Source organism: Schistocerca gregaria, chromosome 10 (genome assembly GCF_023897955.1).
Source record: "Schistocerca gregaria isolate iqSchGreg1 chromosome 10, iqSchGreg1.2, whole genome shotgun sequence".
In the NCBI taxonomy this organism is placed as follows: Eukaryota; Metazoa; Arthropoda; class Insecta; order Orthoptera; family Acrididae; genus Schistocerca; species Schistocerca gregaria.
The window spans coordinates 171,844,334-171,988,512 of NC_064929.1; the positions used below are offsets into that span (position 1 = coordinate 171,844,334).

Consider the following 144,179-nt stretch of genomic DNA (forward strand, 5'->3'; position numbering starts at 1 on the left):
ACGGAATCTTCTCACGAAATTCCAATCACCAACTCTTGTTGTTGTTGTTGTGGTCTTCAGTCCTGAGACTGGTTTGATGCAGCTCTCCATGCTACTCTATCCTGGTAAGCTTCTTCATCTCCCAGTACCTACTGCAACATACATTCTTCTGAATCTGCTTAGTGTATTCATCTCTTTGTCTCCCTCTACGATTTTTACCCTCCACGCTGCCCTCCAATACTAAATTGGTGACCCCTTGATGCCTCAACACATGTCCTACCAACCGATCCCTTCTACTAGTCAAGTTGTGCCACAAACTTCTCTTCTCCCAATTCTATTCAATACCTCCTCATTAGTTATGTGATCTACCCATCTAATCTTCAGCATTCTTCTGTAGCACCACATTTCGAAAGATTCTATTCTCTTCTTGTCCAAACTATTTATCGTCCATGTTTCACATCCATACATGGCCACACTCCATACAAATACTTTCAGAAATGACTACCTGACACTTAAATCTATACTGAATGTTAAGAAATTTCTCTTCTTCAGAAACGCTTTCCTTGCCATTGCCAGTCTACATTTTATATCCTCTCTACTTCGACCATCATCAGTTATTTTGCTCCCCAAATAGCAAAATTCCTTTACTACTTTAAGTGTCTCATTTCCTAATGTAATTCCCTCAGCATCACCCGACATAATTCGACTACAACCACCAACCATCTCCTCCGAAGGCGAAAATATTTTGTTGGCACCGATCTACATAGGGAGGAACGATCACTACGATAAAATAAGGGAAAACAGAGCTCGTACGGAAAGATATAGGTGTTCATTCCTTCCGCGCGCTATACGAGATTGGAATAATAGAAAATTATGAAGGTGGTTCGCTGAACCCTCTGCCGGGCACTCAGATGTGATTTGTAGAGTATCGATGTAGATGTAGATGTATATCATGTTGCGTTTCACGCTAGGGAACAGTCAGAGTGTAACAACCAACGACAATTACAATTATAATTATCTACCGGCCCCGGTATTTTGCGCGGAGTCTGTTGCCTTCAGATAACACTAAATACTCCGCCGGTGCCCATGTTACACCCTGGTGGCATTGAATATAGTCTTTGAGCGTGTTGCGTTTTTTTATTTTATTTTTCGTGCGCAGAGGGGGAGGGGGAGGGGCGGCAGTGTACACTCCCCAAGCTGTCACACAGTTGCCAAGACACTCTGAATGGCGACGTTACCTTGATTAGTAGTCGAGCATGTGGTGCAACGCCAGTCGCCCATGAGTCAGTGCGGAGTCTTTACAGCTGTAGTTGCGGCGAATCGGGTCGTTCGACGAGACGGAGGGCTGCTGGAGTTTTTACGGCGGCGTAAAAGTCGCTCGCCGCTGGGCGTTCACTATTTCATGCCCGCGGCAACAACGAGGGCGAATCGGTTCTGACACCCCGTCAGCGCGCGTTCGTGACAGGCGGGAAAGGGTTGCCAGCGAATTCTGAGCAGGAGGCCGGTTCATTCGTAGACCTGTGGACGGTCTTTGTGTAACATTCACGCATCAGCCTTCAGCTGTAGCGGCCGATCCAATGCCACAGAATGGGCAACAGCTGACAGCCATCTGACACAAAGGGCGGCAGACGCACGTGATCGTTTGAAATAACAAGACACAAAGTAGCGAACTAGCTTGTAAGTTACAATCTGCATCTGTATCTACAGAACTGCTCTGCAGATCACACTTGAGTGTCTGGCGGGTGTGGTCATGCAGCCGCCTTCACAATTATTCTACTACCGAGCAGGGGGAAGAAACGAACAAGTATATCCGCCCGAGGCCTGATTTCTTACATTTCATTATCATGATCGTTTCTCCCAACGAAGGTCGGCATCAACAGAATATTTTCGCATTCGGAGCAGAAAGCTGGTGATTGCAATTTCCCAAATCCTGTATCATGTCCGTGACACTCTCCCCCCTATTTCTCGATAATTCTAACTTCCTCGGTGTACTCCACTAATCCTATATGGTAAGGATCCCACATACTGAGCAGCAGTACACCAAAAGACGAGAACAACCTTAGTGTAGGCAGTCTCTTTAGCAGATGTGTTACATTTTCTAAGAACTCTGCCAATAAGACGCAGTCTTTGGGTAGCCTTCCCCACACCATTTTCTACTTTCAAATAACTTAAGGGAATTCAGCCGGATAACACTTTCAGCGACCGCCGTTATTTCCGCGGGAGAACACCCCGCCATTTTCAAGACAAACTGCAACGGACAGGCGGCGTACATGCAAATTTAAAACCTCGGTTCTCGGACTGAAGCAGGAAAGATAACACGCACACTGAACACTAGTGCCACCAAAGAGATATCGATAGTGAGACTACGAACTCGCAGGTGAGGCAGCATTGACTCTGTCCCTCTGTGTTTTGACAAGGGAGAGAGCCGGATTCCAAACAGAGTTTAAACAAAAGCTCCATCCCTGTTAACCAGGTTGCTCGCTAATTTAATCTCAACTGCCTCCTTAATAACACTGTCCCAATAGCTGGACGTGCATGCCAATATCTCGGTGTTATTATATAACATGGGGTTTTTTCAAGTCATATTGTCAGAATATTTAACCAATTCACGTGAATTTGCCTTTCTTTATCCTCTCTTCTAAGATGCCTGTACCACCCCACGTGGTCCTACATTTCTTCGAATGCCAAACTGATCTCAGACAAGGTCAACTTCTAATAGTCTATTTAGTGTGCTGTAAATTATCCATGTCAGTATTTTGCAAGCATGACTTATTACAATGACGTTTCAGTCATGTTTACACCCGTAAACTACTTGGAACTATACGTTCTATTTGTTTTGCTAAAAAACTTTATTAATAGGTTAGTAATATGTGTTCAAAGCTGCATAAGATATCACTTTTTAAAGATAATACGAGTCTGTGTTGTCAATTATGGTGCACATATAAAATTGTCACCCTAGGTATTAGCCACTTCCACCTGAAAATATGTTTGGAACTGACCTAGGGTTTTCGGTCCTGTCTTGCGCATTACTCTGTTAAGGTGGCCGTATAAACAGAGCTCTCCATAAAGAGAAGCTGAGGAGACAGGGATACCCGTGTCATGTTAGCGTTCCTTGAAATGTCTCCAGCCCGAAACAGGTGTCTCACTGCTGCCTTTGACTCTGTGGCGAAGTGTGAGGTGGCTGCATCCTGTTTACAGGTGCGTTAAACGACAAGACTTGCAAATACAGGCTATTTCCGGAGTAGTAGTAAATATTTAAGGATGTGGCAGTACTGAGTCTCTCTCTTTGCAAGCATTTATCCCGACTTGCGGGGTTGCCTTTGTTAATACCGATTTGGCTTGGTTAATTTTGAAGTGGTGGCCAGATGCCCATCCTGTTGCCATCGCATACCCCCCCCCCCCCCCCCCCCCCAGGAAGGAAATAGTGTACCCTAGTTCTCCGTGTGTGTTTCAAATGTCTGCGAGTCGTGTAACTGAGGCAGGACGTGGGGATCATCTACATCTACATCTACATGACTACTCTGCAATTCACATTTAAGTGCTTGGCAGAGGGTTCATCGAACCACAATCGTTCTATCTCTCTACTATTCCACTCCCAAACACCGAGCGGGAAAAACTAACACCTAAACCTTTCTGTTCGAGGTCTGATTTCTCTTATGTTATTTTGATGATCATTCCTACCTATGTAGGTTGGGCTCAACAAAATATTTTCGCATTCAGAAGGGAAAGTTGGTGACTGAAATTTCGTAAAAAGGTCTCGCCGCGACGAAAAACGTCTATGCTGTAATGACTTCCATCCCAACTCGTGTATCATATCTGCCACACTCTCTCCCCTATAACGTGATAATACAAAACGAGCTGCCCTTTTTTGCACCCTTTCGATGTCCTCCGTCAATCCCACCTGGTAAGGATTCCACACCGCGCAGCAATATTCTAACAGAGGACGAACGAGTGTAGTGTAAGCTGTCTCTTTAGTGGACTTGTTGCATCTTCTAAGTGTCCTGCCAATGAAACGCAACCTTTGGCTCCCCTTCCCGACAATATTATCTATGGGTCCTTCCAACTGAAGTTGTTCCTAATTTTAACACCCAGGTACTTAGTTGAATTGACAGCCTTGAGAATTGTACTATTTATCGAGTAATCGAATTCCAACGGATTTCTTTTGGAACTCATGTCGATCATCTCACACTTTTCGTTATTTAGCGTCAACTGCCACCTGACACACCATACAGCAATCTTTTCTAAATCGCTTTGCAACTGATACTGGTCTTCGGGTGACCTTACTAGACGGTAAATTACAGCATCATCTGCGAACAATCTAAGAGAACTGCTCAGATTGTTACCCAGGTCATTTATATAGACCAGGAACAGCAGAGGTCCCAGGACGCTTCCCTGGGGAACACCTGATTTTACTTCAGTTTTACTCGATGATTTGCCGTCTATTACTACGAACTGCGACCTTCCTGACAGGAAATCACGAATCCAGTCGCACAACTGAGACGATACCCCATAGCTCCGCAGCTTGATTAGAAGTCGCTCGTGAGGAACGGTGTCAAAAGCTTTCCGGAAATCTAGAAATACGGAATCAACTTGAGATCCCCTGTCGATAGCGGCCATTACTTCGTGCGAATAAAGAGCTAGCTGCGTTGCACAAGAGCGATGTTTTCTGAAGCCATGCTGATTACGTGCCAGTAGATCGTTCCCTTCGAGGTGATTCATAATGTTTGAATAAGTATATGCTCCAAAACCCTACTGCAAACCGACGTCAATGATATAGGTCTGTAGTTAAATGGATTACTCCTACTACCCTTCTTGAACACTGGTGCGACCTGCGCAATTTTCCAATCTGTAGGTACAGATCAGACCAGTATTCACCTAGTACGGTGTGGAAAACCGCCTAAAACCACATCCAGGATGACCAGTAAAGCAGCCCTCGTCGTTAATCCTCGAGGCGGATCGAATCCGGAGCCGGCGCGCCTTCCCGAGTCCAGGGAGCAGCGCGTTAGCGCACGTGTGGCAGTACTGACTAACTCTAATAAAACTTCCACAGTGACATTTGTCGAATTTTTGTTTCCTAAAGAGATACGATTATTAGAGTTAACACAAACAACTACTTACAGATTAGTTTCATAGTCGATTTTTATGGATGCCACCTACAACTGCACAGCACTTCCGATTTATCTTAACACTTGTAGCTCTTCTGAGATCATCTTGGCGTTGTTTTATAATGGTAGCACTATCCCCAATCCAAATTATCAGATCCTGTCTTGTGTTTGCCTTTTTCTTTGGAAACCTTGCCATCCAACCACCTCGAGAGACAAAAATCGAAATTGGTAACGTTCGGAAGTGGTAGTAACGAAGAAACCGGGCCATTTCTGGCGTTCCACCTTCTGGGGACTATCAGACTTAAGGGTGTCACATGACGACCACATCATGTTGGAAGAAAACACCCATCTTTATAGCCAAAGGAATCCTTTTAATGATACTGGAAGATATTTTTCAAGAAAGTTTAGGTAATGAACAGGGCATCAATTGCCTTACGTATAATTTTGTTTGGTATATATTGCAACTGACGAAAAACATAGGAGGTGTAAAATGCACACCAGTGATACAGCTGACAAATCTGAACTATGCAAGACGCTGCCTCGAAAACACAGGATTTGTTTTCTTACCAACTAGCCAACCAGTACTCTGCGTTGCTAAATCGTCTACCCTATGCTCTACGAGCAGCAGAACCAGCATTACCATTTCTAAACTAGCGTACAAATAGCATATTGGTAAATTCAGAATATATAAACACATATGAGTTACTTAAAAAATAAAGTAGAACTTTCCTGAAGACCTCAATCACACATGAAAAAATCAGTTATTTAGACTCAACCAGCTGCATGCAGAAGTTTGAACTTCAAACACGAGAATCGATAAGTAACTCCGTAGCAACTTGAGAACCAACACGTCAAATGAAAACGTATTTCTGTAACCAGATGTATCTCCTTAGCCAATATAAACTGGAAACATATTGTCGTGCGGTAGCGTTCTCGATTCCCGCGCCCGGGTTCCCGGGTTCGATTCCCAGCGGGATCAGGGATTTTCTCTGCCTCGTGATGACTGGGTGCTGTATCATGTCCTTAGGTTAGTAAGGTTTAAGTAGTTCCAAGTTCTAGGGGACTGATGACCATAGATGTTAAGTCCCATAGTGCTCAGAGCCATTTTTTTTGGAAACATATTATAGTAAATGTTTTATTTGCTTTAGCCTATAGTATCACTTCCTAAAATATATATTAGTAGTTGACAAACCCGGCATTGTTCGAATATTCATTTTGCCAATTTTATATGAGAAACAGAAAAAAATTAACAGTATATGTAGTATAATATCGAAAAAAATTCTTTCCCATTTATTCGTGAAAACACATTTAAAATTATGAAACAGACGTACAAAAAAGTACTGATGATGTACGTATGTACGATGGAAGTACAGTGTCCAAATTAAGAAACATAGTATTGCTGTATACTGGGCACAGTTGCTCTGCATGTCAGCAACACGTCTCTATGGCACTGCCCCTTCATAGCTCTACAGATGGTCACTATTTTCTCCTATAGTCGTTTTCGCTTCGCAGTTGAAAGCTGCCAAAAGCGCTGTCAGGTGTCAGGGATTTCCTTCGGCTGACTCGAATAAACGAGTGTCTTAGTAGTAAAGGATAAATGTGTCTAGACTCCCTATATGATGCGTCAGTTTTTCAGTGTTTATTCCGTCACATTCCTTGAACTGTGTGTTGTATGGTGATACACATGTGTAGTTACATTCAGCGGTACATGTGGATACTGTACGCAAAATGTATTGCGAGTAGAGGGAGAAGCAAAGAAGTAATAAATCTAAACCTCACGCATGAAGCAGCAGGTTTTCACGCATCTAATTTTCTATGACGTCATATGACACCGCCCAAGTAATTGTTGCCTGACAGTAAGCTATGTGTCTATCGAGTTATGTTGAAATCGGTCAAGTGGTTTAGGAGGAGATGTGAAACATAAACATACACATAAATACCTACAAACATTCATTTCTGTAATATATATGGGTACTCTTTACACAGGATATTTCAATAAGAGCGTGCAACAATGTAACTGGACATGGAGAATGCTCCACTAAACAGTTTGAGGCAGGGAACCTAGGATTGGAGAAGCCAGCATAGGGAGGTAGACCCCTTTGTCTATCGTGCTGTTTATTTATATCTAAATTCTTTATTCCCTGCAAGGAAACATGGACGATTGTCGCACAGATGACAAAATGGTAGATATCCACATAGTTGACAGAGACACAGAAAAACAATTAAAACCACTCAAAAGAGGAAAGCCGCTGGACCTGATGGGATACCAGTTGATTTTACACAAAGTACGCGAAGGAACTTGCCCCTGTTCTTGCAGCGGTGTACCGTAGGTCTCTAGAAGAGCGTAGCGTTCCAAAAGATTGGAAAAGGGCACACGTAATCCCCGTTTTCAAGAAGGGACGTCGAACAGATGTGCAGAACTATAGAACTATATCTCTAACGTCGATCAGTTGTAGAATTTCGAAACACGTATTATGTTCGAGTATAATGACTTTTCTGGAGACCAGAAATCTACTCTGTAGGAATCAACGTGGGTTTCGCAAAAGACAGTCGTGTGAAACTCAGCTCGCGCTATTCGTTCACGAGACTCAGAGGGCCATAGACACGGGGTCCCAAGTAGATGCCGTGTTTTTTTGACTTCCGCAAGGCGTTTGATACAGTTCTCCACAGTCGTGTAATAAACAAAGTAAGAGCACATGGACTATCAGACGAATTGTGTGATTTGATTGAAGAGTTCCTAGATAACAGAACGCAGCATGTCATTCTCAATGGAGAGAAGTCTTCCGAAGTAAGAGTGATTTCAGGTGTGCCGCAGGGGAGTGTCGTGGGACCGTTGCTATTCACAGTATATATAAATGACCTTGTGGATAACACCGGAAGTTCACTGAGGCTTTTTGCGGATGATGCTGTAGTATATCAATAGGTTGTAACAATGAAAAATGCCGGAGGATCTGCAACGAATTGACGCTTGGTGCAGGGGATGGCAATTGAATCTCAATGTAGACAAGTGTAATGTGCTGCGAATACAAAGAAAGGAAGATTCTTCATCATTTCGCTACAATATAGCAGGGCAGCAACTGGAAGAAGTTAATTCCATAAATTATCTGGGAGTAGGCATTATGAGTGATTTAAAATGGAACAACCATATAAAATTAATCATCGGTAAAGCAGATGCCAGACTGAGATTCGTTGGAAGAACCCTAAGCAAATGCAGTCCGAAAACAAAGGAAGTAGGTTACAGTACACGTGTTCGCCCACTGCTTGAATACTGCTCCCCGGTGTGGGATCCGTACCAGATAGGGTTGGTAGAAGAGATAAAGAAGATCCAACGGAGAGCAGCGCGCTTCGTTACAGGATCATTTAGTAATCGCGAAAGCGTTACGGAGATTATGGATACACTCCAATGGAAGACGCTGCAAGAGAGACGCTCAATAGCTCGGTACGGTTTTTTTTTAAGGTTCGAGAACATACCGTCACCGAGGAGTCAAGCAGTATATTGCTCCCTCCTACGTACATCTTGCGGAGAGACCATGAGGATAAAATCAGAGAGATTAGAACCCACACAGAGGAAGACCGACAATTATTCTTTTTACGAACAATACGAGACTGGAATAGAAGGGAGAACCGATAGAGGTTCTCAAGGTACCCTCCGCCACACACCATCAGGTGGCTTGCGGAATGTGGATGTAGATGTACATTTAGAAGTCATGAAGCAGGTTTTATTTACTAAGGTGGCTCTGTTGTATCGTATTTACATCTTTTCATGACCGAGAGTATTATGAATCAATGACAGATCCCTTCATTACTCAGTGCTATTCACAGACGTACAACACAATACGATGGAGAAGTATCGGTACAGATTCGCAGAATTCACTGAACGTACGTCGTGCATGGGGAAGTATAAGTACGTTGCAATGCTCCCGCTGCTGAAAGGCTGTACAGGGAACGATTTGATGACAGGGAAAAACGAGACTCAGCGGGAGACTCGTTCACTGGAAAGAAGAAAGTGACCTATGAATATGAGGGTCACTCACAAGTTCGATTTTGAAGAGAAGGTACTAAAACGTGTTGCAGCGGACCCAACTACAAATACCCCCAGTGTGTTGCACGTGAAATGGCCGCTGCAGATTCTAACGTGTGGCGAGTACTTCACGAACAACAATTACACCGATTATCGCTCACAACGAGTCCGTCCAACGCTTGTGACTGACTTTGCTCCAGGGTCGAGCCGGCCGAAGTGACCGAGCGGTTCTAGGCGCTTCAGTCTGGAACCGCACGACCTCTACGGTCGCAGTTTCGAATCCTGCCTCGAACATAGATGTTTGTAATGTCCTTAGGTTAGTTAGGCTTAAGTAGTTCTAAGTTTTAGGGCACTGATGACCTCAGATGTTAAGTCCCATAGTGCTCAGATCCATTTGAACCAAGATCGATTTGTGTCACTGGTTGCTCCAACAACGGACTGATCGACCATTTTTTCTTCAAATCGTGCTGTTTACTAAGGAGGCCTCATTTGATCGATATGGTATTGCGAACAATAGGAATGACCATGTGTGGGATGAGGAAAACCGTCACGCTGTAGTAGAATCTCGCCGTCAAGTACTTTTTGCTGTGATTATCTGGGTCGGCACTGTGGACGGCAATCTCATTAGGCCATATCTTCTACCTGCGTGTCTGAATAGCTAGATGTAGTTGAGATTCGTGTAAGGTATTCTGCCAGAGTTGTTGGAGAACGTACCCTTGGCTGTTCGCGAGAGGATGTAGATGCAACATTACGGTGCACCGTCTCACTTTATTGTGGTTGTCTGCAACCATATCCATGCTGTACTACCTGGTATGGAAGGGGAAGCCCTATTCCATGGCCTGCGAGGTCACTTGGCTGAATCCCCTTGGTTATTTACTATGGGGATATCTAAAGTCGATTCTATTTGAGACCTGAGTGGATATGGAGATGGAATTATCTCCTTGTGATGTGATTCGAAACACACGAGAATCTTGTTCGCCGATGTCATGCTTGCACTGAGGTTGACTGTCGTCAGTTTCAGCACATTTCTTAAGATACAGTGCAAATGGCGCGTTCATTGTGTCAGTGACGGTATTTGCGGTTAAATGTAACTAATGTAAACAAAAAAGTACAAAGTAATGTTATTTTATTCATGTTATTTCCTTAAGCTGGCTTCTCTGACATCAGGTTCCCAACCTCAAATTGTTCAGCACTGTTCAACAGCTGCTGGTGAAGCTGTAACATTACCTTCGCATATCGCTATGCAATACTGATCCATTTTCAGCATATTTGGGAGGAGGCAAGCCTCAGTTTTATCTCACAAGGACGGTGCTGTCTGGACCTTCTTTCTCGGCAGGAGGCAGCAGTGGATCTCATTAGGAAGGGAAGAAGTTTTCCCAGATGCTGGGCAGTTTTTACTGATGTAAGATTGATCTCTGCTTCGTGGTTTTGTCAGCTGCGCCAGTACCTACCGCAGCCTCGAAGCCGGCCGCTGTGGCCGAGCGGTTCTAGGCTCTTTCGTCCGGATCTGCGCTGCTGCTACGGTCGCAGGTTCGAATCCTGCCTCGGGCATGGATGTGTGCGATGTCTTTAGGTAAGTTAGGTTTAAGTACTTCTAAGTCTAAGGGACTGATGACCTCACATGTTAATTCCCGTAGTGCATAGAGGCATTTCCTCGAGTGGAAGGCGTCACGCCCCTACGGCCATTCCCAGAGAATAACTGAGCACGATATGTCTGTGCCTCGTCTGTTCAGACATCGAAGGGCGAGACAATGAGGCAGCTCCAGACCAGCGTGGGAAGATGCGTAGTTTTCACTCAAGCATTTGGTATATCCGATCGAACCTACGAGGAGAACAGGGCAAGTGCCATACTCCGATTTCCCTGAAAACTCGCTCAATGCAAGGTGCGTCAAAATAACTGAACATTGATCTCGGTTTATTGAGGAAACGAGTGTCGAAGTTTTCGAGGTACTTCTACGTGCCTTTCAGGGAGAAAGGCACGTGAAGTGAAGCTCAGGCGCCATGGCTAGTGTCACAGCTTCACACTTTTTCGTCCCACTTTCGAAACCCGATTATTATTTTTGTTTTTCATTTATCTGTCCATGTCCCTATATCTATTGTTTTCAGTGTATATTGAAATAACGTTGCCGTTATTCGGAAAAAAACAGCGAGAAAATGATTTGAAATCGTTTTCGGTGTAAGTCCTGAAGTGTATCGTTCTTAGTAACCAATTGCAAGCGCCAGTCTTCGGAAAACTATTCGGTTATGCCTGGTTTGCTGCTAAATTATTACCAACTCGTGAAATCAACAGCAATGTTATGACGGCTTTTCTTTCCCGTGTGAGATTCATACGAAGAAATGATGCTGTGACAGAATCAAATACAAGAATTGGGTATTAGTAAATGATACACGAACGAAATTTAAGAACAAAAAATGGTTCAAATGGCTCTGAGCTCTATGGGACTTAACTTATGAGGTTATCAGTCCCCTATAACTTAGAACTGCTTAAACCCAACTAACCTAAGGACGTCACACACATCCATGCCCGAGGCAGGATTCGAACCTGCGAGCGTAGCGGTCGTGCGGTTCCAGACTGTAGCTCATAGAACCGCTCGGCTACTTCGGACGGCAATTTAAGAACCTGAGAAATGAAAAAAAAGGGGCCACTCCTGAAAGCAGCATGCACGCGTTTTGTATAATGAATTTGCGAAACCACGATGTAATTTTACAATTAATATAACACATAATATAACTAAATAAGACACATTCATGTAGTAACCGTCTACGGACGCACGTAGATAAATGAAATTAAATAGATAGGAACAGCACTCGGGTTTCGAACTGCAAAATTGGGAGCCCGCAGTGCTAGATATTGTGCAGTCAGTTGGGCCGAGCTAAATTACGTGGAAACGTAGTCGTTGACTCAGAAACGGCCGGGTATCTACAGATAAGGCGAGACACGTGTTCGCTCATTTTGTCGCCCCCTTACACTGACCGAAGTTTGTTGGGAATTAGGTTATAGAATGTGGCGTGTTCTCTTCGTGAGTCACCCCGCCACTGTGCTCTGCACGAAGAAACCGACCCCACTACGAACGTCTTATTTGTTAATGCGAATTTTTTACCCCAGGAGTCGAAAGTTTCTGCAGCGTTTCCCCACTTTTCTCGAAATAAGCGCGATACTGTCTGTGTCATTCATAACAGCAGCTACTCATCATCTCCATGTAAAGAACGACTTATCTTCCATGGTCATCCGACAGTTGCTCAATGTTGTGGTCACCTATCTGCTAACAGCTGTCTGATTCTGATGGGTTAGTTTTGGGAAAATGTGAGTGTCGCGATTGTGGTAACATGATGCATATCCTGAATAGGTCGTTAGCTGCCACACGACTTCTGTAACCCAGTTTGGTTATGATTTGTAGCATCTTGTAATGTTACCTTCTGATTTTGCAAGTTGCCCACATGAGCGACTCTTGCTGCTCGTTCTCCACACAATCTTTCACATCTTTCGATGCCTGCCCTCGGTATTACCGTCATTTTATAAATCCAGAATGAGATTTTCACTCTGCAGCGGAGTGTGCGCTGATATGAAACTTCCTGGCAGATTAAAACTGTGTGCCCGACCGAGACTCGAACTCGGCAGAGCACTTGCCCGCGAAAGGCAAAGGTCCCGAGTTCGAGTCTCGGTCGGGCACACAGTTTTAATCTGCCAGGAAGTTTCATATCAGCGCACACTCCGCTGCAGAGTGAAAATCTCATTCTGGAAACATCCCCAAGGCTGTGGCTAAGCCATGTCTCCGCAATATCCTTTCTTTCAGGAGTGCTAGTTGTGCATGGTTCGCAGAAGAGCTTCTGTAAAGTTTGGAAGGTAGGAGACGAGGTACTGTCAGAAGTAAAGCTGTGAGTACCGGGCGTGAGTCGTGCTTCGGTAGCTCACATGGCAGAGCACTTGCCCGCGAAAGGCAAAGGTCCCTAGTTCGAGTCTCGGTCGGGCAAACAGTTTTAATCTGCCAGGAAGTTTCATTTTATAAATCGATATGAGTTTTAGAGAAATACTTTCTGTTAATGTCAATTGTGATTTTTGTCAGTCATTAGAGCCAATAATATCTGGTACTCTCAGTCTTGACTGAGATATTTTACGCTGGCCTCCAACATATCTATGCTTAGACGACGCACTAATCTCTATATATACAAGGCAGTGTCCTTACTGACTAATTATAGCCCAGTCCAAACCGCTAAGCGTTGAAACTTGTAATTTGAAGGTGTGGATCTCATACTATAGGCGTCGTATAAGAACGGATTTTTCCAAATTCCATCCGTAAAGGGGGTGAAATACGGGATGAAGGCTTTTTTCTGAAAAATGCCGTTCTTAACCCTTAACTCGTGAGGTGACTTTCCTGTGACATATCACGAGGTGGGGTCTGGGACCCCTATGTTTAAGCCGAGATTTAAGGCAAAAATGATTTGAAATTTTTAATTTATGCTGTATAACATTTATTTTTACAATTATTTAAATGTTGTTTAAATATTTGTAATTTATTTTATTGCACTAAACAAAGCATGCAGCACTTTTCTATGTATCACACAAAAGCACATAATTTTGTGTGGTTCTTTTAAATAGTACACATAAATAGACTGTTATAGTACTAAAGTTGATATTCTGTAAAAATATACAATCTCTGTAGCATATTTCCAAATAAAACCAAATTTAAGGCTTTAAATTTGTGTATAAAAATTCCACACGACAGATACAAAAAGAAAGTCTGTCAAATTGACATTCATTGCTGGGTACAATATTTTTATCACCACTCAGAACACATTCGATTTTAATAGACACTTTACATATTTCATTGAAGAAACAGACAGATCCGAATCACAACTTTCCTGAAGTTCTTCCTCAGAATGATACTCTTGTTCGGTAGCAGAACACTGATTACTGGCTCATGTGAAATAGTCCCCTTTTCCGATTATTTCTTGATCTACATCACTGACATCTTGCTCCAGAGATCGACTAACAATTTCATCTACGCCGGTAAAGTTAAAAATCACACATTCGTGCCAACTCATTTTGAGCTGTACGGTACGTAGTCAAGAGGCCCGGTCTAGGAGACTCCAACACTTACCGGTAACACGTGTCAACAACAAACACAGAACGTGTCACTCTATACCCCACCAGCGCTCGGCACTGAACATGTATAAAAGCTGCATGCTTTAGTTCCAGTACGAATGGCAGCCTAACAGTCTTATTTCTCGTGCCAAATCCCTTAACTTGGCTCACGATCAGATCTGTTGGGTTCATATTGTAATACTACAGTAGCAGATGTAAAAATGCAGCATTTATGTAGTGTTCTCGATGATGCGAAAATGATTGTTTTCCATATTTCTCAGCCTACATCTGTGGGATAAAACAATGGACATAGTCCAGATAAAGAATAGTCGCTTTTTCATTTTTGCTTTCAAAAATTAATCTGTTATGGTTCCTTAGTTTAAGCAACCTTTATTAAAAGTCTTTCAAAAAATATAGATAATGGAGAATAAATATTTGAGACGAAAACAGGAATTCCGCGTGCAATAGGTGATAAGAAATGAGAAGACATGCAATATTCATAAAAAAGCGATGATGAATTTAAGAATTACGAGGTGCGGGTATTTCAAATTGAATGAGAAAAAGAAGTGATTCGGGCAATAATTGACCCAGCGAACCATGAACTGGAGTAAATTATCGATCTAAGACGCTGTCGATACGGTTATACATACACTGTCACTTGTTTTGTCAACTGTGTTTAATACTCCCTCGAAAAACTTCAGTGCCGATTGCCTCTGTGAGCCTATGAAAAACATTAAGAACAACCTATTTTTGGCACTTTTTAACCGTTTTCCACTGCGGCACATTAAGAAACCTCAACCATTTTCACACAGCGCGACAAACAGAGCACAACATTGCAGAGACTGTGACTGTACACTATTTTTGAATTAAGAACTACGTAGCTTAACCGTGATTAAGAACACCGTTGATGACTGTCAATACATTTGAGTATCTTAAAGTTTCGTTTAAGGTAACTTAGTAATAATGTATGTAATACATAAGTCGCACCTACTTCCAAGAGCGTAACACCACCAGAGTACGTGTGCTACGGCTTTTGACCAATCATCGCGTTTGTGTTTGTTTACATCAGGTTTATTCTTCTGATGAACGGATTATACCTCTTGCGCATCCATGGCAAACTTCAGGTGTCTGTTACCATTATTAAGGAAGATATTTGATACTTGGTTCTTAACAGAATTAAGAAAAATAGGGGAGGGAGGACCGACCAATATAACTTTCTTTTCACACAACCTGTTTATTTAACAATATGTAAACGGTGTACAGATAATCAAAGCATTTAACCGTAAAATGTTTTTAACAAAATTAACTAAATTGCAAAATTCTTTTCTGCTTAAATCTGAAGTTTAGTAAACTTTTAATCTTTGCAAAAGAAATATCAAGTGCTGCATTGAAAAACAGCAAACAATGTGACAGCGATTACAAGACGACCGGACCTCGAGTCCGCCCGTTATCGGTTTTAAACAGCGATGTTTACTAAAGCGCTGTACACGATCGCTCTTATTAATGGCCCTTCTGCAACACATGAAAACTATGTTAGCACCGTTGATGACAAGAGTGATTCAGTTACTCAAAACAAATTACTTTTGATCTGAAAACTGTATGTCGAAAGGCTTGGGGTTAAGATGCGCACCTGTGCTTAACTAGAATTTATCCGTTCATGTCTCTCTCCTGGACGCCATTATCTTTTAATGGAAGGCTTCACAGATTTCCACAGCTGCTCGATGTTTTGCGTGTGCACACTGGGGCCATCCGAAGACACGAACTCTACAGAGACGTTGAGGAACTCGTGGTCCAATCCTTCAGCTTTGAGAGTCTCCCAGGACCGAAATCCGTCTGTAATGCCTTTACTACCAGGCAGCTTCAAGTGCTTTATCAGACGCACTAAAGTGACCTTGTCTCTGGACGATAGTGTGACAACGAAACACTTCCGGGACTCTCGTTCAGTTCCACCACATACCCAAATATGATCGATTTCACTTTCTGAAGGTCGTCCACTCTTGTTCTTCCTTCATGCTAGGTGAGATTCGTCCACTTTCACAACTTTACGCGGCCCACCAATCATTCGTTCGTTCGTTCGTCACTACCAGATTACACACTTCTCCGCAAAACCCGAAATAGTCGCACACTGTATTAAAAGATAAGTCAGTTTCTGATGCTGTTGCTTGGAAGGTGTAGTCTCTAATCCAGCAACATAGAAGAACTACGCTAGTCTGTATGTATAATTTGGAAGAGTCGAACCACGTATTTTTCCTGATACTCGTTCGTTTTTCTCACTGTCCGCAATGAAATTGTAACGGTATTTCAGCATCGAAACTCTTCTTACGAACTTTTCACAGTTCACACCACCACAGTCTACACAGTACCTCGTTTCCTCGTCCGGTAGTACTCCATTTTTGCGACAAGAAGTCAAACAATTTTTTACGATGGATAAGCGTCGAATGAGATTTTTCCATGTGAGACAATCCGCCGAAACGTCAAGAACACCAGACACCCACTCACTACCGACATAAATCGTCTAGGTTTCCCTTGCAACTCACAAATAATTTGCGGAGGTATGTAATTCAGAGCAACTGAGGGAACGACGGAAAACAGATAAAAATGACGATCACAAATAATTGATCATAACGACCACCCCAGAGCCGCATGATCGATTTAGGATCGCACGTTCGATATGTATCGTTTGGACTCCGTGACTTTGATACGCAATCATTCTTGGTAATTACCATTTTTGACGCCTATGTGTCACGAACGGGCAAAACTCACAGCTTTGTTATTGGCTTACCTTCTTGCTGCTGTCGCTGATCTGCGCTGTAGCCACGTTTCACGGTTCTCTTGAGATTTTTCTCAGTGGCGACGGAGTACATTCACGTTACTCGCCACTCCATCACACTGATGCTAAGCAACGGCTCTAGTCGCTGCAGAGACCCCTGTATTGTTGAAAAGTGCCGCACGTCGCGATACGTTCGTTGTTTCCATCCAACTGAGGGTGGTATGCACTGATAATAGAAACTCGACTGGGACAAGCTGGACATCGCCGCCGAGGATGTGAGGTGCTCGTGGAATTATATGTAAAATAGGAAAAAATACGAGGGTCACTCCAAAAGAAATGCACACTATTTTTGTAAAAATACAGTTTTCATTCTGCATGTGTGAAACTTATACAGTGTGTAGATACATCCTTCCCGCTTGTTTCCAAACTTGGTTCAACCTGTTACCGTGAGTGGCGCCGTCACAGCATGTCTTCAAGATGGCTGCTACACTTGACGTTCGTCAGAAGCAACGTGCTGCCACAGAATTCCTGTGTTGTGAAAACGAGACAGTGGGAAACATCCACAAGAGATTCAAAAAGGTGTATGGAGATGCTGCTGTCGATCGCAGTACAGTTAGACGGTGGGCAAGCAGGGTACGTGATGGAAGCGTCACGGCAATATTGAGGATAGTCCTCGGAGCGGCAGGCCTCGTACTGCACACACTCCAGACAATGCGCAGGGAGTTAACGAATTGGTGACTGCTGACAGACGCATCACAGTGAACGAATTGTCACGCTACGTTGGGATAGGGGGAGGAAGTGTTTGGAGAATACTGGAAGTGTTGGCGGTAAAAAAGGTTTGTACCAGGTGGGTTCCCCGGGTTGTTGACAGTGGCTCACAAAGAAACAAGAGAAACGGTATGCTTTTGGAACAGTACAAGAATGTTGGAAACGAATTTCGTAGAAAAATTGTGACAGGTGATGAAACATAGCTCCACCATTTTTCACCAGAGACGAAGAGGCAATCAATGCAGTGACATCATGCAAATTCACCAAAAAAAATTCAAAGTCACACCTTCTGCTGGAAAATTTATGGCTACAGTGTTTTTAGATTCTGAAGAACTCTTGCTTGTGGACATCATGCCAAGTGGAACCACCACAAATTCTGATGCATATGTGACGACACTGAAGAAACTTCAAGCTCGACTGAGTCGTGTTTGACCACATCGGCTAAAGCACGATATTTTGCTGTTGCACGACAATGCACGGCCACATGTCAGTCAAAAAACCGTGGAAGCGATAACAAAACTCGGATGGACGACACTGAAACACCCTTCTTACAGTCCTGACCTCGCTCCGTATGACTATCATCTCTTTGGGAAACTGAAAGACTCTCTTCGTGGAACAAGGTTTGAAGATGATGACTACCTTGTGCACGCTGCCAAACAGTGATTCCAACGCGTTGGGCCAGAATGTATCCGTGAATGTGTACAGGCGCTGGTTCCAAGATGGCGTAAGAGAGTTGAGAGGGATGGAAATTACGTGGAGGAATGAAATTCTTCCTAAAGGATGTCTCTACACACTGTAAAACTTTCAAACATGTAGAATAAAAGATGGATTTTTTTTAAAAAATAGTGTGCGTTTCTTTTGGTGTGACCCCCGTAGGTAAAATCAAAAGGATAAGTAAACATGAAGGTTTAGCAAAACAGATCTGTCAAGAGAAATCTTTTTACATTAAAGTAATAAAATAAAGTTTTGGAAATCATTCTAACATATTCATTTGCGAATTATTTACGTCCTTTACTCAAGTCGAACATCAGTCTACGATAGTACACGAATATCTGTTAATAAATCGCATATAACGTACCGCAATAGATGTGATAGTGTTTCAGGACGAGGCTACGACGAAGCATCCGATGTAAGTGGTTTGTAGACTGAGGGGACGGAAGTCATGGGATAGCGATATGCACGTATAGGGATGACGGTATTACCGCGTACATAAGGCACAAAAGATCAGTGCATTTACAGAGCTATCATTTTGTACTCATGTGAAAAAGTTTCCGACATTATTACGGCCGCACGACGGGAACAAATAGACTTTGAAAGCGAAATGGTAGTTGGAGCTAGACGCATGGGATTTTTCATTTAGGAAGTCGTTAACAAATTCAGTATTCCGCTATCTACAGTGTGAAGATTGTGCTGAGTATACCAAACCTCTCTCATCACGGTTAGCGCAGTGGCCCACGGCCTTCACTTAACGACCGAGAGCAGCGACATTTGCATACAACTGTAAGTGCTAACAGACAAGTAACTACCCGTGAAATAACTGCAGAAATCAATGTGGGACGTACGACGAACGTATCCGTTAGCACAGGGCTGCGAAATTTGACGTTACAAGGCTACAGCAGCAGATGATCGACGCGAATGCCTTGGCTAACAGCACGACATCACCTGCAGAGCCTCTACTGGGTTCGTGACAGTATCGGTTGGACTCTAGACGAATGGAAAAGCGTAGCCAGGTCATATGAGCCCCGATCTCAGTTGGAGGGGTTCGAGTGTGTCGCTTACTCCACGAAGGCACAGATCCAAGGCTTGAACAAGTCACCATGCAAGTTCCACAATGGCGTGGGCTGTGTTCAGGTAGAACGTACTGGGTCCTCTGGTCCAACTGAACCAGTCATTGACTCGAATTTGTTACGTTCATCTACATCTACATCTAGGTGATTACTCTGCTATTCACAATAAAGTGCCTGGCAGTGGGTTCAATGAACCACCTTCATGCTGTCTACTGTTCCACTCTCGAACGGCACGCACCAAAAACGAGCACTTGATTTCTCTTATTTTATCGTGATGATCATTTCTCCCTATGTAGGTGGGTGCCAACAGAATGTTTTTTCAATCGGAGGCGAAAACTGGTGATTGAAATTTCATGAGAAGATCCCGTCGCAACGAAAAACGCCTTTGTTTTAATGATTGCCACTCCAATGCACGTATCATGTCTGTGACACTATCTCCTCTATTTCTCGATAATACAAAACGAGCTGCCCTTATTTGTACTTTTTCGATGCCATCCGTCAGTCCCACCTGATGCGGATTCCACACCGCACAGCAGTACTCCAGAATAGGGCGTACAAGCGTAGTGTAAGCAGTCTACTTTCGGCTACTTGGAGCCCAATTGCAGCCACTCATGGACTATACGTTCCGTAACAACGAAGGAATTTTTATGGATGATAGTATGGTTCCGCTTTCCGACATATCTATTCTCAAATGTGGCAATATCTTGATGAAATCGCTCCCCACGTTCATCGCTTACTGCACCAGAAGAAGTCAAGATGACTGTATAAGAAATGCATTTTCAATAACATGTTGCAACGAAGTGTTTCATAATTTCACAACATGTTAACTAGAATCTCCTTGCAATTTATTGCTCGTTTGTTCTCTAAGAACTGTAAACAGACTGTCTTAAAACATTCCGATGCATGTTTCTCATCACTTTGTATGATTCCATCAAAGCTATGGTCTCCAGAAAGCTCTCGAATCTGTGGACCAACAAAGATGCCCTCCGTTACTTTGGCACCACTTAAGTAACGGAATTTTTGCCTTAAGTACTTAAAGGCGTCGCCATCTTTGTTCATTCCCTTAACAAAGATTTACAATAGACCCAAATTGATGTGCAAGGGCGGGAGCAGAACCTGTTTTGGGTATTTTATACCGAATTGAAGAGATTTTCTGGTGGACCACTCATGTTAACTGTAATGAGAAGCACGAGCTCAGCTATCCCATTCACGGAGAAAGCAGCAATATTTAGTATACCCTAACGGCATACCTAATAGCAGTGTCATCACTTTCACTTGAAAATGATGGCTCCACAAATGTGCCATTGAGAGCCATTACACCTGATGGCTTCTAGTAAAATTTTCATGTTTTGGTATGACTCTTCCACATGGACACTATGCCCAACTGGAATAGAACGAAGCCCATTCCCAATATGTAAAAGCACTGCTTCTAAGCTTAACTCTGACGAATGTTTCCACTCATCAGACCTGTGATTAATTCTGAGAGCCTTCATTAGACCATTTATGTCCACACATGCCACATGACTAACTTGCATGTAAAAAAAAAGGAGTGAATTGTTGCTTTCTTCTGCGGTAGAATGAAACATTTACATTGCTTTCCAGAAAATTGCGCTGCTGCAATCTTTTATTAAAATTGCCAATTTTAGTCAAATAACAGATCATCCTCAGGCGTGTAAAACTCTATTTAGTACAGCACTTGAATCCATAATTACTTAAATTTATATTAAAAATGAAGAAACTAGTTTCAACGTTGTAGCAACGTCATCTTCAGGCCCATACCCTTGTTGACGTCAACTGCGTGTGGCTGATACTAGAAGTCAGTGGTGAGATACGGACGTGCTTAAATACAACTGGAGAAATTTCTTCTTTTTTAATATAAATTTCTACCAGCTGACGTCCCACTTTCTCCATTTCAGCTATGGATGTACGAAGATGATTAACTAATGTCCTTTTGTATGCCTGGGGATAGTCTCTTGTCTGTCTGAAACTAGTAGTTTTAATAAATCGACGAGCAGTTGTTACACGAAATCATGATTTTTAGAAAACAATAGATAAAAGCTATAAATCCTAGACAGTAAGAGATTTTTATTTGAATTGGTTACTAAATGACAGTGTTCATCCGTACTAAAATCCACTATTCGATTTAGTTTCGAATTTTGTACTGATAATACTTGTGTTCGCACAAAAGAAATGCATATTTTCCTTTTCTTTCAGCAGGTGTGAAAGCTGTTCTGCAACCTGTGGGGAATTCACCAGACTCTGAAGTTGGCGACAATGGCAACTCCACGCCAGTAATGGCGTCCAGCGGGCACACTTTTCCGAGCAGAGCTCTGCTGTGAATGGACGCAGAAGAGGAAACCGCTCGGCACTCTCAAGGAATCCCCCTATGAAGAACAGCGGAAGATGTTCCTCTGTCGCAGGAGTGCAGGGGATGCCCACCAAACAGGCCAATCAACAGGGAGTCCCCGCCAGAGGTGACTTTTGGCAGAATCCAGAGATTGTATTGTCTCTCCTCGTGCCAAAGATGTGACATACTTTAGGGGACACTTTGACGTCTTTGACCAGCAAACTACTAATCGGGAAGTTCAGTGTTCTAACATGTAGCCCCGGTACGTTTTTCTAGAACAACATTATTTTTTTCCCCAATCGAACACATTCTAAACTCGCAAACAATTGCTCAAATTTGTTTTTATATAGGGTCTCGACGGACACGGTCGCCATCGTGGATCTGGACACTAGCGCAGTACCATCATGGTAGTGCACAGTGATAACATTCGCTTAGTGATGACTGCTAGAAGCAGAATGAACTGGAGATTCATTGCAACTAATTTTAAATTTTCTCACGTAGGCAAAAATGAACGTGTTGAAGAATCAGTGCAGAACAGTTGTTCCTATTAAAATGATTACATAGAGTTCTGCTATTGATTAGAATTATCTCAGAGAGCAATACATTGGTCGTGGTTTTTCAGTTTTTTCTGCACGCGTATTTTGGAACGCAGAAGCAATAAAAACATCTGAAGAATTAATTGACTGACCACCACGAGTTTTTCTGTACTGGCTTCCGTGAGTGACATTTGTTGGGAATTTGATCTAGGTGAAACGTGATTAATCTGTACTGAACAATACGCTATTTAGATACAATTTTTGTTGTATTTTACAGCATTAAAGTGTGTTAAGTAGGTGAAATCGCGACATAGTGTTGCATTGTTGAAATATACTACCGGCCATAACTGTAAAGGGTCATATTTTTTTCTCCCTTGTTGACAAGTTTAAATTAGTGTTGCCATTTCGCATTCATATAGTACAGAATTGTAAGATACGGTAGTCTCAATTGTAGGAGACATATGTCACTCGTTATGCTAAAAGGTAAAGTTATTACTGTAATTAAATTGTTTCCCACTATATCAGAGAATTAACACAGCTAAATTTGTACAGAACTTTTATTTTTCCTGGCAGTGTTGAATCTGCCAAGATCTACTGAACTAAATTTGTTGATGTGCACTCGTTATCGGGGTACAATTTCAAATTTTGTGAATATTAGTAAATTTGTAAAATACCTATATTTTTCTGTGACTTCGCTAACTGACATTCTCACTAATCCAGGGAACACACAGAAATCCCCAAACCGCTGAAAATTTTAAATTTAAATACAGTCGTATTTACGTTGGAAGGTTCCTATCTAGTGCTAGTACTAATTACTTACACAGTATGGGTCATTGCACATATCACATTTAGGTCGTGAGCAATTTCTCTTGTAGCATTAACAAAATAAGTCCTAGCGCGTTGAGACTGACTGTATTGAATTACTCTATCAACTACAGAACATCTTTTACGACCTGTATGCTTGCTTCCCTAAGTGATTCATAGGCTGTACCCGAATTTATGAAAATTTTGAAAAGTTATAGTAGGAGAATTGAAAGACATGAACCAAATTTAGAAATATTGCAGACGGTTGACATTCGAACTATTGTAGCAATTTTGGGCCTGCTAAATCATTTCGTGACAAGCTTCTTAAGAAAAACTGTCTAAACTGTTTGGAGTTCTGTAACGTACATGTTTCCTCCCTGTGTAAATATCTGTTGATTCAAAATAATCCAAATGAGGTAAAGAATTTCGTGGGATTACTGGCTTCTATAGGAAATTTTCTATTCATAAAAATGTGTTATGGAAGAGTAATTGTGTCTGACTCATCTTAAAGTCATCCATCAAGAAACAACAGTAGTTAAGTTGTCCAGTGTTTTGGAATCCACTTCGCCCTAAGTGAGCTGTTTTCAGACTGAAAACACAGTTGTTGAACTTCCTCAGGTAGAAAAACTGAATATCCGAACAGTCTGTTGTTGACAAAATAGGAATTTGTTAGGTGTTTTCAAAATTTTAAAACGGTGGAATTATGACTGTTTGAGTTTGTAGCACGAAGTTGACGATATTTGTAGCAACTCTTTGGCTCTACACTACCAATGTGAGACAGGATTCTTGAGTACAAAGTAGAGTGTGTTGGCAACGCTTTGATCCAAAATACTGCAGATAGTTGTGTTTTGTAAAGTCTCGGTTCAAGTCTTCACTGCCTGATAGTTCTCCAGATTTCGCCAGAGAAGTCAACTGCGGCCATCAAGAATGTGATGCATGCCGTTTTGGAGACTTTTCCTCTGTAGACCGTTGCACCGGGTACAGCTTCTATCTCGTAGTATGTGACCAGTTTCCTTCACGGTTGTGGAAGTTGTCATAGTGCGTCGTTGCCACCTGCTCGTTTGGTGGCCGGACCAGTCGAAGAAGCTCCCAGTGAAGTGTCGGTGGTCGCCGCTGGAGTGCTGACTGGAGGCCTCTCCAGCGCCCGGCAGAAGCGTTGGCGCTCGCTTGCGAAGCCCGCCTGCCGGACCGGCGGAACACCGTGACCATCCTGTACAGCCGGCTGTGCCGTCCGCCGCGCGTGGAGGCGGCGCCAGGTGGGGGCGGCAAGCGCCAGCAACAGGTGGCGGCCGGCCGCGCTGGCCGCCCCCGCGCCGAGGCGGCAATGATCCAGCACCCGGCCGAGCCGCTGCTGTCCACCGGGTCGGAGGCGGAGGGCGCAGCCGGGGGCGGAAGCAGGGGCGGCTGCGGCGGCGGCGGCTCCCCGTAGCGGTGGCGCTTGGGCGGCGTGGGCGGCGGTGACGTCACGGACGAGGAGGGCGGCGGCGCCGCGGCGTGCGCCGTCGCTGACAAGGCGGTGTCCACCGAGGACCACGCCGAACTGGCGGCGGTGCTCGCTGCGCTCGTCAGGTCCAAGGTGAGCCCGGCTTCCTTCCCTTCACTCGCTGAACTTCGAATGTCCTGGCACGGTCGCCAACTTTCCTATTCTCCCACCTTTTCATCCTCGTCGTGTCCACTATGACCACACTTCGTACCATGAGCATCTGCCTACTTAATTCTCTTCAATCTCAGGTTCTGGTCGCTAGATTCCTTATTCTCACTCTTCCTCTACCTCCTCACCTCAAAAGACAGGCAATGTCCTATCATTGAAGGCACATTACTTATTCTCTATCTCCTTCTTCTCCTGAGGCCATAGTTACTATTTATTTTCTTTTGTCTTTTCATTTATCTACCTGTGTGTGTAAAAGGTTACTACACAAGTGTTTCATATCAAGTTACGGGATACAAGGGAGTTATACTAATCGTAATATTATAACCAGATTTCAAAATCAGTGTCATATGATTATTATATAAAACAGACAACAAAACAAGTTTTGCATCATCCCAGTTCTCAGAACCCCTGAAGATAGACGTTGACTATAGATATTGTATCATATTCACAGTCCCTTGGACTGTTTAGAAATGCCACTAAATCCGCCCAAAGATGTAAACAACCATGCATGAGCAGCGCATACTAGATGGAGAGGGTCCGACAGCACATGAGTTGCAGTCATTCCACGAGGAAGGAGGTACACAGTTCGCGTTGTCTGTAGCTCAGCCATGCCTAGACGGTCAATACCGCAGTTCGATCGCGTCCGCGTTGTTACTTTGTGCAAGGAACGGCTCTCAACAAGGGAAGTGTCCAGGCGTCTCGGAGTGAACCAAAGCGATGTTGTTCGCACATGGAGGAGATACAGAGAGACAGGAACTGTCGATGACAGACCTCGCTCAGGCCGCCCATGGGCTACTACTGCAGTGGATGACCGCTACCTGCGGACTGTGACTCGGAGAAACTGTGACAGCAACGCCACCATGTTGAGTAATGCTTTTCGTGCAGCCACAGTACGACATGTTGCTGCTCAAACTGTGCGCAATAGCCTGTACGATGTGCAACTTCACTCGCGACGTCCATGGTGAGGTCTATCTTTGCAACCACGACACCATACAGCGCGGTACAGATGGGCCCAACAACATGCCAATGGACCACTCACGATTGGCATAACGTTCTCTTCAGCGATGAGTGTCGCATATGCCTTGAACCAGACAATCGTCGCAGACGTGTTTGGAGGCAAGCCGGTCAGGCTGAACGCCTCAGACACACAGTGCAGCGAGTGCAGCAAGGTCGAGGTTCCCTGCTGTTTTGGGGTGCCATTATGTGGGGCCGACGTACGCCGCTGGTGGTCACGGAAGGCGCCGTAATTGCTGTACGATACGAGAATGCCATCCTCCTACCGATAGCGCAACCATATCAGCAGGATATTGGCGAAGGAGTCGTTTTCATGGACGACAATTTGCGCCCTCATAGTACACATCTTGTGAATGACTTTCCTTCGATTAGAGTGGCCAGCCATGTTCTCCAGACATGAACCCAGTCGAACATGCCTGGGATTGAAGAGGGCTGTTTGTGGACGGCGTGTCCCGCCAACCACTCTGAGGCCTCTACGCTGCATCGCGGTTGAGGAGTGGGGCAGTCTGGACCAACGCTGCCTTGATGAACTTGTGGATAGTATGCCTGCATTAATGCAAGAGAATTTGGTACTTGGTATTAGAGGTGCCGGGGTGTAAAGCAATCTGGACCTTCACCTCTGAAGGTCTCACTGTATGGTGGTACAACATGCAATGTGTGGGCTCCATAAGCAATAAAGAGGGTGGAAATGACGTTTATGTTGGTCTGTATTCCAATTTTCTGTGCAGGTTCTGGAACTGTCGGGAACGAGATGATGCAAAACTTTTAATCTTTTTACATTTTCATATTCTTGTAGTTCATTCGTATATTAGCAACACCATTTACGCTTTTCTTTAATTGTGCTGCACAACCATGACTCTTGGCTAGTTTCATGATTCTAGATCAACGACAGGTGACCTATAGGTTTTGACATAGTTCACGTTTTTTTCGCCACCATGATCCATAGATCTTAGTATTTGGCATAAATTTCGACTTGACACGTCTACCCTTTAATAAGAAAAAGTAGTTTTAATAGACGGACAAACGGACAGAGAGATGGATAATGAAGAGATTCTACAGGAGTTCCGTTTTTTTTTTTGCGTTTGATGAGCGGAACAATAAGAAAAGGCAGAAGTACAAAAAATTCATACAAAATCAGGTCTGGAGAAGCGATTCGATGGGTATGATCAGCAGGCAATAGTGGGAGACATTTTGTAACCGCCAGCATGACAGTATGAGTAATGCAGTAGGAGAACTGAAACAGAGCGAATAAAACGTACCCTGTAGAGAAACGATTATTTCAAACTCTTTCGCAATGTCTGAAGCAGTCTGCCACGATGACTTTGCATTACAAATGATAGCTATAAATTTGTACAAACTATCACATTTTTATGGTAATAAGCATTTGGTGACATTGTGTTAAGTAAAAGTAAAATAAAGAACAAGTCCACTCTCAGCATATCGTTTCGTTCGTGAGCTATTAAATGTAATCAAGCGTTTTGATACATAAAAGTGAAATCGGGGCCGAATGCTCTCCTCTGAGAAAACGCGCATCAGGAAGGACTACTGTGTAACAATAGCGTTGATCGGTTAGAGTCCAGTGTTCATCTGCATCTACATACACATGGATACTTTGCAAATCACATTTAAGTGCCTGCCATAGGGTTCATCGAACTATCTTCACCGTTCTTTATTATTCCAATCTCGTATAGGGTGCGGAAAGAACGAACACCTAAATCTTTCCGTACGAGCTCTGATTTCCCTTATTTTATCGTGGTGGTCGTTTCTCCCTATGTAGGTCGGTGTCAACAAAATATATCGCATTAGGAGGATAATGTTGGTGATCGGAATTTCGTGACAAGATTCCGTCCCAACGAAAAACGCCTTTCTTTTAATGGTGTACAAAAAATGGTTCAAATGGCTCTGAGCACAATGGGACTTAACATCTGGGGTCATCAGTCCCCTAGACTTAGAACTACTTAAACCTAACTAACCTAGGGACATCACACAGATCCATGCCCGAGGCCGGATTCGAACCTGCGACCGTAGCAGTCGCGCGATTCCGGACTGCAGCGCCTAGAACCGCTCGGCCACCGCGGCCGGAGCAGTGATGTACAGACCAACTCCTGTATCATTTCTGAGTCATTATCTCCCACCTTTCGCCATAAGATTACGATTTGGTGATCAGTGGCCCCATTCAGCATTACGCCATACCATGACAACCGGACCACCAAAATGGTGCCGGCCACTGAGGCCGAGCGGTTCTAGGCGCTTCAGTCCGGAACTGCACCACTGCAACGGTCGCAGGTCCGAATCCTGCCTCGGGCATTGATGTGTGTGTGATGCCCTTAGGTGGGTTAGGTTTTGGTAGTGCTAAGTCTAGGGGACTGATGACCTTGATGTTAAGTCCCATAGTGCTTAGAGCCATTTCAACCAAAACGATCGTGTTCGACAATGGTGGACGTAGACTTCTGTGGCGAGACGTGGGAAAACATAATGCTCCTAGGAACATTATAGTCCATGATAATTTTGGTGGTGCAGGTGTTATGGTTTGCCGTATTATTGCATGGGTGTACTGACCACCAAATTCTTGAACACTGGACAGTAACCGCTCAAAGCAGACAGCGAGGTCATATGATTAGGGAGAGACGGGGAAGGAAGTCGGCCGTGCCCTTTCAAAGGAACCATCCCGTCATTTTCCTGGAGTGATTTAGGGCAATCACGGAAAACCTAAATCAGGAAGGCCGGACGCGGGATTGAAGCGTCGTCCTCTTGAATGCGAGTCCAGTGTGCTAGCCACGACACATTAGTCCTTCCCCATACGCGTCATTTCAGCGGTGCACTTGGCCGCGACCACATTTTTGTGGATAATGGTGTGCGATTCGCAGCAGTGTCGGAAGGCGAGGATATTAGGCCAATTCACTGGCATTGCGGTTCCCCCGACATAACTGCCATGCACCAGCGATAATCCAGCAATTGTCAGCCGCATTGATGGAGGAATTGAACGCCCTAGACCAAGAACTGGTTACGAAGCTTGTGGCCGGAATGGAAACACGTTGCAGAGCTCGCACTGCTCTCCGTAAAAATCGTAAAGTGTGTTAAGAACCATGTCCCGCCTTTTGTGATGCCCGGGGGACCATCATAAATCGCGGAGACTAGTGTGATAATTGTCTTTGAATAATAGCGTCATTTCTGTTCGACTCATTAAGTACGAGCGTCGTTCAATAAGTACCGCTACGGTCGCACGTTCGAATCCTGCCTCGGGCATGGATGTGTGTGATGTCCTTAGGTTAGGTAGGTTTAAGTAGTACTAAGTTCTAGGGGACTGATGACCACATATGTTAAGTCCCATAGTGCTCAGCGCAATTTGAACCATTTGATAGATGTACATAGACAAACACCCTTGTTAATGTTTCACGTTTGATATTTGTTCTGTGCGCCGATGTGGCAGATGGCAGAGCCGTAGTACAGCGTCAAAATGGCGTCTACATACGACTCACGTTACAAACAGCCTGCTTTTACTGAATTCTTGTGTGCAGAAATGAAACCGTGGTAACCATCAATAGATGTTTGTGTGCATTTTATGGCGATGCTGCAGTTGATAGGAGTACAGCTGAGCGGTGCAGAAACAGCGCTCCATCATAAGCTACGCTCGGGACGTCCTGTGACAGCCACTGCTCCAGACATGCTGAATCGTGTGGATGCCATTACTCGTGACGACCGGAGAATCACACCTGGGAAATTGGCTATACAGTAGTCGGTCAGCATTGGAAGCGCATCTGCAACGATCGAGAGTCTCGGATATTCAAAGATGCGCCCACGACGTGTTCAACGAATGCTTACAGCGGACCACAAGATTCAAAGAAAGACAATTTCATCTTAATTGTTTGAGGGTTTTGAGACCGACGGACAGGCCTTTTATGTTACAGATTTTTACGGGGTCAAAAGTTGGGTGCCCCACTTTGCGCCGGAAACAAAAGTCCATGGAGTTGCATCATCCTCAATCACCACGAGAGAAGAAAGAGAAACCCCTGTACCAGAAAAGTCGTGGTGAAAGTCTTTTGGGATTGTGGATGTGATACCAAGAAAGGGTCAAATGGCTGTAAGCACTGTGGGACTTAACATCTGAGGTCACCAGCCCCTAAACTACTTAAAACTAAGTAACATAAGGACATCACACATATACATGCCCGAGGCAGGATTCGAACTTGGGACCGTAGCAGCAGTGCGGTTCCGTACTGAAGCGCCTAGAACCGCTTGGTTACTGTAGCCTGCCGTGATACCAAGAGGGCCAACTATTAATTCAGAGGCATAAGTGAAGACAGAGTAAACTCAAGAACCGTTTCCGACGTGTTTGACCAGGCAAGAATCCAGCAGAAATCTTGCTCCAACACTATAATGCAATCCCACACAAGTCGGGAACACATCACTAAATTGGATTGGACGTCATTGCGTCATCCACCCTACAGTCCAGACCTGGCACCCTCCGACTTCCGCCTCTTTGGGCCGCTCTAAGATTCTCTGCGGGTAACACATTCTGAAGATGACGAGAGTGTCAGTAACGCAGTGAAAACATGGCCACGCGTACAGAGCAAGGGAGCTTCAGCCAGCAGTAAATGCATGCTCTTCCACAACAATGACGTACGACCACAGAACGTGATGGAGACCACCTAGAAAAACAGGACATGACCAAGACATGTTGATGTACACTACTGGCCAATAAAATCGTTTCACCACGAAGATGACGTGTTCCAGACGCGAAATTTAACCCACAGGAAGAAGATGCTATGATATGCAAATGATTAGCTTTTTAGAGCATTCACACAAGGTTGGCGCCGGTGGCGACACCTACAACGTGCTGATATGAGGGAAGTTTCCAACCGATTTCTCATACACAAATAGCAGTTGACCGGCGTTGCCTGGTGAAACGCTGTTGTGTTGCCTCGTGTAAGGAGGAGAAATGCGTACCATCACGTTTCCGACTTTGATAAACGTCGGATTGTAGCCTATCGCGATTGCGGTTTATCGTATCGCGACATTGCTGCTCGCGTTGGTCGATATCCAATGACTGTTAGCAGAATATGGAATCGGTGGGTTCAGGAGGGTAATACGAAACGGCGTGCTGGATCCCAACTGCCTCATATCACTAGCAGTCGAGATGACAGGCATCTTATCCGCATAGCTGTAACGGATCGTGCAGCCACGTCTCGATCCCTTAGTCAACAAATGGAGACGTTTGCAAGACAACAACCATCTGCACGAACAGTTCGACGACGTTTGCAGCAGCATGGACTATCAGCTCGGAGACCATGACTGCGGTTACCGTTGACGCTCCATCACAGACAGGAGCGCCTGTGATGGTGTCCTCAACAATGAACCTGGGGGGACAAATGGCAGAACGTCATTTTTTTCGGATGAATCCAGGTTCTGTTTACAGCATGATGATGGTAGCATCCGTGTTTGGCGTCATTGAGGTGAGCGCACATTAGAAGCGTGTATTCGTCATCGGCATACTGGCGTAAAACCCGTCGTGATGGTATGGGGTGCCATTGGTTGCACGTCTCGGTCAGCTCTTGTTCGAATTGACGGCACTTTGAACAGTGGACGTTACATTTCAGATGTGTTGTGACCCGTGACTTTACCCTTCATTTGATCCCTGCGAAACCCTACATTTCAGCAGGATAATGCACGACTGCATGTTGCAGAACCTGTGCGGGCCTCTCTGGATACAGAAAATATTCGACTGCTGCCCTGGCCAGCACATTCTCCAGATCTCTAACCAATTGAAAACGTCTGGTCAGTGGTGGCCGAGCAACTGGCTCGTCACAATACGCCAGTTACTACTGTTGATGAACTGTGGTATTTACATCTACATCCACACTCCGCAAGCCATCGAACGGTGTGTGGCCGAGGGCAATTTACGTGCAACTGTCATCACCTCCCGTTATTGTTCCAGAAGAACGACTGCCGGAAAGCCTCCGTGCGCGCTCGAATCTCTCTAATTTTACATTCGTGATCTCCTCGGAAGGTATAAGTTGGGGGAAGCAAAATATTCGTGTCCCATGAATACCCGTTTATCATCTGCGTTTCCTCTTGGTGTAGCAATGTTAATGGCCAGTAGTGTATATTGTCACCATATTCTGACTCTTAGCAATATGTTCTGAGAAAAAAAGAAATAGGGAATTACTTATTGAACGATTCTCGTATACATTTCAGTTGCCTGCTGTAGTATAGTGTAGGAGTCCAAGTTTTATCAAGCTAGTCGGTGGCACATCATGCGAAGGTTGTTTTCTTCCCTACGTTTTGCACACCAGTGCGCATTACGTAAACTCGGAGAATAATTAAGCTGAAATGAAACATTAACCACATTATCGTATAGTGCGTTTCTGTTAAACTTTTAGTGAAAGATTGATCTATTTTTTGTTGTCTAATATGCTAAAAGAATCAGAGGATTCAAATTGTTTCACTATTTTCTTAATAAACGTGTTCAGACTGGAAAGGGATATGGTCGGCTGCATTCTGCGTGTCACAGCCCTTATGCAGTTAAGACACGGCATGTGTGTGCGTGTGTGACTGCCTGCAGGTGACGGCGATCCAGAGGCACTCGTCGTCGACGTCATCGTCTGAGAGGCGCCGCAGGGCGCACTGCACCTCCCAGGTGGACGTGGGCCTCCTGTCCTCGGGCATCCTCTTCCCCCGCAAGAGGTACCGCCACCACCGCAGGAGGCACCGGAGGTACGTGGCAACACACAGGCGTACAGCGAGGCCGACATCTGATATTTCAGTTGTCTATCAAATCACTTCCTGAGGACAAAAATTTATTTCCGAGCCGCGCGGCATTAGCCGAGCCGTCTCAGGCGCTGCAGTCGTGGACTGTGCGGCTGTTCCCGGCGGAGGTTCGTCTGCTCCCTCGGGAAAGGGCGTGTGTGTTTGTCCTTAGGATAATTTAGGTTAAGTAGTGTCTAAGCTTAGGGACTGATGACCTTTGCAGTTAAGTCCCATAAGATTTCACACACATCTGAACATTTTTGAACAATGCTACACACAGCTATGCGGTTTGCTGCAAATGATACACTATGTGACCAAAAATATCCGGACAACTGGTTGAAAATGAATTACAAGTTCGGAGCTCTCTCCATCGATAATGCTAAAATTCAGTATGGTACTGGGGTACCTTTAGCCTTGATGATAGCTTCCACTCTCGCAGGCAAGCGTTCATTCAGGTGCTGAAAGGTTTCTTGGGGAGTGGCAGCCCATTTTTCGCGGAGTTCTGTACTGAGGAGAGGTATCGATGTCGGTCGGAGAGGCCTGGCTCGAAGTCGGCGCTCCAAAATATCGCAAAGCTGAAACTTACTGGCAGAATAAAACTGTGTGCCGGACCGAGACTCATACTCGGGACCTGCAGGTGACGGCTATCCAGAGGTCCCGAGTTCGAGTCTCGGTCCGGTACACAGTTTTAATCTGCCAGGAAGTTTCATATCAGCGCACACTCCGCTTCAGAGTGGAAATTTCGATCTGGAAACATCCCCCAGGCTGTGGCTAAGCCATGTCTCCGCAATATCCTTTCTTTCAGGAGTGCTAGTTGTGCAAGGTTCGCAGAAGAGCTTCTGTAAAGTTTGGAAGGTAGGAGACGGATACTGGCAGAAGTAAAGCTGTGAGGACGGGGCGTGAGTCGTGCTTCGGTAGCTCGGACGGTACAGCACTTGCCCGCGAAAGACAAAGGTCCCGAGTTCGAGTCTCGGTCCGGTACACAGTTTTAATGTGCCAGGAAGTTTCATATCAGCGCACACTTCGCTGCAGAGTGGAAATTTAATATCGCAAAGCTGTTCTATAGGCTTCAAGTCGAAACTCGGTGCAGGCCAGTGCATTACAGCGATGTTATTGTAACCACTGTGCCACAGGTCGTGCATTATGAACAGATGCTGGATGGTGTTGAAAGATGCAATTGCTATCACCGAATTGCTCTTCATCAGTGGGAAGCAAGTGCTTAAAATATCAATGTAGGCCTGTGCTGTGATAGTGCCACGCGAAACAACAAGGGGTGCAAACCACCTTCATGAAAAACACGACCACACCGTAACACCACCGCCTCCGAATTTTACTGTTGGCACTACAAACGCTGGCAGATATCGTACACTTGGCATTCGCCATACCCACACCCTGCCATCGGATCGCCACATTGTGTACCGTCATTCGTCACTCCACACAACGTTTTTCCCCTGTTCAATCGTCCAATGTTTACGCTCCTTACACCAAGCGAAGCTCGTTTGGCATTCACCGGCTTGATGTGTGGGTTATGGGCAGCCGCTTGATCATGAAATCCAAGTTTTCTCAACTCCCATCTAGCTGTCATAGTACTTACAGTGGATGACGATGCAGTTTGGAATTCCTGTATGATGGTCTGGAAAGATGTGTGCCTATTACACATTACACATTACGACCCTCTTGAACTGCCTGCGGTCTCTGTCAGTCAACAGACGAGATCGGCCTCTACACCTTTGTGCTGTACGTGTCCCTTCAGGTTTCCACTTCACTATCACGCCAGAAACAGTGGACCTAGGAGTATAGGAGTGTGAAAATCTCGTGTACACACGTATGACACAAGTGGAACCAAATAACCTGACCACGTTCTAAGTCCGTGACTTCCATGGAGCTCCCATTCTGCTCTTTCGCGATGTCTAATGACTACTGAGGTCGCTGATACGGAGTACCTGGCAGTAGTCGGCAGCACAGTGCATCTAATATGAAAAAAGGGTGTTATTGGGGGTGTCCGGATAGTTTTGATCACATAGTGTAGCTAATACGGTTTTTATGGATTCACCGACAAAGGGGCTCAATTTGTTTCCCTTATAACCTCTAGGCGGGTTAACTTCTCTCCCCATGAAACTGAGGTTAAATTTTTATGACTGAATAATATCTACGTAGGTCGTCCACAAAGTAAGTTCAGTTTCTATTTCAATCCGCGGCAGCGCTTCGATCGTAGTTCCGAGCATGCGCGGCAGTTACTCTGAATCAAGGAGAAGACATGTACGCCATTTTCAGATTGCTGCTGCCGATGTTTGCTTTGTAGTGCTTCTTTATAATGTCACCCGTAACTGAAAATGCCACCACGTGTGAAATCAGATCTGTGATTCGTTTTCTAAAGGAAATTTATCGGAAAATCTGCCAGGTTTACGGACAAAATGCTATGATTTGAGATATTCAATGAGTCACACTGTTTGACGAAGGATGTGATCAATTGCACGATGAAGAAAGACGTGGACGCCCGTCTGTGGTTACTGATGAACTGGTTAACACAATTGAAGAGAAGATTAAGCACAACCGTAAGTTTACACTTAGTGCCCTTGCCATGGAAATTCCGCAAATCTCACGACTACTAATTAATCAAATTGTTACTGAAAAACTGAAATTTCGAAAACTTTGTTCGCGTTGGGTATCCAAAATACATACTGAATAACACAAAAAATAACGGATGGGCGGTGCACTTCAGTTGTTGACACCCTACAATGAAGAAGGCGATGGTTTTCTTTCTCGGATAGGCACCGGGGGATGAAACTTGGGTATCGTACGACACCCCTCAAACAAAGCGGCAGTCAGTGGAATGGAGGCACACTTCATCTCCAATGAAGGTTAGGCATAAGCAAATCTTGACACCAAGAAAAGTAATGTGCACCATTTTTTGGGACAGAAAAGGCAGTTTGCTGAAAGATTTCTTACCACGACGCCAAACAATCAATGCACATAGTTGCTGCGAGACCATTACGAAATTGCGCCCAGCAATACAGAACAAGCGCCGAGGATTACTGTGAAAAGGTGGTGTCTTTTTCCACCATAACGCCCGACATATCACGGGGAATCTGATCAACTCTTACAAGATTTTCACTGGGACGTGTTTGATCATCCTCCGTACGGCCCGGACCTCGCTCCTAGCGAGTTTCATCTCTTCCTCCACCTAAAATCTGTCCTTGGTGGTCAACACTTCAACGATGATGACGAGCTGTAAAAACATGTTACCACATGGCTGAATACACAGGCGGCAACATTCTATAAAGAAGGAAATACAAAAAGATGTGCTACGCTACAAAATTTCGGAAGCTATTTAGAAAAGTAGTTTAATAGTTGTAGATTCTAATACAATGAATATTTTTTCCTCTATCCTTACACGTTTGTTTTATGCAACGAAATGGAACTTACTTGGTGGACATACCTCGTATAATCCGCCCATCATAAGAATAAAACTGATGTAAACAAACACGAACGCGATGATTCGTCAGAACCCGTAGCCCACGTATACTGGTGTCATGCTCTTCGAAGTAATACCCATTTATGTATTCGATGTACAGGGTGCCCCAAAAATTCATACACTCTTTGAAACTGAACATTTACTTAATGAAAGGGACTAGACATACAATTTTAGTAGTGTTAGGTGCCTTATGGTCCGACGTAAGGTGGTAAATGTTCACACTGGTGTAAGTCCATCGCAATTCGCTGTCGACAACGACTTACAATTGAGTGACATGACAACTTTATGTCTATGATGCAGCGTCAAGGGTAACTGCAGCCACGGTCTCCGACCTGATAGTCCGTGCTGCTGCAAACGTCGTAGACTGTTCGTGCAGACGGTTGTTGTCTTGCAAACGTCCCCATCTGTTGACTCAGGGATCGAGACGTGGCTGCACGATCCGTTTCAGCCATGCGGATAAGATGCCTGTCATGTCGACTGCTAGTGATACGAGGCCGTTGGAATCCAGCACGCCGTTCCGTATTACCCTCATGAATCCACCGATTCCATATTCTGCGAAAAGTCATTGGTTATCTCTACGAACGCGAGCAGCAATGTCGCGATACGATAAACCGAAATAGCAATAGGCTACAATCCGACCTTTACCAAAGTCGGAGACGTCATGGTACGCATCCCTACTCCTTACACGAGGTATCACAACAAAGTTTCACAACAGAACGCCGGTCAACTGCTGTTTGTGTATGCGAAATCGGTTGGAAACTTTCCTCATGTCAGCACTCTGTAGGTGTCACCACCGGTGGCAACCTTGTGTGAATGCTCTGAAAAGCTAATCATTTGCATATCACAGCATCTTTTTCGTGTCAGTTAAATTTCGCGTCTGTAGCACGTCATCTTTGTGGTGTAGCAATTTTAATGGCCAGTACTGTAAATATCTTCCAGAGGACAGTACAGATCTACTGCGTCCCATGCATTATGAAGTTGCCATACGATTAAGGTCTTCTGTCGGACGTGTTCGTACAGATTCCTTAGTAACTGGCCACCCTCCTTCTCTTGACAGACACAGTAGCAGCAGTGCCTCGCCGCCGCGCAAGCAGCCGCGGCCGTGCCGCCTGCAGGAGACGGCCTTCTGCACGCCGCCCCCGCCACCGCTGCCGCCCCCGCCGCCCCCGGCCGCCTCCGCCGGCGCGTCCGTCTCCTATGGCGCCGCAAGGACAGCCGCCGCCGCCCCTCAAGCGACGCCCGAGCCGAGCCGGCGCGCTCGCCCCCGCGGCTACTCCAACTACAACTACAATTACAACTACACCTACAGCTACGACGACAGCTCCCCAGCAGCCAATGGCGCCGCCTGCTGCGCTGCCCCCAGCCCCGCACACTCGTGAGTACCGTTCAGCTCTGACTGGTAGCCTAAAAACTGTTGTCTGCCACGGCTTTTGGTCGGGTGATGTTTAAACAGAGCAACTTTCACTCTAATACCTTTTGCTTCCCATCATTCAAGCAACTTCCAGTGTAGTAACTTTTAGTCGTATCACTCTTAGGTCGACGAGATTTAGGTCAGGGAACTTTAGGGCGAGCATCTGTTCGTCGAGCAATAGTCAGTAGAGCAACTTTTGAGCAAAGAACTGTCAGTCGAACATTTTTCGGTTGTTGGATATGAGGTCCGCCAGTTATGCCAAACACCGTTTTTTCTCAATACCTAAACAAGTTTCGGCACCACTGTGCCATCATCAGTTCGCTTCCGTTTTCATTTATTCTGCAATGTGAACATTTTTGTTAAATGATTATAAAATTATGTGCACCTTTAGTTCAAAGAACAGATCACAGATCGTTTCTTTTCGTAAATACCTTTACATTTCGTGTGCATGAATTTTCCGGATCACTTTTGTGTTAATTACTACAGGTATCTCGTCATCTGCAACGTAACGATGTTGATGAGAAAGTTTTTGCTGGGAGTTAACCTATCTTCTAGAATGTGTTTTAGTTTGTCGCGATGTTTTTGGGCCTATATTCGTTTTTATTTACGTTTTCGTGTGGCAAGCACTTCCATTCTCTGCATACTTTATGAGCTGTTGTGATGCACACGTAACTATAACAAGTATTTTCCATAAATAACGTAGTAAAGACACTTTTCACTTCACCAAAACACCAAACACTATCACACTGTGTCTTCGTGAAGTTAAAAGTGTTTTTACTACGTTATTTGTGGAAAATACTTGTTATAGTTACGTGTGCATCACAACACCTCAGCATGATTCGGAGAATGGAAGTGCTTGCCACACAAAACATCGTTACAAACTAGAAGATAGGTTAACTCCCAGTAAAAAACTTTCTCATCAACATCGTTTGGTTGCAGATGACAAGCTACCTGTAGTGATTAAAGCACAGGTGATCCAGAAAATTCATGCACACGAAATGTAAAGGTATTTACAAAAAGGAACGATCTGTTGTTTGAACTAAAGGTGCACATAATTTTATAATCATTTAACAAAAATGTTCACAGTGCAGAATAAATGAAAACGAAAACCCACTGACGATGGCACAGTGGTGTCGAAACTTGTATCGCTACTGAGAAAAAATGGTGTTTTGCATAACTGGCGGACTTCACATCCAATAATTTTAACTGTAGACACGGCCAATACAAGGAGCTGCAAAACAAAATGATGAATATGTTTCGGTTGACCAGTTACGAGTGGGTCAACTCTTGGTGGAACAACTTTTGGTCAGATGACTACCAGTCGAATCACTGTTGAAGTTGGACCAGTTGCAGTAGAACAGCTATCATTCAGACAGCTTTTAGTCGAACATCTCTTTACTTGGAAGTTCCTGGCAGATTAAAAGTTCGGCACACAATGTCTGAACCTGTGACCTTTTCTTTTCATTGGCTAGCACTCGACCGAGTGAGTTAACCAAGCACGATTCGCAATCCGCCCTCGCTGCTGTACCTTCGCAGTTGCACACCTGTTACCTTCCTAGCTTCACAGTAGTAATCCAGCATACCTTGCAAGACCGTGGATTAGCTACAGCCTGGAGGATTATTTCCAGAATGAATTTTCATTCTGCAGCACAAGTGTTCCATGTGTAACACAAAGGTCCCAGATACGAGTCCGGGCCTAGTACATAGTTTCAATCTGCCAGCAAGTTTCATATCATCGCAAACTCTGCTGCAGAGCGAGAAATTCATTCTGAAAGCATATTAGTTATATCTGAAATGTAATGGAACTATGGAGGTGGACATAATTGCTCAACAGAAATGTCGATTGGAAGGAATGTCCATTGAGTTTCCACAAAAAGTGCAAAAAGCACTGTTTTCTAGATGAAATCCGTTAGTTTTCAGAATATTCCCAGAACACTGGACAGTACATTAGGAAAATGTTGCATGTGTTTCATTAAATTCTGGAAACTTTTTTCCCCACTCTGGCGTTGGTTTCTTGCGGAAGATACTAACAACTGACGAAAATCAATATCCAGGTAAAATAAGTTGTAACGCGATTAATCCACTATGGCTAATCAAAAATGAAGTTCATTTTTTTCTCTACCAAAAAATGAATTTCTTCATGTACTGTATGAGAAATGGCAACGACTTGAGAAATAACGGGGAGATGTTTTCGTTTGAGTTCCCTGATTTTGTCAACCACTTGTGACAAACAAATGGTTGTACAACTTTCAGAATTAACTGTTCTTCAATACTCTGTGAGAATAGTAGGACCGTATGCAGAAGTATCAAAGAAAGAGTGGATCATACTCATGGGAGTGCTTCGTAGAAGAATCACTTTTCTTGGCTTTTGTTGCAACACACAGCAGTTGATTGCTTCTTAATTTCGGCTACTACGAATACGTTCCATTTAGCGTTACGGCGTTGCGTATGGAGTTTGCGTTTCCTCCGTCGATTTTCTCATTTATTCTCTTATACCATTTGAGACGACCAGTGTTTAAGCTTAGCTACAACTGTGCAGAATCCATCGGAAACAGATATTTTTCGGATCCACATCTTTTATTTACCAGTATTAGTAGTAGTAGTAATAGTAATAGTAGTAGTAGTTGTTGTTAATGTTGTCCAGTCAAAAAACTGATTTGATGCAGCTCTCCATACTACTCTATCCCATATAACCCCCCCCCCCCCCCCCTCCACCGCTCCAATACTTCCCTCTAATAGTAAATTGGCGATCCCTTGATGTATCAGTGTGTGTCCTTTCAAGCGATCCCGTCTTCTAGTTAAGTTGTGCCACAAAATTCTTTCCTCCCAAGTTCTGTTCAGTACCTCACCACTAGTTACATTGTCTACCCATCTGCCGGCTGCGGTGGTCTCGCGGTTCTAGGCGCGCAGTCCGGAGCCGTGCGACTGCTACGGTAGCAGGTTCGAATCCTGCCTCGGGCATGGACGTGTGTGATGTCCTTAGGTTAGTTAGGTTTAAGTAGTTCTAAGTTCTAGGGGACTAGTGACCACAGCAGTTGAGTCCCATAGTGCTCAGAGCCATTTGAACCATCTACCCATCTAATCTTCTGCATTCTTCTGGAGCAGCACAGTTCGAAAGTTTTTCTCTTTTTGTCTAAACTGTTTATCGTCCATGTTTCGCTTCCATATATGGCTACACGCCATACAGTTACTTTCAGAAAAGGCTTTCAAACATTTCAATCTATTTTCGATGTTAACTATTTTCTCTTCTTCAGAAATGTTTTTCTTGCCATTGAAAGTCTACATTATATATCCTCGCTACTCCGGCCATCATCAGTTATTGTGCTGCCCAAATAGCAAACCTCATCTACTACTTTAAGTGACTCGTTTCGTATTGTAATCCCTTTATCGTCACCTGATTTAGTTTACATTCCACCATCCTCATTTTGCTTTTGTTGATGTTCATCTTCTAAGCTCCTTTCAAGATACTTTACGCTCCTTTCAAATGCTCCTCTAAGTCCGTTGCTGCCTCTGACAGAATTACAGTATCATTGGGAAACCTCAACGTTTTCATTTATTATCCCTGTAACATTAATTTCAAATTTCAAATTTTTCTTTTGTTTTCTTCACTGCCGTTCAGTGTACATAATAAATAACATCAGGGATAGGCTACAACTCTGTTTCGCCCCACTGTCTACTATGGCCTTCCTTTCATGCCCCTCGACCCTTGTGACTGCCGTCTGGTTTCTGTACATGTTTTTCGTACGTCTGACCCCTGCTTCCTTCTTAATTTCAGAGAGCGTATACGAATCATAATAATCGAAACCTTCCTCTAAGTCTACAAATGCTACAAACTTAGGTTTGCGTTTCGTTAACCTATCTTCTAAGATAGGGTCATTATTACCCTGCGTGTACCTCCATTTCTCCAAAATCCAAACTGATCTTCCCTGAGGTTTGCTTCTACTAGTTTTTCCATTCATCTGCAAGGAATTAGTGTTACTATTTTGCAACTATGGTTTATTATTCTGACAGTTTGGTAATATTCACATCTGTCAGCACCTGATTTCTTTGGAGTTACGTTCTTCTTGGCGTCTGACGGTATTTCGCCTTTTTTATACATCTTGCTCACCGGGTGGATGAGTGTTGTCATGACTGACTCTCCCAAGGCTTAGTTCTTCCACAGTTCAACTTTTCTTCAGTTAGGACAGGTTTTCCATCTGAGCTCTTGATATTCACGTAGCTGCCTCTTTAAATTTCCGGGTGCTCTTAATTTTTCCCCTAGTCATGCATAGTTCTAAAGCGTCAGAATTTTCTCTAGCCATTCATGTTCAGCCATTCAGCACTTCCTCTTTCGCATGCTACATTTACTACATTTTTTTTATTTTCTCTTTTCATCATTTAAATTCAATATCTCCATTGTTATCCGTAATACTGCACTGACGCAAAAAAATCCCATCACCAAAAAATTATTGATACAGAGGAATTAAGTTTCGGGAATGTGTAATGTATTTAAGAGGTTAACATGTCCAGATCACGGGTTGATGATAGCTTGAGATAATTTATGCAAATGTGAAATTCTGGTACATTAATAACCTGTGTAACATCCAGACTGAGTGACTAACACACTGGACTCGCATTCGGGAGGACGACGGTTCAGCCCCGCGTCCGGCCATCCTGATTTAGGTTTTCGGTGACTTCCCTAAATCGCTCCAGGTAAATGCCGGGATGGTTCTTCTGAAAGGGCACGGCTTACTTCCATCCCCATCGTTCCCTAATCCAATGAGACCGGTGATCTCGCTGTCTGGTCTCCTTCCCCAAACAACCCAACCCAACCCAACCTAACCCATCCAGACTGTTGAATGCAAGCGTGCAAACGTGCATGCTCTGTGTTGTACAGAGCTGGATGCCAGTTTGTGAGGGAAGTTCCAAGCCTGTTGCACTTAAGCGATCAATACAGGGACTGTTAATGTTGGTTGTGGGCGACGCTTGATTTGTTTTCCGATGATATCCCATACGTGCTCGACTGAAGACATACCTGGTAATCGAGCAGGTCAAGGCAATACGTCGACACCCTGCAGAGCATTTGCGTTACAAGAACAGTATGGGAACGAGCGTTATCCTGTTGGAAAACATCCCACGGGATGCTGTTTAAGAAAGGCAACACGACAGGTGGGATCACCAGATTTTCCGTCTCGTTGGGTGAGATTACCACGCGAGTGCTACTGCTATCATACGAAATCGCACACCAGACTGTAATTCCAGGTGTTGGTCCAGTGTGTCTGACACGCAGACAGTTTGGTTTCTGGCCGTCAGCAGGTCTCCTTCCAGCCAACATAGGGCCATCACTGGCACCGAAACAGAACCAGCTTTTATCGGAAAATACAACAGATCTCCACCTTTAACTCCAATGAGCTATCGCTTGTCACCACTGAAGTCACAAATGGCGGTGATTTGGGGTCAGTGCAATGCACACTGTTGGTCGTCTGGCTCGCAGCTATCCTTGAAGTAACTGCTGCTCAAATTTCTGCTGTAGAACCAGCGCGATTCGCCAACGTCATACACCGAACACGATGGTCTTCTCTACCGGTAATGCTACGTCATCATCCGGAGCCAAGACTGCTTGCGCCTTTACATTCTCGTGGCCACCGCTGCCAGCAATCACGCACAGTGGCTACATTCTTGCCAGGTCTCTTTGCATATCGCAGAAGGAACACCCAGCTTCTCGTAGCCACATTTCACGAACTAGTTCAAACGCAGTGCGGTGTTGATAACTACATCTCTGTGGCATTAAAGGGTTTCTTGACTAACATCGATTCACGACATCCAGTCTCAAACGTAACTACTGCTCACTACCGTTACAGCGTGTAAAGCAAACCTGATTTGCACGTTTCAGAAGTGCTAGTTCTGCAATGTTCGCTGGAGATCTTCTGTAAGTTTGGAAGGTGGGTGACGAGGTACTGGCAGAAGTAAAGCTGTCAGGACGAGGCGTGAGTCGTGCTTGGGTAGCTCAGTTGGTAGAGCACATGCCCGCGAAAGACAAAGGTCTCGAGTTCGAGTCTCGGTCCGGCACACAGTTTTAAGCTGCCAGGAAGTAGTGACGCTACTGTTTCCACTCTTAAGTGGCTGGTGCGAAATCCCAAGACGCATTATCACTGACATATAGAAGCACGCCAGACTACTTTCGTTTAAGTAGCACAACTCCTCCTTTGTGTTGCTATTTTCTTTACGTCAGTGTACATGAAAACAATTAGATGTTTACAATTGCAACCAAAAATCTCGAGAAGTACTAGACCGATTTACTTCAGATCATTACACGATTCTGTAACGAACATTCAGACCGGCATAGAACATGTATTCTTTAAGGTAAATAATCAACATTTTATATTATAAAAGTGAGCGATGTGCGTGCCGCTAAAACTCAGAAGCGAGTCCCGGTACGAGCAAGGGAGCTACGTGGCGTAGTAAGCTTCCATACTCCATCCATAAAGAAGGATCTCGTGATTTTCAAGCTATAAGGACTTGGAAGTTTCTCCACAAATTTCTAGAACATTCTAGAGCATTCCATAACATTCTAGAATGTTGTGGAATGTTTCCCAACGATTCTGAATGTTCTGAAATGTTCGGGAATAGTCTGGAGCATTCGGGATGATTCCAGAATGATCGTGAACATCCCGGAAGACACCAGATCATTATGGAACATCCCAGAACACTCTCGAATGTCGTGGAATGTTTTGGAACGTTGTGGGCGATTCGATGCCTTTTTGGTACGTTCTGGAAATCGCCATTGGTGGGGCTACCCACTGGTTGGGATATAATGCAAGACTCGTCGTGTGTTCAAACGTCAGTTTCTTATCAGTGACGAAGGGAGAAAGCGAAAGAGTAGAGCAGCAAGTGAATAAAAAGTAGAGCGAGCGTGGGGTTGTTATTCTGCGTCATTCTGCGCAACGGATTAATCTGACATGCGCTCTTTTCCCTGTGGCTCCTGCAAGATGCAGTTTCCACCCCCACACTACTACAGAAGTCAGACAGACGCTTCTAACGTTCTAAAGAGAAATACCTGAAATACTTTCAGCAATAAATACCTTCTAGAGTCGTCCGCTGAAAGGAAATGACACAAAAATTCACAAAATTTCTTGCGTAACTAGTGGGATACTTGGGTACTGGAGTAGTGCTAGTTAGTGTAAGAAAAATATGAAACTAACGAAAATTATTTATTTTGCAAAAATTCTGAGAAATCGCAATAGCACTTTTAGTTATGAACTGAACACGTTATTTCCTGGTTCTTTTAGGAATGTGAAGTTACCTCTCAAGGATAGGATTGGCTAACGAAATTTCTATACAAATTTTAAGAATGTTATGGACTTGGCAGAATGGCTGAGAGCCGCGCCTATTCAACTTAAATAATTGTCCTATAGAATGTTGCTAGGTACGGTCGAGGCAGTCGCGTGTGAAATGCAGCGAAGTGTACTGTTGTGGAGGAAATATGTGGCTCGCAATAGCTGTAGTGCACAATACCGTAAGCTGCGATGACTGCTGTCTGCGCCGCCCACTGCTGACAAATAAGGTAACTCTCGTTCTATCTGGATTGACCTTCGCCAATCAAACTCTCCCTACGCCTTGATGAAGTCAAGGACTGCTATTCGTCCCTAGTCTAACTACCGGCGTGGTACACCAGTTAGATAACTAGTCCGCCGTGATGCCACTCAAAAATTCGCTCGCTGGCGTTTAACTATAACTCTGTCCATTCACACTGCACAATACGTGTGGCGGCCAACACAGTGAACAACGCTTAATCGCAAGGGCTCAATATAGAGTCGCACTTCTATTCGCTCTCGACAGAGGTGCTCTTTGAGCACACGTACGAGAGCGCATGCTCTCGTTACGTGTTCTCGCTCCAAGAGTGACAACGGAACAGCCCCTCTCCACGCCAGACATGAAGCGGTATATCTTTCAGTCTCTTCCATTACTCCTTCAGCTCATGGCGTCACGAATATCGTCTGTCAACCAGCATTGCTCTTCTAAAACGGGAGAATGACGTTTCGTGTAAGGCGACCAATCCGGAAATCTGTAGCATCGGCGTTTGGCGTTTACTGTCTCCCTGTAAAAATCTCGGAAACTGCGTGCTATATTTGGGCGCTCCCACACAATGTAGCGAAATTTGCTTTTAAGCTGAACACAGGGTCATCCTTTCACTCGGGCAAACGCTGTCTGCTCCAAGGGCGGTCACCGGCCGACGTAGATGGGTTGAGACCGGCCTCCTGGAGTGAGGTTGCCTGTCTCGAACTAAAAGCTCCTGTGAGTGACGTGTCTGGAATGTGTGTGTGTGTGTGTGTGTGTGTGTGTGTGTGTGTGTGTGTGTGTGTGTACGCAAGCCTCGAGGATTTCAACCACGGTGCCCTTACTTGTTTATTTGTATAACATTTACACGAATTCATACAACCTTGACCTTACCTTATCGAGTTTGGGTTCGAATGAAGCGTTTTGATGTGCGGAATATGATTGTGAGGACGGAATATGTAAACAATGAAGGTCAGGAGACCACTATGTCTTACAGTAGTCAAAGTGATATAGTGACTGAATATAAATCGAAAATAAAGCGTGAAAAGTGTATGAAGTGTACTTAGTGTATTTGCTAATAAGAAGTTGATTGGATTTATATTTTAGACAACGGTGAAAAGTAAAAGAGGAAAATATATTGCCAGTTCTGAAGCAAAACGGCGAAAACCAACACCATCTCCTCAACCTGAGGCACAATGCGTGCAGGCCTACCTCCTTGCTCTGCCGTGTGCAAAACCCCCGTATTCTGTCAGGCGCTGGTGGACCGTTGTAAATGTACGAAGTTTGGGGTGTCTCCGGTCAGGGTTTGTTTCTTGGTACAAGGGTGCAGCCTGCCGTGCGTTGCCATTAGTCCTACCATATGTGAAATATATATCCGCATATTCTTCGTTAATGTACTACAACACAGCACTCGTGGCACTCCTCAGACGTAACTGGTACCCTTTGAGACTGTGTACCCTATCCGTCCCGTTCGTTCTGCATGTGTGGTGTGATTCCAACTCCACCTCTAGGCCAAGTTCCATTGTGTAAACAGCGAACATAGGACGGCCTAAAGTGCGCAAGGGGGAAAACCGACGATGTTACGAACAATGCCGTCAGCGGCGTCGTGGAACCATACAGTCGGGATTATCTCGCTAGCTGCTCGTCTGCGGACCCATGTTTACTGCGACATTTGTGCTTCTATTATCGTGCACTTTCAGCTCTGTAAGATTGCGCTATCCTTTTTAATACACCCTGTATAATATGTAATGAGTTATTCCATGTTTTCTTTCCTCTGATAACCTGAATCTATCCAAAAGGCGTGATTTTGCGCTACCAATATTTCGGTTGAAAAATATTTCTACAAATGGATCTAAATTATGCTAGCTGTAAGAAACTCAAAGACGAGTAGCCTATTCTGGACTAGACGAGAAAATCTGTATATTTTGATATCAACAGGTTTTCCCATATTTTCTAGTAATAGGAAAAGTACATGAACATAAATCTGTGGGTGTAGACTGGGATTTCAAGCCCACTCCTCCACAACGCCATAAAATAAAGATTACTAAACTTCCTCAAAAACAAAGCACACTTGGCTTCGATACGGTTCTGAATAGAACTTCGAATCGATTCTCAAACTCATTAAACCATAATGCATAAAATTTTCAGATATTACAATATGCTGCAATTAGACCACTTCACGTGAAGATGAAAGGAAAGAAATTAGAAATTAAAAATAATATGATCCAGTTTCATTACTGACGTGATTTTCTAAAACATTGCAAAAAACCAATTCACGCAAGCGCGAAAGAAAAAGTCATAGGCAAGCGTAAACAGGCTGAATACGGTGTTGCGGTCGGCAACCCTTATGTAAGGCAAGTGTCTGGAGCAGTTGTTAGATTGGTTACTGTTGCTACAATTCCAGGATATCAACATTTAAATGTGAAACGTCCCCTTAGAAAAATTGTACAAGACTGGTCTATGTGAAACGTCCTCTTTGAACAATTATACACGACTGTGCTTAAACTGACACACAATATCTTTAGCGCAACGCAATCTGACTTCCAAAAATCCCTACGAAAGAATGGCCCTGACTAGCATTATCCTATACGTTTCACAAATCACTTAACTCACAAAAATCTTCGTTACTCAAGCTACTGCAATACAGCGAGCGCCACTACTGCCAGCTAAATAAAAGATTCAAACTACTGAAGGCACTAACTACTGATAGGCATAGTTAGCAAATGAAAGATTTTAATAGAGAACAAACAATGTATTTACCTCACTAGTCATAATATATATAGCAGTTCATGACACCAATTCTTACAAATTTCAAAACTCCGCCATCTCTCTCCCCACGTCCACCACTGCTGGCGGCTCACCTCAAAGCTCAAGCAGAAAAAATATTACGCTAAAGACAACAATGCAGATAAGGGAAATGTATATTCACATCTTAATGTCTATATAATTAAAATGGTGCACCACTACTTATTCAATGAAATAAATTACCAAGTACTTGAAAAGAAAATTATATATACAGTTACTGTTATTAGTCGCTTCTTATTGCTCTTTCCATTCCAAGAGCTCCTTTTTTGCAGAATGTGGATCATAAAACAATTATTTAATAGGTCTGTCGACAGAAAGTGTTCACATTAGCAAATGCATTTAAGTTTATAAAACCAAAGCTGCAACACAGCTGGAAAACAGATACAAATAAGATAAGCAACGATGTACAAAGTAAAGCATAAAATAGTCATTCAGTAGTCATGAGGCATTTCATCCGTTAGCAGAAATTCTCTCAATTCTCGTAGAATGACACTTGTCATAATCAGGTGTGCAGAAGTACGAATATTTCCCATCAATTCATAAGCATTTCAGTAAGTAGCACAAAGTACGAGTAATCATATGTTTTCAAGAAATGAGCGTGTCATATTTGCGATGCTCTCTACAAAGGAATGTCAATAGAGAGGTTAATGGTCTCTTTTTTTTTCTCTACCTGTGCCTCTGAAAGGCACACACTAATGGCTTTATTCCAGGAAACTATCGCGCAGCTGGGTGCCCACCACGCATTACGTGAAGGTCACTTAACTCTCCTACCGAAATATTTACGACAGCAGTTTGCGCTACAGAGACAGTCTCATATAAAAATATCACTGGTTGAGATTTGCGTTGCAAATCTGTAGAAACAAAATCCTATAAATATAACAGTGTCCAAAAAGTTTTCGCCGGCATTGTGATACATTCACGCATTTACACACATTTCATAACTTTTAAAGTACGATTCTGGTTTCCAACATCCTTTTTCACAGTCAGAGTCCCTAACCACTACTCATTATTCCTTACCTTATTACCTATATACATATTCGTCGACACTTCTTCAATATTTCATCATAACAGATACGTAGCATAACCAAATAACTCATATGGCATCAGCTTATTGATCATAAACATACCGCAACAGCATAATACACATAGTCATCGTAATAACAACATCATAACACCTTAGTCAAATTCTCAAAATCGACGTAGCTTCCTCCACTAATTTCAAAACCTAAAAGAATTCTCTGCTCATGTCAAAAGTGTCATCTACCTCAAACGTACTTTAAAAATCATGATCCCATACCAAATATGTCATTCAAAGCTCTCATAGTATCACAATGGTTCCGAAAAAGTATGAACAGTTCACAAAGTACAGACAAAATACAACTTCGTAAGTGTGAAGTTATCCAATGGTGTAATTACGTAAACATCTGTCACTGATGTAGTAAAGTAAATGTTTGTCTCTCTCAGTTAAATGATCAGATAGCTGTGTAATTTATGTGTTAGAGAAATATGGTACCGATGTGTAAAGTTGTATAAACAAATACCATATTAGCTAGGGCTCCTTGTGCTTGCCAAACACATGGTACACAAAGTAGACGTGTACCCCCCTGAGGATAATGTAATTATATCCTCAGGTGTTACAGTCTACAGCAATGGAATGAAATGTATCACGGAAAACTTTCTTTGTAATTCAAATATGTTGAAAAATAAATAGTTTAATGCGTGTCCTGTAGCGCTAAATGTGCATCTTGCTGTAAGACAATCTCTGTGGAAGTGTCGTAGTTGTTGTCCTCCGAAAGCTAAGTTCTGCAGAAGTCAATGTACTTACCTCATGATAAACGAAATTGAAATGCTTTGCGTATAGATATCTTAGTTATTACGCTTATTGCCGTGATGAATTAAGTACTGTACTGTACGTATTGTTGTGCTACAGAAAAGGCTGTCTCATTGTAGCTATACCACAAACGTTACTACTAAAACATGTTTTACTTTCCAGAAAAATTCAGAAAAACTGTGCAGATATAAAACAGATAAACTGCAAAAGCAACATTGTAAATTGTCACTCATTAGTAGCGTCGTGATAAAATCGTGTAGCTGTCACATAAACTAACCATGTATCATCTGGTATCTCACAGAAAGTACTTTAAATCCAGAATGTATTTTCAAGTAAACCAAAATGTTGCATTAAAATCCCATTAGCAATACTGGTAAATGTTCTAAGTATGTGAGCCTTATGGTCGTTACGTAATCGTGCAACTAAGAAGCAAGATAACACAATAACACTGTGACGTCTGTTCACTATAACAATGCATTCGTAATTTCTGTTCAAATATGTTCCGTAGGTTCTAGACTGGATAGTAAACTTCAAACATTGTTGCATGTTAACAGTTTCTCAGTGTGACAAAGCATACTAGAAATGTGAAGTGAAATGTTTTAAGGCAAAGACGAAGTTAAAAAGCAGATTATCTCTCAATAAACGGTTTTACATGTGAAATATGGTGCAATCCTTTACTCTTCATAGTACTCAGAGTTTCAACTTGAACGCAATTATCATGCGGTAAACGTCGGCAAAGAATACTGGAGTTTTTCTCAAGTTTAGCTTATGTTATTTTTTCCTGAGCCAGCCGGCGCACGTGGCTGCCTGCGGTGCGAGTCATTGTCTGTTTCTTTGTTGGCGCGCGTCGTTAATGGGATTAGGAGACCTAACTTCTACAAATTCACCTTGTCGAGAGGGCCCTACCCTGTTTGAAGCTCGCCAATTCTGATGGATTTCCGGTCTGTCATTATGATTATATCGTCTGTCGTCATGTCGGTAGTTCCTGTAATTTCTTGTTTGTCGGTCATGTGGTGGAGAATTTCTCCCTGAATTATCACTGCGCGGTGGACCCTTGCGTCTGACGTTATTCTTTCTCCTGTGATAATAATAGTTCTGGTTGCCATATTGTCTGTTTCTATGATTGTCTCTGTCATGTTCATTACTACGGAAATACGATCTTTCTCTGTAACTATTACTCTGCCAGTGGTTGTCATACGGGTGGTGTCTGTTGTGGTCACGATTTGTGTTGTGAGAATAGCCTTGTCGTGTCCAGTTATTATTTCTTTCATCGCGGAATTGCGACGGATATGACCTGTAATTGTTGTGCTTCTGTTTTTGCGTTCCGCGATTGTGAGTGTCAATTTCCAGTTCTTGTAAGAGTCGCTGAAAAGCTTCAATGTCGTCTTTGCAACCGCCTGCCAAAATAATATGCCGTAAATGTTCAGGCAATTTGATTAAGCAAATGCGGATGAGTTCTGACGGGCTGTATGGGTTTGAAAGATACTGATTCTTATGTAACATGTCTTCAAAATATTTCACAAGACTTGAAAATTCAGATTGTTCGAAATTTTTCATCATTATGATGCCATGTTTTACTCGGTCTTGTGTGGCTTGAGACCAATATGCTGAGAGGAAGGCATGGTAAAATTCTCCTTCACTGTGGCAATCGTGAATTACTGATCGCATTCTTACAGCTGGTTCATTCTCTAAATAGCCACACATAAATTCTAATCTGTGCTCTAGTGACCAGTTGGGAGGAAAACAATGAGAGAATTGATGGAGCCACGCTTGTGGATGAATGTCGTTGCCAGAATTCTTAAATGTTTTGAATTTACGTGTAGTAATGAACAGCTTATAGTCAAAATCATCGTCTCGGCGGGTAGCATATCGGTCATTGTTACGTCGTGTCGGCGGTTCCATCTCAGAATTCGGTGTACCTTGCCAATTTCTTTCATAATTTCCGAAGTGCCCTGTGTTATTATTTTGTGGCTGTTACGTATTTCTATGTCCCTCTTCCCGTATTGGAGCGCGAGTGTCCTCTGAAATACGTAATTGTTGTATTACCTGTGTCAGCTGATCTTGTACTTCCCGGATTTCTCTTTGGTGTTGCGTACTAATTTGATTCAGACTTTGTTTGAATTTCCTAATTTGTTCGCACTCTTCTGTGTCATTAAAGACTACCGGTTTTGTGTCATTCAAATTATCATCTACCTTCGTAGATAAATTATTTAGCTGATCCGAAAGTTCAACTACTTTCTCTGATAATGAACACATTTCCTCAGTGTGTTTTTCGGAACCAAGTTTCAGAGTGTCCATTTGTGTTGAAATCGAATCTACTGTGTCCTTCAAGTTTTCCTGAGTTCTTGCAAGTTGCGTAACCGAATCGGTGGATGCAACTGAGTCCATTTTAGCTTGCAAGGTGTCGTGATTTTCACGAACAACAGTTTGCAATTCTTTTATGGCTGCTTCGTGATTCTGTAATGAGTTTTCATGCCGCGAAAAAATAGGTTGAAAATGCTCACAAATTTGTGTTTTTACGTCATTACAGATTTTTTGACATTTCGATTCAATGTTATGTAACTCAGTAGTTAAATCTTCACGTGTTTGTTCAAGTGTGGTGTCTAACTTCCGAAGATTATGTTCCATTGTGTCCAACTGTTGCTGTGTTTGTCTCTGATTTTGTTCCATTTGTTGCATTAATTGCAATAATAATGTATTAGTGTCTGGAATCTGATTATCTATGCTTTTCGGCAGTGCATTTGCACCGGCAACATTCACAGTTTGACAAGCAGAAAATGTGTCTCGGCTTATTTGAGAAAACGGTGAGGACGCAAAACCTGAATGTACAATATTTGCTAGATTGTGTCCTGTCATATCGGATTCCTGACGCGAGCTGTTGCCGACCAATCGATCGATAATGCTCCCCTGTTCACTAACTGTTTCACTTCCTACACCATTATTTGCAGCCCGCTCCATTTCCCTATGCACTATTACCAAATTACTACTTTGAACATTTGTGAATTCATTACATGGTGGCGCTAACACATTGCTTTCGTCTTCACTGTCATTTCTCAGTTTACTTTGTAGCCTAGTATTACGTTTTTCACACGCCATTATTGTCACAATATTTCACACGATAACACAGAAAAGCACAATTTGAAGAGCAAAAATAAGAGAACACATTAACATAGCACTGAAAATAACATCTAGTTAATTGCAAGCGCAGCTGCGAAATACTTTGTGCAAAACTACATGCATGCCACAACTATTTTGCTGTACAACCTTGAAAGACTGCAACTACAAAGTAAATTCTCTCTATGATTACGCGCTAGCAATAAACAAAAGCTACACTAATTACACAAACTACAAGGAAAAAATCAGAAGATTCCAGTGAGGTATCATCGGCTAAGGGTCGACATATGAAACGTCCCCTTAGAAAAATTGTACAAGACTGGTCTATGTGAAACGTCCTCTTTGAACAATTATACACGACTGTGCTTAAACTGACACACAATATCTTTAGCGCAACGCAATCTGACTTCCAAAAATCCCTACGAAAGAATGGCCCTGACTAGCATTAACCTATACCTTTCACAAATCACTTAACTCACAAAAATCTTCGTTACTCAAGCTACTGCAATACAGCGAGCGCCACTACTGCCAGCTAAATAAAAGATTCAAACTACTGAAGGCACTAACTACTGATAGGCATAGTTAGCAAATGAAAGATTTTAATAGAGAACAAACAATGTATTTACCTCACTAGTCATAATATATATAGCAGTTCATGACACCAATTCTTACAAATTTCAAAACTCCGCCATCTCTCTCCCCACGTCCACCACTGCTGGCGGCTCACCTCCAACTGCGAAACGCTGCGCGCTGTTAGCATTCAGCTGCCGCTGCTCAACACTACAATGGCAGACAACAATGCAAACTAAACACAGACTGCGCACGGCACAGCCAGTGATTTTTATACAGAGCGCTACGTGGAGGCGGCGTTACCAATAAAAAATCCTAAACAGCCTACTTACAAATGAGTTTGAACGTGGTGTAGTAGTCGGCGCACGTGTGATGAGAGACAGCATCTCCGAAGTAGCGATAAAGTGGATATTTTCCTCTGCGACCATTTCTTGAGTGTACCGGGAAATCAGGAATCCGGTAAAACAACAAATCTCCGACATCGCAAGAAAGATCCTGCAAGAATGGGACCAACGACGAATGAAGAGACTCTTTAAACGTGACAGAAGCGCAAAACTTCCGCAAATTGCTGCAGATTTCAGTGCTGGGCCATCAACAAGTGCCACCGTGCGAACCACTCAAGGGAACAGCATCGATATGGGCTTCGGAGCCGAAGGCCTACTCGCATAATTTTGATGACTACACGACACAAAGCTTTACGCCTCGCCTGGTCCCGTCAACACCGACATTGAATTGTTGATGACCAGAGACATGTTGCCAGGTCGGACAAGTCTCGTTTCAAATTGTGTAGAGCGGATGGACGAATCCGTGGACCCTGCATGTCAGCAAGGAACTGTTGAAGCTGGTAAAGGCTCTGTAAAGGTGTGGGTCGTGTGCAGTTGGAGTGATATGGAACCCCTGATACGTCTAGATACGACTCTGACTGGTGACAGATACGTAAGCACCCCTTCTAATCACCTACAGCCATTCATGTCCATCTACATTTATCCCCCACAAGCCACCCAACGCTGTGTGGCGGAGGGCAATTTAGGTGCCACTGTCATTACCTCCAGTCGCGTATGGTTCGCGGGAAGAACGACTGCCGGAAAGCCTCCGTGAGCGCTTATATCTCTCTAATTTTACATTCGTGATCTTCTCGGGAGGTATAACTAAGGGAAGCAATATATTCGATACCTCATCCAGAAACGCACCCTCTCGAAACTTGGACAGCAAGCTACACCGCGATGGAGAGCGCCTCTCTTGCAGAGTCTGCCACTCGAGTTTGCTAAACATCTTCGTAACGCTATCACGCTTACCAAATGACTCTATGACGAAACGCGCCACTCTTCTTTGGATCTTCTCTATCTCCTCTGTCAACCCGACCTGGTACGGATCCCACACTGATGAGCAATACTCAACTATAGGTCGAACGAGTGTTTTGTAAACCACATCCTTTGTTGATGGACTACATTTTCTAAGGACTCTCCCAATGAATCTCAACCTGGCACCCGCCTTACCAGCAATTAATTTTATATGATCATTCCACTTCAAATCATTCCGTACGCATACTCCCAGATATTTTACAGAAGTAACCGCTACCACTGTTTGGTTTGCTATCATATAATCATACAATAAAGGAGCCTTCTTTCTATGTGTTCGCAATACATTACATTTGTCTATGTTAAGGGTCAGTTGCCACTCCCTGCACCAAGTGCCTATCCGCTGCAGATGTTCCTGAATTTCGCTACAAATTTCAAATGCTGTATCTTCTCTCTATGCTACTGAATCATCCACGAAAAGCCGCATGAAACTTCCGACACTATCTACTAGGTCATTTACATATATTTTCTGAAAAACAATGGTCCCATAACACTCCCCTGTGGCACGCCAGAGGTTACTTTAACGTCTGTAGACGTCTTTCCATTGAGAACAACATTATGTGTTCGGTTTAGTAAAAACTCTTCAATCCAGCCACACAGCTGGTCTGATGTTCCGTAGGCTCTTACTTTGTTTATCAGGCGACAGTGCGGAACTGTATCGAAGAACTTCCGCAAGTCAAGGAAAATGGCATCTACCTGGGAGCCTGTTTCTAATATTTTCTAGGTCTCATGAAAAATAAAGCGAGATGGGTCTCATACGATCGCTATTCCCGGAATCTATGTTGATTCCTACAGAGCAGATTCTGGGTTTCCAGAAATGACATGATACGCGAGCAAAAACTTTTTCTAAAATTCTACAGCAGATCGATATCAGAGGTATAGGCCTATAATTTTGCGCATATGCTCGACGAACCTTCTTGAAACCTGGAACTACCTGTGATCTTTTCGAATCATTTGGAACCTTCCGTTCCTCTAGAGACTTGCGGTACACGGAAGCTAGAAGGGAGCAAGTTCTTTCGCGTACTCTCTGTAGAATCGAATTGGTATCCCGTCAGGTCCAGTGACCTTTCCTCTGATGAGTGATTTAGTTGATTTTCTATTCCTTGGACACTTATTTCGATGTCAGCCATATTTTCGTTCGTGCGAGGATTTAGAGAAGGAACTGCAGTGCGGTCTTCCTCTGTGAAACAGCTTTGGAAAAAGGCGTTTAGTTTTTCAACATTACGTGAGTCATCCTCTGTTTTCATCCTCTGTTTCAATGCCATTATCATCCCAAAGTGTCTGGATATGCTATTTCCATCCACTAACTGATTTAACGTAAGACCAGAAGTTCCTAGGATTTTCTGTCAAGTCGGTACATAGAATTTTACTTAACGCTTCACGCACAGCCCTCCTTCCGCTAACTTTGACATCGTTTGGCTTCTGCTTGTCTGAGAGGTTTTGCCTGCGGTTAAACTGAGCATTCCGACGGACTTGGGTAATTACAGCAGGATAATGCGATACCCCACACTTTCATAACTGCTACAGAGTGGCTCCAGCAACACTCTTGTGACTTCAAACAATTCCGCTGGCCACTAGACTTCCTAAACATGAACATAATTGATCATATCTGGGGTGCCCTGCAACGTGCTGTTCAGAAGATATCTCCACCCCCGTTTATAGCCAGCCCTGCATGATTCTTGGTGTCAATTCCCTCCAGCACTACTCCAGACATTAGTGGAGTCCATGCCACGTCGTGTTGCGGCACTTCTGCTTGCTCTAGAGGGCCCTACACGATATTAGGCAGTTTTACCAGTGTCTTTGGCTCTTCAGTGTAGATAACTGTATCAACTGCTAAATATCTTTAATATTGTCCGCAATGTCATTAACGTACAGCGTGAGCAGCCAGCGCCCCAACACCTTCCCTGGGAGAAACCAGAAGATACTTCTGCGTTTATGACTTCCCATCCAAGATAATTTGCTATGTTCTTCCTACCAAAAAATCCTCAATCCCATCACGAATTACCCTTGATACCCCATAGATCGTACTTTTGGTAATAGAGATAGGTGTTATGCTGAGTCAAAAGCTTTACCGAAATCGAGAAATACTGCGTCCACGAGTGCGAGTTGGGTTTCGCACGACTGCTGCTTTCGGAGTGCATGCAGGTTTGTAATGAGTCGTTCATTCCCCTCAACGTAACTCATCACCTCTGCACTCACAATAACATTTAAAGATTCTGTAACAAATGTACGTTGAGAATCTTGGACGGTGCTTTTTAGATGACTTCTGCTAGCCTTTTAGGTAACGCTTTGACTTGTACTTCCTTGCAACTATTGGAGCACAGTTTTGTTTGTTCGAGAGGGTCTGCTTAAAAAAGTCTGAAAAATGTGCCAGAGCATAGTCCATTTTCTTGGTAAATCTAGCTATTCTTCAAAGGCAGCTAACCACAAATTAAAGTGTGCTATGCTAAAGCGCCAGAGGACTGATGGATGCGGTCGCTAGATGGTGTTGATGAAGACGAGAAAAAGTCTGCAAAGAAATCTATGTTAGTGGACTGGGAAAAATGATATGTAGTTTCCTGCAGTTTCATGGTAACTTATCACTAGGTCTGTAGTAAGAAAGAACAAAAGACGTCAAAGCGTGCAAACTGATTGCTAGCATCAGCTTCAAACAGAGTGCATAAACAGGGAGTCTGTAACAGGTTGTCAAAGTGCGTCTTCTATGTAGCGCATTTCCAAGCGTGAGCGGCAGAACACACAGCACTTCGCCTTGCTACAGAGTTCTGGGAAACGTGAAATAATGCTTTGGCGCGTCGCTTTCTACGACACAGGCCGAGTGGAGCGTTTGTAGTACTGGGAAATACGTTTGCGAAGATGTAAAGTGTAGAAGTTTGTAATTTGAACAAACACAGTAGTGTGTAAAAGAGCTTGCTTTTTTCATAACAGACATGTTGTAACAATATGTACAAGTTTAGAAATTATCTCTCACGCGGAATTCAGATTTCCATACTTCTCACATGGTATCCTATGAACCAGGGGTGGAGGACAACAGGCAGATTCCATAGTCTTATATTTCTGGAAAGTTTTTTGATGCAGTGCCGCACTGCCAGGCTGTACACTATTAACGAAGGTCCGGTCATATGGAATACGTTTTGAGATACGACAGTGCCTCGAGGACATTTTTAAAGGAAAGAAAGAAAAGAAGAAAAAAAAAGGAACAATATGTTGTCCTGGACGGCTATTGTTCATCAGAGATGTGGGTATCGTCAGGAGAGCCCCAGGTAAATATGACAGAACCATTTTTATTTTATAAATGTTGTCATGTTTCTTAACGAAACTGTGGGTTCAGTTACGTCTTTATATAATAACTACTTTAGCATCTACCGATTCGCTCGTGTATAATATACGGCCTGCTGAGTATTTTATTTATTTATTTAGTCGAATTTTTTATGTTGTTCCCAAACTGCAACCTCTAAGCTTTTCAAGCTAATGGAGGCCACATAAAAGCATGACCTTTTTCGACTGTAGTTTCGACCAAAAACCAATTCTGGTACCTCGAGTCCATAGCTTTTGTTACTTATGCCGTTTGGACTCCTGTGGACATAGTTCCATGGCAACTTTCATCCTCTAACAAATATTTCTGTCCAATTATCATAAATGTCGCTTCAAAATTGTTTAAGGCAACGAAATAGTTTTTTTACAAATTTTCATCCTGTATTGCACTCATTTAGGTGTTGAATGTTCAAAACAAACACCTATTTTTTCAGTTCTAACTGAAAAGTTAAATTTACAGTTTCTTACATATAGCTCTAAAATGCTTTCATAATAAAATATTTTCATGAAAAATCTCATCCTCTGTTCCACTCCCTTTGGGGTTCAGTTTCTAAAAGTTCTAAAAGGCGTATTTTTTTTATTTGTAACCGAAAAGTCAAATACCAATGTTGATAGATTCATCTTTAAAAATACTTTACCGGCTCTTTAATAACTATAACTGTATTTTCAAAAAAATCTTTTACCTACTATTTCACCCATAGGGTTCAATTTCCAACAAATGCTGAGACATATGTTTCTTTATTTTTGACTGAAATACCAAGTAACAATTTTCGTATGTCTAGCATGAAAGGGAAGCAGTGGCTGGGAAGGGAGTGAGACCGGGCTGTAGCGTATCCCCGATGTTATTCAATCTGTATATTGAGCAAGCGGTAAAGGAAACAAAAGAAAATTTCGGAGTTGGAATTAAAATCCATGGAGAAGAAATAAAAACTTTCAGGTTCGCCGATAACATTGTAATTCTGTCAGAGAGCAGTTGAACGGAACGGACAGTGTTTTGAGATGGGGATATAAAATGAACATCAACAAAAGCAAAACGAGGATGATGGAATGTAGCCGAATTAAATCAGGTGATGATGGGGGAATTAGATTAGGAAATGACACACTTAAAGTAGTATAGCAGTTATGCTATTTGGGGAGCAAAATAACTGATGATGGTCAAAGTAGAGAGGATATAATATGTAGACTGACAATGGCAAGGAAAGCGTTTCTGAAGAAGAGAAATTTGTTAACATCGAGCATATATTTGTCAGGAAGTGTTCTCTGAAAGTATTTGTATGGAGTGTATGGCAAGGAAAGCGTTTCTGAAGAAGAGAAATTTGTTAACATCGAGCATATATTTGTCAGGAAGTGTTCTCTGAAAGTATTTGTATGGAGTGTAGCCATGTATGGAAGTGAAACATGGGCGATAAATAGTTTAGACAAGAAAGAAATTGAAGCTTTCGAAATGCCGATCTACAGAAGAGGAGGTACCGAATAGAATTGGGGAGCAGAGAAATTTGTGGCACAACTTGACTATAAGAAGGGATCGGTTGGTAGGACATGTTCTAAGGCATCAAGGGATCACCAGTTTAGTTTTGGAGGCAGCTTGGAGGTTAAAAATCGTAGAAGGAGGCCAAGACATGAATACCCTAAGTATATTCAAAGGGATGTAGGTTGCAGTAGGTACTGGGAGATGAAGAAGCTTGCACAGGATAGAGTAGCATGGAGAGCTGCATCAAACCAGTCTCAGGACTTAAGACCACAACAACAACAGCTTCAAAAAACGTTAATAGTGCCATTTTTACAAAAAAATATCCATCACTTATTTCATCCCCTTAGAGCTGGAATTTCGAAAAATCCCTTCTTAAACTACGCGTACAGTATAAGATCCACATATTCGCCAACTTCCAGAGATTCCATCATGACTGATTTGGGATGGACGATGATGAGTTAGTTAGTTATCTAAGTCAGTCAATCAAGACATTACCTTATACATACAGAGATTCATTATGTCCAAGATCGCTTAAACAGTACAACATAGACATTACCGAATTGAGCATTTGATTGACATCTTCAGATGTGGTAGCGTTCTCGCTTCCCGCGCCCGCGTTCCCGGGTTCAATTCCCGGCGGGGTCAGGGATTTTCTCTGCCTCGTGATGACTGGGTGTTGTGTCATGTCCTTAGGTTAGTTAGGTTTAAGTAGTTCTAAGTTCTATTGAACTGATTACTATAAATGTTAAGTCCCATAGTGCTCAGAGCCATTTTGTAAGTATTCCAGTTAACTATTCAGAACACCAAGAAGTATTGTAAAATATGTCATTGAGTACATCTTGTCCTCAGAAACTAAACATGTTAATGCGTGATGATGTGATGTATTCACGTATGTAGGTTACCCGTACGTTTAGTATGCACATAGTTTTAGTTCTACAGCTACCGCTGAGGAATGCAAATTACTTCAGTTAAAAGTAAGTGGGGTACAAGACAATAAGCTTGTATGTGTAGGATGTCGCTGGCTTTGTAGCGTATGCAACTACAATAATGATATTTTCCAGTTATTGAAGGCAAATAGCAACATAACTATATCCCTAAATACTGTCGACTTTTACCATTCGTGCACCCAGGTTCGGCGTTGAGTACACCATCGCAGGCGCTCCTCTCTGTCATGCAGCCATGGTCTCCGAGCTGATAGTCCGTGCCGCTGCAAACGTCGTCGAACTGTTCGTGCAGATGGTTGTTGTCTTGCAAACGTCCCCATCTGTTGACTCAGGGATCGAGACGTGGCTGCACGATCCGTTACAGCCATGCGGATAAGATGCCTGTCGTCTCGACTGCTAACAGTCGGATCTCGAACAACGCGGGCAACAGTGTCGCGATACGATAAACCACAATCGCGATAGGCTGCAATCCGACCTTTATCAAAGTCGGAAACGTGATTTCTCCTCCTTACACGAGGCATCACAACAATATTTCAACAGGCGACGCCGGTCAACTGCTGTTTGAGTATGAGAAATCGCTTGGAAACTTTCCCCATTTCAGCACGTTGTAGGTGTCGCCATCGGCGCCAACCTTGTGTGAACGCTCTGAAAAGCTAATCATTTGCATATCACAGCATCTCCTTCATGTCGGTTAAATTTCGCGTCTGCAGCACGTCATCTTCGTAGTATAACAATTTTAATGGCCAGTGGTGTATTATAAAGAAATTTTTGTTTGTGACCCTTTTTTGTGAACCGTAACATTTTTGAAATGTTTGCGAGGTGTGGGGTACTACCTTCGTGAAACATATTGTAGGAAATGTGCTGTCGTTGAGGGCGGGGCGGCAACACAGTATGGACTGCGAGTACCGCATCAGTGACGGCTCCGAGTAGTGAGGCAGAGATGTGGGGCAGCGCAGCGGAGGCGGTTGACAAACGAGCGTGGGAGTGGCTGGCCGGTAATTAAACGCGCCGCCCCGCGCCCTCCACCCCCGCCATTGTCCGGCACGGCGCCACTTGTTGGTCCCCGCCGCTGCTTTATTGCCCGGTAATTGGAGGGCCGGAGCCGAGCCAGCTGCGGCCGCCGCCGTTGGCCAAACCACTCTCCGCCACCCACTGCTGGCACTGCCGCCGCCGCCGCCTCTCACCATTAAATAACGCACAGCTCTGTGGCAGCTGTCCGTGTCGTTTGTCCTCACGCCGCGCTCTCCAAATAGCGCGTGTAGCCTTAGTGCTGCAGCCTCAGAATGCGGGGACTATTCGCAGAATAACCTACGATTAATAATAACTTACAGATGGCTCCGCATTTTTTTAAAACACACAAATTATTGTTTTATAAATCAAACATGTTTCACCACAGTTGTGGCATCCTCCGTCCCTTTATTATTATTTTCGTGAAGTACATACATATACCGGGTGATCAAAAAGTCAGGATAAATTTGAATACCTTAATAAACCACGGTGTGGTGTGCGTACTGTAAGACCTTCAGTACACACACCATCAGATTATTTGACTTGTCGCTCTAACGAAGTAGGCGAGTGTCAGCAATATGTCTCGTGGTCTTATCGTGGCGCGTTTATCTTCTGCTGTTAGGTCAGATGATAGAAATGCCACTTGCACGCTTAGAGTATCAGATTGACAGTGACCAACTTTAAACAGAACTTGACTAATTTTCACACACATTTATTAAAATAATAACAAGCGAAAAAATTACTTAACTTGGTTCCAGATGCTATTTACAATTCACAATCTGAAGTTCCTTTGGTCTTGGTACGTTAATCATATTCTCACATGTCTCTGATACTTGACAAAGTGTCTATACATTTCTCTTCATGGCTATATACAGGAATATGGTAATCTTATTAGGCGCAGACTGAAACTTGACTGGTGCAGACAAATGCAGACTGACTAATTGGAGGCCTGTACACTCGTTATAATACCTCGAGCGTTCAGGTATCCCTGCACGAGTGTGATCCGCAAGGAGAAAAGGTTCTACGTTGGCAGGAATCTCATTGGCTCCGTTACATATTAATACGCGGATCGGCAGAAGCAGAATTTGGTCCGTCTCTAAGGCAGCGCCATCTCGTAGTGCGGAAACGGACGAGCGCTGCGCCTGCGCTGTTGTGCTTAGTGGGGCGCGATCTATTGGGAAAGTGGTGAACGCTGTGACTACGCGGAACTATGTACACAACACACGGAATAATGTAGATAGAGCGGTAAAAGTTAACACACATGTTTCGAATGCCATGAGGTTTTATTAGAACAAAAACAAAAAGCACCCCATACTGCTAGACGCTTGAAAGATCTCTTGTGCGCGTCGTTTGGTGATGATCGTATGCTCAGCCACGACTTTCGTCATGCTTGGCCTCCCAGGTCCCCGGACCTCACTCCGTGCGATTATTGGCTTTGGGGTTACCTGAAGTCGCGAGTGTATCGTGATCGACCGACATCTCTAGGGATGCTGAAAGACAACATCTGACGCCACAACTCTGGACATGCTTTACAGTGCTGTTCACAACATTATTCCTCGACTACAGCTATTGTTGAGGAATGGTGGTGGACATATTGACCATTTCCTGTAAAGAACATCATCTTTGCTTTGTCTTACTTCGTTATGCTAATTATTGCTATTCTGGTCAGATGAAGCACCATCTGTCGGCCATTTTTTTAACGTTTGAATTTTTTTGGTTCTAATAAAACCCCATGTCATTCCGAGCATGTGTGTCAATTTGTGCCTCTCTATCTACATTATTCCGTGATTTATTCAGTTTTCAAATTTATACAGGCTTTTTGATCACCCGGTAGGTAATTTCTAGGCTAAGGAATGTGATACTTCAGGTGTTGTTGGCATTTAAATTATATGTGACCTTTACCTTTGATTTTACTTTGTATGCGATCTGTGGCTGCCGACAAAAATGAGCCACAGTTCTAAATTACTACACCATGTCAGCTGCAAGTACTGTATGATGGGTGTTAGAAATTCGCCTGCATTGAATTTTTTGTTTATTATCCAACTTTTAAAATATATATTCTGCTAGACACATGTTCTGGTAAAGTTCGTAGCATATGCCCGTTTTCAACCTTACCGTAGTATTATTTTGCAAGCCTTCAGCTGTGATACACTTGCTTTTATGTTTCAAATATATTTTTGTGTAGTCGAGCTCAACCTGTGGATAGCTATTAAAGTTTTGTGGAGCTTAGGTATTTCGAGTAGTTTGTTATTCGTTACGTTTCGTACTTCGAAAGTGTTTATTAACGTTTTCTTCTGAAAGTTTCGAAATACTGCGATCTTTTGCGTTGCTGTGGCTTGGACGCACGTTTCACTGCATAAGTTTACGTGTTTGATGAGCTTCCAACTGTCATTTGTTTACTGTATTCTTTTATTTTGACTTCCGCGGACTTCGAACCTATTCCGTTTGTTTTTATTCCCTCTCTCTTTCTCTTTCCACACACACACACACACACACACACACACACACACACACACACACACACACACAAAACAGGTCGCAGTACTTAGAAAACATGAGTAAACACTAAAAAAAATACGAAACGCGATCCATGAATAATGAATTACTCTAAACTTTTCACCATTAAACAGAACAATAATTTGTGTACTTGCAAAAAGATGGATCCATTCTTAATTCAGTGTCGTTTACCTGCGAGCATGGGAACTGAGTTCAAAGCTCCGATATAACCTATGATTATTATGAAGAAATCAAAAAACCAAGAAAAATGTATACTGCGAGGGTTGACTGAAAAGTAATGTCTTCACCTTTGTAACTCTTCATCAGTTGGCAGCATTGGTATGCGGCAGGTACTGGCTTGCTCCGTAGCCTCTTCTCTACAGGTCCAGTTGGCCGGAAGCCTTAGCACTGAACGGTTGTGTTGTCACAGTGTAAAGTATGGAACCTCGCGCAGACGGTCGGTCAATGCGATTTACGCAACGTGCAGTCACTGAATTCTTGACAGCAGAAGATGTCACCCCAAAGGAGATTCATCAGAGAATGAAAGCAGTTTATGGTGATTGTGTTGATGTGACTACTGTGCGTCGTTGGGACGGTAAGTTTAAGGATGTTGAGGCGGGAACTTCTGACCTGTGTGACAAACAAAGAGTTGGAAGTCCCGTGACAGCAACCACCGGGTTTCACGAGCAAAATGTTGACAGACTGATTCAGGACGATCGACGTATCACTCAGAGAGAAACTGCAAGCGCAATCGGCATTTCACAAAAGAGTGTGGGTCACATTATTGCTTTGCTTGGCAATTGGAAAGTCTGTGCCCCATCGGTACCCAGGATGCTGACTACTGAAATGAAAGCGCGCAGACTTGAAATTTGCACCGTCTGACATCTATCTGTTCACGATAACGAATTACGATCTGTGGGGACATCATTATGCTACCGATGAAGCCGTTGAGAGAACTGTGAGACTGTGGTTGCGGAAACAGAGTGTCCACTTCTTCCGTGACGGCTTCAGAAAAACTCTTCATCGTTGGCAGAAATGTATGCCGAGATTATGTGGAAAAGTGAATATTAGTAATTAAAGATCACATTTTAAGGATTATTTCTGCGTTTGGTTTATTAAAACATTCCCACCCAAGCCCAAATAACGAAGGTAGAGGCATTACTTTTCATTCAGCCCTCATATATGTAGCTATACGTACTTCTCCACACTATTGCGACAAAAATGCAACTGTGTCTCCTACATTTTGATACTCTATACTGGTGTGGAAGGAGTACCTGCTCAGCAGGGACGAGGATGTAGGAGTCTGAAAGGCTTTTAAAATGAAACAGTTAAATAAACTAATTTCTGACACCTTGCAATAGACTGGCGCGCAAACTTTTGTATAATAAATAGGTCACAGCCAAATAACGCAGTTGGATGAACCTTGGACCATTTACAGAAAAAAACTGCGTATAGCATAGTATAGTACAGGTGGAAACTGAAAGCAGTAAGCACTGAAACGACCGGAAATGACACATTTATTCATCACATTTTTTTTTTTTTTTTAACTGTTGCGGTACTCATCGCTTCTTTAGTTTTCCTTCAATTCTTCCCCTAAGTAGCTGAAATCTTATTGTGTGAACTTTTTTCTGTACTCATTCTTTCAAGACGCTCATTTTAGTTTCTCCTATTTTCTTGTATTATGTTGAGGTTGTTAAATATATTCAGTTCTTCCCTAATTTCGGAATTTGGAAATGTGTCGGTTCTTACGTACCCCTTTAAGCCTCTTAGAAACTTACTTAATGTTTACTTACAACTCACGATTCATTTTCATAAAGGGGCGTCGAACTGCCACTCTTTTATACTGTTTCAATCTCGTTTTAGACCTCTATTTAGTTTTCCACACATATTTGGAAAGCCGGACGCTGTGGCCGAGCGGTTCTAGGCACTTCATTCCGGAACCACGCTGCTGCTACGGTCGCTGTTTCGAATGCTCCCTCGGGCATCGATGTGTGTGATGTCCTTAGGTTAGTTAGGTTTAAGTAGTTTTAAGTCTAGGGGACTGTTGACCTCAGGTGCTGTTAAGTCCCATAGTGCTTAGAGCCATTTGAACCATTTCCGGAAACCGTGCTGATTTCTTCTGTGTGTCTTCGTGATACTTATACACGATGTCACAATCTAAATAGCGGAAATATTTGACTTGTTCCGTTACTCTGTTGCTAATCACAATTTTTGTCGATATACGACTTTTACTGAAAGTCAGTAGCTGTCTGGTTGGACAACGTTGGACACAGCTCATATGGTGAGATGAGGGAAACTGCAACATTTTCGAAACTGATCGTTTTCATGATCCAGGTGTTATACAGTGAGGAGGCATAATTCATTAGCGTGCTGATTTCCAAATTGTTGAATACGGTACACCCAACAGTCGGCGTTAACGTGATAATGTACTCCCCCATGACCGCCTTTCCAGGCCTGCATTCGGCTCCAACTTCATCTCTAGGATTTCGTACCTCATTCAGGACCCTGGGTCACATCGGGAGCCTGGCCAAACAGACTCTTGAGATCGGCATTCCGTAAACAGCCCTCCGGTCGGTATTACACCTTCACGTTTTAGGAATCTGGATTGCAGAATGACTCTCTCTGACTTCACGAAACGAACTATGGGTGACAAAGGAGACTACGAATGTGTGGAAGTCGTCCATGCAGGCCTCTAGTGAGGACTCCGCATTGGCCATACTTGGGTGACTCATGGTCATCTCATTCGTAGCGCGAACCCACGCCACTGTTGTTGGGACGCCCGTTTGACTGTGGTCCACATTTTGCTCGACTGTCACAGCCTGGTCGCCCTGCGGCGGAATCTACGTTTCCCTGACTCGCTACCTATGGTGTTAGGAAACGATGCCCCCAGTGGCTGACTTAGTTTTATGTTTTACTCGCGAAGGGGATTTTTACCACATTATTTAAGGGAGGTCCACTTAATCTTATCGGCCCACTGAGCTGGGTTGTTTGGGGGAGGAGACCAGACAGCGAGGTCATCAGTCTCATTGAATTAAGGAAGCACGGGGAAGGAAGTCGGCCGTGCCCTTTCAAAGGAACCGTCCCGGCATTTGCCTGGAGCGAGTTAGGGAAATTACGGAAAACCTACATCATGATGGCCGGACGCGGGGTTGAACCATCGTCCTCCCGAATGCGAGTCCAGTGTGCTAAACACTGCGCCACCTCGCTCGGTATCGGCGCACTGATGGGATTGCAGAACACTGCGTTTCATTCTCTGCACAGACTGGTCTGTAGATGTTTTGTTCTTAGTGGTCCAGTTCCGTCACACACTACCTGATCTTTTACTCTTCTTCCCCCTCCCATATGGTCTGTTAGATCTATTCATCTTTCGTCTCTGTGTGGCTTCTCTCACCCTGTCTTTGTTGCTAGTCTTTCCTCTGATAAGTGTTGGGGGCTGGGGATGTTTGTCCCCTCATTGCACTCTGCTTTCGGGAGCTTCCGGTTGCTCCCTAGATGGGGTACCTATACTACCTTTCTTCCTCTATCTTCTTTAAGTCCATTATCTCGCCTTCATTGATATTTAGTAGACATTGGGATTTTATTCCATTGTGTTTCTCGCTGTAGGCTATCTCTGATCTACAGTCATGTATAGCTGTGTGTTCGAAGAAAAAGGGACTGATGACCAAGTAGTTTGGTCCTTTTGATAATCCAGCCGAACCAACCTTACCTCAGTCGGCTAATATGGAGCACTGATAGGATCGCTTTGTTCTCTGTCTGTCTGACCCATTTCTTCAGGAACGGATAGAGATATCAAGTCAAATTTTATGGCATATACTGAGATCTATGTTCCTTTGGCAGTGTAAAAAATTTAAGGTTGTAAGTCAATGCATGGAAAAGATACGGCCATTAATATCACGTACTTCGATGCTTACAAACGCGCTCTTCAAAACCTACACTGCACTTACCGTTGTAGAATCATGAAATCTGTCACTACAGGTTTCGCTGTACAAGTAAAGAAAAAAATCCGCAAACACTGTTAACTTTCAACTGTCATCACAAAATTTGCCATTTGTAGCCCATCTCTCTGTCGTTCTGTTGAGATCTCTTTTTCTCATTAATGGGAAGTGAACGAAGTGAAATGTATGTTCAGTACTTAGGCCAATGGTCGCTTGGTGATGTAAAAAAATTAACTTTATAGGTAAATGCAGTCATAAGATACGATTAGTTATGCCCCTTTTTCTTTTTACCCTCACACTCCCTCATGAAACCCGTACATGAACTACGTGCGTACATAACTAAGTTTGTGTGAAACGCTCAGAGCGCGACGGCATCAATTTGCGCAGGGGTAGGATCTCTGGAAACGAAAGGATAATCAGCAGATGGACTGGCGTGTCCATTCCCTCGACTTAAGCGCCATTGGGCGTATGTGGGAGACGTATTACAGCACCCCCATGTGCACCAGCGACCAAACAATTGTCAATCGCGCTAATGGAGAAATGCAACGCTCTACCACGGGAACTCAGGACCAACCCTGCTCAGTTGGCTGTAAGAAGCACGAGTTTATCTCAGTGGCAGGATTGCTTGCTTGCTTCACATGTTTAAACCTCACGGAACCGCTACGTTGTTTCTCAAGGATCTGGGTCTCTCAGGCATGAAAATACACACCCATGGATGGAACCCACTGCCGCCTTGGTGTCTTCAGAGGCCCAAAGTGATTTTAAGCTTGACAAATTACGCGACAAGTTGTACTCCACATACGGTTTTTACAACTTTGTTTTCGTCTATTTTATTTACCATAGTTTTATCGTTATTTACACAGATGGATCCCAGCAGGACAATGGTCTCGGTTGTTCTGTGGTTTTTAAAGTGCGTCTTCCAGAACAATTTACAAATTATTATGCGGAGTTATATAGCATTCTGATGGCACTGGAGAGGGTTCACAGGCATCACGGTACTAGTTTCCTTGTCTGTTATGACTCTCTTGGTGCACTGCAAGCATTTCACCAAATGTATCCGGTAGACCCGCTGATTCAGCTCATCCGTGACTCGTTACAGCGGCTCCAACGCCGTGGCAAGGAGGTGATCTTTTGCCGCGTACCTGGCCACGTTGGGATACAGAGTAACGACATGGATAATAAAGCTGCCAAGGAAGCATGTTGGGATGGTGCTGTCCATCAGCGTCCCATCCCTTTGTACCTCATCATCTCATTTTCTGACTGATGCATCATCAGTGTGAGACTGAATGGTTGCAGGTGACAGTCAACAAACTGCGGTCGCTCAAACCGACCACAAAGGCTTGGCGCATTACGTGTCAGCCTCGCTGCTGGAAGGAGGTTTTGCTTACCAGACTGCGCATCGGGCATAGCCCTTTCACACATGGCTTCCTCCTCCGGGGGGGAGGATGTACCATTCCGTGAAGTTTGTGGCATGATGCTTTCAGTTCAGCATATTATTGCTACGTGTCTCTTGTATACTGATAACAGGGCAGCCCTTGGTCTCGCTGGAGATCTGCCCACCGTCCTCGCAGATACCGATACCAGTGTTAACAGAGTGGTGAAATTTTGTGAACTGTGAAGCCTCGTCCCTAAAATGGCGCGGAAGGGCGCAGACTTATGTACGTTATAAACTGCTCCGCATGTGGGGACTGCCTTCGTCCCCACTCATGAGACCTCATGCTTCGTAAAGGCACTGATGACCATGATGTCGAGCGCCACCTTAACCCCAATCATCATCATCATCATCATCATCATCATCATCATCATCGCCGCCTTACGAACCCTTCTGCCTATAAACATTCCGTATTGAAGGGTAGACGCACATCGTGCTCTGTTAGCTATGCCACAACGATATCTTTGGCGGACGGCGTTGAAACAATATCAGTACATCTAGTGTGCCCATATGCTATCGTCTGGTCAAAATCGACATTGTTTCCACTTGTACAACTCTTTCTTTCTCGGGCAGAGTGTGTCCATTTCATTCAGAATTACCTCAGAGACGCTTTTCTCAGTGTTGGCTGTTAAATGAGAAACACGGCAGATTAACTTAGTATTAAGAAAACAGTCTTAATCGCGTTATTTATTTAGTGCTGACCCCTTTCAGCCCATCGCAGGGACCATCTTTAGGGCGAACATACTGTGAAATTACAATATATATCTTAGACAAGACTAATGATAACTATCTTAAAAGAATGAATTACTTAAATACTTTACCCACTGGTCGACTGCTGGTGTGGCAGGAGACTGTAAGGTATTTACCTCATGCCTGGGTTTATATAGCACGCTATGAGCACGTGAGCGTAAGCAACGCCTCCAGCGGTGACCAATGGTAGACGTCTAGGCTTAAAAATGGAAGTATAAATTCAATTTATTCATTTGAAAAAAAAAACACTGTTAAATAATTAAACATAAAAATGTATTGTCTAAGAAGTATATTGTAATTTCACAGTATGTGCACCCTGAAGATGGCCCCTGCGATGGGCTGAAACGGGTCGGCACTAAATAAATAAATAACGCGATTAAGACGGTTTTCTTAATACTAAGTTAATTTATATTAATCGCTGTTTCTCCATAACCATGTTGTCCAAACACACGGCAGTTTGCCTGGTGGTCTTCGATTAGAGCACTGCAGTGAGTTTCATTATCAGGCGACTTGTGATTTACTAATGGCGTCGCAGCTCACGAGCTGTCGGGGCATTATTTGTATGAAGGCTGCAAACGTTTGTGTGCATCGCTTCGCCCACGGGCTGTAATGTAATTCTACTGAACGTTGGAGTTAGACCAATTAATACCTCGAGTTGGCTTTGCGCCTACTCCAAGTGTAACAGACATCCATGCAGTGCTGACCCCCACAGGGAACAAGCTTTACGGGCGGGCCTCCTATTCTTTGAATTAGATGGGCATAGACGAGCTGCGTGGTTCTTCCTCAGAACTAGTAACCGACCTACGTTGCTCCAGAACGCTTTCTAGCGTCATCTACTCACTAGCTAGCATATCGTTCACCTAACCACATGTCATGGCCCCAGTTCAATTTTACTTTCAGTGTAGCCATATTTATGTTTTCGCATCTAGTATGTTTCACATAACGTATTTATTACTCTAGTTATACCGTCATTTCTTCTGCCGTACACCCAGTCGTTGTCTTGTACTATTGTTCCTACTAGTGGAGAAGATTTTTTGGGCCACACAACATTAATGCTTTAATTCTCACATCAAGCAACTGTGGGATAAGAATGTGATACAGTTGGAGACCCATAAATTAGCTACAAATCTTTCACTGATTTAATGCCAAAGGTTTCTCATAAGATACACACTTCGTCATTGTTACCCTGAAACCACTGCTCCTACAGTATTTTACTCGTGTGGTGCTGCACTTAAACGTATTATGCATATTGATATAATTGGTGGTCTTTACAATTGCTTAGAAACTTATAACATTGATAATAAAATAGGTGTTTGACTATTTTCTACAAATAGTCTGAAATGGTTAATTATGTCATTTTATGCTCATATAATGATTTTTCCTTCTTAAATTTTAGCACTCTTTTATAAAAACGGGAATGAAAATTAAATGATCTGAGAGCCCTCTAAAACTCTAGCCATAACTGGCTAGATCACTGCCCCTACTGCCATAAAGCTAATGCACTCTGTTGTTCTAGAATTTACGTTTCGGCAGAATGATTACAAATGGTATGTCGTGCCACATTGTACAAACACGTCCATAAAAATTGTTTAAAATTTTTTTTATTGTTTCAGAGGATGAGAAGGTACGTAAAAGTTGATTGCACTGTACCGGCAAAACGTCACCATGTCGATGGTCAAGTTGTCTTACTTAGTTAAAAACACCTTGCACTCAGAAATTAACATTAATTTACTTCCGAGATACGCTTTCCCATTGGTACAAGGGGGGACAGCATCAGTCGACGAAATAGGCGCTCAGTAAAAACTACTGTTATGCCCGCTTCATTGAACGTCATTGGTAGCTCGTTTCATAGAGCGCTGGACTGTCGAATATTTAAAGATGGAATGTAGCCTACAAACAATATGTAACTTATTTATAAAACAAATCGACAGTTCCTTCAAATGGAAGCCGAATAACAATTAGCAAACTTCACCACAACGATTAGAAACATAGTATTATTGTGTTTTCCTTGGTGTTTACATGCGCTTACATTTGCGATAGCTGTTCACACGCGTCACATTCAAAAAGATTTCCTAGTTAATGAGACCACACACTTTTTATTTTACTAGATACAACGTTTTCCTTAACTTCATACTGTCCAACTGCGATATGTATTGTTCAGGTTATGAAGTTTCATAATCTGTGAGCGTGTGGGTGCTATTCTGTCATTCAGCGCAACGGATTAATCTGAGATGTACCCTTTACCCTGAGGCTCCTGCAAGATGCAATTTCCACCCCCACACTACTACAGAAGTCAAACAGACGCACCTAATATTCTAAAAAGAAATGCCTGAAAAACTTTCAGCAATAAATATCTTCTGGAGTCCTCCGCTGTAAGGAAATGACACAAAAATTCACAAAATTACGTAACTAGTAGGATACTTGGGTACTGGAGTAGTGGTAGTTAGTGTAAGAGAAACATGAAACTAACGAAAATTATTATTTTTTTTTTTTTTTGCAAAAATTCAGAGAAATCACAATGGCACTTTTAGTTATGAAGCGAACTAGTTATTTCTGGGTTCTTTACGAAATGTGAAGTTACCTCTTAAGGATAGGATTCAATAATGAAATTTCTATACAAAGTTTAAGATTGTTGAAACTTCCTGGCAGGTTAAAACTGTGTGCCCGACCGAGACTCGAACTCGGGACCTTTGCCTTTCGTGGGCAAGTGCTCTACCAACTGAGCTACCGAAGCACGACTCACGCCCGGTACTCACAGCTGTACTTCTGCCAGTATTCATCTCCTACCTTCCAAACTTTACAGAAGCTCTCCTGCGAACCTTGCAGAACTAGCACTCCTGAAAGAAAGATTGTTATTGACTTGGCAGAATGGCTGAGAGCCACGCCTACTCAACTTGAATAATTATCCATTAGAATGTTGCTAGGTACAGTCAAGGTTGTCGCATGTCAAATGCAGTGAAGTGTACTGTTGTGGAGGAAATATGGGGGCTCGCAAGAGCTGTAGCGCAGAATACTATAAGCTGCGATGACTGCCGTCTGCGCCTCTCGCTGCTGACAAATAGCATAACTCTCGTTCTATCTGGATTGACCTTCGCCAATCAAACTCTCCCTACGCCTTGATGAAGCCAAGTACTCCTGTTCGCCCCTAGTCTAACTATTGGCGTGGTACACCGGTCAGATAACCAGTCCACCACGATGCCACTCAAAAATTCGCTCACAGGAATTTAACTATAACTTTGCCCATTCAAACCGCTCAATAAGTATGGCGGCTAACACAGTGAACAACGCTTATTCACAAGGACTCAATATAGAGTCGCACTCCGATTCGTTCTCAACAGAGGTGCTCTCCCAGTGAAGTACTGAGGAGAGACTTGTTCCTCGCTCTTTGAGTACACGTAGAAGCGCACACACTCTCGTTACATGTTCTTGCTCCAAAAGCGACAACAGAACGGCCTTTCTCCACCCCAGACGTGAAGGGGCATCTCTTTCGATCTCTTCCATTACTCCTTCAACTCAAGGCGTCAGGAATATCGTCTGCCAATCAGCATTGCTCTTGTAAAATGGGAGAATGACGTTTCGTTTATGGCGACCAATCCGGACATCTGCAGCATCGGCGCTCGGCGTTTGCTGTCTCCCTGTGAAAACCTCTGAAACTGCATGCTATGTTTGTAAAAAAAAAAAAAGCGTAGGCTGGGCGCTCCCACACAATGTAGCGGAATTTGCTTTTAAACCGAACACAGGGTCATTCTCCCTTTCACTTGGGGAACCGCTATCTGCTCTACGGGCGGTCGCCGGCCGAAGTAGATAGGCTGAATCGTCCTCTGCAGGGACCGGCCTCCTGGCCTGCGGTTTGCCTCTCCCGAACTAAAAGCTTTTGTGACCGTCGTGTCTTGAATGTGTGTGTGTGTGTGTGTGTGTGTGTGTGTACACGCCAGCCTCAATTATTTCAATCTCGGTGCGCACTTGTGATCTATTTGTTATTTGCATATCGTTTACATGAACTCATGCAACACTGACTTTATCTTATCCATTTAGGGTTCAAATGAAGCGTCCTGATATGCGGAATATGACTGTGAGCGCGGAATATGTAAGCAATGAAGGCCAGGAGACCACGACGTCTTACAATAATGTTACATAAGATGAAGTTTGCTTCAGGTACTGACATTACTTTACACTCCCAAACAGCACAGCCCTTACGTTTATGTTACCTGCACGTTGTTCATGCTTTATATCCTTCCACATACAAAACCCCATTTGCCCAAATATTGTTGTACTGTGCGAGTATGATGATGTCTTCACTAATGGCAATGCTTTCCAAAGAAGGTAACCACTGTTTATCCTCAGTTGACAAATTCTCAGACTAAGATTCGTATAAAGCTATATACGATATCCCAACACAGAAACAACTGCTGCTACGAGTTCTTGCTAATACTATTTTCATATTTTGTATAAATTTATGACCATCCCAAGGATTCGTACCTGTGGTCATCTCAACAGTAATCAAACGCGTTATCCGTTGCGCCATAGAGTGCGGGCTTTTTGCGGTATCCCTGCACCTGAGTATCTTGTATAGCTGAAATCAGCATTCAGATTTGTCAACAATAATTTACTTGTGCTTTGGGTCGTATTTCATGACTAATAGTTGACAATCTGGATATAAGATTCGGACCTATTTGCAGAAGTTTCACGATTCCTCAGTTTTGAGCGGATGTAATGATGATGCAGGCAACAGGCAAAGGAATGTCCGTCCTTGCACATATCGCCGCTCTAAATGAGTGGAGCAGAAACGCATCAGTTTTCGTAAGGTTTCCATTAGCAGCGTTCACTAAATTGCTTTCTAGTGTCACTCAAAGGTCGCAAATGCGTTTTCCATCACTAAATAACTACATTATTTGCAGAAAACGTACGGAAAAATCTAATAACTTCCGCTAACAGTCCTGTAACACTCTTATACCTTCGTCTTGCTCCTAGCATATGACATAACCAAAGTTTCAGCCAATAACACAGCTTTTTTGATCACGTGACCAAATATTAATATTTAATATTAAGCTTTAATTACATAAAAATAAGAGATGTTTTGTGAGAATATTGACCGTAAATATGATTTAAATCTTACAATCACTCCGAATAACTACAATCTGAACCATATTTTTAACATAGAAAACAGCCCCTGTGTTTCAACACCATAATAACAACAATAACTATAATCACAATTATAAGGAGCAATAAAATATTTTGTATTTGTAGCAATTTTAAATAGGATAGTGCATGTAAAATTATTGGCCCAAATGAAGCAAATAAAGATTTAGGAAGAGGAATAAGTTTAACAGTAAGAGGCATTTTAAATGTGGTACGAAATATGAGGGTTAAGGGCCAATATGAACAATACGCAACACACGAGAGACGGTTAGCAGGTTATAGTAACTGCCTTTAATAATAAATGTGAAAAGGGTACAGCGAATGAAATGTAATACGAAAGTGAGTAACCTGAGGTGTTTATTTGGTAAACAACGGAAATGAATTAAATGCGCTACGAGTTCTCAGAACTGAATCGGCGTGCAGCGGAAGTCGCGATGCGCCTTAACAGAAATGAAAGTAATGAAATGCTGCTAAATAAATAGATAAATAAATAACAGTTACAGTAACAAACAAGCGGAAACCATCACAAAATTGCCTAACACAAAAAGCACTATTTAATTCAGAATTGGCCGAAACATCCGATAATATTTCACTCGATTTCACTGCTGAGTCTCTCTGAATCAAGACGACTTGCCCTTGTCCTACACAGTAAGAAAATTGACGAGGACGTCACACTGACTATTCGCGCCGATTTCCCGCGCTTTTCGTGTTACAATAAAACTTAAGTGATACTTCTGTTGAAACGCGTTTCTGTGGAGTCTGTGGCTCTTGCCGGGATAAGCGACTTTTCACAGGTGGCTCCATTAACAGACTGATATTTATGTTGGCTCGAGGTCTACGTTGCTACGGAAGATGACAATCTGCTTTAGAGTTGGCGAAGCCAATGAATATGCTGGAAAAAAAGAAAACAGAAAGAAAAAAAACCTGAGATGTGTTTCGCTCCGCAGAAATGTCAACACGTTTTTTTGTCACAATCACCCTCATGATTTGTGTGATGACGGGTTATAGGAAGAAATTGTAGTCGGTATGGAAGATATAAGAGATCCATTATTAGAGTCAGAATTAAAATAGAGCTCTGGAAGATCTGAAATCAAGTAAAGCATTTTGAGAAATGGCAACCAAACGAATATTGAATGTGGTTTGCAGAATCTGAAAGACTGATGAAAAGTATCAATCACAGAATTCCGAGTGTAGGGAGAGTACTGTGGCACAGCCAGCTTAATATTTCATGCATCAAGGCTGTTAACAACAATAATATACAGAAGAACGGAGAATACTGAAGTTTTGTTAGATGAAGATCAGTTTGACTTTAGGAAAGGTAGAGCCACCAGAGAGCCAGTTCTCACGTTGAGCTTACTAATGGAAGCAAGACCAAAGAAAAATCAAGACATGTTGTAAAAACTCGTCGACTTGGAAAAAGCGTCATTCAAGATGTTTGAAATCCTGAGAAAAATAGGTGTCAGCTATAGGGAAACACGGATAATGTACAGTACGTACAAGAACAAAGAGGTTGTAATAAGGCTGGAAGAAAGAGAACAAAGTACTGGGATTAAAAAGAGTGTAAAACAGGAATGCAGTCTTTCCCCCCGGTTCTATGAACTATAAATGGAGGAAACAATAACAGAAACAAAAAATGTTTCAAGACTTGGATTAGAGTTAATGCTGAAACGGGATCAGTAATGAAGTGCGCTGATAACGATATTGTCCTCAGTCAAGGTGAAGAAGAATTACAAGATCTGTTGGATGACATGAACAGTCTAATGAAACCAGAATATTGGTTCAAAGTAAACAGGCAAAAGTCAATGAGATGTAACAGAAATGAAAATAACAATAAACTTAACATTAAAATTGGTAACCGCAAGTGGACTAAGTTAAGGAAGTCTACTACCTTGGAAGCAAAATAATGTATGACGGACGAAGCACGAAGGACATAAAAAGGAGACTCGTGCAGCCAAAGAGGGAAATGTGGCCCAAAAGAAACTCATCAGACATGGGCCTTAATTTGAAGAAGAAATTTCTGTGTATGTACGTTTGGAGCACAGCACTGCGTGGTAGTAAATCACGGGCGGTGGGAAATATGGAAAAGAAGAAAATCGAAGCGTTTGAGATGTAGTGCTACAGAAGAATGTTGAAAATTAGAAGAGCTGATAACGTAAGCATTGAGGAAGTTCTCAGCGTAATCGGTGAAGAAAGAAGAATATGGAAAACACTTAGACAAAGGAGAAGATGATGGGATATGTTTTAAGACATCAGGGAATAACTTCCATAGTACAAGAGGAAGCTGAAGGGGGTGAAAACTGTAGAGGAAGGCAGAGAGCGGAATGAATCCAGCATATAATTGAGGACATACGTTGCAGGTGCTACTCTGAGCACAGCAGAGGAATTCGTGGCGGGCCGCATGAAAAGTCATAAGGCCGATTACCCAACAGAAAAAAGTGTCCTCATAGCAAAAAAAAAGTGTCCTCAGTTAAACATGAACAAATAAGTAATATACCTCAAAGGTGTGTCTTTTGAAGCTGGTCACTTCTAGATATTTCGTATTAACAAAGCATACATAAATTCAAATTAGCATAAAATGTTCATATCTTGTGTGATCAGGACAAGCGTAAAATTACGAATACAAACCAAATACAATTATCACAACACTGATGGCCGCCTCATCTTGTGCACCTGTTTGAGCTGCACCCGCATTTATTCCAAGTGGCTCCAAATTCGAATAATTAACTGATCCCGTGTTCGCTGAATCGGCTCTCACGCCGAAATTGGTGACTTACGACCAGCAACTATCGCGGTTCCCTGACACCATTCGCTCTTTGGCTCTAGTTCGTAGCTGTAGAGGTTTTGCACACATCAATGCTTTAAGTATTTTTGCGTTATTCCAGTGATTACAAGTCTTCAGTTTCAACAAATTTATCCATACGGCCGAAATTCAAGGTTCAATGAGTTCGGCTGATAGTTTAGTGTATGTCGTTGGGAACATGTTGGTCGATTTTATAGACAAAATATTTGGCACTAGCTGGAGGTGTTAGCGAGGACATACGATGCTGACGCAACTCCGGTCGTGTGAATTTCATGGCACTAGTTTATGACCAATTCGACAAAGTTCCTTAGTTTTTAGCTCGCTTTGTGAACCTGAACGCGGGTCAACAGGCATTTTCGTGTTTAATGAACAGAAGCCAACGGCTTACACGAGGTCAACTGGCCATAAACTTACAGCTGGTTGCCCATTTCGCTGTTATGCGCTGCCTCCGCCATGCACTTATCTTGTCCCTCAGAAGCTGTAACGGCGTTGTTAATCTTTGCTCGTAATTAGTCTTATCACATTTACATAACCTGTAGGATCACGCACGACACTGCACCCAAAACTCTACTGGTAGCATCCCGCAAATATTAGTGAACCATATCTTTAAGATCGGTTTGGCGCAGAGTTCTTGTGCTTATTATAAGTTCTAAAACAATAAAAAATTTTGAGACAGAAATGCTTTTGTCCTCAAATGAGTACAGCCTGTGGAAGCATCACTCATGGGAGACTCTACATGGCGTTTCCTCACATGATACCCTGTAAAGGCAACAGGCAGATTCCATATTCCTATATTTCCGCAAAGTCTTTTGACACGGTGACACCAACGGCCTTGCCGCCGTACTAACACCGGTTCCTGTCACATCAACGAAGATAAGCGGTGTCTGCACTGTCAATGCAAAATGAGCTCTGGCACTTGCTGGAAGATCGAGGTCAGGGCTAGTGACAAGTAAATAGTGACCTTTCGACCAAGGCTAAAAACGTTTCACAGCAGAGTACAATGTGAGTGATTATCGGTCATATCCTCTCTATTTTTGCCGTTGAGCCGACATACTTGTAGGAAAGCAGGCCAGTTTCCAGAAGCGAACTGCGGCCATAGGTGTCTGGCTTGGATGAACCATCGATACCACGGCGGCACATGCAGCCACATGGAAGCGCTCATCACTGCTGTTTTTAGGTCACAAAATGCACCTTCAGCCTCTGTTGTCCAAGGAGTCTTTCTGCTACTAGCCCTGTTTCGACTGACGAGTAGTCTGCACCCCCTGCCAAATGTGGCAGACTCTTCCACAACAGTTCAGTATTCCTAAAAATTACGGAGTGGGTAAGGACATATGTAGAGCATTGCCCACATCCTCAGAAAGAAGTAAGGCGCCGCACGGGATGCCGTGTATCCTTAAAGCAAAAACACACTTACCGCATTCTTTCACTATTCTGTAAGTCTCTAGTCTTTGAGACAGCATCCGTAAATGCTTGATGTGCTCATTCCTAGTCTCGGACGTCATCCATGTATCGGAAAATAAAGGCTGCAGTTTTTGGCTTATCTATCCTTGTCATCAGTATTTGTGAGAAATGTCTGGTGGGTGACTGTATGGTCTGGAGAGTGCTGTTGGCAATCGGGGTGCACTCAGCCCTTGTGAGGTTAATTGAAGAGCTTCTTGACTGGGAAGCAGCGGCTCCGATCACGAAAATTGACAATAACAGGGAGAGTGGTGTGCTGATCACATGCCCCTCCATATCCGTATCAGCAACGCCTGTGGGCTAAGGATGACACGGCGGTCGGTCGGTACCATTGGCCCTCAAGGCCTGTTCGGACGGAGTTAAGTTTTGACACGGGGCCACATTGCTGACTGTTAACTAAGGTCAGGTTCTCAGATATGCGAGCGGCTCGAAAACTTAAATAGTAGAAGGCTGTACGTTGTTATGGAAGACACGTGTTCATAAGCAACAAGAGTATCGTCAGGAGTGCCCCAGGTAAGTGTGATATGAGCTCCCTTTTTCTCTATGTGCATAAATGACATGACAGATAGCGTGAGCCATAAACTGCGAATGTTTGCTGATCATCCTGTAGTGTAGGAGATGTATCGTCTTTGAGTGACTGTAGGAGGAATCAGGGTCGTAACTAATATTTCGTGTAATGAATGGCAGCTTGCTCTAAATGCCAAAAGGTGTGAATTAAAGCAAATAAATAGCAAAAACAATCCTCTAATGATCCAAAATTAGTGATGCGCTATTGATACCGTCGTGTCTCGTAGCTGTTATGCTGGAACCAAGGTAGCCCCTGAGGGCTGGCAACGCATATTGCACCACAGAGGACAGGGTTGTCTATGTCCAAGGCGTACCAAAAGATAATGGAAACAGATATTCCGAGCACTACTTCCTGCAAGGGGAGCTCGAGCCACAGCCTCGGGGAAATATCACTACACCAAAACCTGATTGGCTGGAGACAGCTATTTAGGGGCCCCTATTTAGGGGCTAGAACCAGCCCCAAAGTCATTTCACTCCAGATGCCGACCTCGTGAGCTTCGGCCGCTGAACATTACGCCTTCTTCTCTGCATTGGACTTGCACTAGTGTGTGTGTGTGTGTGTGTGTGTGTGTGTGTGTGTGTGTGTGTGTGTGTGTGGTACCTCGAACCTTTGTGGAAAATTAGAAGTGAACTTTTGTTTGCCTCAATTAGGAGACTTTTACTGGCATCATTATTGTTACCTTTCTTTTGTTGTTCAGTCATCAACCTTGTAACTTACATAAATAAAAGTAGTGTTTGTGAAAAATTGCGAACTTTCAGTCACAACTTAGATATCTAGGCGTAACGTTCCGAAGCGGCTTGAATTGGAGCAGCATATAAGTTCGGTTGTGGGAGCGCAGATGGATGGCTTCAGTTCATTTTTAGAATCCTAAATAATACGTAATTCATCTATAATGCACACCACATACAGCACACTATACAGTAATATTCGAGTGTTTTAAATCTCCATTAGTAAGATTAAAGAGAGACTTAAAAGCAGATCTGGTCTTGTAAACTGACATGCTGCCGGGAAAACGGTGTGCTGACCACATGCTCCTCCATATCTACATCCAGTGACGCCTGTGGTATGCGGACGACACGGCCCCGGTCGGTATCGTTAGGCCTTCATGGGCTGTCCGGGCGGAGTTTAGTTTAGTTTTCGTCAAAGCAGTTCTGAGGTGTATCGCGAGATTTGTTACTGGTACGTCGATGAACCCGAGAGTATTACGTAAATGATCCGTGAACTCAAATAGGGGTTATCTTCATGAATAATAGGAATTCTCTTCATGAAGCATTATTCCCAAAATTTAGAGAACCAAATAGCCATTTACAGTTACTTTGCTTTACATTTTACATTTACGTTTTCCTTTTTTGCATATTCATTTATATATCTCACTCTCTTACTGCACAGTTCCATCTGATATCATTCACAGGCTTCGTTACACAGTTCACAAACTCATGTTGTGGTTGGGTCGTGATAATTTTTCTTTTTGCAAATTAGGGGATGAAAGCCGTGAATAGATAATCTGGTTACAACATCTCGCAGTTCGAAGTTTGGTGCTGTCCATGAACGGTTCGTCATTGCTTCGGTGCCACAGAACTCCGGCCATACTCTTTATCTTCCATGATCTTCAGTTGATTTCTGCAAGCCTTGGTGTGTCACATCATGTTAGATGTCTTCAATTAGGAATGTTTCTCTTGCTAGCAGGTACACTAGGTCTTGTTGTCTTCGGTAGACCTAGTGCTCCTTTTAGATAAGTCCATTTTACCTTTTCTAGTGTTTCTAGATTTTTCCTGTCAGGTGGTCTCATAAATCCCCATCCCGTAGGCCACGATTGGCAAGATTTTTCCCCTGAATAATTTCACGGCCGTTTCTACACTGAGTAAGCGGATGTTTCTGATGTCCTGTTTTGCTATTATTGCTTGGGCTGTACTTACTGCTGTATGTTTTGTGAAGTATTTGGCTGTTGGTTGCAATGTCACCCCTAGGTATTTAAAGTCCGATGATATTTTTATTTTTTGTCCTCTGATGTTGATTTTCGCTTTCTTGGGTGTTTTGCCTCATTTCCCAAGGATCACCGTTTCGGTCTTTGTTATGTTTATGTGTAATTTGCGTTCACTGTACCGTTTATGTATTTTCACAATGATTCTCTGCAGCTTCTATATATTTGTTGATCCTACGGCTATGTCGTCGGCGTATGCATGTATGTGTACATCTTCTTCATTATCTCCAATTCGCAGTACTTCTTTAGTGCCGGTCACTCTGCAAGGCTCCATTCGACTGCAAAAAGAGGTTCATAAAAGAGAGGTTGTCTGATATTGTGATTAAGTTGTATTCGAGGACTGACTTGATTGTTCTAGGTTGGATTTGATTTGACTGGTTTGATGCAGCCCTCCACAAACTCCTCTCGTGTTCCAACATTCTCACCTCAGAGTAGCACTTACAATCTATGTCTTGAGTCATTTGTTGGATATATCCCAGTCTCTGTCTTCCTCCACAGTTTTTGCTCTCTACAGCTGCCTCTAGTACCATGGAAGCTACTCCCTGATGCCAGAATGATACTTTCACTCTGCAGCAAAGTGTGCACCTGGCAGGTTAAAGCTGTGTGCCGGAACGAGACTCGAACTCGGGACCTTTGCCTTTTGCGGGCAAGTGCTCTACCGACTGAGCTACCCAAGCACTATTCGTTAAAATCAGTCTAGGTTGCAATTTTAGTTTTTTTTTTATTTTTCAACTACGTGTTTCGCCTTCTTTAGGCATCTTCAGGTTATCTTTTCTAGATAGCCGAGAGGCACCAAGATCTGCATAACGCGTTCCCGTTCACAGGAGCGAGTAACAGTAAGATTATGCTTATTGCCTGAGCCCCCATCTTACTGTTACTCGCTCCTGTGAACGGGAACGCGTTATGCAGATCTTGGTGCGTCTCGCGCCCATCTAGAAAAGATAACCTGAAGATGCTTAAATAAGGCGAAACGCGTCGTTGAAATATTAAAAAAAATGCAACCAAGACTGTTTTTAACCAATACTGTTAAGCACTGGTTTGCTGTTATGCCACATACGGACTGGAAGAATTTCTACCCAAGCACTACTTACGACCCATCCTCACAGCTTCAATTCTGCCAGGAGCTCGTCTCCTACCTTGAACTTACCGGTGAAAGGCAAAGGTCCCGAACTCGAGTCTCAGTCTGGCACACAGTTTGAACCTGCCAGGAAGTTTCTTACTCCTTTATGTCTTAACAGACATAGTTCCGTCCTGGCTGGCAGCTGTGGCCTAGCGCTTCTAGGCGCTTGAATCAGGAACCGCGCGACTGCTACGGTCGCAGATTCGAATCCTGCCTCGGGAATGGATGTGTGTGATATCCTTAGGTTAGTTTTCAAAAGTTCTAAGTTGTAGGGGACTGATGACCTCAGATGTTAAGTCTCATAGTGCTCAGAGCCATTTGAACCGTATTGTCCCTTCTTGGTAGTATTTTCCACATATTCCTTTCCTCGCCGGAGAACCTATTCATTCCTCACCTTATCAGTCCATCATGATTAGTAGTGGCGTTAGGTATGCTCCACCATGCGGCATATTGTGCAATGCTGAATATGCATGTAGAAGTAGACTAAGGCATCGATAGGCAAGGTGTCAGGACCTCTTTGAATCTGAGCAACACAGCCCTCTGTGACCGTTGCGTAACTTGGCATGCACGATTTGCCTTTTCGTGTGAACAGGAATCTATGCGTCCAGACGCTCTCTACGAAGACTACTATAACCGTGGAAATGGCACTGTGATAGGTCCTCGCCGCCTCCAGTAGTAGCTTCTAGTTTAATGCTGTGGCGTATGCATGCTCTGTTGGCTGTTTTTGCTGACTATTGCTCCATTTCTTGTGCGCAGGAAGCTGGCGTCATCAGAGTACGTATCGCTGACGATGGAGGCGGACGACTCGGGCGGGGGGCGGCGCCGTGGGGGCGGCGGGGGCGGCCGGCGCAAGCGGCGGCGGAGGCTGCGTGGGCGCGACTCCGCCTCCGGGGGCGGCAAGAAGCAGAAGCAGAAGCAGAAGCTGCTCGAGCCCGAGGACCTGCCGGCGCGCGCGCGCTGGACCATCATCGCCACCGCCTGCCTGCTGCTGCTCATGTCCATCCTGCTGGTCGGCGTCACGCTGCGCATGGCGCCCATCATCGACGAGATGGGTGAGTCTACATCCACCCCCACTAGCCGCCCGAAGGTGAACAGCTCAGTCCGCGGTAGCTGGTATCGTGAGGACATCACCATATGGCACCTACAACAATGAGATGGGGAAGTGAGTGCCACCCTAATGCTTCACCACTGGCCACCCAATATGGGACAACTCGACATGAGATCAACATCGTATGTTGTCTTTCTCAGTAGCTGCCCATTTTTGGGCAACTCAGCCAGTAAATTTTTGACAAAAAATTGTACCGAGTTTAGTGAGACCTGCACAGACAAAATAGAGTCGCACATTCGCCAACACTACATTTGTTTTCCCAGCTACCCATTAAGATGGCCCACTAGGCAGGGATCCCAGTGAAAGAGTGTTGTAGTCAATGTAATGCACATGGTGCCCATCATCAATGAGATTGGTCAGTCAGTGCCAATCTAGACCTCCCCAAGTTAAACAACTTTTGTCAAAAATATACTTGGTTTCATGAGAACGTCTTTGTATGGTGCCCTAATCAACGAGACATGTCAGCATCATCCTCAACCTTCCCAGTACCTGCCAAAAATTGGCCAACTCATCAGGCAGATTTTGGTCAAAAAAAAAAAAAAAATGTAACGGATATAGTGAGACATTCGTCGATAAATGGAATCAGATATTTATAGACGCTCCACTTTTTCACTTTGCTGTCCAGTCTGGTGTCCCTGTAGGCAGGAAGATAGGATTTTGTTATGAGTGTACTGCACATCATGACCATAATCGATGATTAGGTGAGTGTCATTACAAGGCTAACACTAACTTCACAAGAGAAAAAATTCAGCAACTGGAACTTGTCACGTCTTACTATATTGCAGTACCTGTGCTTTTATCATGTACTGTGAGGCTCCCGTCGACAAAATGGAGTCACATGTTTGTCAACACTCAACTTGTTTTTTCATCTGCCCAATAAGGCAGCCTAGTGGGTAGGGAAAATAATGAAACGATGTAGTCAAAAATGTAATGAGCATGATGCCATAGCCGACACTTGGATGAGTGTCAGTACCAGCCCCCACTAGTTGCTAAAGCTGGAGAACATAGCCCGTCACAAGTGCAACGCAGTTCATTAGAGCATTAACACATGGCATTCATCACCAGTTTTGTAGGTAAGTGGCAGTATATACATCTTATCGGGCACCAAGTCTTTAAACTAAGCTGACAGATTTTTGACCAAAAAAATGCAACGGGCATAGTGAGACATTAGTTGACAAATGGAATCAGATATTTATAAACACTCCACTTTTTCACTTTGCTGTCCAGTCTCGTGTCCCTATAGGCAGGAAGAAAGGATTCTGTCATGAGTGTATTGCCCATCACGCCCATAATCGATGATCGATGATTAGGTGAGTGTCTGTAGAAGGCTAACACTAGCTGCCCTAGAGAAAGAACTCTGCAACTAGAACTTGTGTCTTACTATATTGCAGTACCTGTGCTTTTACGATGTACTGTGGTCTTTCAGACATGAATGCACGTCTGAAGGAAGAGGCAGTGCTGCGAACGGCAGAGGTATGAAATACAAGATATGTAGTACGAATTGTGTATGTGATCAGACTGCAGCTGCACAATGTATTGGTAACAGCGAAAATTATGTTCTTGGCCAGGACTTGAACCCGCATTTCTCACTTTACCTGAGAGGTCACCTTTCCGCCTCAGCCATCCGACGACTCCTCTAGGACTGACCCAAATTTCCATATGTCGCGGTCTTGTCTTGGCATGAAGTATCATATTGCATGCATGAAGGAACATTGCTGAGCACATCACAAAAACACAGACACTAAAATATAGTACTGCATGGCAGAGCAAGGCTGCGATGATAATCACCTCTGTGGGAATAACAGCAATTGCGCAAGTAGAGAACACAGATATGCAGTGACACCAATTTTCATTGTCACCAGTACACTGTGCAGTTGGAGTCTGTTAATATTTTCAATTGCGAATACTTTCTTCTTTGTCATGAGTGTAAGTGATTTTATGAGATTCCTGTACCTCGGTCAGCATTGGCAATGAGGGCAATACCTAATGTAGGCCACCTATTAACTAACAAGAAGAAGAAGCAAACTAACAGTTTTTGTCAGAAATGTAACTGGTTTAGTGACACATTGGCAAAATGGGGTTACATATTTAACAGTCCACTTGGGTTGTTGGCTGTCTCCTAAGGTGGTGCAATAGCTACAGAAACCAATGACAGTATTCTGTCTCCAATGAAATGTGCATGACGCCAGTATGTGAAGACTGGGTGAACATCAGTGTAGGTCTTCCTCTAGCTTCCCAAACTGGAGAAATAAGCTGGTAGGTTTAGTCATAAGCGTAACGGATCTTCTGATAAGAAGCCCATCAGCAATGCTTGCTGCGCGTCGGAGCATACACCTCCTGTTAGCCACCAAGAAAGTAACCTAACAGATATTTTTGTAAAAAAAAAAAGAAGAAAATAAGGTCATTAGTAACGTAGTAACGTAGTAACACCATCAACAAAACGGACCCTGATATTGATCAACAACTGACTTGTTTTCTTGGCTGTATAGTATCATGGACCACTAGTACAGTTTAATGAATTAGTTGACATATTCTCTCTTTTGGAGAAGGTCTGCAATCAATGGTTGCACAACTAATTTCATTATCCACCTAGATTTTATTTATTTCTGATAACATTGTGACAGTCTTTTGTAGCAGTGACTCATTCTGAGATCCCAGAATGTTGGCAACAAGATCATTATCTACAATGGAGATAATTATGGAAATTGGTGTGTTACTCTTGTTTCCTACATACTCAGACCTAAAGATGGTTCTGTGGAACTGCAGCTGGTGTAACACTAAAAATGTATGCAGTCTAGTCGGAAAATACAATTAGTTGACTGACATAATGGACGAATGAGATCATCATCATCATCGTCGTCGTCAACTATAACTTATAACTCCATCTTTTTCCTGCACTATCTACTGATGTGTCCTGTTAAATGGGGCCCTCAAGAAAAATATTTTACTATAAATGGAATGAAATAATTAAATGTAGTGCCAACAACATATTCAAGGCTTAGACTACACTTAAATTTCTATCGATTTTATGGTGAAGTGACTTCTACATCTACACCCATACTCCGCAAGCCATCTGACGGTGTGTGGCGGAGGGTACCCTGAGTATCTCTATCGGTTCTCCCTTCTATTCCAGTCTCGTATTGTTCGTGGAAAGAAGGATTGTCGTTATGCCTCTATGTGGGCTCTAATCTCTCCGATTTTATCCTCATGGTCTCTTCGCGAGATATACGTAGGAGGGAGCAATATACTGCTTGACTCTTCGGTGAAGGTATGTTCTCGAACCGAGCTACTGAGCCTCTCTCCTGCTGGAGTTTATCTATCATCTCCGTAACGCTTTCGCAGTTACTAAATGATCCTGTAACGAAGCGCTCTGCTCTCTGTTGGATCTTCTCTCTCTCTTCTATCAAGCCTATCTGGTACGGATCCCACACTGCTGAGCAGTATTTAAGCAGTGGGCGAACAAGCGTACTGTAACCTACTTGCTTTGTTGTCGGATTGCATTTCCTTAGGATTATTCCAATGAATCTCAGTCTGGCATCTGCTTTACCGACGATCAACTTTATATGATCATTCCATTTTAAATCACTCCTAATGCGTACTCCCAGACAATTTATATAATTAACTGCTTCCAGCTGCTGAACTGCTATTTTGTAGCTAAATGATAAGGGGATCTATCTTTCTATGTATTCGCAGCACATTACACTTGTCTACATTGAGATTCAATTGCCATTCCCTGCACCATGCGTCAATTCGCTGCAGATCCTCGTGCATTTCAGTACAATTTTCCATTGTTACAACCTCTCGATACACCACAGGATCATCTGCAAAAAGCCTCAGTGAACTTCCGATGTCATCCACCAGGTCATTTATGAATATTGTGAATAGCAACGGTCCTATGACACTCCCCTGCGGCACACCTGAAATCACTCTTACTTCGGAAGACTTCTCTCCATTGAGAATGACATGCTGCGTTCTGTTATCTAGGAACTCCTCAATCCAATCACACAATTGATCTGATAGTCCGTATGCTCTTACTTTGTTCATTAAACGACTGTGGAGAACTGTATCGAACGCCTTGCGGAAGTCAAGAAACACGGCATCTACCTGTGAACCCGTGTCTATGGCCCTCTGAGTCTCGTGGACGAATAGCGGGAGCTGGGTTTCACATGACCGTCCTTTTCGAAACCCATGCTGATTCCTACAGAGTAGATTTGTAGTCTGCAGAAAAGCCATTACACTCGAACATAATACGTGTTCCAAAATTCTACAACTGATCGACTTTAGAGATATAGGTCTATAGTTCTACAGATCTGTTCGACGTCCCTTCTTGAAAATGGGGGTGAACTGTGCCCTTTTCCAATCCTTTGGAACGCTTCGCTCTTCTAGAGACATACGGTACACCGCTGCAAGAATGGGGGCAAGTTCCTTCGCGTACTCTGTGTAAAACCGTAATGGTATCCCATCAGGACCAGCGGCCTTTCCTCTTTTGAGCGATTTTAATTGTTTCTCTATCCCTCTGTCATCTGATTTAATATCTACCATTTTGTCATCTGTGCGACAATCTAGAGAAGGAACTATGGTGCAGTCTTCCTCTGTGAAACAACTTTGGAAAAAGACATTTAGTATTTCGGCCTTTAGTCTGTCATCCTCTGTTTCAGTACCATTTTGGTCACAGAGTGTCCGGACATTTTGTTTTGATCCACCTACCGCTTTGACATAAGACCAAAATTTCTTAGGATTTTCTGCCAAGTCAGTACATAGAACTTTACTTTCGAATTCATTGAACGCCTCTCGCATAGCCCTCCTCACACTACATTCCGCTTCGCGTAATTTTTGTTTTTCTACAAGGCTTCGGCTATGTTTATGTTTGCTGTGAAGTTCCCTTTGCTTACGCATCAGTTGTCTAACGTGGTTGTTGTACCACAGTGGCTCTTTTCTATCTCTTACTGGACTTACTGTCCAGTTTACCCGTAACCTGTGTGTTAGACTAAATGCGGGCATCACCAGCAACATGAGTGAGTCCTGCGCTGTTTCACTACCCATCACTTCCATCGAGTATCCGGTGAGAGGACCCAGAGAGAACCAAACTTGGTACTTTCTTTACTGTAAGTGCAATAAACTAATATCGTCAACAACATGGGTGAGTCTCAGATGGACCACGCTCCAGCAGTGTTTCATGGGACATGTCGTAAGTGTAAGGGATGGCGACCACCATCGAAATGATGATATGTACGCATTCCATCAGACAACTCAACCAATAATTGATTCAATGAGAAAATCATGGACACAGTATCGAACTTGAGTTTACTGCAGTGGAATTCTGCCTTATCCAAGACAGTTTTGTAGTTTTGTTTTCACCCAGACATGGTTTGGCATTTTTTGTGCTATCTTCAGTGGATTTGTTTATTTTCCTTCTGTTAAACTGTTGTTACAACTTAACCCTTAACGAAGCATGTGCTACAAAATATTTACATTTGTAATATGGTGGATTATTGACAAATATTTGACAGTGGGTGGCATACATTACAGATTTGATATCTGTATTACTGAGTTGAGGCATTCTGTGTTGTTTACTTAAGATACGTCTAATGGGTTCTATGCTTGCAGTACATTGGGAAATAAAGTGAATGTATGCGTTTGTTTACCTACCTCCGATGAAGCTACTGGTGTTTATGCTAGTAGATTTAGATATACTGCACATTCAACAACTTGTGATTTGCAAACAGGAAAATGTTAATTCATGTTTCTGGTTATTGTACGTTTCCGACTGAGAATCACCGATCGTATTATTTATCGTGTTACTTACAGTTTTGCATGTCGTGGTGTTTTTAGATTGTTTTCGAGGAGGTAAACGTTTAATTTTTTCGCTTTTGTTGTTACACATGGATTTTCTAAGATATTACAAATGAAAATTTTTGTTTCTAAAGTTTCTTTAAAGGTTAACACATATCAACCAAGGCAAGAAAATGAACAAAAAAACTCACTGAATATAGCACAAAAGTGCTGAAACACCTCCAGGTTAAAAAGGTGTCTTGCAGAAGGCGGAAATCCTCACCAGTTTTCTTAGCAAGCAGAGAAATAAGAACTGCAGCATTGACAAGGTGATTATAAGAACTATAAGGTGAGAATCTTACTATGGCAATACAGCTTGTGTTACAAATGCGAGCAAAAGTACTGCCTTATGATTGGTTGCCCTCAAACGTAGCGAATCAGCTTTCGAGGTTTATCAATACCACCCCACGTTTTCCGTTCTGAACTACCCATTTATCACTGCGTTTAACTTACCTGCTTGAAATAATATGGTCGGGAAAAATAGATAATAAACTAAACCACACACACACACACACACACACACACACACACACACACACACACACACTTATTCCTTTATTCACTCAAATTCTAAGATGACTTTATCTTACATAAAACAGTATATAAAAAAATTATTATTGAACTGCTCACAGTAACTCACTCTCTTCCCTACCTTCCTATTCATAACAAATCCTACACTTTCTGCTGCTGCTGCTGTTATTCTGTACCCGTATGACTAGAATCCTTGTCTTTTTTCCATTTCACTTCACTGACCCCAACTTAATCTAGATTGAGTCTTAGTATTCCCTTTTCCGATACTCTAGCTTCGCTGTCACATTCAATCTTGTGACATTTCACGCGCCGCCTGGTGGAACGTTATCCTTTCGTTGGTTGTCCAATCTTTTTCTCATGTTCATCTCTCACCAGGCAATCCCTTACCGGAGATCCGAAGGGGGACTACTCACGAATATGTTGCCAATGGAGAGATCATCATGACATTTTTCCATTTACAGCCACATGTTCTGTGGTTACACGTCACGTGCTGCAGTGGTTTCCATTGCATTCTTCTTCCACATGCCGTTCATCATTGCTGATCCTCCGCCTCTCAGGAGTAGTTTCCCTCCACAGCCGATAAACATTTCATGCCTTACCACAATAACTCCTTGCCAGCCTCGTGGCCACCATGGGAGCACGTTGCTCAGCATACATTGTTGTCCATGGTGATCTCACACCCCATTACGAACCATGTCCTAGCTTTTGTAACGCCCAGGGGACCATCATAAATCGCGCTTACTTAAATGTAGTTACTGAGTTTGAATAAAAGTCTCATGTTTGTTCGTCTCATTGCATATTACTATCAGTTACCTTCTCTACTACTACACTGTAGCAGTTATTTCCATGTGTGGTGCAAGTTTCATTGAGCTGTATTACAGCACAGTGACACACCATGCGAAAGTTACTTTTGTCCTTACGTTTTGAACACCAGTGTGTTTGTGTACTGTAAGGCGGAAGTGTAGGGTGGTCATTCTACTGTGTAAGCTCTATGGCGTACGATTGTAACTAAGTCACATATGAGCAGTAGGCAGGGCAGTGTTCATCTGTCCATGCTGCGTCCTGTAATTCCTGGAGAGTACACCACATATGTTACCTAGTATAATTGCAGAAGCCTGTATGATGGATCAAGTGTCAAACGGTTGGAGCAGTCATGATGCTAGATTGAAATTACCATATAGACAGTTAAACACATTAGCACAATGTGCTTGATTACGAGTGCTTGTCAAGTATGTAGTAATGTGTGTGGCCTCCTTATGGGAGAGGGAATAGAAGAAGAGCCTCTATCCGAACAGCCCTTGAAGGCACAGTGGCACCGACCGATCGCCGTGTCATCCTCATGCCAGAGATGTCACTAGATGCAGATATGGAGGGGCATGTGATAAGCACACCCCTTTTTACCCGTTGTCATCATTAGTGACCAGAGCTGCTACTTCTCCAAGTAGCTCTTCAATTGGCCTCACAAGGGCTGAGTGCACCCAGCTTGCCAACAGCACTGGGCAGACACAGACAGTACACATCGGAGTGCTAACCAAACCCCACAGCACTTGACTTCGGTGATCCGATGGGAATCGGAGTTACCACTGTGGCAGGGCGACTGGCTACCTCTCTAACAGCAAATTTAATACTGCACTGACCGACCAGTTGTCGTACTGTTGCCCACAGATTGATCCTGATATGTTCTATATTTCACTAGTGATGCAATCTCTAATTTTCATGATCTCATTCTCGAGTTTAAAGTCAGTCTGTGATCGCCTCTTTGCCACCGGGGCTTCGAATGCTAATCTTCCTTCTACCTTTCAACTTAAAATAAGTTTATATACGAATACAGTAACTTGTTCTCAAAAGAACAGTTACTGTTGATGACCGTGCAGCTTTTCCCTGGAGTAAATGATGACTAACTGAAAACCTCAGCTGCCGACAGGTGTTGTTGATATACCTCGATGTGGACAGCTGAAAATGTGTGCCCCGACCGGGACTCGAACCCGGGATCTCCTGCTTACGTGGCAGAAGCTCTATCCATCTGAGCCACCGAGAACACAGATGAATAGCGCAACTGCAGGGACTTATCCCTTGCACGCTTCCCGCGAGACTCACAGTTCCAACTGTGCACAATTCTACATATGTATTGTACATTTGCCCAACCACTCATTACTCGCCCACGCATTGGCGATTCCCGTAAGAGTTTGGGCAACCTGTGCGCATTCGCACAGACGAAGTTCAATGGCTGGGTAGCCTTTAACTATATATACGAAGAATTGTGGACAGTTGGAGGTGTGAGTCTCACGGGAAGCGTGCAAGAGATAAGTCCCTGTAGTCGCGCTATTCATCTGGCTCAGATGGATAGAGCGTCTGCCATGTAAGCAGGAGATCCCGGGTTCGAGTCCCGGTCGGGGCACACATTTTCAGCTGTCCACATCGAGGTATATCAACAACACCTGTCGGCAGCTGAGGTTTTCAGTTAGTCATCATTTATTAAAATAAGTTGTTCGGCATCCAGTCTGCTTTCAGTCGGGAAGCGGAGCTTGGCTCCTGCATTCCGCTGCATTACTAAGAACCAGTTGGCGCGGCATGCAACAGGTCTGGTGAAATTCAATTCTTTCGTCTTGAACCCCAGCCGCAGGCCTAGAAATGCGAACGGGCACCAATCAGGACGAGTCTCGCTCGTCTCTGGTGGTGGGGGCGGCTGAGATGAGGCGAGATTGGGATTCCAGCTGAGGCAGTCGCATTCCAGGGTGTGCGGTGGCGGCGGTCGGGATACACTGGCTGCGACGTGACTGGGGGCGGGACGGGTGGGGTGGGGTGGGGTGGGCAGAAATGGTTGACTGGGGGGGGGGGGGATATCGATATCTGCGGAATGGCGGCGGCGTGTTTACGGCGTGGGGGTCGGCGGTAGCTATGCGGGCGGCGCGCTGCCGAAACACGGCGGCGAAATTTCTCAGGGCCCAGATGACGACAACGCTGATGGAAACCAGGCCTGGAACGCAATTCTTAATTTACGATTAACCTCACCGCAGATCCAGTCCTTAAAGAATCGAACTGAAAAGTATAAACTAACTGCACACGTCTCATTACAAATAAGTTAATAAGGTAAATACACTTCAGGACAAAGAAAGACGCACCACGAAGGAACTAGGCGAATGGTACCGAAATCGGTGGATGTTATGGAAATGATTACAGTTTCAAAAAAATTGTACGATTTATTTAAGAGAGAGAGAGAGAGCTTCACAAATTGACCAAGCCAATAATATGTTGGCAGACTTCTGGCCCTCATGCTATCAATTATTCGGATTGTCACTGATTGACACTGTTGTTGGATGTCCTCCTTATGCGTATCGTGTCAAATTCTGTCCAATAGGCGTGTGAGAACATCGGAAACCCACACTGGTTGAAGAAGGCTGGTCGTGCGGTAGCGTTCTCGCTTCCCGCGCCGTGGTTCCCTGGTTCGATTCCCGGCGGGGTCAGGGATTTTCTCCGCCTCGTGATGACTGGGTGTTGTGTGATGTCCTTAGGTTAGTTAGGTTAAGTAGTTCTAAGTTCTAGGGGACTGATGACCATAGATGGTAAGTCCCATAGTGCTCAGAGCCATTTGAACCATTTCAAACGTTCTCAGTTGGAAAGAAATCTGACAACCTTTCTGGCCGAGATAGGCTTCGACCGGCAAGAAGACAGGCAATAGAAACTCTCGCAGTGTGTGGGCGGGCATTGTCTTGCTGAAATGCAAGCTGAGACTGGCCTGCCATGAAGTGCAACAAAACAGTGTGCAGAATATCGTTGCTGTACCGCTGTGCTATAAGGGTGCAGCGTAAGACAAGCAGAGCAGCCCGGCTATGAAAAGAAATGGCACCCCAGGCCATGATTTCTGGTTGTCACAGGGCGTGAGGCAGGTGACAGTCGGGTTGGTATACCACCAATGTTCGGCCCATCTCTAGACATGGCTATTGGGGCTCGCTTCGAATTGGAGCTCACCACTGAAGACAGTTCTACGCCAGTCAATGAGATTCCATTTTACGGCGCGGAGTGGCCGCGCGGTTTGAGGCGCCATGTCACGGATTGCAAGGTTCGAGTCCTCCGTCGGGCGTGAGTGTGTGTGTGTTGTTCTTAGCAAAAGTTACTTTAAGTAGTGTGTAAGTCTAGAGACCTATGACCTCAGCAGTTTGGTCCTTTAGGAATTCACTCATATTTGAACATTTTGAACATTTTTGAGATTCCATTTCATTTCATAGGTCGACTCCTTGACTCCTTTGGTGTTTATGACACGGCATACCGCGACCTATATGAGCCAGAATGATATAATTTTGTAAGTACATTCGGTCATACATGCGCATAGTGTCTGCAAAAAGGGCTGCGAAGAGAGTTAGCAGGATAGGAGTAATGTATTAAAACTTCTTGCCTAATGCTTAGGTTCCTGAGCAAGAACCGCCAAAATATAGCAGGCGATAAACTTCTTTCCTTCCATCATTTCTGCCGGCTGGTGTGGCCGAGTGGTTCTAGGCGCTACAGCCTGAAACCGCGCTACCGTTACGGTCGCAGGTTCCATTCCTGCCTCGGGCATGGATGTGTCTGATGTCCTTAGGTTACTTTAGGTTTAAGTAGTTCTAAGTTCTGCGGGACTGATGACCTCAGATGTTAAGTCCCATAGTGCTCAGAGCCATTTGAACCATTGTTTTGTTCCTAAATTTCGTTCGTGTATCAGTTACTAATACCTAATTGTTGTATTTGGTTCTGTCACAGAATCATTTCTTCGTCTGGGAATTAATTTCATGATTCTCTTGCAACAATGCGCTACAATTTTGCAAGCAACAGAAGCAAAAAAAAAAAAAAAAAGCGCCAGAGGAGGAATCGAACTCGAGACCTCCAGCGTAAGGGTCCGAGTGCTAACCGTGTAGGCCAGACGGCGGCTCTTCAATGAACTAACATTTTATACTCATAAGGCACCTAAGAAACCTTGGATCGATTTTTCTCGGGATTTTCCTGGTAGTTCGTCCTAATATTTTAAGCACGTGAGGTAATAGGGGTCCTCCTTCACGACACAAAACTTCGCACAAATCCCGGACCCCAGGGTCGTGCCGTCTCCTTGTAAGACCACTATCAGAACAATAGCAACATACTGACATTTAGTAAGAGAGAAAGTTCGTACTGTTTTTCGGCAGTTTGGTTGGCAAAGTTCTACTCATCGGTGGCAGTTGGATGGCCACAGACACAGGTAAACAGCTACGCTGGTTCGGTATATTGCTGATGATGAGGAGCGCCCTGGGTCCGTGCTAGGCCGGCCGCAGCTAACCGCGTTCCGCCGGCTGAATTATCGCTCGCCACAACTTGTAATGGAGTTATAATGGCCGGCCCTGCGGTCGGTTCAGCCGCACTCTGAAACCCGGCGGTGGGGCCGCGCCAGGTGAGCGAACAATTGACTCTCCCCGCTGACTCTGTTACGTAGATGGGCATCGCACATCCATAGGAACGCACAGTGACAGTCCTGTGTGGCTTATCAAACGAACACCGTGGAGGACCCACACGAAGAATCACGCCGGCAGAAATGCCAAGTATTACACCGTGCACAGCGTGAAGGAGAGATTCTAAACGGTACTCTAGTATTTTCATGCCTAAACGATATGTGGACTAAAATTTCGTCGCACAACTGAACACATCGCTCTTAACGGAGAAAAGATCGACAGACCTAAACGCGGTTTCAGTAGCACCTCATGGAAGAGCTATACCACCGTTACTCGTAACAGTATATGTTAATTATCTCCACTGAAGAGCCAATAAAACTGGTAAACGCCGGCTTGCGTGGCCAAGCGGTTCTAGGCGCGTCAGTCTGGAACCGCGAGACCGCTACGGTCGCAGGTTCTAATCGTGCCTCGGGCATGGATGTGTGTGATGTCCTTAGCTTAGTTAGGTTTATGTAGTTCTAAGTTCTGCGGGACTGATGACATGAGATGTTAAGTCCCATAGGGGTTAGAGCCATTTGAACCATTTTTGAAAAACTGGTAAGCCTGCCTAATATTGTGTAGGTTCCCCGTGTGAATACGCAGAAAGAGCGGCAACACGACGTGGCGTGGACTCGACTAATGTCTGAAGTACTACTGAAGGCAACTGACACCATGAATCCTGCAGGGCTGCCCATAAATCCATGAGAGTACGAGGGAGTGGAGCTCTCTTCTGAACATGACGTTGCAAGACATCCCAGATACGCTCAATAATGTTCATTTCTGGAGAATTTGGCGGCTGTCGGAAGCGTTCCTGGAGCCACACTGTTCTACACGTGTGGTACGTCGCATTGCCCAAGTCCCTCGGAATGCGCAAGCGACATGAATGGATGCATGTGATCAGATGGGATGCTTACGTACGTGTCACCTGTCAGAGTCGTATCTAGACGTATCAGGCGCCCCATATACTCCTACTGCACACGCTCCCACAATTTCCCCACTTTGAAACTAAACGCGTCGGACCAGGCAACATGTTTCCAGTCATCAACAGCCGAATACCGCTGTTGACTGGCCTAGGAAAACGCTAAAGCTTTGCCTTCACAAAAGAAGACGAAGTAAATATTCCAGAAGTAAATATTCGAGAACAGCTGCCAACATGAGGAACGTAGATGTAAATATCCTCGGAGTAGTGAAGCAACTTAAACCACTTAATAAAAGCAAGTCTTCTGCTCCAGAACCAATTAGGTTCCTTTCGGAGTATGCTGATGCATTAGCTCCGTACTTAACAATCATATACAACCGTACCCAAAGACTGAAAAGTTGCAGAGGTCACATCAATATTCAAGAAAGGTAGTAGGAGCAATCCACTAAATTACAGGCCCATATCGTTAACGTCGATATGCAGCAGCATTCTAGAACATATATTGTGTTCGATCATTATGAATTACCTCGAAGAAAACGGTGTGTCAACTTGGGTTTAGAAAACCTCATTCCTGTGGAACACAACTAGCTCTTTACCCACATTGAGTGCTATTGACAAGAGATTTCAAATCGATTCCGTATTTATGGATTTCCGGAAGACTTTTCACCCTGTACCACAAAAGCGACTCGTAGTGAAATTGCGTGCTTATGGAATATCGTCTGGATTTGTGATTTCCTGTCAGAGGGGGCACAGTTCGGAGTAACTGACGGAAAGTCGTCGAGTAAAACAGAAGTGATTCCTGGCGTTCCCCAAGGTGGTGTTATAGGCCCTTTGCTGCTCCTTATCTATGTAGACGATTTAGGGGAGAATCTGAGCAGCCGTCTTCGGTTGTTTGCAAATGGCGCTGTCGTATATCGACTAATAAAGTCGTCAAAAGATGAAAACAAACTGCAAAACGATTTAGAAAAGATATGCGAATGGTGAGAAAATTGGCAGTTGAACCTGAATAATGAAAGGTGTGGGGTCATGCACATGAGTGCTAAAAGGAACTCGTTAAACTTTGTTTACACAATTAATGATTCTAATATAAAAGCCGTAAATTCAACTAAATATCTAGGTATTACAATTATGAACAATTTAAATTGGAAGGAACACACAGAAAATGTTGTGGGGAAGGCTAACTAAAGACTGCGTTTTATTTGACAAGACACTTACAAAATGTAACAGACCTGCTAAGGAGACTGCCTACACTACGCTTCTCCGCCCTTTTTTAGAATACTGCTGGACAGTGTGGGATCCTTACCAGATAGGCTGACGGTGTATATCAAAAAAGTTCAAAGAAAGGCAGCACGTTTAGTATTATCGTGAAACATGGGAGACAGTGTCACAGAAATGATACAGGATATGGGCTGGGAATCACTAAAAGAAAGGCGTTTTTCGTTGCGACGGAATCTTCTCACGGAATTCCAACCACCAACTTTCTCCTCTGAATGTGAAAATACTTTTTTGACACCGACCCACATAGGGTGAAACGATCACCACGATAAAATAAGGGAAATCAGAGCTCGTTCAGAAAGATATAGGTGTTCATTCTTTCCGCGCGCTATACGCGAGTGGAATAATAAAGAATTGTGACGGTGGTTCGATGACCCCTCAGGCAAACCCTTAAATGTGATTTGCAGACTATCCATGTAGATATAGATGCTGTCATGAAGGTTACACGAGGGAGCCTTCGGCTGCGAAAGTCCATATTGATGATGTTTCGTTGAATGGTTCGCACTCTGACACTTGTTGGCGGTCCAGCGTTGAAATGTGTAGCAATTTGCAGAAGACTTGCACTTCCGTAACATTTAACGATTCTCTTCAGTCGACGTTGGTCCCATTCTTGTAGGATATTTTCCGACCGCAGCGGTGTCGTAGTTTTGATGTATTACCAGATTCCTGATATTCACTGTACACTCGTGAAATGGTCGTATGGCAAAATCCTCACTTAACGGCTACCTCGGAGATGGTGTGCCCCATAACTGCCCCTGGCACTGGTCTTGTATAGGCGTTGCATATCGCAGAACCATCTTCTGCCTGTCTACATATTTCTGCGTTTGAATACGCATGTCTTTACCAGTTTCTTTTCGCTTCGGTGTATTACATTAAGTCAGAAGCTTCATCAGGCATTTGGGAGATGACGCGTATCTGTTAAGTAGGTAGGAACGTCAGAAGACAGTAAGATTTGCAAAATAAACGTAAGATATTGTGCATACATAGAAGACTCTTCATCTATATATACAAATTTATAATTGCACTATCCATGAAAAATTTCTGGAAAGTGTAGTTACCGTCAAGTGTCTAGCAGTAACCATGTGGAGCGACCTTAAGTGGCACGATCACGTAAGACAAATAGCAGGAAAAGGTGACGAGACACTAAGATTCATAGGAAGGACAGTAAGAAAATGTAAGTCATTCACGCAACGAGTGTATTACGAAACACTTGTTTGACCGATTCTTGAGTACTGCTCATCAGTCTGGAACCGTTAGCAGATCGGATTAGTAGAACAGATATATAAGATCCAAAGAATAACGGCGCACTTCGTCACGGTACCGTTTAGTCGATGGGAGAGAAGATCAGCGCCCTCCGGTGGCAGATGTTACAAGACAAGTGTTTTGCGTCACGAACAGTCCTGCTATTGAAGTTGAGAGAAAGTACGTTCCGGAAAGCCGGAAAGAATCGGACAACGTATTACTTCAACATTCGTCTCGAGAAGTCACCACGACGAAAAATGTCGAGAATTTATATAAGGAGCATTAAAGAAGAAACGAGCCGGAGGCATAGTTACAGAGACCAGTACGTGTATGTTAAAAGTATTGACCCTGACCGTTAAGACCCATGTCCCACTGCGACACAAAGTGGTAAACGACTGTTTCATAAAATTCACGGGGCTGCGATGTTAGCCAGATCTGCACGTGCAACTGGACGTCGCCGTCCACACGAGTGCAGGAAAGGTTATGCTGACGTTCTTCTTTGACCAAGATGACCCCATCTGATTCATTACCTGCAGCACGGGACAAGAGTGAAAGCGCAGCGTTACTCGCAAACCTTGACCACACATCTCCTAGCGATCAAATCAAAACGACCAGGGAATCTCACCCGTGGGGTCATTATTCTCCACGACAATGCAAAGCCTAATACGGCCAACACAGTCGCGGCACTACTGCAGCAATTCAAATGGGAGGTTCTCGGCCACAATCCATACAGTCCGGATCTCTCCCTGTGATTAGGCCATTTTTGGTGTCCTTAAAAAGGCTCTGAGGGCAAACGATTCACCTCGGGCGACGACACCCAGCGCTACGTGCGGAACGCAGCCCCGGGAATTTTTTAATCAGCCACTCACCGTTTTGTGTCGCAGCGAGACAAGTGTCTCAATAGCCAGGGTCAATACTTATAACATACAGGTACTGGTTTCTGTAATTACGCTTCTGGATCGTTTCTTTTTGTATGCCCCTTAAGCACTACTGGCCATTAAAATTGCTACACCAAGAAGAAATGCAGATGATAAACGGATATGCATTGGACAAATATATTGTATTAGAACTGACATATGATTACATTTTCACGCAATTTGGGTGCATAGATCCCGAGAAAACAGTAACCAGAATAACCACCTCTCGCTGTAATAACGGACTTGATACGCCTGGGCATTGAGTCAAACAGAGCTTGAATGGCGTGTACAGCTACAGCTGCCCATGCAGCTTCAACACGATACCACAGTACATCAAGAGTAGTGACTGGCGTATTGTGACGAGCCAGTTGCTCGGCCACCATTGACCAGACATTTTCAGTTGGTGAGAGATGTGGAGAATGTGCTGGTCAGGGCAGCAATCGAACATTTTCTGTATCCAGAAAGGCCCGTACAGGAGCTGCAACATGCGGTCGTGCATTATCCTGTTGAAATGCAGGGTTTCGCAGGGATAGAATGAAGGGTAGAGCCACGGAGCAGTAACACATCTGAAATGCAACGTACACTGTTCAAAGTGCCGTCAATGCGAACAAGAGGTGACCGAGACGTGCAACCAATGGCACCCCATACCATCACACCGGGTGGTACGCCAGTATGGCGTTGGCGAATACATGCTTCCAATGTGCGTTCACCGCGATGTCGCCAAACACGGATGCGACTATCACGATGCTGTAAAGACACCCTGGATTCATCCTAAAAAATGACGTTTTTCCATTCGTGCACTCAAATTCGTCGTTGAGTACACCATCGCAGGCGCTCCTGCTGTGATGCAGCGTCAAGGGTAACCGCAGCCACGGTCTCCGAGCTGATAGTCCATGCGAACTGTTCGTGCAGATGGTTGTTGTCTTGCAAACGTCCCCATCTGTTAACTCAGGGATCGAGACGTGGCTGCACGATCCGTTACAGCCATGCGGATAAGATGCCTGTCATCTCGACTGCTAGTGATACGAGGCCGTTGGGATCCAGCACGGCGTTCCGTATGACCCTCCTGAACCCACCGATTCCCTATTCTGCCAATAGTCATTGGATGTCGACCAACGCGAGCAGCAATGTCGAGCAATGTCGCGCTACGATAAACCCGAATCGCGATATACTGCAATCCGACCTTTATCAAAGTCGGAAACGTGATGGTACGCATTTCTCCTCCTTACACGAGGCATCACAACAACGTTACACCATTCAACGGCGGTCAACTGCTGTTTTTGTATGAGAAATCGGTTGGAAACTTTTGCTAATGTCAGCACGTTGTAGTAGTCGCCACCGGCGCATCCTTGTGTGAATGCTTTGAAAAGCTAATCATTCGCATATCGCATTCGCATATCTTCTTCTGTCGCTTAAATTTCACGTCTGTAGCACGTCATCTTCGTGGTGTAGTAATTTTAATGGCCAGTAGTGTAGATAACACAGAGGCTTACTCTAAATTGGAACGAGCATGAGGGGATTATGATAGGGAAGGCAAATGGTCGAATGTGGTTTGTTGGGAAAATTTCCTTAAAGTGTAGTTTACATGTGAGAGAAGCCACATACACGATTCTAGTGAGACCTATTCGTGTGTACTGCTTGAGTTTTTGGGAGACATTGACGCAATTCAAACCCGCGCTGCTAGATTTGGTACCGATAGTTTCGAGCAACACACAAGTGTTACGTTCGTGCTTCTCGAAGGGGCAACTCTGCAAACAAGGCAAAGTTCTTTTCCAGGAACACGATTGATTTATAGAACGTGCATATGACGCTGACTGCAGAACGATTCTGCTGTCGCCTGCATACATTGCGCGTACACAGCTACTCTATTGATAACAAACGGCTGGAGACAGCGTCTGCCGTAAAATATGTAGGCGTAACTATCCACAGCGACCTGAAGTGGAATGACTATATAAAATAGATAGTGGGAAAAGCAGAGGCAAGTCTCAGATTCATTGGAAGAATCTTAAGGAAATGTAACTCATCCAAGTAAGAAGCTGCTTCTAAGGCGCTTGTTCGTCAAATTCTTGAGTATTGTTCATCTACATGGGCTCCCTACCAGGTGGGACTGATAGAGGAGATCCAACGAAGAGGGGCGCGTTTCGTCACGGAATCGTTTAGCTGGCGAGAGATGCTAAACAAACTCCACTGTCAGACGTTACGAGAGAGGCGTTCTGCATCACGGAGGGATTTACTATTGAAATTTCGGGACAGCACTTTTCAGGAGGAGTCGGATAAAATATTACTTACCCCCAAGTACATTTCATGTATTGACCACGAGGAGAAAATTCGAGAAATTAGAACCAATGCAGAGGTTTACCTACAACCATTCTCCCCACGCACTATTTACGGGTGAACTAGGGTTTTAGGGATCAGATAGTGGTACCGAAGGTACCTTTCGCCGCACACCATTAGTTGGCTTGCAGAGTATGATGTAGATGTAAGGACAACGAAGATAAGATACGAGAATTAGGGCTCATACAGAGATTAACAGACGGTCGTTTCTCCCTCGCTCTATTTGCGAGTGGAACAGGAACGGAAATGAGTAGCAGTGGTATGTGGTAGCCTCCACCGTACGTTGGCTTGCGGAGTATGTATGTAGGTGTACGAAGTTTGAAATAAATCCGTGATACCGACGTTGCGGCCTCCTCTTGTCACTTCATGCTGAGCACCTACACCTACACCTTCAGCTGATAGGCCTCCAACGTATACAGGGTGTTACAAAAAGGTGCGGTCAAACTTTCAGGAAACATTCCTCACACACAAATAAAGAAAAGATGTTATGTGGACATGTGTCCGGAAACGCTTAATTTCCATGTTAGAGCTCATTTTAGTTTCTTCAGTGTGTACTGTACTTCCTCGATTTACCGCCAGTTGGCCCAATTGAAGGAAGGTAATGTTGACCTCGGTGCTCGTGTTGACATACGACTCATTGCTCTACAGTACTAGCATCAAGCACATCAGTACTAGCATCAACAGGTTAGTGTTAATCACGAACGTGGTTTTGCAGTCAGTGCAATGTTTATAAATGCGGAGTTGGCAGATCTCCATTTGATGTATGGATTAGCACGGGGCAATAGCCGTGGCGCGGTACATTTGTATCGAGACAGATTTCCAGAACGAAGGTGTCCCGACAGGAAGACGTTCGAAGTGTCTTAAGTAGCACGGAACATTTCAGCCTATGACTCGCGACTGGGAAAGACCTATAACGACGAGGCAATTCTTCGTGTAGTTGACGGTAACCCTAATGTCAGCGTCAGAAAAGTTGCTTCTGTACAAGGTAACGTTTACCACGTCACTGTATGGAGAGTGCTACGGGAGAACCAGTTGTTTTCGTACCATGTACAGCGTGTGCAGGCACTATCAGCAGCTGCTTGGCCTCCACGGGTTCACTTCTGCGAATGGTTCATCCAACAGTGTATCTATACTCATTTCAGTGCAAATGTTCTCTTTACGGATGAGGCTTCATTCTCACGTGATCATATTGTAAATGTTCACAATCAACATGTGTGGGCTGACGAGAATCCGCACGCAATTATGCAATCACGTCATCAACACAGATTTTCTGTGAACGTTTGGGCAGGCATTGTTGGTGATGTCTTGATTGGGCCCCATGTTCTTCCACCTTCGCTCAATAGAGCACGTTATCATGATTTCATACGGGATACTCTACCTGTGCTGCTAGAACATGTGCCTTTACAAGTACGACACAACATGTGGTTCATGCACGATGGATCTCCAGCACATTTCAGTCAAAGTGTTCGTACGCTTCTCAACAACAGATTCGTTGACCGACGGATTGGTAGAGGCGGACCAATTCCGTGACCTCCACGCTCTCCTGACCTCAACCCTCTTGACTTTTGTTTATGGTGGCATTTGAAAGCTCTTGTGTACGCAACCCCGGTACCAAATGTAGAGACTAATCGTGCTCGTATTGTGGACGGCTGTGATACAATACGCCATTCCCCAGGGCTGCATCAGCGCATCAGGGATTCCGTGCGACGGAGGGTGGATGCATGTATCCTCGCTAACGGAGGGCATTTTGAACATTTCCTGTAACAAAGTGTTTGAGGTCACGCTGGTACGTTCTGTTGCTGTGTGTTTCCATTCCATGATTAATGTGATTTGAAGAGAAGCAATAAAATGAGCTCCAACATGGAAAGTAAGCGTTTCCGGACACATGTCCACATAACATATTTTCTTTCTTTGTGTGTGAGGAATGTTTCCTGAAAGTTTGGCCCTTCCTTTTTGTAACACCCTGTATAGCAGATTTGTACGCAGCACATGGGCATTGAGGGACTCTCTGTCTTTTGACAATCGCGTCTTTGCTTTCCACTGCAATCGTTTATTGTGCAAGTGCCAATATGGCACAATGAACAATGAAAGTGTCTGACCCCGGTAGCTGGTTGTCAGCGATACAGACTGTCAGTCCTAAGGGCCCGAGTCCGCTTTCCGTCTGGGTCGGAGATTTTCTCCGCTCTGGGACTGGGTGTTGTGTTGTCCTAATCATCATCATTTCATCCCCATCGATGCGCAAGTCGCTGAAGTGGCGTCAAATCGAAAGACTTGCACCAGGCGAACAATATCTTCCCCGGACACTGGATAGGATGGGGAGGCCCTGTAGCATGGACTGCTAGATCACTGGACTTAAACCCTCTGGACATTTACCTCGGGGGGGGGGGGGGGGGGGCTCTGAAAAGCGCAGTGAATGCTGAATATGTTCCTGATGTGCGGACCCTTCAACAGCATGTTCAGTGTGGTGCCACCGCTAGACACCACACTTGCTAGGTGGTAGTCTTAAAATCGGCCGCGGTCCGTTAGTATACGTCGGACCCGCGTGTCGCCACTATCAGTGATTGCAGACCGAGCGCCGCCACACGGCAGATCTAGTCTAGACTCCCTAGCACTCGCCCAAGTTGTACAGCCGACTTTGCTAGCGATGGTTCACTGTCTACATACGCTCTCATTTAGAGAGACGGCAGTTCAGCATAGCCTTCAGCTACGTCATTTGCTACGACCTAGTACGGCGCCATATGTCTTCTGAACAGATAATATTGTGAATCATGCACCGTCAAGAGCGACGTTCATCATTAATAGATTAAAGTTAAGTATCAAACTAATTACGTCCGCTTTCTGAATTCTAATTCCTTGTCATGTTCCAGACCTCACGTCAGTATAGTTCTTCCCTCCTCACGCCAGCCTGCGTGAGATAAAACGCGTGCATTTCTGCCTCCTCTAGTAACACGGTGCTGGGTCTTCTGCCAACACAACATTCAGGACGCATGTGATGCTATTCGGAGACACGCCGGAATGTGCGAAAGAGTGCGACATTCCATGGTGTTACGTGTCAACGCATGCATTGCGTCCCATAGACGCCATTCAGAACATCTGTTGTGACGTAGATGCTACGCAGCTCTGTTCTGTGTTCCGAGACGATTTTTTGTCGCTGCACGTTCACCATCCATTTCCAGACTCATTTTCATAGGACCTTTTCTCCTCCAATGCCAGTCAGGAATCCGTCCCTGGAGTGTGTGATTCTAGTGGTAATGGCGGTTGTTGGTGGTTGCTCCTGTAGAGGTTGGGACAGCTGTAGTTTGATGTTCGTTGATCTGTTATGTATCGTGGGACGACGTCTGGCATGAGCTTCTTGATGCAATAATTTACCAACAGCCGTATGTATTGTAGAAATTAATTTTATATTACGAACTTCTGTGTGCTACCAGTTTCGGCATTACGTTGATGCCATCTTCAGGCCCCACTCGTCATAGTCGTAAAATCGCTATACACGGAAGGAGCCGTATAACTGGCTCAGTGTCTGTGTCGCCGGGCCACCAAGAGCTGTTGCAGGAGTATTTGATTCACGGATCCAGTTATATGGCTCCTTCCTTGTATAGCGGTCTTACGACTATGACGAGTGGGGCCTGAAGATGGCATCAATGTAATGTCGAAACTGGTAGCACACAGAAGTTCGTAATATAAAATTAATTTCTACAATACATACGGCTGTTGGTAAATTATTACATCAAGAATCTGTAGTTTGGTATGACTCTGTTCTATATCTCAAATTGACGGCATTAACAGAGAGTGTTTTTTTTTCTAATTTTACGGGAACAAATGTACAGGCAGTTAGGTGCGTGAGAGACTGGATCTCCAGTTAGCGTTTAGATTATTACGGGTATGAGGAGGTGGGGTCGCAGAGGGGCGGAAGAGGGTACCAAGTAGGGTAGGGTAGGGGTGGGGTTGGAGGTTAGGAGTGGGGCAGAGCATTCGGCAGGCAGCGGTCAGTGAGACCTGGGCGAGGTCACGGGGTCACGGCGGGCGCGCGGGTCGATGCGACGGGCGGAACAAACAGGTCGGCGCAGCCACAGGCGTAAGCAGACACTGCGTGTGGCAAAACACGGCTGCTGCTAATCACAAGAGCAGGCGCCGCCGAGTCCCGTTACTACAGCCAGCCACTGTGTGTGTGTGTGTGTGTTTGTGTGTGTGTGTGTGGGTGGGTAGGGGGGGGGGGGGGTGGACGAAAGCCCGGGGTGGTGGTGGTGTTGTGCGTTGCAACCAGTCTGTTTACGTCCTGGTGAATGTGTAGTCATTTGATGGGTGGCTATGGCTTTCAATAAGCAACTTTTTTCCTCGGACTGTTTCGATTGAAAAAAAAATGTGGAATTTGTTGTGTGCTACATTCCCGCTTTAGCACCTATACTTTCATGAAGTTCTGACAAGTTCCGTTATACGTACCCTTCAAAATGGCATCTGTAACGGAGGTGCGTTCCAATCAGAGAGCTGTCATTGGGTTTCCTTTGGCGGAAAAGCAGACCATCGCAGATCTTTTAGGCTGTTACGGAATGTTTACAGACACCTGGCAGTGAACAAAAGCACGGTGAGTCGCCGAGTGCGACTTGTGCGATACGCTGCCTGCCGGCTGGCCGCACACAGCAGTGACTCATGCAGCTTTGGAACGTGCGGACACACTCATGCGAGTAGTGATTCTCCAACAGGAGGAGGTTCCTACTCATTGGTCTGAAGATGACCACAGTAGTGGTCGAAACTGGTCACCGTAATAAATTAATTGTGATCAAGACTGTACTTAATAGTAAATATTTGTAACACATTGATCACTGTCGCTCTCATAATGTATTCAGAAGTAAATAAGAGAACTTCATTGGGCTCGTTTTCCTCGTCCACCCTACAGCCCAGATCTCACACCTTCCAACTTCCACCTGTTTGGCGGAATGGAGACTGCACTCCCTGGGAAGCAGTACATGGATGATCTGGAGAGGTTACTGACATCAAGTACTTTGTTACCATGTGCGCATACAGGCCATCCCACTAACGTAGCGTAATCCTGTCGCTTTGAATGCAGGTTATATTAAAAAACACCGTTTTGTAGCCAAAAGAGTGGGTACTCGAATCCTGAAACAAACATTGACAAAAAATGTGTTGCAATAGACTGAATGCTCCTCATAGTATTGATTGTAACGTAACTGTATGTTGTGTTTTTTAGAAGTGAAACAGTATATTGGCACACTATGTGATCAGAAGTATCCGGACACCTCCATCGGTAATGCTGGAATGCAATATGATGTTGCCCCACCCTTTGCCTTGATGACAGCAGGCTTATGTTCAGTCAAGTGCCGGAAGGTTTCTTGAGGAATGGCAGCCCATTTTTCACGGAGTGCAGCACTGAGGAGAGGTATCGAAGTCGGTCGGTGACGCCTGGCGCGAAGTCGGGGTTCTAAAACATGACGAAGGTGTTCTGTAGGATTCAGGTCATAACTCTGTGCAGGTCAGTCCATTACAGGGATGCTATTGTCATGTAACCACTCCGCCATAATCCGTGCATTATGAGCAGGTGCTCGAACGTGTTGAAAGATTCAGTCGCCATCCCCGAATTGCTCTTCAGCAGTGGGAACCAAGAAGGTGCTTAAAACATCAGTGTACGCCCGTGCTGTGATAGTGCCACGCAAAACAACAAGGGATGCAAGCTCCTTCCATCAAAAACTTGGCCACGTCATAACACCGCCACCGCCGAATTTTAGTGTTGGCACTACACACGCTGGCAGATTACATCCACGGGTCATTCGCCATATCCGCACCCTGCCATCGTAACGCCATATTCTGTTGTAACGTGATTCGTCACTCCGTCACAACGCTTTTCCACTGTTCAATCGTCCAATGTTTACGCTTCCTACACCAAGCGAGGCATCGTTTGGCATTTACCGGCGATATATGGATTACGAGAAGCTGCTCGACCATGTAATCCAAGTTTTCTCACCTCCTATCTGTCATAGCACTTGCAGTGGACTATGATGCAGTCTGGAATTCCTGTGTGATATTCTGGATAGATCTCTGCCTATTACACATTACGATCCTCTTCGACTGTCGGCGGCCTCTGTCAGCCAACAGACGAGATCGACCTGTCCACTTCTGTGCTGTACGTGTCCCTTCACGTCTCCACTTCACTGTCGCACCGGAAACAGTTGACAGGGATTTTTAGGAGTGTGGAAATCTCACGTACTGACGACACAAGTGACACACAATCACGTGACCACCTTCGAAGTCCGTGGGTTCCTTCTGCTCTCTTACAATATCTAATGACTCCTGAGTTCGCTGATATGGAGTACATGGCACTAGGTGGCAGCACAATGCACCTAATATGAAAAACGTATGTTTTTGTGGGTGTCCGGGTACTATTGATCGCATGGTCTATCTTCTCGTGGTGAGTTTACACGGGACGGATTTGTGGCCGCAGACGTGGTGAGTAACAATTGTGGCTTTAATAAAAAGCAACGTCGGGGCGATAGCGGGAAATGTACACTACTGAAGTGTCTGGAGACCTATTAGTGCACGTTGACATCAAGTGTATCGATCCCTGTCCTTATGACGCCTTGAAGACCTGCTGGAAAAGTATCTGAATGTCTGTGAAGCACTGTCAGCACATTCCTCCTCAGCAACGGATAAAAAAATCTGATGATGTACCCTGGGATCTGGAACGAGGTGGAAGTTCTCATCACAAAAGTGTTCCACCGCGTTCAGGTCGAGCGAACAGGCCAATGAGCTTCATTAATATCCATAGATGCCGCTTTATGAGGGACTTTGTCATGCCAATACAGTCATTCATCGTTTCCGAAATGTTTCTCTGCTATGCGCTGTACATAACGCCGTAAAAGGTGTTCTTGTGCTTCCGCATGTTGCGTTTTCTTAACTATAGTAAGCAGACTATACCATAAGCACGAAAAACACTTCATACCGTAACATTGACACCTTCGTACTTCGCTGTTGCCACTAGGTGGCAGGTAAAATTCTCGCTGCGTTCGCTAACTCCAGGTCCTTCCATCCGCTCCAAATCACACGTTCTGGACACCTGCTGTACAGCGGCGTCCCTCTTTACACCAGCTCGAGCGTCGTGCAGCGATGACTACAGAAATGCTGACTCCACCATTGCCCAATCGACACACAGTCACTGTCCTAGCTGGACTTCTGGTAACACTTTGGAGATCATAAGCGAGTCCTTCCGCCGATTTCATGCCATTTTTTTCAATCTCCTTTGAGGGTAAGAGGTTTTCCAGAGACTTTCGTAAGGTTTTCAGCCTGGTCGCCATCCCATTCCAAAAGAATTGAAGACGCACTCATGCAAATATCAAAATACAAAAATATGTTCAAATATGTGTGAAAACTTATGGGACTTAACTGCTAAGGTCATCAGTCCCTAAGCTTACACACTACTTAACCTAAATTATCCTAAGGACAAACACACACACCCATGCCCGAGGGAGGACTCGAACCTAAGCCGGGACCAGACGCAAACAAAATACACAAAACAAAACTTGCCTCCTAATAAATCTTCTTACACAATGATTAAAACTTACTCTCTATAAATCATAATACAGGACAAGTAACACGTATGTTCCCCTGAAGCCACAATTTCTGGTATTCCTTCCTAAACTGTACCTTACGTTCTCCGTTAGTGCTTACTCCGATTAGTTCTTCTAATATTATATCCATTTCTTCAGTATCATTGTATGGTTTGATTATCCACTGTGATATATCATTAATAAAAGCATCCCCAATCCTAGTTTCAAAGTCTGTGTGAAAGACTTTTGAACATTGACTGTTGGTTGAAACGTCATCACCGTGGCAGTTTGTCTGTGACAGACAAGGAAAATTTGCACCGTCTAATGATTTGCTACATTAGCTTAATACTTACGAAAAAAGCTGAAATGGTGAACTGTCTTTTGTTTTTCTCAAATCTAGAATATCACTTTGTAACTGCAGGTGAAAAACATTAAATTTAATGAACAAATTTGTTAAATACGCAATCTCTGGTTTCCACTACATTAAATTTCTTTTAAAGCTATATATTTTGCATCAGAAGCCGTGAGACAGTATCAAGAAATATCTCCTCACACACACACAGCTTTTGTCCTCGTTGTTAAGGATTAATCGAGCAAAGTTCCCGTGATTATCTTGGCACAACTTAAAGTTTGTCTATAGCGTTAGTGAAAAAGTGAAGCGATTGATGCTACCCACCACTTAGATTTTTAGTAATTAAATGTTGTCGGTGGATGATGCAGTGCGTACCAGACACCACGGGTACATTATGTTTGAAGTGGATTACAAATCTACCATACCGTTCAGACATGGTATGTGCTCCCTCTGCTGCTGCTGCTGCTGATATTGTGTGTGATAACGGGATCGCTTTTCACAAGTAATAATGTTACAAAACCTTCCATACTGATTCACCTTCAGTCTGTTGTCGTAGCTCCCGCAAAGGGCAGTTCTTCATGGATTTCTTACTCCATACCAAAACGAATATGTACCACTAGTAAGCACGAGACGTACAGTTGCATGGAGGAATTGGTCATTCGGAGATAATTACACAAGAACGATTCAGTAGCATAACCCATTTCACCAATACGTTATTGCTTAAATTAGTTCCTTTGTGTATATCATACGCAGCTTTCTTTACAACAGTTTTCAAAACCTCTCCTGTGGCTGGTAAAATTAACTATTCTGCGATCGTACACGGTTTTCTAGATATTTCTGAAATTACACTACTGGCTATTAAAATTGCTACACCACGAATAAGACGTGCCACATACGCGAAATTTAACCGACGGGAAGAAGATGCTGTGATATGCAAATGATTAGCTTTTCAGAGCATTCACACAAGGTTGGCGCCTACAATGTGCTGACGTGAGGAATGTTTCCAACCGATTTCTCATGCACAGACAGCAGTTGACCGGCATTTACTGGTGAAACTTTGTTGTGATGCCTCGTGTAAGGAGGAGAAATGCGTACCATCACGTTTCCGACTTTGATAAAGGTCGGATTTTAGCCTATCGTGATTGCAGTTTATCGTATCGCGATGTTGCTGCTCGCGGTGGTCGAGATCCAATGACTGCTGGCAGAATATGGAATCGGTGGGTTCAGGAGGGTAATACGGAACGCCGTGCTGGATCCCAAAGGCCTCGTATCACCCCTTGACGCTGCATCACAGACCGGATCGCCTGCGATGATGTACTCGACGACGAATCTGGGTGCACGTATGGCAAAACGTCATTTCTTAGGATGAATCCTGGTTCTGTTTACAGCATCATGATGGTCGCATCCGTGTTTGTAGACATCGCAGTGAACGGCCATTGGAACCGTGTATTAGTCATCGCCACACTGGCGTATCACCCGGCGTGATGGTATTGGGTACCAGTGGTTACACGTCTCGCTCACCTCTTGTAGGCATTGACGACACTTTGAACAGTGGACGTTACATTTCAGATGTGTTACCACCCGTGGCTCTACACTTCAATCTATCCCAGCGAAACCCTACATTTCAGATGGCTAATGCACGACCGCATATTGGCGGTCCTGAACGGGCCTTTCTCGATACAGAAAATGTTCGACTGCTGCCCTGGCCATCACATTCTCCAGATCTCTCACCAGTTGAAAACGTCTGGTCAATGATGGCCGAGCAACTGGCTCTCACAATACGCCAGTCACTACTCTTTATTAACTGTGGTATTGTGTTGAAGCTGCATGAGCAGCTGTACCTATGGACGCCGTCCATGCTCTGTTTGGCTCAATGCCTAGGCGTATCAAGGCCGTTATTATGGCCAGAGATGGTTGTTCTGGGTATTGATTTCTGAGGATCTATGCACCCAAATTGCGTGAAAATGTAATCACATGTCTGTTCTGGTATAATATATTTGTCCAATGAATACCCGTTTATCATTTACATTTTTTCTTCGTGTGTATCTATTTTAAAGGCCAGTAGTGTAGTAGATACTGTAAGATGCCTGCCAGCATTATCATCTTTCTGTGACGTTGAGGTGAACATACCGGGTCATCAAAAAGTAAGTATACATTTGAAAACTAAATAAATCACGAAATAATGCAGATAGAGAGATACAAATTGACAAAAACGCTTGGAATGACATGGGGTTTTATTAGAACCAAAAACTACAAAAGTTCAATAAATGCCCGACAGATGGCGCTTCATCTGATCAGAATTAGCAATAATTAGCATAGCAAAGTAAGACAAAGCCAAGATAATGTTCTTTACAGGAAATGCTCAATATATACACCATCATTTCTCAACAATAGCTGTAGTCGAGGAATAATGTTGTTAATAGTACTGTAAAGCATGTCCGGAAATATGGTGAGGCATTGGCGTCAGATGTTGTCTTTCAGCATCCCTAGAGGTGTCGGTCGATCACGATACACTTGCGACTTCAGGTAACTCCAAAGCCAATAATCGCACGGACTGAGGTCTGGAGACCTGGGAGGCCGAGCGTGACGAAAGTGGCGGCTGAGCACACGATCATCGCCAAACGACGCGCACAAGAGATCTTTCACGCGTCTAGCCAAATGGGGTGGAGCGCCATCCTGCATAAACATCGTACGTTCCAGCTGGTGTTTATCAGCCAGGCTCGGGATGATGCGATTCTGTAACATATCGGCATACCAGAATCACGCATTTCGTCGAGGAAAAAAGGCCCGATAACGGTAGAAGTGGTAAATCCAACCCATACCGCGACTTTGTCGTCGTGCAGTGGTGTTTCCACGACAGTTCTAGGATTTTCAGTAGCGCAAATTCTGCAATTGTGGTCGTTGACAGACCCTCGGGGCGTGAAATGAGCTTCGTCGGTCCACAACACGTTACTCAACCAATCGTCATCTTCTGCCGTCTTTTGAAACGCCCACACCGTAAATGCCCTCAGCTTCACTAAATTGCCAGGTATCAGTTCTAGGATTTTCAGTAGCGCAAATTCTGCAATTGTGGTCGTTGACAGACCCTCGGAGCGTGAAATGAGCTTCGTCGGTCCACAACACGTTACTCAACCAATCGTCATCTTCTGCCGTCTTTTGAAACGCCCACACCGTAAATGCCCTCAGCTTCACTAAATTGCCAGGTATCAGTTCATGATGCCGATGGATTTTGTACGGATAGCATCGGGGGGTACGCCTCAATGCCAACCAAACAGTAGTGAATGGATGCCGGTGCGGCGTGCGACTGAACGAGTGCAGCCTTCCCCGTGCATAGACGAACCCGCTACAGTCTCCATTTCTTCCTGAACTGTCTCAGCAGCATTACGCCTTATTCTCGGTCGGCCACTACCGGGTCTATCGTCTAAACAACCCATGGCTTCTATCTTCGAAATCATTCTCGCCACAGCTGCATTTGTCAACGGACCTTTACCCTTTCGAATCCCTTTCGTATGGCGATAGCATCGTAACGCTAAACTAGCACATTCCCCATTCTGATAATACAGCTTCACTAAAAGCGCCTTTTCGGGTAACGACAACATGCTGTAAGTGCTGGCGCATCTGATTCTCTCTCTTCTCTCTGTCATTACAGCTCCTTTTATACACGATTGTCATGCGCAGTCACTGACGTTTTGCTGTCCAGCACCATCTGTCGGACATTTTGTGAATTTTTTTTTTTTCTAATAAAACCCCATGTCGTTCCAAGCGTGTGTCAATTTTTACCTCTCTATCTACATTATTCCTCGGTTTATTAAGTTTTCAAATTTATACTGACTTTTTGATCACCCGGTATAGTACGCTGTGGGGCTCTTACGAAAGTTTTCTCTAAGCATTTGAAAGTATATAAAATCTTTTTCTCTTTTATTAAGCTTGCACTTGCTGAGATCATGCTCCAGCTTGGATGGTTTCATAGTGTCATTGCTTGACACGTTGTTACATAAAACCCACGTAGGCCACCATTTGTCCGTTGATGAAGGAATGAAACCAAACCTCAAATAATCAGCACTGTACTGCCGATGGTTCCTTTTAGATTCGCTCACGTTAAGTGTCAGTTACCTGTGCACGAAAGTTAAGCGGTTTATGTTAATATGATAAGACTTAGCGATGAAAATCAATCGTGTCAACCTCAAGTCACGGTCACCGCATCTCTATACAATCGGAGGTACTACAAAAAGCAACTTTAATAAAAAATTAATTACTAGCTTTTTTTCCAGCATTCTCAAACAAAATTTTGACGCTTGAGTACCACTCTTCCGCTGTTCGATCGTGTGTATCGGAGAGCACCAAATTACGCAGGGATCCAAAGGGAACGGTGGTGGACCTTAGGTACAGAAGAGACTGGAACAGCACATTACGTCCACGTGCTAACACCTTTTTATTGGTCTTTTTCACTGACGCACATGTACATTGCCATGAGGGATGAGGTGCACGTACACACGTGGTTTCCGTTTTTAATTACGGACTGGAATAGAGTGTGTCCCGACATGTCAGGCCAATAGACGTTCAGTGTGGTGGCCATCATTTGCTGCACACAATTGCAACCTCTGGCGTAATGAATGTCGTACACGCTGCAGTACATCTGGTACAATGTCGCCGCAGGCTGCCACAATACGTTGTTTCATATCCTCCGGGGTTGTAGACACATCACGGTACACATTCGCCTTTAACGTACCCCACAGAAAGAAGTCCAAAAGTGTAAGATCAGGACAACGGGCTGGCCAATTTATGCGTCCTCCACGTCCTATGAAACGCCCGTCGAACATTCTGTCAATGGTCAGCATAGTGTTAATTGCGGAATGTGCAGGTGCACCATCATGCTGGTGCCACATACGTCGACGCTTTTCCAGTGGGACATATTCGAGCAACTTTGGCAGATCATTCTGTAGAAACGCGATGTATGTTGTAGCTGTTTGGGCCCCTGCAATGAAGTGAGGACCAATGAGGTGGTCGCCAATGATTCCGCACCATACATTTACAGTCCACGGTCGCTGTCGCTGTACCTGTCTGAGCCAGCGAGGATTGTCCACGGACCAGTAATGCATGTTTCGTAGATTCACAGCACCGTGGTTTGTGAAACCCGCTTCATCGCTAAACAGGTAGAACTGCAACGCATTCTCAATGCCCATTGACAGAATTGCACTCGATGATTAAAGTCATCACCATGTAATTGCTGATGTAGCGACACATGAAACGGGTGAAAGCGGTGACGATGCAGTATGCGCATGACACCTCTTTGACTCAGTCCACCGGCTCTCGCAATGTACCGTGTACTCATGTGTGGGTTCATGGCAACAGCAGCTAACACACCAACTGTATCCGCTTCTCCTGTGACGGGCCTGTTACGGACCCGTTTGCGTGCTTCAACCAAACCTGTTGCATACAGTTGACGGTAGATGTTTTGCAATGTGCGGCACGTTGGATGCTCTCTGTCCGGGTACCGTTCTGCATACACCCTGCAGCCTTCAGCTGCATTTCGTCGACACTCGCCATAGATGAGTATCATCTCCGCCTTTTCAGAGTTCGAATACACCATGGTCACAGTTCCTACAACACTACACAATCACAGACGTCTGGTAATACGGTGTACTACAGTTGGTCTGTGTGCGGAGACGAATGCAGAATAACAATAGCAGCAAGCGCTACACGCGGACACTGTGACAGCTAGACCAAACGTAAACAGTGCACTACAGCCACACTCGTAAACACGGTCGTCATCGTAAACATGTCCCTGCAGATGCTGCTCGCCGACCGTGGCCCGTGTTTGTTATAACACGCAACTGAACGTCGGAGATTTCAAGCGTCAACTTTAGGTTACAATATCTCCTGATGTAATTAACACTTTACAATGCAACAAACGGCGCTGATTACGTATTTGTTTATATGTTCAGATGTGCTAACAAAACTAACATGGTGCCATTTTTTAAAAAAGTAGGTTTGTGTTAAAAGACATACTCCCGTGCATTTTTGTATGATTTGTATTAAATAATTACACTATTCCCTCTCCTCACGTTCGGTCTGTGGAATCGGTTCGTCAGTATTTGATGTAGTTTACGAAATATATCCAGCAGTAACGTAAGGTGACTCACCATATATAAAGAGAGCAAGTCTCATCTCTGTAAGAAGTATAGGAATTTTGGTTGTGATCTGCCTAAATTGGAGAAATTCTCCTGGGTCCTCATTACATCTAAGGCACTCCCAATTAAGTTTTTTCGCCGAAATGGGCCCTCTGCAGATTGGAGTCGATCCCTGGGGTAACAATGTGGATCACTTTGGTAATCAGTGGTCTAGGGCTTTTTTTCCAGCTCTATGACGAAAGAGGACTGCAAAATGTCTCCGGGAGAGTGTCGGTTAAAATGAACGCGGAAACGTTGAGACATCATTCTTGCTTCTGTTTATATCTCTTCCTTATTAATTACACAATAAAATTTTTCAAGCTAATAATTAAAATTTTGTGACAGCCCTAGTAATTTGTATATTTTCCCCTTGTTTTGGTTTATAGATACACCGCAAAGTACCCGAAAGTATGTCGTGGGCGAAATGAAACCGACGAGAAAAATGCCTCTTGCACCATAAGGTAGGCAACCCAACATATAACATCTGCCCTACCATGTAAGTTGGGTGGCCTACCTTAAGGTGCAAGAAGCATTTTCCACGCCACTTTCATTTTGCCCACCGTTTATTTTCGGTATAATATGTTTTTGTCATTCCAGAACCACATATAGCTCTACGTTGTCATAATATGAATTACACTAATCTGGTGGGCAAGGTTTCCAGCCAGCAGAACGTAAATAGCTGGACGCCACGTCCAAAGTGTGGCGGCTGCTACACACTGGCAGGCATCGTGTCCTCCCCTTGCCTGCATTCTTCCCCCCCCCCCCCCTCACTCCAGCCCTCTCACTCTCTGTCGCTATCCCATAGCCACCCCCTTCCCTCCAGCCAACGTCTGTCCCTCACCCGCCGTCAGGATTGACACGAGCAGGCGACTTCTGGGTGCCACCCCACCCCATACCGCTCCCTCATTAATCCACCCCCTACACCACCAGCCCCACCACCACCACCATTGTCCCTGGAGCGTCAGATATTACGGCTCGTCCCTCTCCTCTGCCAGAGCTCTGGACTGCGGCACACGAATAGGAGTGGTTCTCCAGAGAGACATAGAGCGCCACACTAGTATAGGTTCCGATCGGTTTAAACTTAACTGTTCTTTCGAAATAGACATATTTATGAAAGTTATTATTCATGTTGATCACTTCTTTCCATGTTGTAATGTGTGACACGACAAAAAAATGCCTCTGAGCACTATGCGACTTAACTTCTAAGGGTAGAACTTAGAACTACTTAAACCTAACTAACCTAAGGACATCACATACATCCATACCCGAGGCAGGATACGAACCTGCGACCGTAGCGGTCTCGCGATCCCATACTGTAGCGCCTAGAACCGCTCGACCACTTCGGCCGGCTGTCACACCACAATTTATATTAATCTAGAATCTCTCGGGAGATAGTGACCTGTTGTAAATACGTGCTCTTTTATACAGTATGGTCAAAATAGTCTTAAAACTTGTATGAGTAGTTCACGGAAGGTTGTGCTGAGAAGTAACTATTCAGAAAAAAATTGATACGTTGTGCAGTCTCCAAGTTACTTAACATTGAAGTTAGCCAGTCAGGTAGTAGAGCGCGAATTTAAAGCAAACAAGATGTTCAGATGTGTGTAAATGCCCAAGGGACCGAACTGCTGAAGTCGTCGGTACCTACACTTACACACTACTTAAACTAATTTTGCTAAGAACAATTCCATACCCATACCCGAGGGAGGACTCGAACCTCCGACGGCAGGGTACGCAGCTTGTGGTCGTGCGGTAGCATTCTCGCTTCCCACGTCCGGGTTCCCGGGTTCGATTCCCGGCGGGGTCAGGGATTTTCTCTGTCTCGTGATGACTGGGTGTTGTGTGATGTCCTTAGGTTAGTTAGGTTGAAGTAGTTCTAAGTTCTAGGGGACAGATGACCACAGATGTTGAGTCCCATAGTGCTCAGAGCCATTTGAACCATTTGAACTGACGGCAGGGACCGCGAACTCCGTGACATGGCACCCAAAACCGCGCGGCAATACCGCGAGGCGTTTAAAGCAATTCCACGAGCTAAAATGCGGTAACGCACAGACACTTGTTTGTCACTGAGTTACCACTTGTTCAAATGCTCACTACCAGTTAAAATGCTTACTGTCTAGTAAACGCATTGGAAGCCCAAACCAATTGCAAAACTGACTTAGATACGATATCTGTATGGTGCGAAAAGTGGCGACCGATTCTAAACTGTAAAAGATGTTAGCTTCTCCACATGAGTTAAATTTCGGTTAAACGATAAGTAATACAAATTTAAAGGTTGTGGTTTAAAGTAAATAACAACTGAAATTTAAACCATGACATAGAAATTGTTGCGCCTACGGCGAGCCAACAGGCTGTCCTTTATTCGCAGAAAGCTTACAACGTGTAAAAAAATCTATTGAAGAGACTTATCTGTCCTCTGCTAGAGTACTGATGCGCGAAATGTGGTGCTTAACAGGTAGGATACACCGAGGTCATCTCGAAAGTTAGGAAGGACTGCGACTCGTTTTGTTTTTCATTCTAGAGGGATCTTTCCAAAAAAAAAAAAAAATGTTTTCACGAACTACCACCTCTGAATGCAAAATATTTTCTTACTCCCCCCTGCATAGGGAGAAATGGCCCCGTCAAAAAAAAAAAAAAAAGCGGGAGAGAGAGAGAGAGAGAGAGAGAGAGAGAGAGAGAGAGAGAGAGAGAGAGAGAGAGAGATGGAGAAATTAGGGTTCCCTGTTTCCCTTTTTTCCACCTGCTGTTAGAGAGTGGAATGGTAGAAAAACGGTGTGAAAGCGATTCTACGAACCGGCAGAGGTTTGAGTCCTCCCTCGGACATGGGTGTGTGTGAGTGTCCTTAGGTTAAGTAGTGTGTAAGCTTAGGGACTGATATTTTAGCAGGTAAGTACCATAAGATTTCACACGTATTTGAAAATTTTTGAACCCTCTACGAAACAAGTAAACCTGTTGATTACAGTGTTGTCATATAGATGTCGCGCGTGTTTGCACCAGAGTTCAACTGTTGCCTGGACCTACCTATAAGAACCTGTCATTATAGCAGCAGTAGCCGACCTAACAATTGCGCCAGACACTTGTTGTGTAACATAGCCGTTGCCGACCACAGCGCACTATTCTTCCGGTTTACATGTCTCTGTATTTGATTACGCGTGCCTGTACCAGTTTCCTTAGCGTTTCATTGTATCACATCTTGAGGTTGAAGCTCACAATTAAATCTGTTTTTGGATAGGTTACGTCTTGCACGAACACAGTTTTTTCTTCTTTTCTACCGAGAGATGTTTCGCTGATGTTACAACACCACTGGTGTTGATTTTTTTTTAATTTGATTTCTATTAAATTACAGGAAAAATTGTTTTTTTTTTAATTCTCTGTGTTTCCATTAGTTTACTGTCTACTCCAGCGAGTGGACGAGTTAGGTAACTCCAATAGCACGAGCACAGGAGAATCAAAGTCAGTTATGTGTTAACGTTTTTAACAACGTCCTGTTTGCGTGTACGGTGCACTTGGTGATTAGGTTACTGAATATGGGGTGCTATTCGAAACGCGTGCCGCTGTTTAAACTCATGTAACAAAAGTGTTATAAAAATGCAATCATGTTATTTATTGTGCTCCGGGTAGTTAAACAACATTTGTCATACGTTTACACATATATATAGCACGTTATGTTAATACTATAAAAGTGATTCTTTAATTATAGCTTTGTGTATGTTTTGTGATGAATTGAGATGATCCCGTTGTCCTCATTGTTTTTGCTTATTTAGAACATAGGCTGATTCCTGGGGCAAGACTACACTTCTTGAAACGTTCATTGTCTTACCTGTAGTCTTTTTAAAGTTCCCTTCCTCCTTCATCCGTCTGAGGCGAATGCATGACAGTGTGTTTTTTTCTTACTTATTTTAATGTCGAGTAGAGATCAGAGAAGTTTCTTTTGACTTAAAGTTGCAGTACCGACCAAATTTTATGACTATTTTCCTAATTTGGGCTCCAAGGGTAAAATGTAGCGAACATGAGCTTTGGCAGTGATGGCCAGTGGTCATGTGCGAATCTGCTCTAGCACACTGTAAATACGAGTACCACAATCAAATTATGCCATTTCTCTTCGAATATGAGCCGCAAATCGCACTACAATTATACCATTTATCTTCAGATGTGTGCTGGTATGGAAATAAAAATGGCCGGAAACGCACATTTTAGCGCTGTCTCTGCGATAACTAAAATCCAGCCAGCCTCACTACCATTGACTCAGAGATGGGACGCAGGTGTTTGTTTTCGACTGTTCATGCTCTGATGTGACGTCATGTCTGCTGGAACTAACAACGTAACTCACAATCGCACACCGTCAGATGTAGTGGTAAAATGGCCCTGTGGATAGCTGGTCAAAAACTGAACACAGGTCAGGCGTGAAAACAGGAAGAATGTGTGCTGAACTGTGATAAAAGAAGCAAAAATAGAAACAGTGAACCGTCAAGTCTTGATATGTGCCTTTCCGTAATAACATAAATAATATTAGAACTGATTTACTTTTTAAATCCACTCCCTTCAAAGATAATACAACGGAATTGCGTGGAAGACAAAGTGGAAGCAGGTGAGTCATAAAATGATAGACAAATTACACTCCGCTTGGTTGTTCTGAACAGATGGGCTTTCTGTTAAGTTTTCTTTATTTCCTTTTCATTTATTAACGAGCAGTTTTTTGGGCTTAAATTTTCATTCTATAAATCTTTAGTTTTACCGTTCCACGTGCGATGAATGCCATTCTTACGCAAAGGCAGCACGTATGAGATGCACCCTCTTTATGACGATAAATTGTTGGTACGGTTTTATCAATGTGACCCACACTAAAATTTACTGTATGTGGTGAAAGAAAGAGGTCTTCGATTGACGGGTGAAGTCAAATGCTTTATTTGGATAGGCATTGCGGTAAAATGGCTTTCTAGACTTTGGTTAAGGAAATATGAAGCACAGGCAGCATTCCTCAGCTTCACGTGTTACGTTTCATCGAAGTCTGTGGCCACTGGATGACAGTCCCACAGGTTACCCCATTCATCGACATAGATCCACCTGACTATGTACGTATAATCCTCCAAAACGAATAGTGGCTAGAATACTGCTGTAAATGTGACTTTTGGAACTTTTGATGTTTTTCACCTATTCAGCTCTTCCAGTTCAAATTGTACAAATGGCTCTGAGCACTTAACATCTGAGGTCATCCGTCCTCTAGAAATTAGAACTGCTTAAACCTAACTAACCTAAGGACATAACACAAATCCTTGCCCGAGGTAGGATTCGAACCTGCGACCGTAGCGGTCCCGCGGTTCCAGACTGAAGCGCCTAGAACCGCTCGGCCACAACGGCCGACGCTCTCCCAGTGTGAAGAGATGAATTTATGTAGCCGACTTAACAATGAATCCCATCAAACAGCCGTGCAACTGAGACGCTATTTTATTTTAATTTCGCTACCGCTTTCGGCATTTCATTATGCCATCCTGAGGAGCCTGCGTAATAAAAAAGAGTATACATGTAGTGTAGAAAAAGCCGTACCCCAGCACGTTTTACAGGAAGAGACGGCTAATAATAAAAGCATTTAAAATTGCAAAATGAAAGTAGCAACGTTAAGAAAAATCCTTGTGCACATACAGCACAACAGAATAAAATATGCTTATATACTTGTTAGTCTTGAAACTATTTTAACATCGCGGATTTATAAGAGAACATGCCGAACATTCTAAAGGTGGCAGGGGTAAAGTACAGGGAGCGAAAGGCTGTTTACAATTTGTACAGAAACCAGATGGCAGTTATAAGAGTCGAGGGATATCAGAAGGAAGCAGTGGTTGGGAAGGGAGTGAGACAGGGTTGTAGCCTCTCTCCGATGTTATTCAATCTGTATATTGAGCAAGCAGTAAAGGAACCAAAGAAAAATTCGGAGTGGGAATTAAAATCCATTGAGAAGAAATAAAAACGTTGAGGTTCGCCGATGACATTGTAATTCTGTCAGAGACAGCAAAGGACTGGGAAGAGCTGTTGAATGGAATGGATAGTGTATTGAGAGGAGAATATAAGATGAACATCAACAAAAGCAGAACAACGATAATGGAATGTAGTCGAATTAAGTCGGGTGATGCTGAAGGAATTACATTAGGAAATGAGACACTTTAAGTAGTAAATGAGTTTTGCTATTTGGAGAGCAAAATAGCTGATGATGGTCGAAGTAGAGAGGATATAAAATGTAGACTGGCAATGGCAAGGAAATCGTTTCTGAAGAAGAGAAATTTGTTACCATCCAGTATAGATTTAAGTGTCAGGAAGTCGTTTCTGAAAGTATTTGTATGGAGTGTTGCCATGTATTAAAGTGAAACATGGACGATAAATAGTTTAGACAGCAAGAGAATGGAAGCTTTAGAAATGTGGTGCTACAGAAGAATGCTGAAGATGAAATGGGTAGATCACGTAACTAATGAGTAGGTATTGAACAGAACTGGCGAAAAGAGAAGTTTATGGCACAACTTGACAAGAAGAAGGAATCGGTTGGTAGGGCATATTCTGAGGCATCAAGGGATCACCAATTTAGTATTGAAGGGCAGCGTGGACGGTAAAAATCGTAGAGGGAGACCAAGAGATGAATACACTAAGCATATTCAGAAGGATGTAGGTTGCAGTAGGTACTGGGAGATGAAGAAGCTTCCACAAGATAGAGATGCATGGAGAGCTGCATGAAACCAGTCTCAGTACTGAAGACAACAACAACAACAACAACAACAACAACAACATGCCAAACATTAGAAAAACCAGAAATTGACAATTTATAGTCAGAGGCTTCGCCGAACAAAGCTTGTCTATCCTTTCAAACATAAAAAACCTACATCATTCTTACAAACGTCTCTATCTGGTCTTTCTAATGTTTGCAATGTTTTCGTGTAAATTGCTGGCCGCTGTGGCCGAGCGGTTCTAGGCATTTTAGTCCGGAACCGTGCTGCTGCTACGGTCGCAGGTTCTAATCCTGCGTCGGGCAAAGCTGTACATGAAGTCCTTAGATTAGTTAGGTTTAAGTAGTTAGTTCTAAGTCTAGTTGACTGATGACCTCAGACGTTAAGTATCATTGTGCTTCGAGCTACTTGCACTTTTTATTGTGAGTCCGTGATGTTAAAATAGTTTCAAGGCTAACAAGTATGTACACATGTTTTATTCTGTTGTGCTGCATGTAGACGCTGCTACTTTCATTTTGTAGTTTTACTTGCTTTTATTATTACCCGTCTCTTTCTGTAACTTACTGGGGTACAGCTTGACATACACTTCATGTATACATTTTTTTTCCGTTGCAAGGAGCAGCCCCTAGTGTCTCTCTTCCGCTCTTTCCTTTTTTATTTATTTTGTGACTAAAGCGCTTCTGGTCCGTTAATTATTATATATGTGACATGTAAGTACTGCCTCGGTCTTTTGTTCTTAGTCAGTACTTACACTTTTTTATATAAAAAATATCTTTCCCTATGTGATAGGCCATTTTAATTGTTTAATTCTGATGAAGGCACTCTTAGAAGTGTTGAAACCTGGTCAATAAGACTTAGATAATTGTGACCGAGGGCTCAAAAAAATGTTCAAATGTTTGTGAAATCTGATGGGACTTAACTGCTAACTTCATCAGTCCCTAAGCTCACACGCTACTTAACCTAAATTATCCTAAGGACAAACACACACACACCCATGCCCCAGGGTGGATTCGAACCTCCGCCGGTATCAGCCGCACAGTCCATGACTGCAACGCCCTAGACCGCTCGGCGAATCCCGCGCAGCCCGAGGGCTCATTTGTTTGAATTGTACTTCATGTATACTATTTAAATTCTTCAGGGACCTGAATATTGCATGATCAGTTGCCCAAAGAGGTAGTGAAACTAAAATAAAACACCGTCTCAATTGCACGGCTGTTTGGCGAATTTCATTGTTATCGGCCCAGCCGCTGTCCCAGGTCCACAGCGGATCGGCGAGGCCGTAGAGCAGAGACCAGACCCCTCCGTTTGCTGTTATCGTTGCCCGGCGCCGCGACGGCCGTGTATCGATGGCCCGGTGGCCGCTCGCCTGCTCCGGCTGACCCGCCCCGCTCTAAGGTCAGAGGGCACGCCCCCGCCGGTCGCCATGGCAACGGCCCAGGCCAGCCGCCGAGGCCGCAGCTGTGGCTAGCTGAAGCTGAGGCGTGTCTCCTAGGAACACCCCCACCTGCACCAGCCCATCTCTACACTGCGCACTCCAGTTAACTGCCGTCTAGTGGCTTCCGGAGAACAGACGTCAGGGCGCAGTACTACACGTGTTTGACAAAAACATAGAAAAACCGCGAGAAGTTCATGCTTGTCAGTACAGGTTCTAGCTACGCTGGCAGATTTTTTTTTTTTTTTTTTTTTTTTTTTCGTGAACGGCACCTGGTCAATGTCCTCAATACACTGGAAGTGTCAGTCGTTGTGAGAGTAGCTTTCTGTATAGTTATGAGCGCATTATGTCGGAGCTAAGTCGATTCCAGCATGGGAAAATTGTTGGTTCTCGTATGTTGGATGGTTCAGTAACCGAGGTAGCCAAAGTTTTTTGTGTTTCAAGAGGTAACCATTTCGAGTCGACGATCGGTTCAGTTGGACCCAGTCTGTTGCACATAAACAAACATTCTGGAGTCACCACCAACTTGCAAAGTGCCTTGTTCACAACTCAGGTCAATGGTTTTATGGGATCTTCGATACACTTGAACCCAACCATTGAACGTATAGAGAGAATGGCAAGATGAATGGTCAGAGTTTCTTTAGCCTGTGGGCTGTGTTACAGAGCTACTGAAGGAAATAAATTGGCAGAGCCTTTGTTGTTGTTGTTGTTGTTGTGGTCTTCAGTCCAGAGACTGGTTTGATGCAGATCTCCATACTACTCTATCCTGTGCAAGCTTCTTCATCTCGCAGTACCTACTGCAACCTACATCCTTCTGAATCTGCTTAGTGTACTCATCTCTTGGTCTCCCTCTACGATTTTTGCCCTCCACGCTGCCCTCCAATACTAAATTGGTGATCCCTTGATGCCTCAGAACATGTCCTACCAACCGATCCCTTCTTCTCGTCAAGTTGTGCCACAAAATTCTCTTCTCACCAATCCTACTCAATACCTCCTAGTTAGTTATGTCATCTACCCATCTAATTTTCAGCAATCTTCTGTAGCACCACATTTCGAATGCTTCTATTCTCTTCTTGTCCAAACTATTTATTGTCCATGTTTCACTTCCATACATGGCTACACTCCATACAAATACTTTCAGAAATGACTTCCTGACACTTAAATCAATACTCGATGTTAACAAATTTCTCTTCTTCAGAAAACCTTTCCTTGCCATTGCCACTCTACATTTTATATCCTCTCTACTTCGACCATCATCAGTTATTTTCCTCCCCAAATAGCAAAACTCCTTTACTACTTTAAGTGTCTCATTTCCTAATGTAATTCCCTCAGCATCACCCGACTTAATTCGACTACATTCCATTATCCTCGTTTGATTTTGTTGATGTTCATGTTATTTCCTCCTTTCAAGACACTGTCCATTCCATTCAACTGCTCTTCCAAGTCCTTTGCTGTCTCTGACAGAATTACAATGTCATCGGCGGACCTCAAAGTTTTTATTTCTTCTCAATAGATTTTAATACCTACTCCGAATTTTTCTTTTGTTTCCTTTACTACTTGCTCAATATACAGATTGAATAACATCGGGGAGAGGCTACAACCCTGCCTCACTCCCTTCCCAACCTCTGCTTCCCTTTCATGTCCCTCGGCTCTTGTAACTGCCATCTGGTTTCTGTACAAATTGTAAATAGCTTTTCGCGCCCTGTATTTAAGCCCTGCCACCTTTAGAATTTGAAAGAGAGTATTCCAGTCAACATTGTCGAAAGCTTGTCTACAAATGCTAGGAACGTAGGTTTGCCTTTCCTTAATCTTTCCTCTAAGATAAGTCGTAAGGTCAGTATTGCCTCACGTGTTCCAGTATTTCTACGGAATCCAAACTGATCTTCCCCGAGGTCGGCTTCTACTAGTTTTTCCATTCGTCTGTAAAGAATTCATGTTAATATTTTGCAGCTGTGACTTATTAAACTGATAGTTCGGTAATTTTCACATCTGTCAACACCTGCTTTCTTTGGGATTGGAATTATTATATTCTTCTTGAAGTCTGAGGGTATTTCGCCTTTCTCATACATCTTGCTCACCAGACGGTAGAGTTTTGTCAGGACTGGCTCTTCCAAGGCTGTCAGTAGTTCTGATGCAATGTTGTCTACTCCCGTGGCCTTCTTTCGACTGTCAAACTCTTCACGCAATATCGTATCTCCCATTTCATCTTCATCTTCATCCTCTTCCAATTCCATAATATTTTCCTGAAGTACATCACCCTTGTATAGACCCTCTATATACTCCTTCCACCTTTCTGCTTTCCCTTCTTTGCTTAGAACTGGGTTTCCATCTGAGCTCTTGATGTTCATACAAGTGGTTCTCTTATCTGCAAAGGTCTCTTTAATTTTCCTGTAGGCAGTATCTATCTTACCCCTAGTGAAATAAGCCTCTACATCCTTACATTTGTCCTCTAGCCATCCCTGCTTAGCCATTTTTCACTTCCTGTCGATCTCATTTTTGAGACGTTTGTATTCCTTTTTGCCTGCTTCATTTAGTGCATTTTTATATTTTCTCCTTTTATCAATTAAATTCAATATTTCTTCTGTTACCCAAGGATTTCTACTAAGCCTCGTCTTTTTACCTACTTGATCCTCTGCAGCCTTCACTACTTCATCCCTCAGAGCTACCCATTCTTCTTCTACTGTATTCTTTCCCCCATTCTTGTCAATTGCTCCCTTATGCTCTCCCTGAAACTGTACAACCTCTGGTCCTTTTACTTTATCCATGTCCCATCTCCTTAAATTCCCACCTTTTTGCAGTTCCTTCAGTTTTAATCTACAGGTCATAACCAATAGATTGTGGTCAGAGTCCACATCTGCCCCTGGAAATGTCTTACAATTTAAAACCTGGTTTCTAAATCTATCTGATACCTTTTAGTATCTCCAGGGTTCTTCCATGTATACAACCTTCTTTCATGGTTCTTAAACCAAGTGTTACCTATGACTAAGTTGTCCTCTGTGCAAAATTCTGCGAGGCGGCTTCCTCTTTCATTTCTTAGCCCCAATCCATATTCACCTACTACGTTTCCTTCTCTCCCTTTTCCTACACTCGAATTTCAGTCGCCCATGACTATTAAATTTTCGTCTCCCTTCACTATCTGAATAATTTCTTTTATTTCATTATACATTTCTTCAATTTCTTCGTCATCTGCAGAGCTAGTTGGCATATAAACTTGTACTACTCTAGTAGGTGTGGGCTTCGTGTCTATCTTGGTCACAATAATGCGTTCACTATGCTGTTTGTAGTAGCTTACCCGCCTTCCTATTTTCCTATTCATTATTAAACCTACTCCTGCATTATCCCTATTTGATTTTGTGTTTATAACCCTGTAGTCACCTGACCAGAAGTCTTGTTCTTCCTGCCACCGAACTCCACTAATTCCCACTATATCTAACTTTAACCTATCCATTTCCCTTTTTAAATTTTCTAACCTACCTGCCCGATTAAGGGATCTGACATTCCACGCTCCGATCCGTAGAACGCCAGTTTTCTTTCTCCTGATAACGACATCCTCCTGAGTAGTCCCCGCCCAGAGACCCGAATGGGGGACTATTTTACCTCCGGAATATTTTACCCAAGAGGACGCCATCATCATTTAATCATACAGTAAAGCTGCATGCCCTCGGGAAAAATTACGGCCGTAGTTTCCCCTTGCTTTCAGCCGTTCGCATTACCAGCACAGCAAGGCCGTTTTGGTTATTGTTACAAGGCCAGACAGTCAATCATCCAGAGTGTTGCTCTTGCAACTACTGAAAAGGCTGCTGCCCCTCTTCATGAACCACACGTTTGTCTGGCCTCTCAACAGATACCCCTCCGTTGTGGTTGTGAGGCACGCAAGCCTCCCCACCAACGGCAAGGCCATGGTTCATGGGGGGGGGGGGGGGGGGGCAGAGCCTTGAGGATAGACTAACCCGAGAAAGTCTCTTAACAAGAACCGTCTTTAAATGCTCACTCTAGGGGTATAGTACGTGTTAATTTTAATGACGAACAGCCTCAGCTGCAATTAGAATTGATGATTCGACGGCTTATGTGCCTGCTTCATGATGGTGCTCCAGCCCACTTCGCCGTTAATGTGTGGACACATCTCAGTCATGTCTTCCGTGTCCGATCGGACAGGAGTGTCTAGTAGCACGGCCTGCCCGTTCAACGGATCTCAACCCGTGCGATTTCTGGTTATGGGGCAATCGGAGAAGTATCCTATATGCAAAGCCCATTCCAGATGTGGAGACAAGTAGCGTATTAATGCTGTCTTGGACATTGTTCTGATGCAGTCTGGCCAGACTGAACGTGTAGACAGAACATCCTTCGGCGCGTACGCCTTGAGGGAAATGGAAAACATTTTCAGAACACACTGTAACTGTAGCTGCATGCTACAGCGCGTATTAGACTGCAGTCTCTATAACAATGTACGATTCAATAAATGGCCACCAGCATAGAAACCACGCATTTCCGCACATATGTTTATTAGACTTTTTTTGTTATGTAGTCTCTCATCGATCAATCCCTAGTTTCCACACGGTGAAAAAAAATCACCCTGTATATTCCTCTATTCTTACTTTCTCCTCAATCTCCTGTAAGCTTCTTTTTTTTCGTGTTGCTCCTCTCGCCGTTGCAGTAAATGAGCTGCACTGAAATTACCTTGACTGACTAATCTGTTCTCACGCAGGATTGATCGCAACCTGTTGTCAGTTGCAGCAGACTGAACAGGTCCCGTGAAGTTTGCCAGGTTAATGAAGAGCCAAGTTGGCCTACAATATTTAGCCACTGTGCTTTAGTGCACATATACTCTTGCGTCTACGTGGCGGTAGCTTGAGTTACTGTAATGGTTGCGGTGGAGAGCGGGAAAGCAGGCTGGTAGCAGAATTTTTATACCTCTGCCCGCCCTTAATTTGAGCTTGCCCAATGTACAGATCAAACAACATGGTATATATATATATATATATATATATATATATATATATATATATGTGTGTGTGTGTGTGTGTGTGTGTGTGTGTGTGTGTGTGTGTGTGTAGACAATAACTGGCTGTCTTGCTTTCTTCCTAGGAGTCAATTTTAACAGAATACGAGAAAGTTGTATTTAAGGCTTATTTTCATTTTTTCAGTCAAAAAATACATATGGGTCAAAAAATTTGCTACTGGTGGAAATATCCCGTTATTCAGCTACTAGAAAGAAAACAAAACCCACATTTTCACAGGACTGAATCGCAATTTATTCCTCGCAGTTGGTTTTAACAGAAAACCAGTGCAGTATTGTTTGCAAAAGACACGTGGCCTTCGTTCGTCTGAATGTCTTTAACCGTGTTTGATGTAAAGCGGCCAAGTTCCTCTCGAGATTTTTAGTAACATCGGTAAACGCCTTAGTACAAGTATATACTACTACACTAGTATAGTTTTACGAGATCGTAATTTCTAAACGTTGGACCCTATATTATATATGAAATAAAACATGCTTATCGTAATTAATAAAAAATGGATGTATAGTGCTTGGTTGTGTGAGAAGGCCTGATGGTCATGATCTTCCCAGGTTAAAAAATAACGGTAAAAATAAATATATTATTCCGTGCCAGTACAAAGAATGTCAGCTCTAGATTTGCCGGGATGAGAACAGAATCGGCCCTGGACGTTTTGGAGGCAGACAAAAGGACATTCCGTACGAGCCCTGATTTCTCTCATGTTTCTCTCGCGGTCCTAACTAGGATTTCGTGTCTATTTGCAGCAGGAGCGGTCTGCAGTCTGCCGAAGTTCTTGTCCGCACATGGCACGTGTCTGTATAACCTGCGTGCGTGATGTTGAGATGCTCCCGTGGGCAGCGAGATCCGCAGGTCTGTCTGCGGCAGAACGTGTCAGTCCTAGCATCCCTTACATCAAAGGGCAGTCGCAACAGTCCTTTGCCATTTTTCTCCCGTAGATCGGCCTTGAATACACCTTTGCCAAGAGAATCAGTTCATGCGACCGGGTCAGAGAAGATAAAACGTCATCCTGATAAGTGATCACATACTGTCAACCTCTTCATAAACATCACTCACTTTTGTGATCACTGCAATAAAATCACTTATCCTCTGAATCTGTGAAGATTCACATTGTTTCCTCCTGCCATTCTGGATGGTTCACTTCTTCTCTCAGACAGTTTAGAACGCAGGAAAGTTCCTAATTTAACACAGGGCAATATGTTAACAGGCCGAACTACACATTTAGAGTGAAAAGGCATCCCAAAAACTTTGTATCATTCCAGGGATGTTCTCTGTGGATAAATCGTTATAGGAAGTTTATCTCTTGTATAAATAAAAAATTCGAAACGTAAAATACATAGATCTCTACACAATGATGAACCAGAGACATTATGACCAACTCTTTAAGAGCTTGAAGAATGAAACTTTGCAGCGGAGTGTGCGCTTGTATGAAACTTCCTGGAAGATTAAAACTGTGTGCTGGACCGAGACTCGAACTCGGGACTTTTGCCTTTCGCGAGTAAGTGCTCTACCGACCTTTATTTATTTATTCATCTATTTTTTTATATTAAAATCTCACGTTTGTTGTTCGTCTTCGTTCGTTGCATCTGCTCGGGGTGGACGTCGTAAGACACGCATTTTAAGTTCGTTGTTGACCGATTAACTCAGTTTTTTATTAGAGAGGGCAGCTAACCCTCAGACTGAACGCGCTGAGCTACTGTGCCGGCATCGACTGAACTCCCGAGCACGACTCATGAGCCGTCCTCACAGGTTTAATTCCGCCAGTACCTCGCCTCCTACCTTCCAAACTTCACCTTGCACTACTAGTACTCCTGAAAGAAAGCGTATTGCAGAGCACTTGCTCGCGAAAGGCAAAGGTCCCGAGTTCGAGTATCGGTCCGGCGCGCCTTTTTAATCTGGTAGGGAGCTTCAGACCAGCGCGCACTCCACCGTCTCGTGAAAATTTCATTCTGGAAACATCCCCCACGCTGCGGCTAAGCCATGACCCATGCTTAAGAGCTTCTTTTTCCGTCTTTGTAACGAAATATTCACTGATTTTGCGTATCAGGGGTCTGACAGTTTGTTGGTAGGTTTGTGGAGGTATGTAGTATTATATGTCCACGCACAGGTCAGGTGTCGGCCGTTGTGGCCGAGCGGTTCTGGGCGCTTCAGTGCGGAATCGCGCTGCTCCTACGGACGGAGGTTCGAATCCTGCCTTGGGCATGGATGTGTGTGACGTCGTTGGGTTAGTTAGGTTTATGAACTTCTAAGTCTACGGGACTGATGACCTCCGATGTTAAGTCCCACAGTACTGAGAGCCATTTGAACCATCGATCATGTAATTTCCGTAAATAACGGGCCGTCCAATTGCGTAAGCGGGGCAGTGGCGCCCGGCAGCCACCCGGAGGGGTTTCATCGGTCGCTCAGCCATCACCGCGCGTTCACCATAATGCCCCTCAAAACTCTGTAGCACGCTTGTGGCGCCGAGACACAGACAGCTATACTGCCGAAATATGACGTCGCCATCGGGGACGACATCGAGCATGAAGGGATGCAGGTGGTTGGCAGCTGTCAGCGGGTCTTGGAGTACTGCCACAGGTCCCACGAAAACGCGGAAGAATGTCTCCCACTGCGTAACACTATTCCCACCAGCGTGCGTCCTTGGCGCGCTGCACGCTTCGAGCCGCCGTTCATGTCGGTGACTACCATCGACCTAGCGTAGCAAAAATGTGATTCACCAGAAGAGATGAGGAGTTTCCATTGATGGACGGTCGCAGCCCAATGGCCCCGTGCCCGTTGCAATGATAACTGCAGCATTTTAGGACGTAGGCGTCGTCTGCTGCCTGGCACCATGATCAAGAATGTACCGGGTGATCAGAAAGTCAGTATAAATTTGAAAACTGAATAAATAACGGAATAATGTAGATAGAGAGGTACAAATTGACACACATGCTTGGAATGACATGGGGTTTTACTAGCACCAAAAAAAAAATACAAAAGTTCAATAAATGTCCGACAGATGGCGCTTCATCTCATCAGAAAAGCCATAATTAGCATAAGAAAGTAAGACAAAGCAAAGATGAGGTTCCTTACAGGAAATACTCAATATGTCCACCATCATTCCTCAACAATAGCTGTAGTCGAGGAATAATGTTGTAAACAGCACTCTAAAGCATTTCCGGAGTTATGGTGAAGCATTGGCGTCGGATGTTGTCTTGCAGCATCCATAGAGATGTCGGTCGATCACGATGCAGTTGCGACTTCAGGTAACCCCAAAGCCAATAATCGCACGGACTGAGGTCTGGGGACCTGGGCGGTCAGGCATGACGAAAGTGGCGGCTGAGCAGATCGTCATCACCAAACGACACGCGCAGCACGTTTCACGCGTCTAGCAATTTTTTTTCTTTTTTGTTCCAATAAAACCCCATGTCATTCCAAAACGTGTATCAATTCTTACCTCTGTATCTACATTATTCAGTGGTTTATTAAGTTTCCAAATTTATACTGATTTTTTGATGACCCGGTACCTTGAACGGTGCGCTCCAAAACACTTGTGCGTGCGCCAGCGTCGTGCTCTTCCGGTGCGTAGCCGTAGTTTCACTGTACTCTTGTTTCCGTAGATTCTCGCGACACAAGCATCTGACCATTTAACTAGCTTTTCGATATTCTCGTTCACAGGCTTTACGTAATAATAATCTGCCCTTTGCCAGAGTCGCTTATTTCAGAGGATTTCCACATTTTCAGCTCACATTTTCGGTAGAGCGTTCTTCCGTCCGTGTCTGCTCTGCTTACCTACTTTTGTTATAGCGTCACGTACCGGCGAAGCCACAACGCGGCAGCCAGCGACGCGGTGGGTGGTGGTCATAAGATTTTGGCTTATCAGTGTAATATTACCAACGAGCATGTGATATTGGTATAGGTGTACTAATTGTAGACATTTCAACTGCTTCTGAGTATGGCCTGTTGGTTGAGCAAAGCTTGCAGTTTTCATACAGTTACTTACAGTCAACGTACAAGTTCGTAATAATTTAAATTTTCCAAATCATTAAAACGACGAACTTATAAGACGGTATAAACACCAGGAAAGAATTGTCGTCGTCGTTGTTGTTGTTGTTGTTGTTGTTGTTGTTGTTGTGGTCTTCAGTCCTGAGACTGGTTTCATGCACCTCTCCGTGCTACTCTATCCTGTGCAAGCTTCTTCATCTCCCAGTACCTAATGCAGCCTACATCCTTCTGAATCTGCTTAGTGTATTCGTCTCTTGGTCTCCCTCTACGATTTTTACCCTCCACGCTGCCCTCCAATGCTAAATTTGTGATCCCTTGATGCCTCACAACATGTCCTACCAACCGGTCCCTTCTTCCTGTCAAGTTGTGCCACAAACTCCTCTTCTCCCCAATTCTATTCAATACCTCCTCATTACTTATGTGATCTACCCATCTCATCTTCAGCATTCTTCCGTAGCACCACATTTCGAAAGCTTCTACCACATTTCGAAAGCTTCTAAGGAAAGGCAGTCACAATGAAAGTAATAAAAGGCATGAGAGTGGCTTTGATAGCTGTGTGAATATAAACCCTAGCATGCCATGTGATACCTTTCTTGTTTCGTGTTTGCCAATAACAGTAACTAGAGTCTTTATTTTTTAACAATGTCGCCTGCTGTAAAAATACGCAAACATCTGTCTGACCTGTTACCCAGGTCCGTGGGCAATACTTCGCAACCCGCCCGTCGCTGTTATATCTGTGTGTGTGTGTGTGTGTGTGTGCGCTGCAGACAAACGCCACTGGAAATTACTGTTTGTCGCAAATGACATCCCAGTGTCCGGTAGAACTGGCTGCGCAAGCAGATACGTGGCAACCAACACTCGTGGAACATGTTTTGTTTGCGGATCGGGTTCCGTCAATACCGAGCTCATTAGTGCCCGACATCGGGAAAACAGTGGAGGGCCGGCTACTGCTGGGAGGCGTTCCGCCCGTGGGAGAAACAGCTGACGTTACACGAGGCGTAGCGAATGAGACCAAGCTTTTTCATTATTATTATTTCATCGCATTCGTTCTCCATTTCACTTTCAGTCATCGTTCTTCGGACTCTGGTTTGGTGTTATCCTACAATGCGTCGTAATCTTGTGTTATTTTTACACGAGGGGCTGGGCGAGATGTCACAGTGATAACAACCTGACTTTATAGTATTTTCAAATTACCACCCAACCACAAGATTTAGAGTTTCCGTAGTTCAACTACATCACTGAAGGCGAACACTGTGATGGCTCGTTTGAAAGGACATTTCAAAGTGTCTACTGTATGCAGCGCACATTTCTCACTTCTGTACAAGGTTACTTTACAGACAAGACTTCTTAAAATTTAAATACTCTATGTTACAATAATTCCCGTTCTTCTGAAACATTTTTCTTGCTTCTGACAGTCTGCGTGTTATGTCCCCATTAATCTGTCTTTATTCAGGTAGTTTACTGTGCAAATAGGTACTAAACTAGTACTTTCAATGTTTCATTTCCCAATCCAGTACAATTTCACTTTTAATGTCTCATTTTCCAATCCAGATTTCAGAATCGAGTCCAACTTAGGAAGAATTTAACAGCATGAACCCAGTTATTGCTACAGATATCCACCCCACCTGATCTGTACGCGTGAAATGACTCAGTTCCGAAGGATTTCACGAAGCTATTGTATGATTTCCTGAGAGAGGCTGGTCCGCATCTATTGTGACTGGCCCTTTATGTCACCGAAAATGGTACCGGGGCAGAGCTGCCATCCGACATGTTCTCACTTATGTTCTATTGGGGACAGATCTGGGGACCTTGTGGGACATGAGAGTATCTCAACATCACACAGACATTTCATGGACACACGTCTCATGTATGGAGCCAACCGGAGTGGCCGAGCGGTTCTAGGCGCTACAGTCTGGAACCGCGCGACCGCTACGGTCGCAGGTTCGAATACTGCCTCGGGCATGGGTGTATGTGATGTTCTTAGGTTAGTTAGGTTTAAGTAGTTCTAAGTTATAGGGGACTGATGACCTCAGCAGTGAAGTCCCATAGTGCTCAGAGCCATTTGAACCATTTTCTTGTATGGATGGGCATTGTGCTGTTGCAAAATGTCACAAAGACACTATCACAAAAGAGGCCACAGCATTTGCATGAAGTACCATTCTGCAGCTGAGATCCATCAGTTACTGTCAGGCATTTCCCGTACTCATACCCGATGACTCTACACGCCGTGACACCATGAGTAACAGTTCTCTGCCCCTCCAAGGCACTGGAAAAATGGGATCTCTCATCAGATCGCCACAGTACACTCTGATATGTTCCTCTGGGGTAGTGCAGAATTGTGATTCGTCACTGAACGCAACGCGATTCCATTCATCAGCAGTCCATGATTCCCAGTCGGCACCACTCAAAATTCACCCATTTGTTTTGTGGTGCTAATGGGATCCTATGCACTTTTTTTTACCGAGCGAGGTGGCGCAGTGGTTAGCACACTCGCATTCAGAAGGACGACGGTTCAATCCCGTCTCCGGCCATTCTGATTTAGGTTTTCCGTGATTTCCCTAAATCGTTTCAGGTAAATGCCGGAATGGTTCCTTTGAAAGGGCACGGCCGATTTCCTTCCGAATCCTTCCCTAACCCGAGCTTGCGCTCCGTCTCCAATGACCTCGTTGTCGACGGGACGTTAAACACTAACAACCACCACTATTGTACTTTTCCTGGATAGTGTGGAGGGGCTACGATGTGCCTGGTACACAGTATGGAGATCAGGTATGGTCCGCTGGAACTGTCGTAGAGGCCCCTTATCAGATAGAGGGCCCGTACAACAGACGAGCAAGGTGGGCTGCCAACATCCCCTAAACATCTCAGATCAAAACATCGCCAGTGCATCTAAACATCAACAGACTTTAAACATAAACACGGCACTACTTCGTGAAAAGCCATGTAACATCCACCAGTTGGAACTAATGTGACTACGTGTAGCACTCTGCCGAATCGGCGTTATAAGCACGCCAGCAGAGTCACACTGGCAGTATGTACCTACAGCTAGGACAGCTCTGGCCAATACCTACGCCAGCTCTAGCCAAGTAGACACTCGCTGTAGCTTTCTGTAGAAAGTTTTATCTTCGTAATTGTAATTGTAGTATTTTGTTGTTATTTTCTTTTCATTGTCTTGTACTCTTATGTGGTTTTTGCCACCACAAGAATTGTTGTGGTTCTGTTGTTCTTGCGTTTGGAAATTAGTACACGCCACAAAGGCGTTTTAGTGATAATAAAGTGTGTTCAAGCTTGATTGTTAGTTCTTTCCTGCCGACCGCCGGACGCTACAGGAACGTCGACAACGAGTATGATTCCCTCACTAGTTCCCACCTGGTCCAAATTTGGGCCACTGTTGCATCTTAATGTCTCTGGACATTGCACAATTCGACCAGTCAGAGAAGTGGGGACCCACAATGACACCACTCTCAAACTGTATCAGTTGCTGATAACGTCATCTCCTACGAGTGCGTGGCACCTCCACGTCCTTCACGGTGATCACTTAACATTTGATGCTGCCCAACTCTAATCACTTATACACCCGCCGACTGTGCGTAGCTATACAAAGTTACATTGACGTGATCATGTCTTCTGCGTGCTTCATCTTTTTTGTGAAGCATTGTATTTCGTCTACATTATATTACCCAAGTTTTACTTTGTTGAAGTTCATCTCCTGCTCTCTTTTAAGGCCACTAAGTATATAGTTCAGCTGATCTTCGAAATCGTTTTCTGTTTCCGGTAGAATTACAATATCATCGAAAACCCATAAGGCATTTTTTATTTTCCTTGAACTTAAGTTATTATCCTTCAAAATATCTCCGTTATTTCTACTACTACCTGCTCATCACACACGTTTAAGAACGTCAGAGATAGGCTACAAAACAATTATCACTCATTTTTCAACTACTGCCTGCCATTCATGCAGGTCCTTCATTTCTTACTTGTGGCAGTCTAGTATATGTGCAGCTTATAAACGGTTTTCTGTCCATTGTATTTGACCCTTGTTTCGTTCAAAATGCCAAAGAGTGTACGTTGGTAAACTGCTTTAAATGCGCAATTAAATTTTTATCAAATGCTTGAAATGAATCATTCCTCTAGTGACCTATGGTTAATTGCTGCTAGGAGGGGAAATTATGGAGATATCCCACGACACTCACAAGTCTATACACTGCTGATAAACGTAAGTCGAGTCTTTATATAGTGGTCATTTGTCTCTATATCGCCGTTATTGCGATGACTGAAGAGAGAAAATCTTGTTACAGTATTCTCAGTATTTTCGGTGTACATTGATGTAAATCCACATAGCCTCCTCTTGCTATTCAATATATTTATCCAAACACTAAATAATACGCACACTATTTCGTCTTTCAGCAATAATTTAATTTCTGCTCTCTCCTTACTTTCCGGAATCAGTTTCCTGCCTTTGCAACCAGTACACGTTAGTTCAAACTTCTTAATAGAATTCTTTCTGTGTCAAGTATCGTGGTGATACTTTTTTATGCCAGCATTACTGTCCCTCTGAAATCGTCGTGTGCAGTCATAATCTCTACGCAGTCGTCTGGGAGTAATGCTTCTGCCATAAGACGAAATCACGCAGCCGTGCGCGGCTGCAGTGATCGATGGGTTGCATACTCTACAGGCGCTATAAGCCCGACAAAAGCACGGGGAACTCCCTAGCACTACTGTGACAGATGAAATTTTCTCTGCCGTTCATTTTCTTCACAATTGAGTTACTCCCTAGGGGACTATGGGGAAACAGATTGCATCTACATTACTACAGACTTCTTTCTACGTAACAGCGTTCACTGGGTGTACATTCAGATTTCCTCTGCTGTCATTGAAGAGGGCAGTTGCACATTTCTTTAAAAGACTCGAAGTCCGACGTAGAAAGGGCGATCAAAAACGCTCTGTTATCAAGCCTTTGCTGCCGCGTATACGTAACTTTGCTAGACACGTGTGAGGGTCCCCGAGATTGGCAAAGTTTTACAGAAGTTCGAAATATGGTGCGTATTTCAATGCGAGATGCTTTTAATAATTTCCATAACGAAATTCTGTCTCGAAATCTGGCAGGAAACCCAAAGACATTCTGGACATACATAAAGCAATACGTTCACTGCGCAATAACAACGGTGAAGTCACTGATGACACTGCCACTAAAGCAGAGTTATTAAACACGGGTTTCCAAAACTCCTCCACCAAAGAAGACGAATAAAATATTCCTGAATTCCAATCAAGAACAACTTCCAAGATGAGAAAGATAGAAGCAGATATCCTCGGTGTAACAAAGCAGCTTAAATCACTTAACAAAGCCAAAGCCTCCGGTCCAGATTGTAGGTCCAGATTGTATACCAGTCAGGTTCCTCTCAGAGTGTGCTGATAAAATAGCTCCATACTGATCAATTATATACAACCACTCGCTCACAGAAAGATCCGTACCTAAAGACTGGAAAATTGCTCAAGTCACACCAATACCCAAAAAGGGAAGTAGGAGTAATCCGCTGAATTAAAAGCCTATAGCACTAACGTCGATTTGCAGTAGGGTTTTGGAACATATACTGTATTCGAACATTATGAAGTACCTCGAAGAAAACGATTTATTGACACATAGTCAGCACGCATTCAGAAAATATCGTTCTTGTGAAACACAACTAGCTCTTTACACTCACGAAGTAATAAGTGCTATCAACAGGGGATGTCAAATTGATTCCATATTTTTAGATTTCTAGGAGACTTTCTACACTGTTCCTCACAAGCGTCTTATAACCAAACTGCGTGCCTATGGAGTATCGCCTCAGTTGTGCTACTGGATTCGTGATTTTCTGTCAGGAAGGTCACAGTTCGCAGTAATAGACGGAAAGTCATAGAGAAAACCACAAGTAGTATCCGGCGTTCCCCAAGGAAGCGTTATAGGTCCTTTATTGTTCCTGATCTATATTAGCGACATAGGAGACGATCTGAGTGGCCGTCTTAGATTGTTTGCAGATGATGCTGTCATTTACCGTCTTGTAAAGTCAGCGGGTGATCAAAAGATGATTTAGATAAGATGTCTGTATGGTGGGAAAAGTGGCAATTGACGCTGAATAAGGAAAAGTGTGAAGTTATTCACATGAGTACTAAAAGAATTAAGCTAAATTTCGATTACGCTATAAATCACACGAATCTGAAAGCTGTAAATTCAACTAAATACTTAGCGATTACAATTACAGATAACCTAGATTGGAACGATCACATAGATAATATTGTGGGTAGAGCAAACTAAAGACAGCGACTCACTGGCAGAACATTTAGGAGGTGCAACAGGTCTACTGCTTACACTACGCTTGTCCGCCCTATTCTGGACTATTGCTGTGCGGCGTGCGATCCGCATCAGGTGGGACTCACGGATGACATCGAAAAAGTACAAAGAAGGGCAGTTTGTTTCGTATTATCGCGAAATAGGGGAGATAGTGCCACAGACCTGATATGTGAATTGGAGTGGCAATCGTTAAAACAGATGCGTTTTTCGTTGCGACGGGATCTTCTCATGAAATTTCAATCACCAGTTTTCGCCTCCGACTGCAAAAAAATTCTGTTGGGACCCACTTGCATAGGGAGGAAAGATCATCACGATAAAATAAGAGAAACCAGGTCTCGCACGGAAAAATTTAAGTGCTCGTTTTTCCCGCATGCCGTTCGAGAGTGGAACGCTAGAGAGACAGCTCGCCAGCCGGTGTGGCCAAGCGGTTCTAGGTGCTTCAGTCTGGAACCGCCCGACCGCTACGGTCGCAGGTTCGCATCTTGCCTCGGGCATGGATGTATGTGATGTTCTTAGGTTAGTTAGGTTTAAGTAGTTCTAAGTTCTAGGGGACTGATGACCTCAGATGTTAAGTCCCATAGTGCTCAGAGCCATTTGAACCATTTAGAGACAGCTCGAAGGTGGTTCATTAAACCCTCTGCCAGGCACTTTATTGTGAATAGCAGGGTAATCATGTAGATGTAGATTGGTATACAAGCACCGACACGTAGGCAAGAGATTAGTGTGGCATAGTTTTTTCCCTTTTCATGCCATAAATGCAGAAACGTGAACTATGGCGACGTTTTGCCAGATGCGTCCAAACGGGACCAATGTGGTGTTACTCTTTTCTAGGCTGCGGATGGACAATCACTACTAGAAATCCATAGGAGACTGAAGACTGTGCATGCGGCAGCATTTATGTCTATAACTAGTAGAATGGTTTGACAAGGGGTGTTGCTGCTTCGTGATAACGCATGTTCTCGTATCTGAATGTAAGACCTAAGTTACGCCAACTCAACTTAAATTCGAGCACCCGCCCTATAGTCCTAACCTCTTCCCATGCGATTATCACGCCCTCGGTACCTTAAAAAAGGCCTTGAAGGGTCGCAATTGCTGCCAGACGAGGATGTGCAGCAGGCAGCTACGGGTTTCTTCATGCAGCAGGTCATCGCGTTTTATCCAACGGGCGTCTTGAATCTGGTGGGACGCTGGTATTATTACCTCAATGCCCAAGGCAATTTTGCCTCATTAGCATGCCGATTCTGGACTGTTCTGCCTCCGAACTGGGACCACTTGATCGCGTCTTATATAAAACAGCTTCTTTCTAATAAAAGCTGCTTTTTCAGGCATATCAATGTCTATGAAGTCATATTTCCTTAACTGTTTGTCGTAAAATGATACAGTTATGAACATACATAAAGTGGTACATGTGGATACTATTAGCAAAATGTGTTGCGAATAGTAGTAAAGTAGTACTAAATTATAAAGTCATGTGTGAGGCAACGGGCGAGTTGCGGCGCTTTGGAAATATTCTAAACTCAGAGTTGATGGCCACAGCTCGGGCCGCGCGGCAGGGCCGAGCTCGTTAGCAAACACGTGGTGCCGAACGTTAGCCGGACGAGATGGGTAGCCCCAGCTCACGGTCCAGCCGCGCTGCTGGAAATTCCGCTGTGACGAGGACGGTGCTTTGTGTCGGTGAAGGAGATGTCTATGCCGGGAGTGCCAAAGATGGCGGACTTCGTCAAACCTTAATGGCAGACAATTCACAGTTCGTATAGAAGTTAATAGTAGCCAGATGAATCATGATACCTCAAAAAGGAACATGTACATTACTATTATTTGCACGACGATTCTGATGGTGTAATTAGATTTTCAATATAGTTATTAGTTTAAAGTTTAGCATCTGACTACAAATTATGCTAGTAACAACTAGTAACGAATTTCCAAAATCTGAACTCTTCATCTCACTGCAGCGATCGACGTGTCTTTACAAAGCTATTAATGTAAACGTAAATTGGTATACATTCCAGGCATGTACATGTGTTATTGGAGGTGAAAGTGGCTGATTACTATCGATCGCGTCAGGCCACAGTGGCGCGAAAAGACGGTAGCAGCATGCTTATGAATAGATTTATCCGTCTATGTCTTTGTGTATATCCGATATATACTATTCATGAAGAAATTGGTTAAATACACTCATGCTCATAAATTAAGGATCATGGTGATATAAGCTGAAACAACACTCTGGTGGGCAGTTTGCTGTTTGCATCACCTCGGGGTATGGCCATGCTTTGTATTTGACTTGCGGTCGTCGCACGGTGGCGCTGGCAGCAGTCCACATACGCAGAAGTCTGTTGGTGCATGTCAGAGAACGGTTCAGCGAGTAAGTGTGCAGACGTTTTCAGACGTGCTAATGCTGAGTGTGTGTGGAAAATGTCTCAAAGAAATCTTATTGATGACGTTATGAGAGTTAGAACACTAGGGCGACAGGAGGCTGGTCACACACAGCAGGTCGGAGCACGGGACCGCCGTGTGCCACAAAGTGTGATCTCAAGATTAATGCACCGATCCCAGCAGACAGGAAACGTGTCCACACGCTACAGTATGGGACGTCCACAGTGTACAACACCACAAGAAGACTGATATCTCACCATCAGTGCCGGAAAACGGCCATGGAGTACTACAGGTAGCCTTACTCTGGATCTTACCGTGGACACTGGAACAGTTGTCTCCAGACACACAGTCTACATAGTGTCTCCAGACACACAGTCTACAGACCACTGAACAAACATGATTTATTCGCCCGGAAACCAACAAGGTGCACTCCACTGACCCCCGTCACAGGAGAGCCGGTAAAGCCCGGTGTCACGAACACAGAACATGGTCATTGGAACAGTGGTCCCAGGTTATGTTCACGGACGAGGCCAGATATACTCTGAACAGTGATTGTCGCCGGGTTTTCATCTGCCGTGAACCAGGGACCAGAAACCTACCCCTTAATTTGCTTGAAACAGACCTGTATGGAGATGATGTGCAGTGGGATTATGATTGGTGCACGTACACCCCTGCATGTCTTTGACAGAAGAACTGTAACAGGTCAGGTGTGTCGGGACTTCATTTTGCACCAGTATGTCCGCCTATCAGGGGTGCAGTGGGACCCACCTTCCTGCTGATAGATGATAACGCACGGCCCCACAGAGCTGCCCTCGTGCAGGATCTTGAAACCAGGCCACTGGAGTGGCCTGTCTGTTCTCCAGACCTAAACCACATCGAACACGTATGGGATACCTACGGTCGACGCATCGCTGCACATCTTCAGACCCCTAGAGCACTTCAGGAGCTCCGACAGGCGCTAGTGCAAGAATTGGAGGCTATAGCCCAGCAGCTGCTCGATCACTTGATCCATAGTATTCCAACCCGTTTTGCGGCCAGTGTACGTGTGCATGGTGATCATATCTCACATTGATGTCAGGGTACATGCGCAGGAAACAGTGGCGTTTTGTAGCATATGTGTTTCGGGACAGTTTTCTCAACTTATAACCAATACCGTGGACTTACAGATCTGTGTAGTGTGTGTTCCCTATGCGCTAACGCCATTAGCGCCAGTTTTTTGTAGTGCCACGTAGTGCGGCACCACATTCTGCAATTATCCTTAATTTATGAGCATGAGTGTATATACTGTGTGTTAGAAAGCACAGAGACATTAGGTCCTTGGCCTACCTTTTTGCTTCTTATCTATTGGTATATGTTTATTTGTTTATGTACACTCCTGGAAATGGAAAAAAGAACACATTGACACCGGTGTGTCAGACCCACCATACTTGCTCCGGACACTGCGAGAGGGCTGTGCAAGCAATGATCACACGCACGGCACAGCGGACACATCAGGAACCGCGGTGTTGGCCGTCGAATGGCGCTAGCTGCGCAGCATTTGTGCACCGCCGCC

At 43.9% G+C, this 144,179-nt stretch overlaps 1 protein-coding gene and 1 non-coding gene across 2 annotated transcripts; one reads left to right on the plus strand and one right to left on the minus strand.

Moving 5' to 3' along the window:
* The first annotated feature begins 21,944 nt into the window (after positions 1–21,944).
* On the plus strand, positions 21,945–93,287 carry LOC126293229 (serine/arginine repetitive matrix protein 1). Its single transcript, XM_049986350.1, has 7 exons — positions 21,945–21,987; positions 24,376–24,581; positions 24,630–24,776; positions 32,428–32,579; positions 37,145–37,462; positions 83,883–84,178; positions 93,109–93,287. The coding sequence occupies exons 1-7, from the start codon at positions 21,945–21,947 to the stop codon at positions 93,285–93,287; spliced, it is 1,341 nt and encodes a 446-aa protein (XP_049842307.1).
* Trnat-cgu (transfer RNA threonine (anticodon CGU)) lies at positions 92,562–92,636 on the minus strand. The gene has a single exon. It is a non-coding gene; the product is annotated as a tRNA-Thr (tRNA).
* Positions 93,288–144,179: the final 50,892 nt, after the last annotated feature.

What these genes read in the sequence shown, in the direction of transcription:
- LOC126293229 (XM_049986350.1), top strand. Translation starts at nt 21,945, where the DNA reads ATGCCCACCAAACAGGCCAATCAACAGGGAGTCCCCGCCAGAG. An exon ending in CTGCGCTCGTCAGGTCCAAG is followed by an intron (nt 24,777 to 32,427) that starts GTGAGCCCGGCT and finishes GACTGCCTGCAG; the next exon opens with GTGACGGCGATCCAGAGGCA. An exon ending in GCCCATCATCGACGAGATGG is followed by an intron (nt 84,179 to 93,108) that starts GTGAGTCTACAT and finishes GTCTGCTTTCAG; the next exon opens with TCGGGAAGCGGAGCTTGGCT.